Source organism: Oreochromis aureus, linkage group 18 (assembly GCF_013358895.1).
Source record: "Oreochromis aureus strain Israel breed Guangdong linkage group 18, ZZ_aureus, whole genome shotgun sequence".
NCBI classification, from domain to species: Eukaryota; Metazoa; Chordata; class Actinopteri; order Cichliformes; family Cichlidae; genus Oreochromis; species Oreochromis aureus.
This window is the reverse complement of record NC_052959.1, coordinates 2,545,922-2,690,100: the sequence shown is the minus strand read 5'-3', so window position 1 is coordinate 2,690,100 and position 144,179 is coordinate 2,545,922. Positions and strand designations below refer to the sequence as shown.

Sequence of the window (144,179 nt, the reverse complement as noted above, 5' to 3'; positions counted from 1 at the left end):
GCTTTAATTACAAAATGTAACAAAAGTTATTCTCCAGATATATTTCAGAAGTAGAAAACAGAAAAACAATCTTCCAGCACAGCTGCTGTCACTAAACTGGTTTTAAATTGAAAAAAGCAATGACTTTATCCATAATGTATTTTACCAACCATCTACATGTCCTCTTTCGCTACATCCATGAATCTCCTCTGAGGTCTTCCTCTTTTCCACCTTCCTGGGACTCTATTTTCAACATCCAATATATCAACTATCCCTCTGTTGTATGTCCAAATCATTTCAACCTTGCCTCTCTAGCTTTTCTGATTTCACTTCTTATCTTGTGACTCTCAATAAAAATCTCAACGTCTTCAACTCCACCTACACCACCACCACCTCCAGTTCAGCCTCCTGTCTTTTTGTCAGTACCACCATCTCCATACATCATAGCAGGTCTCTTTACCATCTCGTGAACCTTCCCTTTCACTCTTGCTGCTATCCATCTGTCACAAAATCCCCCGTGACACTCATCCATTCCATCCTGTCTGCACTCTGTTCTTCAACTCTCTTGTGCAGTATCTGTTGCTTTGGATGGCTGATCGCATGTATCTGCCTTCAAAATATCAACTCCTTGCATGTTCATCTCTCTCCATGCCTCCCTCATACACATGTATTTTTGTGTTTCTAATAACTTTCACTTGTCTGTAAATAGCTGTAACTGAAAAAAGACTTCCAGTTTTTTTCTTGACCTCTGTAAACATGCTGCAGTGTTCACTGCCTTAATTACGGGTCATACTGAATGAAAAATCAAATATATTTTGTGAAATATTTCATATTACCCCCAAAGCCTCTTACTACACTCTTCATTTCTTTGCACTCCTTTCTGGCAATTGAATTGTAAAATTATGATATAACTATAGTTATCTATTTACTATTAGCTCATGCCTGCAACACCTCACTCAGGAGGTGCCCAGGAGGGATCCGTCTCAGATGCCCGAACCACTTTAACTCGTTCCTTTCGTCTGGAGGAGTAGTGGCTGTACTCTGAGGGACTCCTGGATGGCTGAACTCATCACCTTATCTCTCATTTCCGCCACTGGTATTCTCAATCTTCTTTCAGTCAATACCCAAAGCTTGTGACCATAGGTGAGGGTGGGGACGTAGATCGATGGGTAAATAGAGAGCTTCGCTGTTACGCTCAGCTCTCTCTTCATTACGATAGATCAGTGCAGTGTCCGTATCACTGCAGCCACAGCACCAGTCCGCCTGTCAATCTCCCACTCCCATCTTCCCTCACTTGTGAACAAGACCCTGATATACTTATGCTGCTCCACTTGGGGCAGTAATTCGTTCCTGACTCAGAGTGGGCACTCCACCCTTTTCCGGCTGAGGTCTCAAGTCTGAAACCTCAGCCGGATTGTTCTTCCCGCCGCTTCACACTCAGCTGCAAGCCAGTCCAGTGTGAGCTGGAGGCCACCACGTTTCAACTGATGTCTGTATTTTAGATTTCACAATCCAAGCACTGCTTGAATTGCTTGCACTGATGAAAAACCACTGCCATGTTTCAAAACAAAAGTTTAGCTGTGGTATTTTTCATTTGCTCACTGGCTAAACGAAGACAGTCTTGCCTTTTTCCCTTCGGGGCACATTTGATGGTATTACATAGGGCTGGACGATATGACCCAAAATTCATATCTCGATATTTTTTAGCTGGATGGCGATATAAGATATATATCTCAATATTTTTTTTAAAGCCATAAAGTAAAAACAAACAGAGAGTTCTTAGTCAAAGCTGTGTCCCAGATGTCACACAGGCACTTTTATTAACATACAGCGCAGATGTACATGAAAAAACTACTCAAAAATAAATTATGAGCATTTATTAAATAATGATGCTCTATAAATGAAAGAAAACAATGTTGTTTTTGTGCATAACAAAAAGCTCACAACTGTGCAGTCAAAATGTAAACTAAGAGACGCTGCGCATAATAACAAAGACAGATCACAGCTGCTCTATTCCCAACTTCTACTGCGTGACTGACAGCCTTGAGTTTGAAATCCGCTTAGTAACCATGTCTCTTAACAGGTGCCGTTTATGGTCCTTATACACACACACAATACGGTAATATTACGTTGAAGCAGAGTACGTATCACTCTGCGAGGCTCCTCGGTAGCCGTAATACTCCGACAGTCCATCCTGTAGCTTACCAAAGTCGTACCAAAACATTTTTTGACAGATTGCTGAGCGCTGTGTACCACATAAAATCGGTTCGCGGTCAGTAAGCACAACCAGAATTCATACATGAGACGCGCTGTCAACTTTTGAGAAAATGAAAGGATTTTAGGCCGTGCAGCCCCTGTGGGCTGCATGGCGTTAGCGTGGTTAGCTCGTTAGCGCGGTTAGCTCATTTAGCTCCTTAACACGTTGACGCCGTCCAGTCCCACGCACGGGGCGATGCGCGGTAAGTCGTTAACGGAGATTTGCCGTGTCCATCTTGTCGTTGCCTGCAGGTGAAGCGATGGGGGAGGAGGGGGAGTTGTGTTCAGTGAAGGAGAGAGGCGAGGCGGAGTATCGTTGTGTAGAGACAAAAGTGGATGAAAGAGAGGCAAACTTGCGGCTCCACAAGTATAATTATAACGTAAGATAGACTATATCGATATAAACAATATTGTCACGTCTTATGTCTCGTATAAAAATATATCGATATTTTTTAAAAACTTGATATATCACCCAGGCCTAGTATTACAGTGAATATGTTCCAAGGCTGGCTTTTTGTGTCATCAACAGTGTTGGTCAAGTTACTTGAAAAAAGTAATCAGTAACTAATTACTGATTACTTCTCCCAAAAAGTAATCCTGTTACTTTACTGATTACTTATTTTCAAAAGTAATTAATTACTTAGTTACTTAGTTACTTTTTAAAAACACGATTTACAACCTGAATAGGTAATAAAGCGATAGATCTTTCAGCCCAATTCTACTTTTTCTGCATAATCCATCATACAAAATGTAATCAAATGGAAAAGTCTCTTTTTAAAACTTGTTTTATTAGTTTTAATCTTTTAACTTTATGCATCAAGCAAAAATTTAATTATATGCAACATTCTCTGACTGGAAGAAATTTGTTTAACATTTAAACCTATTTTCTGCACATTCCAGCACATAAAATAAAATATGTTTTTGTGTTTACACTCACTCTTTCAAATAGATGCAAGTAAAACACAGCAGAAAATAAATAAAATCAAAGACTAGCAGTCCTTACGACACCAACTGTCTGCCATCTATAATCCAGTTTTGAGTTCCCTCCCCAGACGCCTTAACGCCCACTCACATCCTGGGCCATCTGACCTCAGGAAATCACATGATAGGGTGGGGCCAGGTTTCACAATGAGCTCACCTGAAACCCTGGCTGATTAGGTCCCACACCCACTTTCACACCTTGGCGCATGTGATTAGAGGATCACCAGGGGGTCCTTTGTCCCTCCTTGGGGGGATACTCCCACTGGGTTTAAATCTGGGACTCTCGGCCATTTGACCTTAGAACTGAAGAAGCTTCTCGGATGAGAGGTGAAACGTCTTCAAGCAACTCAAAGAAGTCCAGACGCTTTTCTTTGCAAACTCCTTTGACTACGATGACCTGGATGACTGAGAACCTTCACAGACACTAGCGGTCCTGTTGCTCTATTTTCACCTATAAAGCAGGAGTGGGTTAGGCGGAGGTTTACCCTGGTGCAGGTGTGCCGCAGCGGTCAGTGGAAGAATCTGCGAGTTTCTCTGTGAATTTCACATTACGTCGTAGCGCACAAGTAACGCATTACTGCCCATCTCTGGTCATCAATACAGCTATTACTTTCCAAGGTGAGGATTGGCCTGCTCTTAGCAGCCTAAGTAGAGAAGCCCAGACCTCCCTCTCCCCAGCCACCTCCTCTAGCTTATCCGGGGGGACACTAAGGCGTTCCCAGGCCAGCCGAGAGATATAATCTCTCCAGCGTGTCCTAGGTCTGCCCTGGGGCCTCCTCCCGGTGGGACATGCCCGAAATACCTCACCCAGGAGGCGCCCAGGAGGCATTCTTGTCAGATGCACCTCAACTGGCTCCTTTCGATGTGGAGGAGCAGCGACTGTACTCTGAGCCCCTCCCGGATGGCTGAACTTCACACCTTATCTCTAAGGGAGAGGCCAGCCACCCTTCAGAGGAAGCTCATTCCCGCCGCTTGTATCAGCGATCTCATTTTTTCGGTCACTACCCACAGCTCATGGCCATAGGTGAGGGTAGGGGCGTAGATCGACCGGTAAATTGAGAGCTTCACTTTTACACTCAGCTCTCTCTTCACCACGACGGACCGGTGCAGCGTCCACATCACTGCGGCCGCAGCACTAATCCGTTTGTCGATCTCCGGCTCCCTCCTCCCATCACTCGCAAACAAGACCCCGAGATACTTGAACTCCTCCACTTGGGGCAGGAACTCATCCCCTACCCGGAGTGGACACTCCACCCTTTTCAGGCTGAGAACCATGGCCTCAGATTTGGAGGTGCTGATCCTCATTCCTGCTGCTTCACACTCAGCTGTGAACCGTTCCAGTGCGAGCTGGAGGCCATCACCCAATGAAGCCAACAGAACCACATTATCCGCGAAAAGCAGAGATGAGATTCTGAGACCACCGAAGTGAAAGCCCTCCGCCACTTGGCTGCACCTAGAAATCCTGTCCATAAAAATTTATGTTAATTCACAATCAAATTTAAAATCCTGCTCCTCACAAAGAAAGTCTTGCATAATCAGGTCCCATCTTATTTTAATGACCTTGTATTACTGTATCACCCGGATAGAGCACGTTGCTCTCAGACTGCAGGTTTGTTTGTGGTTTCTAGAGTACCAGCTTTCAGTTTGGATTCGGGAGACAGACGCCCTTTCTACTTTTAAGATTAGGCTTGAAACGTTCCTTTTTGACAAAGCATATAGTTAAGCTTACCCTGAATCCTCCAATAGTTCACTGCAATAGGCGTAGCTCGCTGGGGGATGATGCAATGAGTGTTTCCTCTTTCTCACCCTTTTTACTCACTATGTGTTTATACATCTCTCTGCATTTAATTATTGGTTATTATCAGTGTTGGGCAAGTTACTTTGAAATAGTAATTCAATTATAGTTACTAGTTACTTCTTCAAAAAAGTAACTGAGTTAGTAACTGAGTTACAATATTCTAAATGTAATTAATTACTTGAAAAAGTAACTATTGCGTTACTTAAAAAAAAAACAAAGAACGTTTAACCCTCAGGCGTCCAGGGTATAATTGGCCATTTTTTTACTACTCTTGATTTTCTCTCCACATTTTACCTTTAAAAACTATTTACTTTGCCTTGTTTGGTATCATCCTTTTTAGCGCAACCTCACGTGCCTGAATTTACAGTTATGTTCTCATTTTGTCATACTGTATAACCAGAATTGATCTAAAATCAGACAAAAAACAAAATCACAGTAGAAAAAGTTATATTTTTACTGTAACAACCATAAACATGTTTAATGAATCATATTTCATAACTTCAAATGCAAATATTAATTGTCAATTTTAAAATCCTATGCACAAGTTTTGCAAACAACAAAGTTATTTGCATCCATTTACCTTTACCCTTTTTTAAATAACCATTTCAAACTATTTAAAGAACAATCAGCTGTTCTTCAATAAGATGCCACACAAATTATTTGTGCCACTCCAAAAAAATAATTTCTGTCCACTATAAAGGTGAATATCACAGCCTGATACCCGCAGGTCTGACAGCAGCAGGTGTGTCACCTCTGTTTCCACCTGGAGACAGCAGTCGCCTTATTGTTCTGACACACAACACAAAACTATCCACAACACTACACACTAACTACACAAGACAACACATTAACTACACACTCCAAACACGCTAAACGTCACAAATCTCACATCTCAAAACTCGCTCTCTCTCTTTTTCTGCTCTCTCTCTTTCTCTTTCTCTCTCTCCTTGAAGAGAAATACTGACTGTGTTGAGCTCTTCAAAGGTTTGTCGAGAGCCAGAGTGATGTTAGAGTATAAATATTATTTCAATATGGATGGATTGGATGCTTTTCTAAATCTTTGGGATTATAAAGGCAGTCTGTTTTCTTTAAACAACTCTGAACTTGTGTTTAGCAATGTGTTGGTTTGAGCTGACTGTTTGTATGGTTCACTATTGAGTGAATAAATGTGTTTTTAAAAATCAAATCAAATCTCTCCTCTCTTTTTCTCTCTCTCTTTTTTTTTTTTGTTTTGTTTTTTTGCTCATAAGCAGAGAGTGCTTGCTAGCGCTAACGTGGCGAAACTATTGAGGAAAAAACGCCGCGTATATATTGTTTATCATGACTCTGGTTTTACGTGGCCTATCAACACAATTTAAAAACTGGCACCTTGTTGCTTTGTCTTTAAGTGGTCATGTGATTGACTTACCACGGCTACTTTATTCTTCCTCAGTCAAACAGCAGCACTCATGCAACTGTTTTGCCCCCTGGAGCGCGCAGCTGCTTAAAGCTGTAGCATTACTTACAGCTACTTCCTGCAGCTGATATAAGATGCGGTAAGCTGAACACAGCTTCAACCGTCTGTTTGTTGAAAAATAGTAACGGACCGCGTTTCCTTGCTAGTAACTGTAACGGCGTTGTAACGATAGGAATAGTAATTAGTTAGATTACTCGTTACTGAAAAAAGTAACGCCGTTAGTAACGCCGTTACTTGTAACGCCGTTATTCCCATCACTGGTTATTATTAATCTCTGGCTGTCTTCCACAGCATGTCTTTGTCCTGTCTTCCTCCACTCACTCCTAACCAGTCATGACAGATGGCCACCCCTTCTTGAGCCTGGTTCTGCTGGAGGTTTCTTCCTCTTAAATGGGAGTTTCTTCCTTCCCACTGTCACCAAAGCACTTGATGTTAAGGGGTTCTTAGGGAGTATGTGAGTCATTTGTGTCAGAGACCATTTTAGTGATAAAGGGGGGGGGGGAATGATCTTGTCAAGCCAAAATGTATGTTTCCACAAGACTGCTTCATCTGTTCTGGGCAAAAGAAGACCTCATTATTTTCATCCAGTGTATGCTATTGTTTATCATCAGCTGCAAGGCTGGAAAGGGGGCCAGGATAGAGCATGTGAGTCATGTTTTAGTTACATGTGTGCTTCTAGATGTTAATATAATGTACTAGACAAAGTTAGAAAACTTTGAAAAATATGATGGTACCATCAAGGGAGTGATGATGTGTTCGTTATTTTTAATAATAAACAATCAACAATGTGATCACCCAGATGGTGCACACCATCAGGGTGCAGCAGGGGAGCAGGGGACTTCAACCTACTTGAAGTGGCTGAAGCCTAAAGACTCTCCTCGTTTGACCATAAATTGAGCTGTGAAACCAGAAAAACTGGGTCAAGAAAATTAAGCCTCAGAAGAACATTGAGGCCAAACATTAGGACCTTTAAAACTGACCAGAAACAGCCCTCTTTCAGCTCCACGATTGCTTTAAATATATTTATTGGAGATTGTTTGCACGGCATGATCTGGAAGAAAACACATGATCAGGAAGACCTGATTTCCGCTACTGTGGGAATGCCTCAGTTTTCCATTAGAAGAGCTGGAGGAGGTAGCTGGGTCTCTCCATCAGTCATGTGAGGTCCATGTGTCTCTCTTGCCCAGGCAATCTAGACTTGGATAAGTGGCAGAGGATGGATCAATGTAAGGAGGGATGATTTTGTTCATAATTAGCTGCAGCTTTTTCTGTCCAGCTAGTTACTGCAGATTACAGTCCACTGCTGATTAGCTACATTCCTTCCCGTATCACATTCCTCCTTTCATTATAACGTTTCCTTTCATCATCTCTCTGTGCTTGTCCTTTCAAAAGCTAGAGGGATGAGGAAGGCGGGGGGCAAGAGTTAGAGAGGGAAAGGGGAGTGAGAAAGGCTAATGGTGTGATAGCTAAGACACTGTAATGTCCTTACCATGCAGAAGTTTGCTGGTTCTAAATTAGTGATATATAGGGATACAAAGTAAATAAACAACTTAAGCTCAAGTGCATAGAACAGGGTAGCCAGTAGTGGATGCCCATTCATTAATGTCCACTTCTGAACAGAAAGGTTGTTTTGTCTCTTGTAAGTTCATTTGGTCTGAGACATTAAAGTTCCCAAACTAGAGAATAGTTGGGTTTAGGATACTGTCCTTGAGGCTCTGTCATGGGTGGAAGAAGTCTGCAGGAAAATGCCATAATTTGTTTGTGAGAATAAAGGACCCAAGGCACAAAGCACTGACGGTACATGGAAGCTTTATTTGCAATGTTTATTCGCACCTGTGCAGGTGCCTTGTTCCGTGCCACATCTTTCTTGTCAGGTCCCGACATCCTACTGAAGTAGGGAGGCATGACAGGGTGATGGAAAACAGCTGTGTGGGCCAGCCTTCCCTGACACCACACCCTTGAACCCGTTGCTCCACTCTAGGGCTGCCACAAACAATTATTTTGATAGTCGACTAGTCACCGATTATTTTTGCGATTAATCGACTAATCAGATTATGCATCCATTGGACGTAAAACATACAGCTTATTGCACCAGCATGCATCTGCTCTTATATAATTATCATTAGCTTACAGCTTTAAGTGTTTAAGATATATGCTAACTAAAAATAAAAACAAGATGATACTTTATTAAATTATAATGAAATTAGCAGATTGTCTCGGTGGAGTTTAATAAACTCAGCCATCTGCTCCTTGCTATCTAAAATATAACAGGATACCAAAGTATATTCTCGAGCATCTCACACTTCTGATAACCAGTTGTCTGCTTGACGTTTATTCAGCTGTGTAAATACTATAACTCTAATCTCAACCAAACCGATTTACTCAGGAACAAATAAAATACTGAAAAAAGCCAAACAATAACATTTTTAAGTTATCTAAGTGACTAATATATCATGTTTAACCTGAGTAGCGAAAGACAGCGGTGGGTTTGAAAATGATTTGCCGGGAGTCCGGTGTTCTCACCGGCTCTAGTGAGCCTTGAACCCCGGCTAGCTATCTAGCTGGTGGGTAACAGACGTCTCCGAAAACGTCAGAGCACTTTTGAAAATATGTGATGTCTTGATAAACCAAGCAGATATTTGAAGTTTACACAGCTACATTCTCGCATTTATTTTGTGACCCAGAAAGAATAATAAAAGTAATATTAAAACTAACTAGCTGCCGCCATTGTTGGAAACTGAGCAGGGCCGCGCGGTTCCTGAATTTGGACACAGCTACAATACCGGACACTGCTTCTTCTTCTTCGGGTTTAACGGCAGCTGGCATCCTTGTACATGCAGTGCTGCCATCTTCTGTTTCAGTCCGTTATTATACTCATAAATCCTACTACTTATTCCTGCGTCTTTTGGGATCTTACATAGCTTCAAACGATGCATCGACTATTAAATTAGTCGTCAACAATTTTAATAGTCGACGTAATCGTGACTAGTCGACTAATCGTGGCAGCCCTACTCCACTCCTCCCCTGCAGCTGAGCTACAAACCACACCCCGCCACATAGTTATCATGTCTTTTTTGTGAGTCTTTCGGTTTGTCCCAATTCCTAGGCCGCATCCTTCGGAGGCTGCATTTGAAGGCCGATTACATCACAGCCAGGTGGCGAAGGCTGTCCCAATTCAAATGCATCCTTCATCACCCCGGATTTCAAGGATGGGTCGGGTGTATCTTTCATGGCCCAACCTATTACAGAATTCATAGTGCGGCCCAAGAATAACTCCAAAACGTTAATTTTAAGTGTCACTTGTAGGCATTGCTTGAAATAGAATCAAATGTGAAAAAAACAAAAAACAAATGAAAGCCGTAGGATAAACTTGTTATTCATTGTATTTATGTATTTATTTTTGGCACGATAGTATAGTAACACAATAAAGATGTTCTTTTCTGATAATGTTATCACACTATAAATGTGATTAGAAAAACATGACACTGACACTAATAGAAAATAACTACCTAGACCAGAGACTCTGCTTTGCCAAAAGGCTGGAGGGGTTTCACTTCATATTGTGCTACTGCTTTGAAACATTCACTGACCCTGTCCTGGCTCATTTTTGTCTTTGCTGTAATGGAAAATTGTGTTGGCTCAACACTATGCTACAGTTGCAACCGATCAAATACAATTGAAAAAAAAAACATAGAAAGAAAACATAAAATCTACTTTATTATTCAGTAAGTACAAGCATTTTTTTTAAAGACACATTGATGGGCAGCAAGGTAGCGTTGTGGTTAGCACTGTTGCCTCATAGCAAAAGTCCTGATTTCACCATCTGACCGGGGCCTTTCTTTGTGAAACACACTACCCTAACCCCCTCAGGCCTATGTTAGAAGGATTTAGGGGAATCAGAACATTTCTGGCTCTGATTTTATTAGTCTTTAGTGATTGCAAAATAGAGGTCATTGTATTTGGGGCCTGGACTTGGAGCCTCTGACATCCTGTGTCAAAGCAGATGCTACAGCTTTGGGGTGAAAATTGAACCAGTTCCTAAAAAGGACAAAGCAAAGAAGAATGGTGAAGAGAAATATCTTTTGTTCAGCTTAGGCAGCTATCTAAAGTCAAACCTTCTATCTCTTTTCACAACAGAGAGAAATTTATATATATTTGTGAGCACTCATCTTGATTATTGTAATGCAGTTTATGTTACATTTACTGTTACGTTTACAAATGATCCAGCATGCTGCTGCTACTAACATAAACAGTCACATGGCAGGGCACATGGGAGAGGCACAGAAATGAATTGGCAGGAATACCACAGGGGCAAAACACCTACTGGTAGAACTAACATCGCCGATGATCCCCCTAGCCCCAGAGGTCCTCTTTGAGTGCATTGGAATGGAGCTCATTGTGCCATTTCACAGGAGTGCATTTCTTTGTATTAGTTCTGGTGGATCATGCAACACGATATCCCGAAGTAGTGCTGGTGTGCACCATTTCTGCGAAAAGTGTGGTGCTGTTTCAGGTCATCTCTCGAGTAAAGATCCCGTAAGTGTTACTGATTGACCAGAGCACATTGTTCATGTCTCCCACACTTAAACTGTAAAAATGACTGGGCATTAAATATGTTTGGAAAAAGACCATGATTCGTATGTTCATTCATGAGAATGAACGCAATTGAGATTGCTGCTTTTGTTTTCAGTGCATGAGGGCACAGCCTTCATGTCTTGCACACTAAAGGACCTGTATGAATTACTGGGCATTAAATCTCTTTGGACCAGTAACGCGTTACAGTAACTATGTTATTATTGTGGTAACGAGCACGGTAACTAGTTATTATGCCAAAATCAGGAACGCATTAATCATTACTGGGATTTAGATAGGGTCATTATTCATTACTTCTTGCGGTGGCTATCGCGGAGCTTCCACAGATTCAGTAACATTAGCAAGTGGTGGAGGCCAGCAGGTGGATGAGGGAAAGGGGAGGCAGGAGGAGCAGAAACCCGAGGCGGCCGCCGGTCCGAGTGTCAGGAGAACTGAACTTCAGGTAAGAAGTTAAGACCTGCAGTCTATCTGGGTCAGATATAAACCAAGTTTAGGTGGAGTTTATTTTCGTTATGCTGACTTTTTCGTACTGGGTGCTAGCTAGCATGACGGAGTTTCTATACAGCTGGGTGGGTGCTATGATGTTACTGATGTTGAACTTTATTTTGTTCATAAGGTTAGTTAGTAGAGTTGCCAACCGTCCCCTAAAGAACGGAACCGGCTCATATTCAGAGAAAATATTGCACATTTCGTATTGAGGTGAAAAGGAACACAGTTTGTCCCGTACTTCAGCTACAATGAAAAAGACACAAAGCTGGGGTTATTCTCTGTCTTTGCTGCACAGTTGCCTCTTCTTCTCTCATTCTCCTCCCTCCCTCTCCTGTTTCTACTTCAATCATGAAACTGATCAATGATCAGCTGATCGGCTTTTCTCTCTTGTTTGTTTATCGCCCACTTTGTGCCAGAAAGAAGAAACCAGCGGAGGTCACGTTAAACAACAGCAGCACGTTTAAGCTTGATCAGCTGTTGTTAGAATTTATTTAATATTAATTTCTAGTATCAGCTGATGTTTGCTGGAGCCACAGCTGTAAAGCTGCTGGTCATTATATCGGTTTGGATATGTGTTGAGAGGGAAACATGAAGATGAAACCAGGAGCTGTCCTTACTGAATCATCAGAGCTGAACAGGTGATGGAGAAACAGGTTTACCTTTTAGGTGACATGAATGAGTTGAAGGGAAGTTATGAACTGTTTCTGAGAGACAAATAACACCAGGATCCTTTTCTAGCTGACAGCTGGTAACTGTGCAGGGGCGGGTCTAGCAAAGTTTTGCCAGGGGGGCCAGGTAGGGAATTAACAGGGAGAGGGGGGCACAAAGAAATACTTTCCTTTCTAATTCTCATTTAAAATGTCTAGCTTTTAATAAATAATTATCTGAGTCTTACAACAAACGATTGATAGATTGTTACATATATACCATCAAGACAGTGTACATCACTGTCACAACAGTGTTTATTTTCATTCAAAGACTTTATGATTTTTCCTATAATGGTGGGCCGGTCTCTAGTCAAAATGCCCGGGCCGATTTTTTGTCCCAGTCCAGCCCTGTATGCAGCTCATCTGCAGTCTGGTGTTACCTACATCTTCCTATTCGGAAGGCAGAATTTCCGAGTTCTGAGTACAATCGATAGCACCACGACTACAGTTTTCGTGTTGGATGCAAAAAGCGCACGTGACGCTGTGACGTAGGCTAGAATCATGGCGGCGGTCAACGACAGTCCAGGCGTGGGATTTCTCTCGTGGAAATACGCACATTATTTTTTCCTTTCTATTGGTAGGTGGCACAGTGCACTTGTGGCAAGTAAGCAAGCTAGAAGACTGGCTGGGGATCTTGCTGGGTATCCAGTTGCGGAAGCAACACATTAACAAGAGAATTCTGAGTAAAACCAAAGTTACTTTCCCTAGTAACTAGTTACTTTAAAAGTAACGAGTAACTTGAAGTAACTGAGTTAATTTTGATAGAAGTAACTAGTAATGTAACTAAGTTACTAATTTAAAGTAACTTACCCAACACTGCTTATAACGCTCAAGCCCAGGGAAAAATAAAATGTATTATGTTCCAGACCTGAGAGCAAAGCTACAGAAATTGAGAAAGTTATTATGGGAGAATTTGTTCTAGGCCCAGGAACATCAGCAGCACCTGTCCAAAAGAGGGGGCTAGGCTCAAGTTGTCATGTTACGGCTATGTGCAGGCAGGGATTGGACCCAAACGCAAACTCAGTGACACAAGGAATAAACTCAAAAAGCCACAGCTGTATTGGTGGGCAGGGGAAAAAGCATACAAAACTAAACTAAACTGGGAAACTGATAGAACTAATGCACATGAGAAGACACTGGGAAACACACAGCATGAGGGACGATGCAACAGGGAACAGAGGGAAACTCTGACATAAATACACAGAAGGTAATGAGGGAAGTGAAAGTACACAGGGAACACAGCTGAGGACAATTACACTTGACAGGACGGGGAGGACACGAAACTGAAAACGCCGACACCAAGACGTGAACCTTAAACGTAACACAGGAAGTACAAAGAGACAGCCTGGAGAGAGAGAGAGGGAGAGAAGTCCAAAATCAAAACGTCCACAAATAACAGTGGCGTGCAGGGAGCAGTTCATAAATAATTCAGGGGGCCGACCTGGAAGACGGAAACACAGGAGTCCAAAACAGTTCATTTCTGGAGGCCAACCGTGTGGATGGCAACAGGGGCGACAGGGCAGTTCTGGAGGCCTACCGTGCAGGCGGCAACGGCGGCAACGTGCAAACCATTCTGGAGGCCTTCCACAATGGCAAGGGCGTCCAGCCAGTGGCCTGGAAAGTGGCCAGTGATGCTGAGGAGATGACTGTGGAAAAGCCGGCCATGCTAGGCATGGACGAGGAAGTGGCGTGGCAACCGCAGGACCAGACGGCAGCGTGGCAGCTGCAGTTAGTGATATTGCAGGCCGGATGGATCCCTCAGACCCTCCAGCGATGACAGACGGCGGCTGAAGCGGCCCCTCGGACCCTCCAGCAGGGTAGAAGACTAAACACAGAACAGAGGGCACAGAGAAACATGAGGGGCAAGGGATCCAAACCTAGGAACCATAGAATAAATCACAAATGAACTTGACATAATACAAAAATCACAAAGAACTGAAAACACTGGGTCAGGAGACCCAGGACCCTGACACAAGCTATTTTCAGAGATAAGAAGAAGAAATATGCAGTTTGATGGAGGAAGGCGCAATATTTGTGGTACCACAAAGAGGCAGGGAGGTGCATCCACAAATAGATAAAAACGCAGCCATCACATCCTATGAGCCTATGAGCCAGTTACTGAAACTCCAAAAGTTGATTCTGTTCATCTGGACGTAGCGTTTTTCAAAACGCTACGATTTACTTACCTGGATGATTGAGAATGCATCAAGAAGTTCCTGAAACTGTTCAAACTTGTCCCTTATTTTCAACCCATAAGAGAGGGAAGAGCACTTCAGATCTGGCCCCCTCCCTAGCCTCCTCGTGTACATCCAGTGGACCTCTGACATCGTGACCATACAAGAGCTGAAATGGAAAAAGCTAAAACGAGAGCAATTGATCCCAGTCTTTTCCTGAGCTTTTTTACACACTTCCTCAACATTGATTTCAGGGTTATTTTAAACCTCTCAAGAAGTGCATCAGTTAGCGTATGGTAGGGACTTGTTTTGGCTTCAGTAATTTCCAAAGATTTATAGATTTCCTTCAACAGGTTGGAAGTGAAGTTTGATCCTTGGTCTGTCGGGATTTCTTTGGGAATACCCACCCTTGAAAACATCTGTATCAGATAATTATCAATTTAGCAGGCTTTAACGGTTGCCATTGGGAAAGCTTCAGGATACCTTGTTGCATAGTTGCACAACACTAAAGTGTATCATGTCCTGAACTACTTCTCTCCAATGGGCCAACAATGTCCATGGCAACACAAGAAAAGTGGGTGTCTATCACAGGCACAGGGATAAGTGGTGCTCTGTCTCCTTTCCTACTTGGGGCTGTCAACTGACACTGTGGGTATGATTTACAGAACTGGAGAGTCTCTGAAAATTGCTGTGGCCAAAAAAGAGAGTAGCCATTCAGGAGGTTTTCAGATGCCCTAAATGACCTGCCCAAGGAACTGAACTGAAAACTTACAGGCCTTAAGCTCTTACAAAAACACAGTCGTTCGTTCTTTACAATGAATATGTCTGTGAAGGTTCTCAGTCATCCAGGTCATCGTAGTCTAAGGAGCTTGGAAAGGAAAGCGTCTGGACTTCTTTAAGTTGCTTGAAGACCTTTCACCTCTCATCCGAGAAGCTTCTTCAGTTCTAGGGTCAAATGGTGGCGAGTCCCATATTTAAGCCCTGTGGGAGTAACCCACCGAGAGGGACATTGGACCCCCTAATGATCCTCTACCTTTACAATGAATACTTACGCAGTCTGTAATCTGTGTTGTTTCTTCAGCACATTTAGCAAAAAGGGGTGCTAAAGAGGGGTCCTCCCTTTGGAGTTGGACAATATTGCTTGGGACAACCAGTAGCTCATCAATCTCTGGTTCAGGAAGTGACTCTGCAATTTCTGTCCTCTTCAGTGTCTCCTGTCTCCTCTCGATTTTGCTTTTCTTTAAATGTGGCATTCTTAATCCTTCAAACTCAGGAATTTTGCTGTTTTCAAAAGGTAACTCACTCAGACCTGGCTCTGACCGTGGCCCCTTTATAGCTAGACCTAGTGACTATGAGCAGACCTTTACATGAAACATGGAGATTCTTCTCTCTCTTTGCTGATAAATGGCATTGGCATGTCCCGGCCCAACACAGTCTGGTATCCATTACTTCAACTGTAAGAAAATACTCCTGTCCATTAACTTGAAGGCGAAGACTGGCAATAGGATAATCAACATTATCAGCATGAACACAGCAGACTTTAACCTTACCACAAAATGTGGTGTCTCTGGGTAGACAACCTTGCCTGACAAGTGTGTGTCTACTGCATGAATCCAATAGGGCAGCACACGGTTTTCCCTTAATAAAAATACAGATGGTGGGTTCCTGATCATTACAGCATACTACAGACTCAGTTTCTTCTACCTGTCTGCCCACAAGAATGACATACTAAAGGGCATTTAAATGATCAGTTTAAATGGTCTAACATTGCTACTGCTAGTGATTGGGGAACTTTGTTTAGGGCCTATAGTTCTATTTCCATTCCCACCCCTGACTTACCCACCATCACAGGGACTGAACTAGGTTTTCCTGTCATGTACCCATCAGGCTGTAGCTGTGCACTAATTTGAACAGTTTGCTGCACCTTTTGCCTAACTGTGGGGCTCATGAGCATTCCAGAATCACCTACTGCACCTTCCAACAGTGGCTGGTGCTCCCAGCGTTCCGACTGGACTTCCTGCTGAAATTGACTGAACTGGTGTTGCATTTTCAGCCACCATTTATCTGGCATTGAATGTCAGATGAATGGTGCTCTAGGCCCAGGAACATCACTGGCCTGATGCAGCATGCTACATTGTTTGTCCCTGAACAAACATGGTACGTATAACCAAAGCAACATTAACAAACATAATTCACCAGAACTTTACCTTTTAACAGAAAAAAGAATCAAATTATATGACAGTTCAGTAGTATTTGCTTTGAAAATATATGCATGTGTGACCAAGTGGTCAGAGGGGTTAAATGAAACTAATAAAATGACAACACCTAGGGGAATTTCACCCCCAGGAAATATAAAATCTTTTAAGAACAAATAAAAAGGGTCACACAAGTTCAAAGATCCACACTGAGACAGGTTAACTCAAATATTAAGACAGATTTATTTGGTACTTATAAAAATAAAATGAAGAATAAAACATTAAAAAAACAGAATGTAGCATCGTATTTGGCAGTGTCTTAAAATACAACAAAACAATCATGGAACTGGGACTTACCAGCAGCTGTGGACCCAAAAGAAAATCACACCGAAAGAAAAATCACTACAGCCTGCACCCAGTGCTGTACAAAGGAAAGTGTGAAAACAACCCACCACCTGAGTGTCATGTGAGAACTGTGTGCAGGCAGGATAGGAGGAATGATGGACTCAAAAGTGCAGACTCAAATCAAAGATTTATTACTAAATGGCAAAAACAGGAAACTGGCTAAACAGGGAAACACAAACTAAACTGGAAGGGAGATGGACGGAACACACAGCATGAGATGATGGAGATCGCGACACAGACAAAAGAAAACACAAAGCTTAAGTACACAACAACAGAAACAAACAAAAAACAAGGAGCTAGACTTCAAAAATGGGGAACAAGAGTCCAAAACAGAGCGCCCACAATGGCACTGAGGCCCAAGAACAGTTCAAAATGAAAAAAACAAATAAAAGTCCATGAAAGGCGCAGGGGCCCAGGAAACTGTTCAGAAAAGGTTCAGGGGGCCGGCCTGGAGGTCGACAGCACAACAGTCCAAAACAGTCCAGTTCAGGAGGCCGACCATGCGAAAAGCAGTGGCAGCGACGCAGGCGAAGGAGGTCCGGAGGCCGGCCGTGCAGAAGGCAGCGGCGGCGATGCATTTCAGGAGGCCGTCCACGACGGCGTTGATGTCCAGCCAGTGGTCCAGAAAGTGCCTGGCGACGTTGAGGTGGCGGCCATAGAAGAGCCAGGTGTGCTGGACATAGAGGTGCTGGACATAGAGGTGCTGTCCGAGCAGGTTGCAGACAAGACAGTGGCGTGGCAGCAGCAGGACCAGACGAGGCAGGACCAGATGAGGAAGACCAGACGGCGACAGCGTGGAAGCCACAGATGGTGGATCAGGTGGTGGTGCTGCAGGCGATGGTGCGGAAGCCGCAATTGGGTGCACTGCAGGCTGGATCGGCCCCTCTGAGGTGCTGAGATTTTATCTATGAGATAGTTTAAGAAGATTTCATAGAGAGCCGGAGAGGCCTGACTCTGAGTAGCCAAGCAAGGGTTAATCACAGAATTAAAGATATTGAACAGGATTTGGGGCTTGTGACTATTAGTCGTAATAATACCCAACAGAATAGTGGTTCTAGCAGCTTTAACAGTCTTCTGATATTTTGATAATGTTACAAAATCAGTTTTACCCCAGTTCTTTTTTATTCCTCGAGCATCCAGAAATGGCACCGGACTCAGTAGTTATTTCACAAAACCTTTATTCATCTTTATTCATCTTCATTTTAGCATGCATTCTTCTAGAAGGGAAGACTTGCCAGGCCGGTGTCCCTCTGCAAAATCTTCACCGCTTTGTTAGTTACAGCCAGCTTTATAGAAGTGACCCCATCATAAAACCCCCATGGTGTGCTGCAATCTTTGTGTGTCTGTGTGTGTATGCATGAGCACGTGAGTGCCTGTGTGTGCACGTAACCGTGTGTCTATGTGAGTGCACGTGAGTGACTGTATGCGCGTACCTGTGTGTATGTGTGTACGTGAGTAAGTGTGCATGTGGGTGTGTGTGTGTCTCTGTATACGTGACTTTCTGGGGGTCATAAAAGTATTCCCCTCACCCAAGCTACACCAGATTCCTTTAGACAACATATAAAACACAGTTAACATATTACAAACACTGAGACCCCCACTCTGCATCCACTGGGCCATTGACCTCTTATTGTCTTACATTCACAGATAAGGTGTGGAGAGTCTCCTGCAAACCTACTTCTAAGTTATGGCAATTATGAGTTTTTATTAAAGGTACAAGCATCAGCATCAGCAACCCCCAACTGTAGCTTCCTGTCTCCTTTTTATGACAGCAGACCCCCAGTGTCCATAAATTCCTTTCCCTCTAAACAATTACACACTCTCAGGCCTACAGCTAAGCCAAACTGAAACACAGACAAATCCTTCCTTATTCCTCTGATCTAAACAAATTTAACACATCATATTATAATTATTTTCTTGTACTCACAATAGGCATTTACGCAGGATATCAAAGGACACCTGAAGTTTGTCTTTTTTCCATCTTCTCTTGGCCTGGCAACATTCACGTCTGAGAGTGCGGGTACATTCATTCAGCCATGGTTGGCGAGAGGGTTTAGAGCATTTAGTCTTTAAAGGAGCCAGAATAGAGGAGCATGTAGCATTAAAGGAGTTGGTAAGCTCATCAACCGATAGAGCTACATTGCGGTTGGCATCATAAGGGGCAGAATTCGTAAAGGCAGCAGAAAAGTGAGCAATAGCCTGGGGATTGATCATCCTCACTTAGCGCAGGGGGCCCTCACTGCTCAACTCCACACTACGTATTTCTACATTAAACATAAGCGTGAAGTGATCCAAAATCCCAGCGTCCTTGATATCTGTAATGCAAATGTCCAGACCTTGGGACAGTACCAGATCAAGAGTATGACCTTTTTGTGCCTTGGCTCACTTACCCACTGGGTCAAATCAAAGCAGTCAATAAGGGCAAGGAACAAATATGGATATTAAGTGGCCAGCAATGAGAACACAGTCATAGCGTAAGAGAAGACTTCCTAGTAGATCAGCAAATTCACAATTAAATTAAAGTTTCGGCGGTTGGTACACCACAGCACAGAGAATCGGGCACAGTTCAGCTCCAGTAGCTGCACTTCAAAGCTGGTGTACAGGACAGAAGGCAATTGCTGCACTCGAAATTTGCTTTTAAAAACCGAGGCTAGAAAAAAGTCATTTAAAATGAAAGTCTTATTAACGAAGAGGTCCCCTGTGATGTTAAGTAGGCCTTGATTGGAACACGGGTACCATTTCGTTTACCCCGTCTCCTAGGTTGTTTCTTATGTGGAAGGGCAAATGGAGGGCGCCATATGTAAGCAGAAATGTCCGATGGAAGCGGGGGGAAATTCCCTGATTTCCATTTCAAATCCGGCGTTTGGTGATTCAGTGGCCAAAGATTCAAAAGAGTTTGACAATCATATATCGGGGCGACCTCCAGGCAACACACAGAAAGCAAAATAACAAACAGCAGGCAAAACTCAAGGAGATGGAGACGGAGACTGCTCGCCGTACACACCGGCACAATCTTGAAAAAAAAAAATGAAACAACAGCAAGTAATATTATTAACCAGATAATCCACAATTATTGTTTCTGAAATTCTAATCAGTGAGATCACAAAAGTATCAACTAAATGAACGTAAGAAATCCTTAATTTTCAGCTATAGATATTGAACCATGGCAGAATCTATAGCTGGTAAACTGACTAACTGAAAGTAATGTTGCTAACTAACTGAAGCGGGTGACTATCTGCCCACACTGTAATCCAAATATTCACACAGTAGCCTGTGTGCTTGGCAGTAGCCAAGCACAGTGGAGAACTGAGATTTACCTCCAGGCATCCACTGAACTAGATCAATCAAAACTGCTCGGTCAACACAAGGGTGAGACTGAGATAAAGTGTAGGAGAAGAAACAAATTCATTCATGATTTTTTTTTAAAGAAACGTATTGTTCTTTGTTTCTTTGGCTGTATAGTTTCTCTTTCCGCTCCTTAGCCATAATTATTTTTTTAATGGGTGGCTGTGGCTCAGGTGGTAGAGCAGATCAGCTACTGATTGGAAGGTTGGTGCTTCGATCTTTGCCTTCCCCAGTCTACATGCCAAATATCCTTGGGCAAGATATTAACCCCAAGTTTCCCTCCAATGCATTCATCGGAGTGTGAATGTAGATTAGTTTGAATTTGAGTTTAGAAGTGCTTGTGTGAATAGGTGAATGAACTATGTTGTATACAGCGCTATGAGTACTCTGGCAGAGTAGTAAAGCGCTATTTAGGAATCTGTCCACTTACCATTGATCTTCCTTTGACTCATTGACCAGAGTTTCTAAGGTATGTGGATTTTTCCATGAAAACATCATGGAAAACAAATCTATCATTAACTTGGTATATTCTGAGAAAAAAATGCTGTTCTGCAGAGAACAGAGGTGGATGATCACAGAATTCTTTATTGTGTTATAGAAAAAAACGTGACATGAGAAACCCTTGAAGAGGTAGACAAGTCATTATTCCAGTCTACCTCAAAGAGAAAATATACAGGTTGACATGTTCACCCCACAAAAAACCATTCACATGAGCTTCAAGATATAAATATTAAATAATAAATATAGTGTCAAAGCTGACTGAACGAAATCAGGCGCTGACTCGGGGAAAAAGTGCAAAGAGAAGGGAGAGAGAGCCTTCCTGGATGCCTGCTGGAATTGGCACCTAACAGGTCGATAGCCATACCTTCTGCCCTAAAGTGAATTTAGGTGCTGGGCTGCGATGACGGTCAGCAAGGATCTTGTTGCATTCCTTTGGCTGGAGTATTACAGCTCACGTAGCTCTCCATGCCCAGCAGCACCTGCATAGATGATGTTGTATGGAGGGAACAGAGTGCTCACCTTCTAACCCTATTGCCGGGAAAAGTGGGGGTTGGAAACTGAGTGAGGCTTCAAAAGGTGACATTCCTATGGTTGAAGAGGTGAGGCTGTTATGGGCATACTCAATCCAAGGTAAATAATTGCTCATTCCAGATAGATTGATTGGTAGCGGCTACACAGCGGAGAGGGGACGCCAGTTCAACAGAATTCCTTCCATACCCAGCAGGTGAATTGAGGTCCCCAATCTGACGCGATATCTTCGAGAACACAGTGGAGTCGGAAAACCTGTGTGCTGAGTAGCCCCGTTGTTTCCAAGGTGAAGGGGCGCTTTGGCAGGGTGACCAAATGTGCAGCTTTTAAAAAGTGGTCAATAATAATTAGATAATAATAATAATAATGATAATAATATTCAGAAGCGCTGTTACCAGCGGAAGGCGGCAGTCCGGTGATGAAGTCCAGTGCAATGTAGGACCAGGGCCAACCGAGTGCGGGTAGTGGTTGTAGTAAAATAGTCCGTGGTCGGTTGGAGGATTGGAGGACAAACAGTACAGGTGGTGAAGTACTCCCGGGCCTCCTGTCCCCAACCAGTCTCCTCAACCAGAATGCAAAAGTCTATGGAAAAATCCGACATGCTCTGCTAACCTTGTCCAGTAAGCGGTGGCTGGTGGCTGCCATGCTTGACCCTTTATGAAAACGTTTTTGAATTTGGCAAGAAACTCGGGGTAAGTGTCACGGTCTGGCTGGCAGACCGTGGGGATGTGGGGAAATTGGACCCAAACGCCGGACTCTTCAGTGCAACAGTGTTTATTTACAAGGTGGTGAAGTAAACAACAATAAATCCCCTAGTGTCCCTGACTCCCGTGTTGTGTCTTCTTCCCAAAAGTCCCCGTGTAGTGCTCTCTGCTCCAGTGTCTCTGCACTCCCGTGCTCACTGCCCCTCTCGTTCCACACTCCTCCTGAGGGAAAACAATAGAGGCAGCCGTTAACACACTATATCCTAGCAGGCATACACTCACACTTTCCTACAAGCTAGAAGACTGACGTGAAGTCAACCGCAATAATCCAGCGTCAGTGGAAGCTCCATCGCTCATCTAAATAGCTCCCCCGACGAGCCCAGATGAGGAGCAGGTGTGCGACAAGGACTTCGGGTGTGGCCAGCCCTCAAGTCAGGCCACGCCCCCAGGGCTGAAGGTGCCTGTAACTTGGCCACAGAAGAAAGGCAACACACACACACACACACCTGCCTACAAACAGATGCGCACAGGGGCAGTGCAGAGAACACACCAAATAATAATAGTAATGACAATAATAATAATAATAATAACAATAATAATAATAGTGATAATACTAATAACAATAATAGTCCTAGTCCCCACGGACCCCGAGTCCCCAGAGCCAGATCCGTGACAGTAAGTTACCTCAGGATTTGCCTTTAACACAGCCTGCGCCCACTTTAGCGTGCGCCCACTTTTGACAAACTTTTCTAAGCTTTTTCTATGTAAGTGCTTTCTATCTAATATTCACACACGTTCATACTCCAATGGATGCATCAGAGAGCAACTTGGGGTTAGTGTTAGTGATGGGAATTCCGGCTCTTTTTAGTGAGCCGATCCGAAAGAGCCGGTTCTCTAAAAAGAGCCGGCTCTTTTGGCTCCCAACCACCTCTTCAGGTTGTTTTGTTGCTTTAATTAATTTATTATCAACAACAATATAAAATTATGCACAAAATGAATTACTAATGTAAAAATGTGTTTTTCATTTATATGTTTATCATATAAATATGCTTTTATTTATTCTCTCCACATAAAATGTAAAAAAATACAAAAACCAACTATTTACAGTTCAGGTTTTAACTATTTAAATTTTCAGATTCTTCCTTTTAAACAAATTTAAAGCGAAACAACACAAAACACTGCAAGCCACAACACAATAAAATATAAATCAAAATATGCAAAAGAACAACAAAATGCATGTTCTCTGTCATATAGGCCTGGGATGATTTTTTTGGGAGAGTCTTTTCCTGCTTGGAATTGCATACATAGGATTCAGTGCATGAATCCTTTATCATCCACAACTGAAAATGGTTGGAAATCAAGTGCAGTCATTTTTGCCAGGTCTTTATCAATTGAGCTCTCTCTTGCTGGGGTCACAGACTTCTGCAAAAATTGTCTAATAGAGCTCTGGGTTGGTTTAGGTGGTTGTGGTGATATACTGCAAGATGCTGTAGATGCAGCAGCAGCAGGACAGTTGCAGGACACACTGGCTGGCACCTTCATTAAGAACACACTCAACTAACTGTGTTTTATCTTCCCATTGCACTGATGGGTGGACAGTTCTCAGGTGCCTGTTTTCTTGCAGACTCTACACTCTGCCTATGTATTGTCAGTAAAATTGAAATGGCTCCGGATTTTGCTTCTTTTCTTGATGTCACTGATTTTCTTTACTATACCTTTCTAATGTGTTGATGTTATCTCTTGTTGTTGCCCCTGGCTCTCGTTCTCTCTCTTACTCCTGCTCTGTTTGTGTACTACTGCAAGTGTAACTACCGCCCTTCCCCCCTCTGCTCAGCGCAAACACCAAGGCTCACGTGTTGTGTGAAGCGTAAAAAAGTAAAAGAGAGAGAGGGGGTGAGAGAGAAAAAAAACCACAGCCAGCTCCTGTCGTTCGCTTTTGTTCGTGACCGACACATCACTAGTTAGTATCTTGGCCAAGGATATTTGCAATAATGGATATGTGCAATAATCTTTTCTGGCATCGTTGTATTTTTTACTCAGTTGTATATAGCATTTGTATTCTATTTTTATCTTATTGTATATTTTATTCTATTTTATTCTACTGTATATAGTATTTTATTTTATTCTATTCTGTACAGTTGTGTACTGTATTTATTCTTATTTTATTTTATTCTAATTTTTGCTTCATAACCTTTGCACTGTCCACTTCCTGCTGTGACAAAACAAATTTCCCACATGTGGGACTAATAAAGGTTATCTTATCTTATCTTATCTTATCTTATCTTATCTTATTTTATCTTATCTTATTTGGCATGTAGACTGGAGTAGTCAGGCATCCAATCTTCTAATTAGTAAATGACCTGCTCTACCTCCTGAGCTACATCCATCCCAGTGGGATGGATTTGTCTAAAGACAGAACAGTTCAATTCAAATAAGTTTTAGTTATATAGAACCAATTCACAACAGCCTTGAGGTGCTTTATGTTGTAAGGTAAAGTCCAATGAGCAAACACCTGAAGAAGGTTGCTGTTAAAAACCTAAAAAGGAAAAGTTGAAATCTAAGGGTTCGAGATTTGGATCTGAAAAATAATTTATGTTTATTTTAGTGCTGTCAATAGATTAACTGACTATTGACAGCACTATTGACTAATTAATCTCACAATTTTCTGTAATTAATCGCAATTAATTGCAATTACTTGATCAATAGCCTGGTTGCAATTACATTTTTTCAACTTTATATTTAAGCTTGTAACTGACATTTATGCAATATAATGAAGTAAATGCAGAATAAACGCAAAGAATGTACTTAAATTCAAAGAGAATTTGAATAGTTTTCAATCTTTTAGCACAGGTTCTCTCCTGTGAAATACAACTTTTTTAAAAACCCTACATAGGTAAGTATACACTAATATATAACATATATTAGTGCTGTCAAATAGTTAAAATGTTTAATCAGATTCATCACAGGGTTACAGTGGATTAATTTTGATTAATCACAATTAAATATCATTCATGTTTTATTCTATATTAATCGCATTTCATTTTGCATGACCAAACAGACTCAAGAAAAAAGGGAAAATATACGCACTTAACAAGTTTATTGAACATCTTGCACATTCATGTTAACAAAAAACTCTGGAAACAATTATCCACTCTCTCTGCCACTCTTGGGGAGGCACTTCAAGTCCTTGAAACGAGGAACCAAAGCTATGCAGGCCATGTTCTCAACGATATTAATAGGTCTGCAGTTTGTTGTAATCCACTTCTCAATTGTGTCTGTCAATATTTCCGAGGTAGCCTTACTGAGTTCCCGATGCTCCGTGAGTGGTTTGTCACAAGCTGGGTGACGCATTAGCCAAAGTGCTAGCAGCATACGTCGCGTCAATGTGATATTTTAAGCTGGAAGTGCTTCAGTGAAAAGAAAATTTCTTCTTGCACAATGTGCATAATACTTTATGTCGGTCAACTATTCCATCTTGTTATTTTTTTAATACTCTAATTTCCCATCAAGGGCCAATGTGTGTTTATCATCTTCCATATTGAGTTGATTGGTGCAGCTGCCCGTCACTACCAACTGCCCATTTGCGCATGTGTGAAGGTAACTCTACTTGAACAAACTGCCCGAAATGCGTTGACAGAAAAAATTCAGGGATTTTGAGTCATTCTGCACTTCGGACGCATTAATTGCATTAAAAAATTTAATCGCATTGACCGTGATGGCAGATTAATTTGTGTTAACGCGTTAATTTTTTTTTCTCAAAGATATTTTTATTGATTTAAAGCAACAAAGAAAAACAGATACACTCAGAATTGTTAAACAACAAACAAGTAAGTTTCACAGTGACTGTTTGAACTGAAATATTAAAATACAGATTAATGACACACTCACATGTCTTATAATTGCTTTCATCAGTTTACCCCCTACCCATACCACTTAGAACCCCTATCCCTCAGGCCAGGTAGGAAAAAACAAAACAAAAAAACAAGCAAAGCAAGAAAAAAAGGAAAAACAAACAAACAAACAACAGAAACAAAAAACACACACATGAAAATAAAAAATAAAAATACCAAAAAAAACAACGCAAATACAAGAAGAAGAAAATAAGACAAACACAAAAATGGCTAAAAAATAAATAAATAAAATTTAAAAAAAAAAATTAAATAACATTAAAAAAAAAAGAAGAAGAAGGCGGGGAGGACTTACTGAGTAATGCTGGAAGTGGGGTTCGCAACCTGGAGGCTGGAAAAGTATTTCAGGAATTGCCCCCACACCTTGTAAAACTTACCGCTGTTATTACTAATCGCATATTGGATCTTTTCAAGGCTCAGATAGTACATAAGGTCCCTCAGCCATTGAGTCTGGGTGGGCAAAGGGGCACCCCTCCATCTTAGTAGGATTGCACGTCCAGCTACAAGGGAGGCGAAGGAGAGCATGCAACGCTGTGACGAGGTCAACCGTGCATCAGCCTCTCCAGTGGTGCCAAAAAGCGCAACTAATGGATTAGGATCCATATGGTGTCTAAGAATTAGGGACAAGGTTTGAAATATATCTCTCCAGAATCCTTCAAGGCTAGGGCACGTCCAGAACATATGGATAAGGTAAGCCTCCGCACTCCCACACTTATCACAAGTGGGGTCAACGTTCGGATACATACAGGATAGTTTGACTTTGGAGAGATGAAACCTATGCACGACCTTAAATTGTAAAAGACAGTGGCGGGCACATAGGGATGTGGAGTTAACTAACTTGAGTATTAAGTCCCATGTATCCATAGACAATGACTGATTTAAATCTTGTTCCCAGGCCGTTTTAATCCAATCTATCAAAGAACCGTTCATGCTCACCAGCCTGTCATAGATAAGAGAGATAAACCCTTTACATGTTGGAACTAGGGTAAGGAGCATATCCCCGGCTTGCAGCTGGTGCTACCGGGAAGTTTGGAATCTGAGATTGGAGGAAATGTCTGGTCTGCAGATATCTGAAAAGATGTGTACGTGGGAGATTGAACTTTTCAGAAAGCTGAGCAAAAGATGCAAAGGTATTGTCAAAAAACAGATCATTGAAACATGTAATGCCCCTGTCATGCCAATCTCAAAATATAGGATCAGATAATGATGGCTGAAAAAAAGGGTTAGAAAAAATTGGACTCAGAAGGGAGAAGCCTGTAAATCCAAAATGCTTCCTCATCTGAGCCCACACTCTCACCGTGTGCCAGACAACTGGATTATCGATTGCCTTGTTTGGGGGAAGGGGGAGTGAAGATCCAATCAGGGCCAGGACAGAAGAGCCTGTAGTTGAGTTCAACTCCATGAGCACCCAGGACGGGCAATTACCTTTGTTTTGGAAGTACAGCCAAGAAATAATGTAGCGCATATTTGCTGCCCAATAGTAATATCGAAAGTTAGGCAGTGCCAGGCCTCCACGACTCTTGGGTTTTTGGAGTTGACCCTTGTTCAATCGAGGGCGTTTACCTCACCATATATAAGATGAGATAATTGAGTCCAAGGAATCAAAGAAGGATTTGGGGATAAATACTGGTAACAACTGGACGAGATACAAAAATTTAGGAAATATATTCATTTTGATTCAGTTGATTCATCCCACCAAAGAGGTGGAGAGAGGGGACCACTGTGCCAGATGTTTTATTTTATTTTTTAACAGAGGAAAAAGGTTCACTTTGAAGAGACAATTATGCTTCCTTGTAATTATTACACCTAGATATGTAAATTGATTTCCTGCTATTTTAAAGGGGAGGGTAGTATAGTCATACACTGGTGCATCTCCATCCACAGGAAACAACTCACTTTTATATAGGTTGAGCTTGTATCCTGAAAACTGGCCAAATTGGCGAAGTATAGATAGCAATGCAGGTATAGATATTTTGGGGTTTGAGATAAAGATTAAGAGATCATCTGCATACAAGGATACTTTGTGTTCAACACCCTTCCTCCAGATCCCATCAATCTCCCCACAGCTGCGGAGTGCAATGGCAAGTGGCTCTATAGCCAGATTGAAAAGAAGAGGGCTTAAGTGGCATCCCTGACGGGTTCCTCGTTGGAGGTTGAAAGGCTGCGACTGTATGGAATTAGTAGAAGCGTTAGGACACATATATAATAGCCTTATCCATGAAATAAATTTTGATCCAAAATTGAATTTATCTAGAACTGTGAATAAGTATTTCCACTCGACCCGATCAAATGCCTTCTCTGCATCTAAGGAGAGAATGCACTCAGGACTCTGACCGGAAGGGGTGTATAATATATCCAATAGTCGGCGGATATTGGAATAAGAGTAACGATTCTTAATGAAGCCTGTTTGATCCTCAGATATAACTGACGGCAAAATATTTTCCAGTCTACGTGCCAAAACTTTGGCCAAAATTTTAGCATTGACATTTAATAGAGAAATTGGCCTGTAGGATGAGCATTCCACAGGATCCTTACCTTTCTTTGGGACAAGAGCAATACTTGCCTCGTAAAAGGATGGCGGAAGTTTACCACACTTCCATGAGTCGGAGAGGGTTAGATGTAGTTGGGGTAAAAGCAAGGGTGAAAATGCTTTGAAAAATTCTACGGGAAAGCCGTCAGGGCCAGGGGATTTTCCAGGCTGCAGTGAAGAAATGGCTGCACCCAGCTCCTCTCGCGTGATGGGTTCATCTAATCTGTTTTTACTATCAGAGGAAAGCATAGTTACATTCAAAGTCTTTAGAAAGTTATCCATTAAGGTGCTTTCCTGCGGGAATTCAGAGGTGTAAAGTTGGGAGTAAAAAGTCCTAAACGTATCGTTAATTTTGGAAGGGTCCGAAGTGATATTACTATTAGCCATTCTAATCTTTGTGATATGTTGTTTTGCCTGGAAGCCCCTAAACTGGCTGGCAACCATCCTACCCGATTTGTCGCAATGAATATAAAACAAACTCTTACTCTTCAGGAGCTGACATTCAATTGAGTGTGTTGAGAGGAGGTCGAATTTAGTCTGAAGCTCCACGCGCTTATTGTATAGATCTGGGCTTTTTACCTTACCATAGAGCAGGTCTACTTCTTTGATTCGGTTGACTAAATCAAGTCGTTCTATACGGGCCTTTTTCTTCATATTAGCAGTATAGGAAATAACTTGTCCCCTGAGAAAGGCTTTTAGTGTATCCCAAACTATTAAGCTCGAAGTTTCTCCTGTGGCATTTGTTTTAAGAAACAAGGTTATTTGTTCTTTCATGAATTCCAGGAAGTTTACATCTGCCAGGAGAGTCGAATGAAAATGCCAGTGTCGTCTGGGTTGAGGGATATCTGGGAAACTCATTGATAGCACAACAGGGGTGTGGTCTGATATTACTATGGTCTGGTATTCACAGGATTGGACCCATGGAGTCAGCTGATTATGAATAAGAAAATAATCGATCCTAGAATAAGTGTGGTGTACCTGTGAAAAAAAAGAGTACCCTCTTCTGTGGGGGTGTAAGCAGCGCCAAACATCAGAGACACCACAGTTAGATAAAAAGGATTGAATGAAAAGAGCAGATTTACTGACAGTGCAGGGATTCGGGGAGGATCGGTCTAACACAGGGTCCAGCCAGCAGTTGAGGTCACCACCAAGTATGAGAGAATATGAGCTCAGATCAGGCAGCAATGAGAAAGCACTCTGGAAGAAATCTACATTATCAATATGTTGGCCAACACTACTTTCGTATTGTAAAGCTTACCCGAAACAAAAACGTACCGGCCACTCATATCAGAAATTACATTATGTTTCTCAAAGGGAATATTTTGGTCAATTAGAATAGAAACGCCTCTGGCCTTAGCCTGAAAGGTGGAATGAAAATGCTGCCCTGCCCATCGGGACATAAGACGAGAGTTATCCGAATCATGGAAGTGTGTTTCTTGTAGAAAGACAACAGCTGCTTTAAACTGCTTTATGTGTGAGAGCACATTCCTTCTTTTCACAGGGTGGTTTAAGCCTTTGACATTCCAGCTTACAAAGTTTAAGCGACTACCCATAGCCCTGCACTAAAAATGTAAGAAAACAAGTGCAGCTGAAAACAGAGTACGAGAAAGAAGACAAATAAGAGACTAAAACAGAGAGTAGAATGGTTCCCGGATCCCCCAACTTGACAAAACAACATACAACTACCCCAGCTCTGAAGGGTGTCTCCCCCCTCCCCCCTGTCCCCACTCCCCATCCACCCCCCCACCCACAAGACAGCTGTTAAAGAAAAAAGCAGCAAGCTCTCCAAAACACACATTGTGTACCCTCCAGAAAAAGAAACTCTTCCTGTCTAACACTAAGAACTGACTTTAGCTCCCATAATGATGATTTCAGTAAACACAACACTCCTAGATAAACAGTAGAATTTTTAAAGCTGTTAGCATGGAACCACAACACAACCAATAACCAACTTTGGGGACAATAGAAGCAATGGGATATGAATAGCCTCCCTGCTTGTAAATAGCAGAGGAGAAGAAAAAGAAAGGAAAAAAAATGAAAAAAAAGAAGAGGCATCCATGATGTCTGAATATGAACGAAAGTCCTTGCATATCCCAGGAGAGGATCATAGTCAGGACAATCTACTCACAGGGCTGTCCCGCGGACAAACGTCAAGACCAGATAAGCAGGCTCTCAGGGTGATTCGGCTGTAGCGGGCAGGTCGTCCAAGTATCTCCTCGCTTCATCGGCCGAATGAAGCCAGCGTCTTGCGCCATCAGGAGACGTGATGCGAAGTCGTGCAGGATACATCAGAGCGGGCTTGAGACCTCGTTTATACAGCTCAGACATCACTTCACGGTACTCCGCTCGCTTGCTCAGAACTTCCGGGCAGTAGTCCTTCACCACGCGAATCTGCCGACCATGGTATTCTAGTTTCCCTCCTCGCTGGGCCTCTCGGATAAGAAGGTCCTTTACCTGGTACAGATGAAGGCGTATAATTATGGGGCGCGGTCTCTGTCCTGGGGCTGGCTTAGCGGCATGTATACGGTGGGCTCTGTCGATCTCCGGGCGGGTCGGGAGCTTCTCCTTCCCGAAAACCTCGCAGAGCAAATCTGCAAAGAATTCTGTGGGACGCCCACCTTCAGCGCCCTCCTCGAGTCCCAGGATATGCAGGTTTTGGCGCCTACTTCGGCTTTCTAAGTCCGTAACTTTAGCCAGAAGTTTAGTGTTAGATTCGCTGAGGTTGGAACAAACGTTCTCAAGTTCTCTAACCCGCTGGCTTAAGTCGTCCGCTGCTCGCTCTAAATATCCGAGCCGCTGGCCATGATCTTCTACCGCAGAGCGGACTTCGTCAAACTTCGACTCCAGTAGGCTAAAAGATGTTTTGAAATCGCTAGCCAATGCCTCCCTATGCTGCTCCAGAAGGGAGGAGATGGCCGCCATGTTCAGCTTGCGTCGTCCTTCTTTTCTGCCGCTTTAGTGCGATTTGATTCCATGTTAGAACGAGCAAAAACCAATTTCGGAACCCGTAAAATAAAACGTACACAGTTCAAAAGTTTTGTTGTGAATTGGCTGGTTTAGGAGTGGAAAAAGGTAGAAAAGTTAGCGGAGCAGTCTTCTCCTCTACCTACTACATCCCCCTAGCGACCGGAAGTCCTAACGCGTTAATTTTGACAGAACTAGTTTATTTATGATTTATGATTTGTTCAATTATATTTGAAGCTCTGAATATAAGGCTTGTGTATAAAATGCTTGTAATTCACTGAGAGTCAGATGGCATTGATCAAATGCAAGGAAAATCAGAGCTGGGGTGGGAATGAGGTGGGGTTTTCTACATAAAAGATCACTGCTTCCCAACAGCACAAGCTCTTTGTCCTGTATAAAGTACATGTAAATGTCTCTTCATGCTGATGGTGTAATCTGAGTCTATGGTTCTTAAAGATCATGGGTTGTCACAGTTTTCTTGAGCTAAGTAACTGCATGTCCAACCAAACACATGCACGCACTTTCCCAGTAGAGCAGCTTGTATCATAAGTTGTTATTATTGATAAGATATTACTGAATGTTGACTTGTTTTGAAAGGATATATAAACCATCATTTTAAAATCCTTCATCCTGATGGTCTAAAAGTCAGACTTGTTTGAGTAAAATTGAAAAAAAAATCCCTTTCCACTTCACTGTGTTTTTCTAATTGTGTTAGATGAAAGCACTCGAAGAGTGGACCAACATCAGTGTATATAACATTTTTCATTCAAACATTAAAAAAAATGTAAAACTGTCACGATTTACGGGGCAAGCCATGTGGGATTTAAGTCCAAAACAGAAAAATTGTCCTTTTTACTCACCACAGCCGGCCGATCTGAAATCCCGGGGTCTGACTGTGGCGAGGGGCATCGACGGCCAGGGGCATCGACGGCATGAGCGCCGCTTCTTTTTCGAAGGTTGGACCGACGGGCCGGACAGAACGTCCTCCGGCAGGCCGGGCACCGAAGCAGTAGTGGCTGGATGAAGGTTTGGTGTGTTAAAGATGAAGTCCTGTGCGATCGGGGGAAGCGATCCCAGTAGCCACGGAAGGCTGGAAAAGAGCCGCTGTAGCCAGGTTTCAACTGCGCAGTGAAGCTCCTTCAATGGGTGGTCCAGCCACAGGTTGAGGAGAATCTCCACCGTGTAAATAATGTCATCTTGGAGCCACTCAAGTAGTTTGGGGGTCACTGCATGGTCAGTGCTCTGATTACTATGGGAGACCACTGTTGCCTTCATCCTCCTCATCTTCTCGAGTTTCTCTCTCAGTCCTTGGTATTTCTTGAGCTTCTTGTGTTCCTTCTTCCTGATGATATTCCTGTAAGCATTTCATGCATGCCCTGCCTATTAGCATCTTGCACACTCCTGTTATGTGCTGGATTGACCCAGGGTCATCTTTGCACAGCCTGCACATGTGGTCTTGCCTGGTGTGGTAGACCCTAGCTTCTATCGATCTTGGGCTTAGAGCTTCTTCTGCCATGATTAGTGCCTCTGTGCTTTCTGGCTATATTCCTGATGTACTCATGGATCTTTATCATTTCACCCTGGATTGTGGATCTGATACTTACTCGTCCTCAGCCTCCTTCTACAATTAGTGTAGAATTTCAGTGTGCTGGACTTTGTTTAAAACCCTCCCTGCATGGTAAGGAGTTTTCTGGTTTTGATCTCAGTGGCTTCTATTTCCTCCTTTATCTGATATCAGGAAGGATGTAGCATTCAGATCTTGTTCTTACCATTCAGCTGACCCCTCAGGACTAGGACTGTCTGTAGGTATTTGGTGGTTGCAGCTTTCCTAGCGGCCTCTTCATGGCTATCCACATTGTATGTAATTGTTGCCTTCTGGTATGCAATTCCCTCTGTTCTGACTACCATCCTTCTCTTTGTTACCATCCAACTACACTTTTCCACTCTGACTGGCATTCCAAAGACTTTGCTGTAGATCCTAATGGTGCGGTTCAGTGAATCGATGTCTCGTTCACTCCTGGCATACAGCATCTCATCTATCAGCAGTATACATTAACATTATTGTTATGTACCCCAGAGGCTCTGCCACCAAGGAATTGTTTAACTGCCTCTGGAGATTGGCCAGTCATCCCCCTTGTCCCTAGACTTTGCTCCCTCCAGGGAAGGCATGTTAGTGGGATTAAGGATGTCCTTGTAGTGTTCCTTCCACCACCCAACAATTTTCTCAGTTGAAGTCAGCGTTCCACCCGCACTATACACAGTCCTGAGTTGCCTGATGATTTGCTAGAATCATCTTCGAGGCAGTCTGAAAGTCTTTTTCCATGGCCTCTCTGAACTCCTCCCACACCCGAGTTTTTGATTCAGCATCTGCCCAAGCTGCGTTCCGTTTGGCCTGTCAATACCTATTAGCTTCCTCTGAAGTCTCACAGGCTAATCAAGCCCGATAGGATTCCTTCTTCAGCCTGGTGGCTCCCTTCAACTCTGGTGTCCACCATTTGGTTCAGGGGTTACCACCATGACAGGCACCAACCACCTTGCAGCCGCTCAGTGCAATGGAGGTGCTGAACATGGTCCAGTGGTACCAAAGGTGGCACTAGTTGGCAGCAAGAGTGGCAACAAACCATTTGTGATAACTGCTAAGTCTTTCACATCACTGTGGAGGAATTTTTCGCCCATTATTCTTTGCTGAATTGTTTTAATTGAGCCATTTTGGCAGGTTTTCAAGCATGAATGAGCTATTTAAGGTCATGCCTGTGCATTTTTGAACCATTTAGTCTACTTACTGGTTTTAGATCATTGTCCTGCTGAATAACCTATGCATGCTTGGGTTTCAGGACGTGAATTAATGTGCAGACATTCTTCCACAGGATCTTCTGGTAGAGAGCTGAATTCCTGGTTCTGTTATTTATGGCAATTCATTAAGGTCCTGAAGCAGCAAAACAGCATCAGACTGTCATACTACCACCACCATGTTTGATTGTTAGTATTATAATCTTTTTATGAAATGCTGTGTTTGTATTACACCAGATGTAATGCAAACTTTCCAAAAGGTTGTCTCCTCTACCTAATATTTTCCCAAATGTCTTGGAGATCACCAAGATGATGTTGGCAAATATAGGAAAAGCCCTTATGTTCTTTTTGGTCAGGAGTGGTTTTTGCCTTTGTGATCTCCCATGGATGCCATTGTTGCCCATTCTTTTTCATGCTGTTGAATCATGAACTCTGAACTTAACTGAGGCAAGTGAAACCTGCAATTCTTCTTGGGATCTCCTGGGTGAGACATTGTTGTTGTCTTGGAGCAATTTTGGTAGGCTGGACACTCCTAGAAAGGTTCATCACTGTTTTAAATTTTCTTCTATTTGTGGGATAATGGCTGTCACTATGGTTTGCTGTAGTCCCAAAGCATTAGGAATTACTTTGTAGCCCTTTCCAGACTTATAGATATGTCAGCGGTAGGTGCCAGGTACTTTGAGATAGCTTAATTAATGAAATGACCATTTCAATCAAATCTGCATTTTGTATTTACTCTGATTATCTTTGTCTAATAATAAAATTTGTTTGGTATACTGAAACATTCAAGCATGATAAAAATGTGAAAAAACAAGGAATCAGGACGGAGACGAATGCTTTTTCAGAATTTTAACAGAATTTTTACTTTTGTTTAAACTGAATATGTGAAGGTGATATACAATGTTGTTGTTATTGTTTATGCGTGTATTTATTTTTATTTTGTAGTGCTGTTATATTAAGAAAACTGAGGTGACAAATCCAAACTTGATCACATACGAATGTGTTAGTTTCATTTTTAGTTTTTACACAAAGAAAGTTCAGGTATCATAGTGTTTATATTTAAAGAAAATGTTTTTGTCCACACACAATAAAAAAATGAATCCTTCCAGCTATGTTAGAAAATGATTTTCCATCCAACCAGAAAAAATGTCCTTATTTCAGACAATGCTCCAGGACAGGTTTAAATGTCAAGAAGATGATGTAAATATGCTCTGTATCTGTACACTACAACAAATGGCTGAATTTAAAACTTATGCTCGTTAAGTACTGGTGTCCATTATTATTCAATTATTTTTGGCCATACAAGCAACAAAAAATAGAATCTTGCCCAAGGATATTTGACATGCAAACTAGAGCAGCCAGGGATCGAAGTTATTAAACAAGATATTTACTTCTATATTTCTACATGGAAGTTATTGCAGTCCTTCTTGAAATCCTTGAAAGGACATACAAAAACTGTGATAAACCATTCATTTTTACTATTTAACTGGAGATTTACAAGTTGGTTTACTGTGGTAACTCATGACAAGGTAAAAGACAAAATAAACATTGAAATATTTTAAACATAAGTTTGCATTTCTACCACTTCTAAAAACTTATAAAACATACTTGATGACACAATATACACACTAATACGTGTTTTAAGGTAACCTACGATGTGTAGATGTGATGCGCTAATGTGCGCTGGTTAATTTGCATATTTCTCCTAATACAGGACAGACAATTTTTGTCCTGTCACACAAAAAGTGGACTATAGAGCTGTTTGAAATATGACAATTTCATATTTGAACTATCAAGCAGCAATGTACGCTGCTCAAAAATATTAAAGGAGCACTTTGAAAACACATTTTTGGTCTGACATTCACACCAGTGGCATGCAGAAGGTCATTTTGTAGGGATCTGTCAGTACTCATCGTGTTCCTCCTTCACAAAGGAGCCGAGACTAGTCCTGCAGATAGGTTAAGGACCTTCTATGATCCTGTCCAGCTCTTCTTGAGGAACTTCCTATCTCCTATCTCTCCTCTATGGTGTTGAGACTGTTCTGGAAGACACAGCAAACCTTCTGGCAATGGCACATATTGATGTGCCACCTTGGAGGAGTTGGACCACTGTGCAACTTTTGGAGTGTCCAGGCCAAGCTACCAATAATGACACTGAGCCAAATGCAAAAGTACAGTCAGAAAAGACCAGAAGGGAAAAATATCAGTGTCCTCCATATGTAAAACCATTCCTGTTTGGGGGAGTGGAGGGGGCTGTCTCATTTTCCCCCCTCTAGTGCACCTGTTGTTAATTTCATTAACACCAAAGCAGCTGATTAGTGATTAACAATCCCCTCAGCTATTTAACTGACCACATTAATATCCCACAAGTGTAAATGACTTGATGATATACTCTAATAAAAACTGTTCCTATAATTTTTGAGGAGTGTATAAACACTCCTGAATAAACATATATCCTCATGCTAGTGCACTGAACTGTTATGGTTGTCAGCTGACATTGTTTTAACCTGCCAGTCTCCTTCTATCCTATCTGAAAGTCTTAAAAGTCTGATCAAGATTACTTACAGTTGTCATGGGATAACTGACATCATAATGAAGAAAATTGGTAAATAGAAAACAGTTCATTTTGAAATTATATTTTATATAAATTATAATTATACAATTATTATTTTCCATCGAAACATGAAGATAAATAGGTATACCTGTACGAAGTATTTATAAGTAACAGTTAGAACAGTCAGAATCAGTGTGTTTCTTATGTTTCACCTGTGTTGTAAATCCGCTGTGCTGTCGTTGTTGGTTTTGTTTTTTTGTTGTTTTTTTAAACAGGTTTTTCTGTGTCTATATCTATATGTGTCAAGGATTGGTGGGGAAAGAACAGTGGATCTATTTACAGTGAACTGTACAAATAATATATACAGTTCAGTTACTCTGTGGCTCCTCCGAGGCAGCTCCCAGAAAGTTCTCTCCACTGTGCGAGTGTCCGTGTTAGTGAAAAACAGTTTCAAACAATCCATGCTCCTATTTACAATCCTTTACCATGCTCCGACCCGTGGCTCCTCTCTCGTACTTCTCCGGTGAATCCGCTCTCGTGGAGAGACACTCTCTGCTCCCATTTCCTGACAACAAAAACAAACACACGTTGGCAGGCAATTCTAAACAATAAGCGAGGTTCAAACATGATTAATCACAGCCATACTGATAAGGATTAACTCAACGATCCAGCGTTAACTGGAGCCTGGCCGCACTGCTAAATAGGTTGCTCTTCTGACTCAGTCAGCACAGCTAATAAGGGGTGATGAGTGGCAGGTCCGGCTACCTCCAGCACTGGACACTTCCAGGTTGAGAGGTGGCATCAGCGACCAAAACATCCAGGAGCGAGAGAAAAACAAAAACATAAGGAGACAGAGAAAGAGGGAGACACTAACAAAAAACAGCACACACGAGCACAACGGGCAGGTCAGCCGCAGAGGACTACCGATCCGTGACAATATGAGTGTATGTTGGAGCCTGTAGATTTGATGGTCCGCACGACGAGCTGAGTTTAGCAATGAGGGCTGACCTGAGTTCCAAGGGATCCTGTGAGGAGTGGTAACAAGAGGGCAGGTAGGTGTGATGTTGAAACCCCATTCCGGGAGACGACATGTGAAGCTGGGTGGCAAATCCTGGGAGTATGATCTGGTGTCTAAGCTTAACTGAGGAGTGGAGCAGTTGCATGACCAGAGAGCTGTAGCACAAAGAAAAGAAAGCAATGGGCTGGAGTAATGGGCTGAGTACTGGCATAACCTGGGATACACAGGATGAATCTTTAGAGATGTAGGGAGTTTGAGTTTGACAGTGGATGGTGAGATTTTTACGGTCGAGGCGTGGGGTAAACCAAGTGAAGTGAGTCAGTGGACCCAGGAGCAGACAGAGGCGAGGAGACTGAACTTCAGTTGCAAACCAAAAACGAGCCTTTATTGTGGCTGACATGAATACAACTCAAATGGAGGCAAACATGGGTAAGAGCTAACTGAAAACCTACCTACACTGGGAAAAACTAAGATAATTGAGCAAACACAGACGATACAGAGGAACTATGATAACCATGAATGCATGAAACGAGGTAACACAGACGACGCGATGCTGAATTTAAATACACACATGAGGTAATCAGGAGAAGTGGCGACACATGAGGACACAGCTGACTCGAATGAAACATTATGACAACACATCGGAGAGTAACACTGGACACACTAATATGAGACACAGACCTTCAAAGTAAATCAGGAAACATGACAGGCACAGATTAGACACTGAACTAAACCTAAGAACAAACTCTTAACCAGAATAACACTGAAATGTAAGATTATAATATTCAAAACTGGACAACTAAAGAATCTGAAAATAAACCATAATACAGAAAAATACCAAAATACAAGAAACTGAAAATCCTGGGTCAAAATGACCCAGAACTGTGACAGAGATGATGGTGTCGATATCATAGGGCCCAATGAACCATCTTGCACCATGGTTCAGTTTACGGGAGTTTGACTTGAGAGCAATGTCCTCAGCGGATAGCCATACCTTCTTTCCAGGGGTGTACTGGGGTGCTAGTGTCCAAAGCTGATCCGAGTAGTGGTGCTGGTGGTTGACAGCTTTATGCAAGGCTTCCAGAGTTCTGACCGAAATGTTGCGCCAGTGCCGGAGGTGGTGCTGGACTGAAGGTTGTTTTTTTTTGTTGTTGTTTTTTCATATTATATCATTTATTTCATGCTGTCGCAAAACACACATTTTTTACTACAGTATTTTTTCATTGCTTTAGATGACAGTTTGCAATAGTCATCATACTAATACAGAAGGACCAGCCAGAGCAAATCGAGGAGCTCATTTCTAAAATAGGGGCTACCTCTGTAGCATGGAATTTATTAGTTAATGAAAAGTCTGACACAGAGCAGAAAAATGTACTGTGCAAACTGGTCCCCACCACACACCGACACAACAAACCTCATCTACCACCTAATGAAGAATCATGCGAAAGAGTATTGCGAGAATTTACGAATGTGAAGCAAAAAAGAGCCATCAGGGGCTCGAAATAAAGCTCAGATTCAAATGTTAGAACAGGCTTCTCCCCGCAGCATGCCATATAATAAAAACTCATGAAGGTAATAGCAGCTATTACAACTTATATCTATAAATATAGGGTTTTGTGCATTGACCAAAACACTTGACTCTAGGTACACAAGGCCCAGCCAAAAACACTTAACATAAGTCAAGTTCCCTCGTTTATATTGCAAGTGTCGATCCAAAGTATTAGAGGAAATCTGCTACTTAGTATACTACGCTGCAATAACAGATATGTGGATGAAACAGTGCACCTTATCTTAGACTGGACATAATAAAAATGGGGATCAGTGAGGAAAAAAGCAAGCAGCACTGAAAAAAGGTCCAAAATACTTAGCTTTCAGACTGGAATAGCCAGGGATTTTGATTAATAGATGCCCTGTTCAACTTCTTGAGCTACAGCCATTCCAACAACAGAGATTTGAGGAAAGACAAAAAAAGACCACAGAGACACCACCATCAACAAACATGACAAAGAATCTACAGAAGAGCGCAGGAAAACGTTAGATTGAGAATGGTAGCGATCAACTCTGATACACTGATAATTCAAAGTTGAGAAATCTGTCATGATAAAAGAAATAAAACTGAGTTAAATAACTGTCTACAAATGTCAACATTGGGTTACAAGCATTTTTAATTGGAGACAAATCTTTTGTAGCACAGCATACTTTTTTACATATTTCTTGACAACTAAATAATGTTAAGCTGAAAAAAGTCATCCTGTCATATAAGTTTTTTTTCCATCCTAAATCTTCGTTCTCTCTGCACTTCCTTCTACCATCACTCCTTTTTCCTCTCATCCTTCCAACTTAGATCCAAGAATCTCCCCTTTGAGAGCCTCTTCTGCCTCTGCTGTGGGGGACAACAGCATAGACTGTCTACTACAGAAGAAAGAACACACCTCCAGAAGCCTGTTGTCTAACCCTGACTTCTCCTACAGTCCATATCGATGCTCTCCCAATACCTTACCTCGAAGCTACCCCACCAATAACAGCAGCAGCAGACACAGCCATATGGACAGCCTCATGATGCAGCACATACATGTGGAGAGGAAGAAGAAGGTGTTCCTGGACCATGTGAGGCAAAAATATCCTCAACATACTACCATTATCATGGGACATCAGGACTGCACAAAGGAGCAGGTAAGATTTGTTCATCATTAGCAGTGTTTGAAAAAGGAAATGTGGAGCGAATTTATGACTCTAGCATCTGATGCCATAAGAAGGCTAGAGGACTTTAAAAAAAAGAGATAAAGTTTGATATCAAAATAATGTGATATGAAATAACAGAAGAATCTATGACAGGGTAGTTACAATGTCTGTCTTAATTCCTGGTTTACCATAATTGGGAAGTGGAGGAGACCTCAGCTTTTTGTTTTAGATATGGTCAGCGTAAAAACTGGAGGCTGCTTCACCATTTATAGTTTGGACACTGAAGCAGAGATGGACCAAATACCATATTTACCAAGCAAAAGCAATAGTGAAGCTCATGACAGGGCTTCAACTTAAAGATATGGAGCTATTATTTATTTATTTATTTATTTGTTGAGTTCATTTTAAGGACAGCCAGCAACAACCTGTTTTAATTTTAATGATCTTCTAAGCTTCATCAACATTTTTTTCACATTGTGATTTCAATGAGTTGCTGACAGACATTTATCAGTTACTGTTTTGTATTTTTTTTAAAACGATGTGTGTGTGTTGGTATAGTGGTAATGCTGGAGGGGCATGAGGTGTCTTGTAGCTTGTCATAAATTTCACGAGTAGTACTACTGATCTCCCAGTTAGACCGGTACAGCCAGCATTATTTGCTAAGGTGGAGTTGTGTTGTAACAGCAACGGGTGGAAAGGGGTGGAGTTTGTCAGTGCAACTGATCCAAGCAGAGAAACATGCGGCATGTAGAAACTACGACGTCTCTAAAGTCCGAGAAAAGAACCTTTAAACTGCCGTGAAACCGCAGGACTTGATTTTGACCCTTAGAGCTAAGTTACCTAGGAAGTGCTAAAACTCTAAAGCCGCACTGCTGAAACCAAGCATCTCCTCCAGGTAAGTTCCTCTAATTTGTCTGAAAAGACCAACAGTTCCTCTGAGCCACTCTTTTTCTACTACTTAAAAGACAAGTTAGTGTAAAAGTAGCCAAAGCGATTAGCAGGATATGAACTTTACATTAGCGTTCCCTTCAACTTGCGATACACAAGCTCCTCAGTGTTTGGAGCCGGCTCAACAAGCTGCTCCATCAACGCGTCAATATGCGGGCTATTCAGCGTCTGCGTCTGATGTCTGTCACTGTTTGTTACGTCAGCTAGTGACGAGGGCCAAAACAAACCAGAAAGGAAAGCTACCATCATTTAAGGTATTCAACGGGTGGAATCACCGTTCTCTCTGACCCAGCACTGCTATTGTAGGCGAAAAGTCCACCAGGTGAAAGAACTAAAATAACTCAAAACGCTGTTTCTTTATATCTATATTCCACACATAGTCATTAAGAAAAATGACTCTGCACATTTGCGCAGGAATGGTAAGCATTCCTCACAAGTTTGATCTGTAATGACAACAGGGATGTCTGTTTGCTCTCAGATGAGTCATAATAGCCATAATAGCCATAACAGCCTGCTGAAGCAGTGAGCCCGGGATTATGATTATTGCAGTGTACTGTTAACTGTATGGGAAGATTTTTATTTTCTGTTCCAGTAAGTGGGGGGCACAGGGGCAGTAAGACATTACTGTCCTCTCAACCTACTTTATTTTCAGACTTTTTGAAGCTGCAGTGTGTTTTAAATATGTCTCTCTTCAAATTTACACCTATGGGCATTAGAGACTCTGCATAAACTAATATACCATTCACAAACAAATAATTGTGTAATTATTCACTATTGAAATATCACAACTTTGGAATATTAACAGTCTCATAGCAATTATATCCGCCATTTTTTACTTTAAATTTTAAAACACAAAGCCACAAGCTCTTATTGGTCATATTGAATTATTATCTTTGTGTGTTTTTGTGTGATTTATATTTTTGGCTGTGTGCCCTGCTGATGATGCAGTTGTCTTTCTTTAAGTAGCTGGAATGCAGGTTGTTGCCTGTAATGTGAGAGAGACAGACTGATGGTTAAACCTTGATTATGTCCTTCCTTCTAGACTACTCTTTTGTTTGCATTGAATTTTATTATAAGTTTTATTCTATTGAATTTTAATAATTATAAACACTTTTCTGTGGAAAGGTTCAGTCCCAAATTATTTTAAACATTCTAACATAGCTTTGCATATTATTTGACCTCATTTTAAATTACATCACAAAAGGGAATCTTGCCTTACAAGACTTTTTAATGATGTTTTATGTATTTCTTATTCTGTTCCTCTGATGTCCTGGTGTGCTTTTCTCTCTCATGGACACTAAAATTTTAATCTCCCATCTTGAGCAGTCATCTGATTAGTAAAATAGAATGTCATTGATAACACACAAAAATCTTACAAAAATAACATTGCAGTTAAGAAACACATAATTCCTACTCCCCCCCCCCTCCCCCCTTCTTCAGCATATTTTTAAGAGATGCGTTCAGGGTATGAGTCTGACCTGCAGCCTGTTTCTCCCTTTCTCACTCTCTGAGAATTTCCCATAGATGAGAGAAGTTCGACGATTGTGGGTTAACATAAGACAGAGGTTCCCAAAGTGTGGGGCCCGCCCCCTAGGGGGGGCGCAGAGCCATTGCAGGGGGGGCGCGGTAAGAAAAGAAAAAAAGAAAAGAAAGCTTGAACACTGCTAGCATAATGGACAGGTTTTTGACGGGGCTCCCACACAAACGCAAAGCAGAAGATGAAGCATCGCCAAATATGTTTCCAAACCAACTTCCTTCCAAGCCAAAGACTAGAAAATATGGTGAAGCATATCTTCCCTTTGGCTTCACCTGCACAAGTGCCAAGGTAGGTCTGCCCTGCAAAATTAGTTTCCCTGCGTCGGGAGCAGCGCTGGGCTCTCCAAATCACGGACAAACAGGATCCCACATTCTTGATCTTTAGTTCACAAACACTTCTTGTAATAACTAACTACTCCTGACATTTTGGACATGTTAGCTCTTTATGCAGTAAAGTTACAGTGGGATACAAATAATATCAGGCTGATCCTGCCGTAATTCGTTCCCCCTGTTCAAATCACGGACAAACAGTATCCCACAGCTGTTTATGTGTTAAAACCCATTTTGCACAGAGAGACATTTTTTGAAAAATGTATTGACAGCAAAGTTGAATATTATTACACAGGGAAAAAAAAACAACTACACCTAAAATAATTACACCGTGACGCCTCTGCCTTTCTAAATGGAGGGACAGTAACTGCGTGTGTATATGTAAGCGTGTAAAACCTGAAGATAGAGACAAAATACTGTTACTGTTAATCTGACTATCCGCCATTCTGCAATTCATCTCGTGTAAACAATAACGTGGCGCACAGCGTGACGTGAAAAGAGGCACATACCTTTGACGTTGCGTGACGAACTCTGTAATCCTCGTCCACACGTAAACGCAAAAAAGGAGTTTTAAATAATCTCCATTTTCGGTGAATCGCAACGCCGTTTACGTGTGGACGAAAAGCCCAAACGCATAGAAACAGCTGCGTTTTCAAAAATACCCTTGTAGGTGTGGACGTAGCGTAAAAGAGTTATTAGTATATTTTATTACTACCTGTAATTTATTGCCGTTTACTTGTATTTGCTTAATTGTTTACTAAATGTTTGAGGTGTGAAATAAACCGCAATGGAGTTTGTAAACAAAATATGGGTGTGTGTGTTTGGAGGATGTGTTTGTGAGGGGGGGTTAGGTGGTGGGGGGGTGCGAACATTTTTCTTGTAAAAAAGGGGGGCCTGGCAAAAAAAGTTTAGGAACTACTGACATAAGATAACAACTGTATGGCTTTGCAGCTAATGCAGCCAACAATGTAGTTTTATGTTGTCTGCCTTTGTCAATTTTGATATTATTTTTCTCTTTTGTGTTATGACTTTGTTTGTGCTGCTTTGGAGGGGAACCGGGACCTGTGTCCAGGTGAAACTGAGAAGGTACCAGAGGCTAGCTTCTAGGCTGTAGGGAGACTCCCAGTACCTGCGGCATGATATTGTTGGCTTCCAATGTTTTCAACTGAAAATACATTGGGTACTGCCACATAATCGCTATTGTCTCCTAAGATAAGTCACTGAATAAACTATGGCTTCCCAGATTGCTTTGACACTGTGCACCAAAAACCCTGCCCAGAAACAGCTAGTGGCACACAAAAGAGAGGCATTGAGCTGACCTAGCCTCTAAACTCCCAGATTCTAATGTCATCTGGCAATTACTGGATAAACTAACACACAATCCATAGATGCCCCCAGCTTGCAGCCCACAGGAGGCAATGGTTCTGGCGCCCTGTGTGACAAAGTGGATGAACAGTCATAAAACTCTCAACTTGTCCCAGAAGTATTGACTTTTGATGATGCCCTCAGGGGTTGGTGCATTGGTGGTTCTTGGTGTCCGGGGCTGGGCGCTCAGGTATGCACCAGCTCACTCCCGGTGGCTACTTGGCGGGGCCTGGTGCCTGTCGCTCGGTCAGGCCTCTTCCGGGGCAAAGGGGCCCTCGGGCCTCCGGCCTCGGGCCTGCAACTCGGTTCACTCTGGCACAGCTGGCTGCCGGCAGAGCCGGGCGGGCACGCCAGTGCAGCCCCTCTGGCTTCTGCTCCGTGGCCACTGGGTGACCCCTCGTCTGGGGATCTCCTCAGCCCTTCCCAGGAGGGTGGCACGGATGCCCCTCTGGTGGTACTCCTTGGGCTCTCGCACTCTGGGGCCTCTGGATGTCTGGAGCCTGGATCTCCTCCATGCCTGCTTCATGCCCTGGGGACGGGGCTATGGGCCTCCACACCCTCTAGCAGACCGTTACATGGGGAAACCTTTTTTTGTATACAAGCGCTGATCCACACAGGTGTGCACACGGATGTTCACTGTTCGTGAGACATAAACTACACCTTTCTTAGCTGCTACTTCAAAGCACATTGTGCGCTGTCTGTCCTGCGTGCTGCACAGCAACTTTCAATATTTAGTATTTACTGCTGTTCACACTTAGCTAGATTAACGTGATGGTGTTGTGTTTAGTATGTTGCTTTGTTTTTGTTTTTGTGTTTTTTGCTTGTCTTCTTTTTCTCTCAACAGGTGACCCAGGAGATTTTTTTTTTCTCTTTGTCTTTGTAAGTGCCCTTTCTCACTGTCCCTTTTCCCTTCTGTTTTTCTTTTCCTTTCTCTCTTTCTTTCTCCCTTTCCTATCCCCCAGTCATGTCTGTCCCATCTGTAACAACTGAAAATAAAATAAATAATAACAACAAAGTTTGATCAAATGGACCAATACGGCAATGCCATGATGATCCATTTGGCAAAATAAATCCATTTGGTATCCTTGTTGGTCTTCAGACAACAATTCTGACGGCTAAAAAACCAAATGGGACAGACAAAAAAAAAAAAAGAAAAGAAGTATTGACTTTTTGCACATTAAGCACATTATTTTCTCTATATATTTATTTGCTATGATTTGCTATTGTCAGAATAACATTGCTGCACTGACTATCCCAGGTTTGTTTGTGTAAACATTATGTTGCCAGCAAAATCAAACATTCAGCAAATTAAAGCAAATATTCAGTCACATGTTACTTTATGTTTTATTATGTTGCAGAATTAACTTATTTGTACATACATACATTGTTTCTTTGTTTTTGGTCTTCATGTATGTCAGGTGTGGGGAAGGCCCACCCAGACATCATCACACCATCATTATGAATGTAGCAGCTAATGGACTGTAGCTAGATAAAAGATGATTAAGTATTGCAAGCTGAGCAGATCTCAGATGGAATATTGAGCCATGACAGAGCAGATTACATGGAGAAATGCATGGGTTGCTGTCTATACAGAGCAACAGGGGAACCATAGCTGAACTGAGCAAAGAGTCCAGAGTGTGGAGAACTAATCAAGTAAATTAAAAAGTGAACTCTGGAGCGGAGCTGCCAGATCAGAAGAGCAAAGCTAAGGCAGATTAGTGTGGACAGTGGACGAGAGAGAGGGTGCAGGCAGATATGGACAAGATGATAAACTTTGACTTTTCTACTTTTACAATCATATATTATAATGTGTTTCCTACTTTGTTGAAGCAATTGTGAGGTCAGTTTGAAAGAGCAGGAAGTGACTGGTTCATTCTTTCACAGTGAGTGCTCTGTTTTTTTATGCCTATTGTAATAGAACTAATACCTCTCTTTATCCAAAGTTTGTTTGCAACTTTTCCATAGCACTCTTCTGCTACAATAATGAAATGCCTTAGATGTTGGTATTGTGTTGTTTGTTGTACCCTTTGTTTATTAGTAGGCTCTAAAGTATATTTTAGCTTAATGCTCTGTAATGAAACAATCTAAAAAATTTAGTCAAATCAATAAAACCTCTAAACCAGGGGTCGGCAACCTTTCTGATGATGTGTGCTATCTAAAATTTCCTCAGAAGTCAATGTGCCATATGATTGCATTAGCAATAAATTTAATAACGCGCTGTATTAACAGTTACAAACTATATAGACCAACTTTATAGAATTATATTAGTTCGCAGATGCTGGCAGCTATCAGCGAATAGTTATCAGCTATTTTGAAACAAAAAAAGACACTTTTTATTAGAGCTGGACGATATGACCCAAAATTCATATCTCGATATTTTTTAGCTGGATGGCGATATAAGATATATATCTCGATATTTTTTTAAAGCCATAAAGTAAGAACAAAAAGAGAGTTCTTAGTCAAAGCTGTGTCCCAGATGTCACACAGGCACTTTTATTAACATGCAGCATAGATGTACATGAAAAAAACTACTCAAAAATAAATTATGAGCATTTATTAAATAATGATGCTCTATAAATAAAAGAAAACTGTGTTGTTTTGTGCATAACAAAGAGCTCACAATTGTGCAGTCAAAATGTAAACTAACAGACGCTGAGCATAATAACAAAGACAGATTTCACAGCTGCTCTGTTCCCAACTTCTACTGCGTGACTGACAGCCTGGAGTTTGAAATCCGCTTCGTAACCATGTCTCTGAACAGGTGCCATTTATGGTCCTTATACACACACAATAAGGTAATATTACGTTGAAGCACAGTAGGTATTACTCCGCGAGGCTCCTCGGTAGCCGTAATGCTCCGACAATCCATCAAGCGGTGCAGCTCCGTAGCTTAGCAAAGTCGTACTAAAACATTGTTTGACAGATTGCTGAGCGCTGTGTATCACATAAAATCGGTTCGCGGTCAGTAAGCACAACCAGAATTCATACAAAAGGCGCGCAGTCAACTTTTGAGAAAATGAAAGGATTTCAGGCCGTGCATGGCGTTAGCGTGGCTAACTCGTTAGCGTAGTTAGCTCGTTAACATGTTGACGCCGTCCAGCCCCACGCACGGGGCGATACGCAGTAACTCATTAACGGAGATTTGCCGTGTCCATCTTGTCGCTGCCTGCAGGTGAAGCGATGGGGGAGGAGGGGGAGTTGTGTTCAGTGAAGGAGAGGCGAGGTCGAGTAACATTGCGTAAAGAGAAAAGTGGACGAAAGAGAGGCAAACTTGCGGCTCTGCAACTATAATTATAACATAACATAGACTATATCGATATAAAGGATATTGTCACATCTTATATCTCGTATAAAAATATATCGATATTTTTAAAAAACTCGATATATCGCCCAGCTCTACTTTTTATCCATAACAAGAACTCCATAAGAGCAAATTAACTATACAACAGAAAATGCAAATGCTATTTATGGTCTCCTCACAACAATGATAAGAAAAATAAACTGGGCCAATGTGGTATATTTGCTAATACAGAGATGCACATGTTAATGTGACCTCTTGTCTCCGAGTGTCCAGCATTCAGATGTCTATCTGAGGACACTCTTCATGTGAGAGAAAATCTGCTCACTCAGATATGTAGAGCCACACACTGTCAATAAGGCCTCTGCAATTTTCTGAAGACAGTTAAACTTGTCAGGTAGTGATGTCCAGCAGGTGAAAATGCAGCTCCATGAACATGCAGACCGGCCCACCAGGTATTATAGGAAAAACCATAAAGCCTTTGAATGAAAACAAACGCTGTTGTGACAGTGATGTACACTGTCTTGTTGGTATATGTATGATTTCTATACATTTTACATCAGATAAAAACTTTGGTTGTAAGATTTGGATAGTATTTGTTAAAAGCGAGACATTTTAAATGAGAATAAGAAAGAAAAGTATTTCTTTGTGCCCCCCTTTCCCTGTTAATGCCCTACCTGGCCCCCTGGCATAACTTTGCTAGATCCGCCCCTGCACAGTTACCAGCTGTCAGCTACACAGAAAAGGATCCTGGTGTTATTTGTCTCTCAGAAACAGTTCATAACTTCCCTTCAACTCATTCATGTCACCTAAAAGGTAAACCTGTTTCTCCATCACCTGTTCAGCTCTGATGATTCAGTAAGGACATCTCCTGGTTTCATCTTCATGTTTCCCTCTCACCACATATCCAAACCGTTATCATGACCAGCAGCTTTACGGCTGTGGCTCCAGCAAACATCAGCTGATAGTAGAAATTAATATTAAATAAATTCTAACAACAGCTGATCAAGCTTAAACGTGCTGCTGTTGTTTAGCGCGACATCCACTGGTTTCCTCTTTCTGGCGCAAAGTGGGCGATGAACAAACATGATTGAAGGTGCGACAGGAGAGGGAGGGGAGAGAATGAGAGAAGAAGAGGCAGCTGACAGCGTAAAGACGCAGAATAACTCCAGCTTTGTGTCTTTTTCTATTCTAGCTGAAGTCCAGGACAAACTGTGTTCCTTTTCACCTCAATACGAAACGCGTAATATTTTCACTGAATACGGGACGATTCCGTTTTTTACGGGACGGTTGGCAACTCTACTAACTAACCTTATGAATAAAATAAAGTTCACTATCAGTAACATCATAGCACCCACCCAACTGTATAGAAACTCCGTCAGGCTAGCTAGTACGCAGTACGAGTTATTGTAACTGACTGTAAAAAGTCAGCACAACGAAAATAAACTCCACCTAAACTTGGTTTATATCTGACCCAGATAGACTGCAGGTCATAACTTCTTACCTGAAGTTCAGTTCACCTGACACTCGGACCGGCGGCCACCTCAGGTCTCTCCTCCTCCTGCCTCCCCTTTCCCTCATCCACCTCTGGCCTCTGTGGAAGCTCCGCCATAGCCACCACCAAACAGTTATTTTTACACATCTGCCAGCATCTGGCCAATCCACCACCTTTCATTGTTTATACTGTTACAAAAACAAAACAAAAAAAAAACAACCATCGGCCCATAAAAACGAAATATGCCCGGTGGGCCCGATGGCCAGTCCAGCTATGGTCGTACCATCAGTTAACCCTTCGCATGCCAGCTGTGGCACACGTGCCCGGGGTTGCCGACCCCTGCTCTAAACATAATCTTATTTACTTTTTCTGTTAAGTCTAATTTGTAATTGGGATAATTATGATGCAGGATTGGCTCAAAATCTTTGCCAAGGTATCAAATCTTGTATTGAATATTTTCATGAGTATTGTATCGAGTCTGAAATTTTTGTATCCTAACAATCCTATTCTGTAATGCTCTTTTTTAGGTGTAGTGGCGATTCCATTATTTGTCAAACCAACCATCCAACAATTTAAAATAAATGACCCACTGCTGCACTGTGGTGATATTTCCTATGTAGGCAAAACAATTCCAATGTCCAAAACTTGAAAATTTATTTAGCCAGTTTGACCAGCAATAAACAAAGATAAATTTTGATTGTTTTCTGCTGCTTCTCCTGCTCCGGTAAAAAAAAACATATCCCGGGGTGGCTATAGCTCAGGAGGCAGAGCAGATCATCTACTGATCGGAAAGTTGGTGGTTCGATCCCTGGCTTCCCCTAGTCTGCATGCCAAATATTTTTGGACAAGATATTAACCCCAAGTTGCTCAAATGTGTGTGAATGGTAGTTAGCACTTCAAAGCATAGAAACAGTGCTTGCATGATTGGTCGAATGTGGCATGTTGTAAAAAGTGTTTTGAGTTCTCCAGGAGAGTAGAAAAGAGCTATATAAGAATCAATTCATTTGCCCACCCCAGTGCATGCTGGTCCTATACCATTCCGTTTACTTATAGAAGATGGCCCTATAGTTCTTCGTGGCTGACTTAAAAAAATAAAAAATATAACAAATACCTAAGTATTCACAGTATTTAGATATCACCCTGGGTCAACACACCTGTATGATTAGTTCGTTACAAGACCTCTGGAGAACTTCAGGACATGTTTTGGAGGCCATTTAGCCATTTGAATCAGCTGTGTTGGATCAAGGACACATCTAAAACCTGCAAGACACCGGCCCTCGAAGCCTGGAGTTGCCCACTCTTGCTATAATTGGTTGTCCTTCTAGAAGTGTTCCGCAGAGCAACACTAGAGTACTGTCAGAGTGACCATCAGGTTCTTGGTCATATATCTGACTAAGATCCTCCTATCCCGATCACACAGACTGGAGGGTAGCCAGCTCTAGGAAAAGTCCTGGTGGTTCCACAGTACAAACCACCATGCGTATTGGGACCTTCCTTGCTGCAGACATTTTTCTGTACCCTTCACTGGATCTGTGTCTCAATACAAGCCTTTCTTAAAGGTCTACAGACAATTCCGTGGACTTCATGGCTTGATTTGTGCTCTAACATGCACTGTCAACTACAGGACCGACAGCTATGTGCTGCCTGTGTGCTGCGTGATTTTTCTAATTAAATGTGATTGCAGGTTTGTGGTGGATGTAAAGATGTGCTGCAGCTGTTTTGTGTGCGCACGTGTGTGTGTGTGTGTGTGTGTGTGTGTGTGTGTGTGTGTGTATTTAAATATATATTAGTGTTGTCAAATTATTAAAATTTTTAATCAGATTCATCACAGGGTTGCTGTAGATTAATTTGATTAATCATGATTAAATATCATTTATTTTTAACCTATATTAATCGTATTTCATTTTGCATGTGCAAACAGACTCAAGCGGATGACTGAGCCACGCGATGGTTTTACCATCATTGTTGCTAACGTCAACGCATAAAGACTGTCGCTTGTCCGTCCATAGTGTGGTTATATTAAATATAAGAGAAAGAGAGAACTTCTACAGTGTTCTACAATTCTACAGTGACCATCAAAACGATGAAAAAATATTGCCATAAAAAGTTTATTTTGCGACAACACGAAACAAACGATAACCTAATATGCAACAATTGACGTTTTCATATCGTCATCCGATATATATCGTTATATCGAACAGCCCTACAGAACATGTTTATTGAACATCTTGGCATTCATGTTTACAAAAAGCTTTCTGTAAACATTTATCCACATTAATGTGGCCCTGTTACTGAGACAAACTAACTTGTTGACATTGTCCGAGAGGAGAGCTGACCGCTTCTTATTTACAGTGTTGCCTGCAACTGAGAACAGTCTCTCACACAGAATAGTGGTTGCAGGAGTGGCCAGATATTTGCAAGCCAGCAGTGCCAGCTTGTCATGAGCTCCTGAATGAGCTACAGAATCAAATGCATGATTCTGTCAGGCAGCAGCTCCTCATCTGATTCATCTGTAAAGGACTCATTTTCTTGGGTGGCTCATCTTCACAAGTCTGTTGAGGTGGGGATTGATCATGCAGCAGTCTTCCAAGTGTGGGCCACACCCTCTCTCTGTCACTCTTGGGGAGGCACTTCAAGTCCTTGAATCGAGCATCCAAAGCTGTTGCAATCTTGAGCCATTCATTGTTGATAAATTTTTCTTGACGGGAGGTTAGGTGTTCTTGGAATGCTGTTTTAAACCTAGTTACATATGCAGAGTCATCATCAGAGGTTTCCATTACACGATGCAAGTGGGAGAGGGCAGGCAGTACCACTGAGCAGGAAACATAGGATTCCCCACCCAGAATCTCAGTTACATACATGCAGTAAAAACACACAAACAGAGGAAGAGATGGAAGAACAACAAAATGGTTATTAAAACAAGAAATGGATTTTCTTTAATCAATTAATTAAAAAATTTTTTTATTTCATTCTTGTGGCATCAGCATCACAAGTTTGTGGCTCTGCTGGATCAATGGCTCCTTCCGCTCCCCCAGGGTTGTTTGTCGTGTTTCCAGCTCTGGGGCGTTGGTTGGAATATGTTTGAATTGGCCAACAATTTTCTGAAACCTGGACAAATCCACTGTCACCAAGACTCACAGTGATGCATCTCTGTAAGATGTGAGTCACACAAGGCATATGCTCAAATGGCAAAGGTTTAGCTGCAGCTGTTATGTTTCGTGGACAATCAATCCCTACAGTTGTTAAGAAATGTTCAGCACATGCCTCTGCGAAGTGACGCTCCTCTGTCTTCATTATTCTCAATGCAAGCGACTTTAATTCCTATGCGCAGTAATTAGTTGTGCAGTAATGTCAAGATAGTTACTGTTACTGTCCAGTAGTCACCTGACAGGGTGACACGTTTGGCTGCAGCTAAATTCTCTTGTTTTTTTCCTTTTCAGTGTCATAGAGCCCATTAATTTTTGACATTATTGTGCTTCTTGTTGGAGCCTTGTACAATGCATCTTGAAAGGTAACTTGCAAAACCTTTGTAAGGGCTGTGTCCTCGACGATATTAATAGTTCTGCAGTTTGTTGCAATCTACTTGCCAGTTGTGTCTGTCAATTTGTCTGAGGTAGACTTACTGAGGCCCCAATGCTCAGTGAGAGTGGTTTGCCGCAAGCTGGGCGACACGTTAGCCAAAGTGCTAGCAGCATCCCCAAGTAGCATATGCGTTGCATTAATGTGATATTTTTACCCTGGAAGTGCTTCAGTAAAAAGAAAATTCCTTCCTGCACAATGTGCATAGTACTTTATGTCGGTCAACTGTTCCGTCTTGTTTTTTTTTAATTAAAATTTTCTATCAAAAGAGCCAATGTGCTGTTTATCATCTTCCATATTGAGTTGACTGGTTCTGCTGACCGTCACTACCAGATCAACTGCCCATTTGCGCATGTGCCAAGATAACTGTATTGGAACAAACTGCCCAAAATGCGTTGACAGGGACATTTCAGGGATTTTGAGTTATTCTGTGGGTGTTCTGCAAATGGTTAATTGCGTTAAAAAATGTAATCAGATTAGTCATGATGATGGATTAATCTGCGTTAACGTGTTAATTTTGACAGCCCTAATATAAATGGATATATATGTTCCTTAACATAAGATTTGATTAGTAGTAGAAGCACTTTTTAAACTTTTTTTTTTTTTTTTTACCATTTTCTCCTCTCTCCCATAATCATAATCTTTTTGCTTTTTTTTCAATCCAGGTAAGGAGTCCCTGGTTTATTGACAGTCCCCAAGGTGCTGGTGTCCCACACTTGGTGAAAGAGCAGAACAGGCTGGTTTCAAGTAGCATGTCTGGTGGAGAGATGATACCCCTATCTGCTGCCTTTACAAGGGGCTCTAAGGCCAGAGCAAGTCTACCTGTAGGCCACTCAAGTGGTCAGACAAGAGGTTGGCCGTTAGGTATGTAGACACATCTAAATAAATCTGTTCAATAACACTGTATGAAACAGTTTACTTCTTAACTGGTTTGGACAACACATATGAATATCCTGCAGAAGCTGTATGGAAAATATGGTCATGAAAATGCTGTCAGGATCCAATTTATAATAAAATACCATATTCCCAGATCACTTCCATCTCTCTTTAAAACATTTATTTTTAGAAGACATAATGATACAATGAACGCACACACACACACACACACACACATTAAAAAAAAACATAGCCGGGGGTGGGGGGAATGTTGGGTAAGCCTAGTGCCTGCCCCGAATCCAGATATATGGGAAGGCTTGCTTAAAGAAGGCATCTGGTGTAAAATCTTGGCCAAATTAAACATCTAGATCATAGAGCATAAAATTTCCACAATGACCACCTCCAGTGTTGTTGGCTGTTGTTTGCCAAAGACAAAGAAAGAAGAAAGGTGGAATGCATCCTCAGACATTATCGTCCGGGTAAGAAAATCACAGAAAGTTGATTCTGTTTATCTGGACTCCAACTCTTTGTGTGGCAAGAGACCTGATGGAAGGGAAGCAAAACCAGGAGCATTGGAGTTGGAAGTTGGTCTACAATTTTATATTAGAAGAGAAATGAATTGGGGTAATCTTGAAGGTAGAACAAGTGAATAGAGTTGTGGAGGTGATGAGATTGTCAGACAGGATCATCAGTTTGAAGCTGAAAACTGAAGAGGTGATGTTGAACGTTGACTGTGTATTCCTCACAATCTGGATGTTGGTTAGAAGTTGGAGAGAGTGGTGACTGGAGTGTTGGGCAGGTGTGGTGTTAAAGTGAGAAGGGGTTTCTCATCACCATGGAAATGATTCTGCGATCATCCACCAGTGCTGAATTCTGTGGACATCGAGGTGTTTTTGCATTGCTGAGGTTACCAGTGCTTTCTTTCTTTCTTGGGATGCACCCGTCAATTTTTCAATTACAGTGGTCCCTCGCTATAACGCAGTTTACCTCGCAAAATGTGTTTTCTGAAATTTTGCATGCTTTTTTTTTTTTTTTTTTTTTTTACAGAGCATTGTGTTCTGCGTCCTGATTGGCTATAGACCACTGTCAATCAATGGTTGCTCTGTTCCCATGTTTTGGACCTGAAAACAGAGTTTGTTGTTTGGTTTCATTCTATAATACTGGACTTATTTTTCTACGAAGGTTTGAACTTTGAGGCTGTTTAAACAAGAGAGAAAATGTTCATGCTTGTCTGAGAAAATTGTATTAAGCGTGTAGTGAGGGGTTTTAAACCCTTAAAACATCTATAATAATTGTAAAAAATAAAGCTGACTAGTTCGCGGATTTCACTTATCGCGGGTTACTTTTAGAATGTAACTCCCGCGATAAACGAGGGGCCACTGTACTGTGGTGCCTTTAAAAAGAGGGTGGCACATGTTAACGAGCTGAAACTCCTAAACTCTTCATCTAATTTGAGTGTAGACTCAAATGAAAGCTGAGAGTGTAAACATTATATCCATGCCCATTATATAACTTATAATTGGAATATGTTTCAGTAAACAGATAAAAAAACAAAACTTGTGTCAATGTCCAAATACGTTTGAACACAGTGTCCAAATGTATTTGGACACTAACTGTATTTGCCTATACAAACCAACAGCCATGTTTCTATCCAGGCACTAGTGAATTGTCCCAGAGATGTACAGTCGTGGGGAGATAAACTTTTGGGCAACCCAAAAGACAAGTTTCTTTTAACTAAGGCTCCTTAGTAAGGTGAAGGCCTGCCTCGCTTTTATTACCTCTCATCTTAATTACCCTAACTCTTTATATGTTGGCTCTGATCAGTTCTTACTTCAGTGTTCAAAATGCAGAAGTTTGCCTTTTGACAGGAAAGAAAAGGTGTGATCACATTACACCTATACTGGCACCCTAACACTGGCTTCAAGTCCATTTCAGTTATCCAGTTTAAAATGTTATTACTTGTTTTTAAGAGTCTCAATGGTTTGGTGCCACGTTACTTAACAGAACTTTTGAAACCCTATGTAGGGTAATTTCCAATAAACCAAGTTCAAAAAAAGGAGTTATCCAGAACTGCCTGTGCACACGGTCAAAAAACCGTGAGACTCCTAACCTCTCTGTCCATGCTCCTCCCCTTCACCCTCACACAGGGTTTCATGCTGCTATTGCACTTACATACTTAAAGTGAGAGGCACCCCTCTTTAGGTTCCAATCCCAAACAGTGACATAACATTACTTTATGTAAACACAACATATATTTTCATATTTATTAATCCTGAAAAGATGACTTATGTAATGAATCTATGAATTATAAAACAAACATGAACTCAATCGTGAATAAAAATATAAAGCAGATGTCTGGTGGCTACACCCTATAACCCTACCAGAGCACTGATTTCCACTTCACCTAAGATGAGATCCAAGTTTAAAAGCAGACGCGATAGCCTTTTCAGTGGTGGCTCCTAATATTTGGAACAACTTATCTTTTTACATTAACTGTCCACTTTCCCAGTCATTTTAAAAGACTTTTAAAAACCTATTTTTGCTTGCTTTCAGGTTTAGTTGAGCAGAATATCCTAGCTTTTTATTCAATCAGTTTTATTTACTACTTTTATTTGATTTTCAGTTCATATTTATTGTTAATTTAGTGACTTTCTATTCAGTGTATATTTTATATAACTTGTACGAGACTTTGGTCAACAGATGTTGTTTAAAACATGCTATATAACTAAACTTTGACTTGACTTGACTTGCGGGTGCACAAAGAAGGACTACATCTTATGCAGAAGGTACAGTATGAAAGAAATAATGGATTGCAATGTGGTGTTGGGGGCTCTGGGTGATAAAGTAAAGTTGAGTTGCTAAGGTAAATTGCCAAGAAGGTGTTTGTTATATCCGCTGGACAAAGTAGGAAGTACAGAAAAAGAAAGCAGTTAGCAAATGAAAAGTCAGGGAGATTAAGGGAGTAGACAGTAGTACTGGGAAACTAGGCATATGGCAGAAAGAAGTGACAACGGCAAGGAAAAAGACTTGAGTGAGTTGTATGCGAGACTGAACACTAAGGAAGAAAAGGACTTGTATCTATTGGCTAGACAATAAGATCAAGCTGTAAAGGATGTGTAGCAGGTTAGAGTGTTTAAGGACAAAGATGGAAATGTTCAAACAAGTCAAGAGAGTGTGCCGAGAAGGAGTACATAGAGGAGTTGATGAATGTGTAAAACTAGGGAGAAATGAATAAATCAGGAAGTGGAGAGGATTAGTAAGTGGGAAGTGAGGGCAGCTATGAAGAGGATGAAAAATGGAAAGGCAGATGTTTCAGATGATATACCTGTGGAAGTCAGGATATGTATTAATTCTTTAACCAGACTGTTTAACACAGTGTTGGAGAGTGGGAAAAAGAGTGTACTGGTTTTCAAGAACAAGTTTGATACTACAGTTCTGCACAAGGGTGAAGAACTTTACATCCAATTTTCTTCCTAACACAACAACAAAGGCATTTGTCTCCCGCACTGGAATCAAACCAGCAACCTTTTGCTTGCTAATCAAACGTGTTAAGCATTACACAGTTGGAGGTATTAGAGTTGTAGCTGCAGAAATCACTTTAAAAACAAGTTTCACTTTATCAAGTTACCAACTGAAGTAACATTAATCCTGGCAGCTAATTTGACTGCTGAGGTTTCTCCTAGCAGCAGTTCTGTTAGACAGACAGTGTTGCAGTGGTTAACTCAGTCATTCCACAGCTAAAAGGCCTGTAGGTCTGAACCTTCCTCGGGTTTTGTGGAGTTTGCATGTTCTCTATGTTCCTGATACTTTCAAGTTTCTTATCTCACTGTTTGAAAACTGTATGTTAATTATCAGGTTAATTGCTGATTACAATCAGACATAACTAAGTATGTGTCACGGCTGGGGCAGCAGTCGTATGGTGTTACGAGAAAAGGACCCAAAATGCAGGAACTGACTGGGGTGCAAGTGAGTGTTTATTTACAGTGACGGCGAAGTACAAAAACAGGAAATAAGGAACAGGGAGCTACTAAAGCCTAGACTGGGAAAAACTAATAAACAAACCTGAAAACATAAGGACACAGGATGATACATGGAGATGACATGGAGAAAGCAGGGCAGAGAGACGCGGAGAAACACTGAATAACACAGACGAACCGACAAGGATCACAGGCAGGCACACACTATAAACACACACAAGGTAATTAGGGAATGACACACCAGAGGAGAACACAGCTGAACCTAATAGACACGTCGAGACACAGACCATCAAAGTAAAACAGGAAATTCACAAACTGTTCTACAACACTAACTCAGGGACACGAACAGAGCACAGGAGGGAGAACACTAAAACACTAAACACAAGAACCAAACCCTAAGAACTAATACAAAATAAGAATTAACACAAAACATAAGATGATACCAAAATGAAACACAAAACACTGGGTCAAACGACCCAGGACCATGACAGTATGCATATGAGACAAATTGAGTGCATAGGATAAAGTAGCTCGTGAATCACTGGGATTTAAATAATCTCTCAACATGAATCTATTCATACCTGCAAGCTCTTGTGTTGGAGCTTGAAGGTTTTGTTTATAAGCTGTCTTCTTCATAAGCCATTGAGAAGAAAGCACCTGTACCCTATTTAATTTAAAGATTTTGTTGTGGATTATGTATCTTATGTTGTATATGGCTAAATATATTAAACAAAACATCAAAAATATTTATTTTAGCTGTCACTCATCAGTTTGTGTATTAAGATTTGAAGATGTTTCAGCACCATCATTGTACGGTTCTGACACAGACTGATGCCCCCTCTTCCTGCCTGTTTGTGCTGTGTCAGGTGTGCTGTTCCTGCAGTATGGGGAGGAAACAAAGAAAGTCTGGGTGCCCACAGAAATCAGCAGTCAGGATGCTCTTCGGGCTTTGTTTGTTACCGCTTTCCCGCAACAGCTCACCATGAAGATGCTACAGTCTCCAAACATGGCCATCTACATCAAAGATACCACCCGCAATGTTTACTATGACCTGGAGGATATTAGGTGAGGGTGGTACTGAGAATGATATACACAGTTACATAGTTGTGCTCATAAGTTTGCATACCCTGTCAGAATTTGTGACTTTTTTGGGCCATTTTTTTGTTTTAGAGAATATGAATGCTAATGGAAAAACTTTTTACTCGCTCGTGGTTAGTGGTTGGGTGAAACCATCTATATAAAAATGTATTTATAATGACAACACACACAATCAGGGGTGTTAAACTAATTTTACATCATGTACACATACAGCCCACTTTGATCTTAAGCAGGCAGCACCAGTGACACTCCCCTTTCTGTCAGTGTAAAAAAATTACGTATTTAACTGTTTTTCTACATGATAAAGCGAGAAATGTGTCTGTACGACTCTTTGGAGTTAGGTTGTTTTAAAAAAAAAATCAGTGAAAAACAGAAATTTTTCCTATTTTTACAAAGTTAGAGCGGTTTTGTTAGAGACATAGGTAAGCGTTTTGCAATTTGGAATAGTTTGTGAAAGCTGAAATTTCTTTGGTACTGAATTACACGTTTTTCTCCTCTTTGCAATCTTCTCTGAAGAGTGGCAACATGGGAGCCTCAAAACAACTCTCAAATGACCTGAAAACAAAGATTGTTCAACATCATGGTTTAGGGGAAGGATACAAAAAGCTATCTCAGAGATTTCAGCTGCCAGTTTCCACTGTGAGGAACATAGTGAGGAAGTTGAAGACCACAGGCACAGTTCAAGTTAAGACCCGAAGTGGCAGGTCAAGAAAAATCTTAGATAAGCAGAGGCGAGGGATGGTGAGAATGGTCATAGTCAACCCACAGACCAGCTCCAAAGACCTACAACATCATCTTGCAGCAGATGGTGTCACTGTGCATCGTTCAACTATTCAGCGCACTTTGGACAAGGAGATGCTGTATGGGAAAGTGATGCAGAAGAAGCCTTTTCTGCGCACATGCCACAAACAGAGTCGGTGGAGGTATCCTAAAGCACATTTGGACAAGCCAGCTTCATTTTGGAATAAAGTGCTGTATGGACTAATGAAACTAAAATTTAGTTATTTGGACATAGAAAAAGGCGGTATGCATGGCAGGAACAGAACACAGCATTCCAAGAGACACACTTGCTACCCACAGTAAAATGTGGTGGTGGTTCCATCATGCTGTGGGACTGTGTGGCCAGTGCAGGTACTGGGAATCTTGTTAAAGTTGAGCGTCGCATGGATTCCAGTCAATATCAGCAGATTCTTGAGAACAATGTTCAAGAATCAGTGACAGAATCAAGAATCAGTGAAGTTGAAGCTGCGCCGGGGCTGGATTTTTCAACAAGACAACGAACCTCAACACTGCTCAAACTCTACTAAGCCATTCATGCAGAGGAACAAGTACAACATTCTGAAATGGCCATCTCAGTCCCAAGACCTGAATATTATTGAAAATCTATGGTGTGACTTAAAGCGGCTGTCCATGCTTGGAAACCATCAAACCTGACTGAACTGGAGATGTTTTGTAAAGAAGGATGGTCCAAAATACCTTCAACCAGAATCCAGACTCTCACTGGAAGCTATAGGAAGCATTTAGAGGCTGTTATTTCTGTAAAAGGAGGATCTGGGTACAAGGTTGGCCCCCTGATCAGACTCCTCCTTGCCGCTGGTCCATGGGCTGGGGACGCAGATGGTCGTGGCCAATCCCCACTTACTGGCCGCAGGGGTAGGGAGTAGGCTAGGCCAGATGGCTCCCCGGCTTAGATTGGGCGATGGGAGTATGTGGCAGGGTGTGGCTTGCAGGGGAGGCTGAGAGACACCGGAGCTCCATCAGCCAATTACGTCTCCCCTATTAAGGAATGTACCAGGACATGAGTTGTTGTTTTGTGTGTGGCTAGCAGCTGAAAAGCTGCGGCTGAGTGTTAGAGAAAAGAGCAACCAAATAATGAAGTGTCGAAACTGGAACTATGTGGTCAGGTCCGTCATTCATGTCACACAGTCCATTTTTCTTCAAGTGCTTCCTTTTATGTATCTTGAAACACCCAATCCACTTTCTTTTTTTCAGAGAGTCCCGTATGTCAACTGAAGTTATTTGTGGGTTTTTTCTTGCATCCCGAACAAGTTTTGTGGCAGTTTTGGTTGAAATTTTTGTCTCCATAGATTACAACAGAATTTTTCAACTTCGTTGTTTGAACACTGCTGATTGGCGCTGTCAATTGCCTGGATATCTTTTATTATATCCTTTTTCCTGTTTCATAAAGTTCAACTATCTTCTCCCACAGATCCTTTAATAATTCTTTTGCTTTCCCTGTGGCTCAGAATCCAACATCAGTGCAGCACTGCGTGTTTGTCAGCAGCCCAGAAACTCACTGACTTTTTATACACAAACTAATTACAAGCAAACAGATCACAGACTGGTTACCTTTATTATTAAAACTTTCATGGTATATAAACATTGATCATAGTCATTTTGGTCGTTTCTGTCGTCATTATGATTTAAAAAGGGTATACTTGATAATAAATGGTTTGTCCCAACCACTAATCATGACTGAAAAAGTTTTTGTATTATCAGTCATCTCTGGAAAATGGCCCAAAAATTACAAATTCTGCCACAGTATGTACACTTACGAGCACAACTGTTTGCAAACAAATCACAATCCCCTCTGTCCTTTTTACTCATTAATGAAGTCAGATTATCTGTCAGTGTGTTTTGTTATATTGCTCTTACATTTACTAAAGATGAAAAATTCTGAAGCTCTAAGATTTTGATGTCAGTTGTAAATTGAGGAAACATTTTTTTCACTTTTGTCATCTTTAATTCATACACAGTTTTCCTTAATCTTGTTTTTAGCACTAAACCTTACATACCCAGTCTGGCAGCTACACTTTTTGCTTCTTGTCAAATTCAAAAGGATTAAGAACCCTGAGGTTAAAAGGCTTCGTCATTCAAAAAAGCATACACTTCATGGAGTGCTCTAAATGGTTTGTATGCTCCATCCCCTCCTGTACCTAGAGATAATGTCACTCTCAATATCATCTCCTTTCAGTTACAGAGCCCCCCACCTTGTACATTCCCTCTACATTAGTATTAAAGCTTATAGAGTCTGACGATTTCCAGTGCTACATTAATTAATGCTTCAATTCTGAAAGTATGACATCCAACAGCTACAGATGGTAGTTAGGACCTGAAGACATGTTTCGATAATGCTCCGTCTAATAAATGGCATTTCTACTACACATAGGTTCTCCGTGTTATTTCATTTCTAGTTGCTGATGTTCATGTTCATTGTTTTGTTTTTGTTTGTTTCTTGCAGAAAAGTATACTTTTATGAATTTGTGAGCATAAGACTTGCTCACAGCATTTTAGGTTTAGGCAGCAAAAGGAAATCAATTTGCCTTATATATCAACAACAACTGAATTGAAGTAGACAGCAAAATGTTAACAATTGCATCCTGAACATCACAATGATAAACTAAATAAAACTGTTCTCAAAATTTAGACCACCCCTTTATTTTAAAGTACACACTGCACAGCCATGAGACTTGTTTTGACCTTTTCAAACAACATGTCTGATCCATTTAATGACTACTCAGTGATTTCAGCATACCAGAACTTAAGCTAAATATTTAATGTTTCATATTTGTGAAAACTGATTCTGTTCACCTTTTGTAGAACTTGCTACACACATTGATTTGTCACATCATGCAAATCTGTTGCTTCTAGAAACATCACCCCCAACTCCTTCCTGAAGGTGTATCATAAAGACCCTGAACATGTGTTCAAACATCATGCCAAGTCTGCCAGTGTAGGAGGAAAGGTGAGTCAGTCAGCCTACTGTTTTTTTTTTTTTCCCAGTTTAATGCATTGTGGTTTATTTTCTCCACAGAAAATGGTACATGCAATAAGTCTTTAATATTTACAGTATATACAAGATCTATAGTCAAAGGGATAGTTAAACACACTACAAACAACATTTTCCCCATTACATTTCAGCAGTACTAGAATTTTGAGCAAAGATGTTAACATCCATCTCTTTGATTTCAGGACACAGCACTGAAAGAATATAAAATGCAAAAAAATTAATAGTTATAGGAGAGCCTGGACACTGAACCCATGTCTGGTGTGGATCAGGCAAACTAAACATAAAGATCAGAAACTTCTAGTTAGGTTGTTAATCTGTCCATCAGAATAAATGATTAGCAAATCCAAGCACAGGGCCCATTTACAGAGCTCTAACTGTTTAAAAAGCTGTGAACTTTGTTACACCCCAGCCCAGGGGAAACTGGTGCACAACACAGGGAAAATAAAAAGAAAAGGGAGAATGTCCCCACACTCCTGCTCTCAAGGAAAACAAACCAAAAACTGCCACAGATTTACATAACCAGTCAGTTTATTAAATTCCAAAAGGTAGCGGGCGTCAGGGTGAGCAAGGCCAAAACAAAACTCTCTAGAAATGAAATGAAACTGGCTTACCTACGCGGAGAAAACCCAAAAGAAAATACAGGTCTATTACCTGCCTCCCTAACCAAAAACAGGAGAAAATAGCTTCTCACCCCTACAGCTACCTAGTGAAGATATTTACAACTATTTACAACAAAACTATTCATAACACAGCAAAAGCTTCTCATTCCAGAGAACAGATTCTCACACACAGCCACAGGCACAGCTCATTGGGAACAGGAAGCAGACAGGGGCAGAGCAGGGGAAGAAGGGTCCTCATTTATAGCCGGCCTCTCCCAGTCCTCCACCATTGGTCAGCCTCCACCTGGAACTCACATAACATCAATAGCACAGAACACAAACTACACCACCCTCTGGTGTGGCAGACAACAACCAAACAGTACAAAACATGACTCCATGACACTGACTCATAACTAGACTTGTAGTCAAGACCGCCTAATCCAAGACCAAGAGAAGACCAAGACCAAGTTGAGACTAGACCGAGACAAAAAAAGTCTTTAAACTGCAGCCAGATGCTGCTTCGTTTACAGCTGTCAGGCATATTTATGTGTTTTTGCTTTCGCACAGCCCTCCTCACCGCTGTCTACTATCTCACTCACTGAGAGGACAGACGCACGCTCCACTTGGCTGTCACGTCTTTCACCCTCTGTTTTTCACACAATGATATTATCCTATATCCTCGCATGTAATTGGCCACAATATGGAGGGATTGGAGCATAGCTGAGCCACTGTGTGAGAGCTGAGCAGCGAAAGGAAATTAAGTGAGGGTAGAAATGACTGAAAGATTAATAGGCTCTTTTTTGAGTTTTGTTCAAAAAAAGAATGACTTCATATAGGAAAAAAAAAAAAAAAAAAAAAAAAAAAATCACATATGCAGGACACCTTAAACTAGTTTTTTAATTAAGCAGCAAGGCAGAACAAAGTCGGGGCTGTATCAAGACACAGGGACTAAACCCCAATTCAACCAGACCCAGAACTGATCCGGAATTAAAACAGGACTACAACAGTTCAAAATCAGGACTACTTAGGACTTAACCAAAACAGAACCAGAATCAAAACTAGATGATAGTAGCACTAAAAATCATCATAGACCTGCACTACACTTATTTTTTAATTCTACCAAAGTACACTGTTTAGATTCAGAAAAGTTTATATAATTATTTAGCCTTGTTGTGCAAACAAGCCTGCATAACTTAATATAGAATTTGAAAAGTAACAAATGGTATCTAAAAAGTTACACTAGGTACAAGATACATGTTCTGATGAGTTTTGGCAAACAACCATGTGACTAACATGTGTGTCTCACCTGCTCTTGTTCCCTCTCTCCCTCTCCCAAACGCAAGCTCACGGAGGCAGGAATGAACTGAAAACACAGCTTTATTGCTGGACAGAAAAACCATACAAACTAAACTGGGAAAAGCTAATTATAATGTACACTAGGAGACACAGGGAGAATCACACACAGCATGAGGGAGAACGCAACACAGAACTGAGGGAGACGCAGACATAAATACACAGAGGGTTAACGAGGGAAGTGGGAGCACACGGGGAACACAGGTGACACTGATAATCATAACAAGACACGGCAGGAGTAAACGCAACACTGACGGGAGACTGTCAAAGTAAAACAGGAAGTACAGAGGTTCAGACAGGAGGAAAGAGAGCACGGGGAGAGCACAGACATAACGGGCAGGGGAAAACATGGAATAAAACACAAGGAGAGACGAGGGCTCACAGATACACAGAGGGACCCAGAGGGACACACAGGGGGTAAGAGTCACAAGGGGAAAACACATAAGGAAACAACGTAACAGAGCAAACCCAGGAAGCATGGCCTAATTAAGGAACAAAATACATGAAAACTAAGAATACTGGGCCAACGTGGCCCAGGACCATGACAAGATTTGAGCATATATTTCAAACAACTTACAGTCCAGAAACCAAGGTGATGTCACAGTTTGTCCCATCTTTTACATGCTGTTTTAACAAACAAAAATGAGAATGTTATCCATGATCTCATCAGCAAAGGGAATAAGCTGTTTATATGAAGTACAGTTAAATCAGAGGAAAAAGTGATAATGAGAAAGTGATACTTGTCATTTGGTTGTTTTAACTCAACATTATTTTGGTGAAGCCTGAGGAGAAAACTGATGGGACTTTCTTTTGCAGGTTAAATAATGATTTCATTTGTGCTTTTCTTAATGTTTTTCTTTGTAACTGTAGATGCTGGGTTAGCAATAAACAGTAAGATTTTGCTGAGACAAAAAAATTAATGCTAGGTAGAAAACATGTGCATGCGTGAATGAGGCATGTTGAATAAAGGACTTTGAGTGCTCAACTAGAGTGGAAAAGTGCTATGAAACAGTCCAATTCAGAATGTATGTAAAACAGACAAACAAAACTATTTAATGTAATTTTCCAACTAATTGGATAATTGAATATTGTACACTGATAAAACTCACAGATGAACTTGGTCATGAGTTCTGCTACTAGTGCTTTTCTACTCTTCCGGAGCACTTTATACCACATGCCTCATTCACACAAGCACTTTTTCTATACACATTCACATACTCCCACGGATGCATCAGTGAACAACTTGGGGTTAGTATCTTGCCCAAGGATTTTTGGCATGCAGACTGGAGTAGCCAAGGATTGAATCACCAAGCTTCCAATTAGTACTCTATTTCCTGAGCTACAGCCACCCCAAGTGGTCGAGTACTCATATGATGCTTTTCTACTCTAACTGAACACTTCTTACTACAAGCCGTATTCATCCAGGCACACACACATTCATACAAACACTTTTTTTCCATTCCAAGATTTGTTTGTCTTACATTCACAAATGTTCAGACTTGGGAACATGCCACTAACCTCCTGATTGGTAAACATCAACCTCTACCACACTGAGATGCCTGTTGACTCTGAAGGGTTCTTCTATTTGTTTTCCTTTCCTGGGCCACTACTTTTGAGAGCTAATTTCATCATATAGTTTGACACTGGATATTGAACCACATTTGCTTAATAGAATGGGGATTCTGCTACCCTGCTCTCTACATATATTTTACTAACCAACTCATAATTTGACAAAATTCAGTAACATAACATTGATAGAAGAGAACTATTGCAACAGTGTTTGTTTCTGTCTGTACTTGCATTACTCATGAGAGAGAAATGTGTTTGAGGTCCCTATATTGTAGGGTGAGCTTGGGTAATGTTAGGTTTGGGTTAGTGTTGGAGAAAGTGTAGAAGGAAATAATGGAAGTCAAGTAAGTAGTACTGGATGTCTGAATGGTGAAGTGAAAGACAGTCAGGGCAGAATCATAACTGGAAGAATATTTTGTTGCTGCTGGGAATCTCTGTCAACTCAGTTTGTACTCGAACAATCATCTGTTTGACAGGTTGCTTTCCTTGTCTAACTGGTCTGGACAAAAGGAGAGCAACCTGTTGGATTTTTAAACTTTTGGCAGTTTATCTGTTTTGGCATGCCAGCTCTTTGTAGGTTTAGAGATCAACGCCCTTTTCAAATAAAGACTTGGCTTTGAGTTGTGCCACCTACTCAGTCACATAGACTAATATTACCAAATTTCCCCTTGTGGGACAATTAAAGGATTATTCTATTCTATTCTATTCTATTCTATTCTATTCTATTCTAATATGCATCTCTTATTTGCACAACAATAGGAATATTAACTGTGGTCATGCAGAGCTAAGTCAAAATATGCACACATTATTTATTGTTTCACTTGGTACTGTGGAGAATGGGAGACAATAATGGAGAATGGAGAAAACAAATCAGTCTTTACCATGAGAAGATTCATATTTGAGTATTTGTAAAGAAATTAAATATGTAGGATTAAAGAAAAATTGAGGTGGAGGAATCTGTACTCATTTGTCCCATTGCACAATTATTTGGCTTATAATTTGGTTTCAGAAATGACTTGTTCACTGACATATTCTCCATTCAGTATTTGACAATAGCAATGAAATTGACAGGATGACTAACACCTAACACACATGTTTTTATATCTAGGAATACCTTCATCTGATATGTAGCTGCTGGCAGAAACCAAACTTGTCACTAGAGCTTGCAGTGGGACAACATTAGTTGTGATGCTGATCATGTTGGCATTGTGACCCATGCATATTCAGCTAAATTTGCTAAGGACTTTCATTATAGACACACACAGATTCATCACATAGGCTCATATCTATCAACTTGCATTTATATTTCTGGCTGCCATTTACATTATATTTACTCTTAACTCTCTTGAGGACAAAGAGGCACAATTATACATTCAACATTTTCAGTAAATGCTTGTATGTGACATTTTGGGGTGGTGGTTTGGTATTTGATACATTTTTGTATCATTTGTATTATTTTTTTTAATTAGCTGAGGTTACTTATTCTTTCTTATACATGATTCCTTTTTCTTAAGACCCAGAGTCAGGAATGTTTTTGTTTGTCTGAGTGAGTGATATATATTTTATGTAAGGATGTATCCAGAATTCACAAAAACATAAAAATTCCACTTATCAAATGGAAGTATTTTTAAAATTCAGCTATACACTTCTTGGGGTTTGGTGAAATGATGAAATTTCCGCTTGATTTTCATTGGAAGGTTGACTGAGTTTCATTAATATATTACATGTGCTTTATGATCAAAGCCTGAAAGATGAAACTGACTTGCTGGGATCAGCTAAACACTTTTGAATTAAATGCATATTCAGACCTGTTAAACAACAACTGATCAAAAAGGATTACACAGCAGAAAAGGAAGGAATCCCCAACTTACTCAGAATGGGGCTGTTCATAAAAGGTGATTGAACAAAAACATGAAATTAAACTAAATGAGCAGAAAAAAGTATCATGTCGCAATTGTGAGGGTTACCCAGCAGTACTAGTGTGCACCAGTGTGAACAACAGTGATTGGCATCCAGCACCTGAAACCAGTAAACTCTGCTGTGACTATGTCTCTGCCCTGAGATTGGAGAGCACTGAATGGAACATAAAGGTGCAAAAGGTCAGAGAGATATGAAGGCACCAGACCATTTAAAGTCTTGTAGGTGAGCAACAGGATCTTAAAATCTGCTCGAACCCTACAAGGCAACTAGTGAAGAGATTTCAGTACTAGAGTAATGTGTTCATATTTCCCTATTTTGGTTAAAATGTGGGCAGCCACATTTTGTACCATCTGTAAACCTCTAAAACTTTTCTTCAGTAACCCAGAAAGGAGACCATTACAACAATCAATGTGCGAAGACAAGTGAAAATTTTGTGGTCCAATGACCATCAAATCTGTCTTATCAGCATTAAGAAGCTGAAAATTATCAGATAACCAGCCCCTAATTGCAGATAGACAAGCTTCCAGTTTGGACAAGTCAGCACAGTTTCCAATGGTTAAAGGATCATATAGCTGCAGGTCATCAGCGTAACAGTGAAAGGTTACATGAAAAGAACATAGAAGAAGACCAAGAAGCAGCAGATAGAGAGAAAACAGTAATAGGCCAGGTACAGACCCTTGAGGGGACCCCATGCCTCACAGCACAGGTCTCAGAGAGATCATTTTTAAAACTAACATTCTGAGATTTCCCAACAAGGTAGGATTGTGATAAAATGTTCAAGCTGATCCAATAAAATACAGTGATCCACAGTGTCAAACCAGCACTTAGATCTAGCAGTAATAAAACTGAAGTGCGATCATTGTCTGATTTACCAACAGATCATTTACCACTTTGATTAAAGCTGGTTCTGTGGAGTGGTTTGGTCTAAAAGCAGACTGAAATGGCTCAAACTGATTGTTTGTTGACAGATGGTCAGTGAGCTGCATAGAAACAACTTTTTCAAAGATCTTGGACAACAAAGATAGATGTGACATGCATCTATAGTTTGCAACTGAGTCAACTGAGTCCAGGCTTTTTCACGATTGTACCACCACTGCTGATTTAAAACAGGCTGATGTGACTCCAGTCATCAATGAAGTGTTATAGAAAGTGCTCTATCCCCCGCGTCTGTGGTTCTAAGTTGTGGTGATGGTGCAGTTTCAGAGTACTTTTTTGCTTTCTTCAGATCCCCAGAGAGGTGTTGTATGGCAGTCACAGTCCAGTCCACACTTTGTCATCATCCAGTCGTGGCACCCTCCAAAGCCTGCAAGGTTCCATGTCTCCACCCATGGCCCGGTCTATGCCCTCCTCCCCTTCCAGGATGCCATATGGTGGAGGGGGCAGTGGGGGAGTGCGGGACCCCAGCACTACATTAGCACAGACACTTCGCCTTTCGGGAGCAGGACGATCTAGTGCCATATGCACCAGCAGTGCCATCCTGTTGAGGAGAGATGTCAAGCCTGGTGAGATTCCTTTATTGATCAGTAGGAATGTGCTTTTTAGCTGATTCCTACTGAACACTGAGTTAGTACTGCAAGTGTTTTTTTCCCTTTGCTGTGACATAAGGGAAGAAGTTATGGGCTGTGATTAGTTGTAATGATGTAAGCCGTCTCTCATGAATGCCGTATGTCAATGTCTGCCGTGGCTATACACACAGATAATCAGAAACCTCATTACTGCTGTGTAAACTAGCTTTATTTTCACATTTAAGCAGAATGTCTGAATGTTTGGGGTTTGTGTGTGTCTGTGTGTGTATTTGAGCTTTTTGCTTTTTTTTTGTTTTTTGTTCCACATGGCAACCCAGTGTGCAATGTGTTAGGGTTCAATGTTGAGAGAGGGAATCCATAAATAACCACAGATCCAGGCGGGTGCAATTTAGACGGCATTTTAATGAACACATGTGTGAGTTCAACAACCCAATCAGTGTTGAACTGTCTTTACCATATTCAGACAACTGTTTTATAGGGTTAAGATAGTACAGCCCCCTTTCCTGTTACTAGGCAGATTTAAACAAAGCATTCGTCACTCCAAAACCACAATGACTTTTAACATAGAACATCATCTTCGTGTCGACGGCTGATGCTTCCTGTCTCCATCCTGCCCAGGCTTATCTTCCTGGACATCAGGTGCACTTCCTGTACAAAATGTCACTCATACAGGCACAACCCCGCAGTTAGACTCATTTAGGTAAGAGTTTATATCTGTGTGTGTGTGCACGTGCGAGGGCGCGTGCATGCTGTGTACTGCGTACGTGTCATGACCTCTCCTACACCCCAGCTTCACCTCACACCTCTGTCATAGCCAGACATAAGGCCTGAGCTTTTACACAGCTAAACTATGAGTGACTTTTGGCCTAAATGTCACACTCGAATGATGATCTCAGATCTGTCAATATGTTTGCTCCTCCTAATATAGTCTAAAAGCCACCCCAAGCAAAACAATTTGAACTTTCCCCTGTCAGTGATCCCTCTAACTAAGTGTGTGTGTTAATCAACGATACATGCATAATAACACCCTGCTCTTTGGCTTGCACTCACTCTGCTTTCGGTTTCACTTCTGCAAAACCTGCAACTTCAAAGACATATAACTTCCTGTCTTCTTTTAGCACAGAGTTACTCTTTCACCCTGCAGTCTGCATAAACATTAACATTATAAATTCAACTCAACAGCTTAAAGTGGTTCTTCTTGGACCTGCAATAAAGACTAATATAATACCAATATATTTGAACATCTAACTGCATCTGTGAAAGCAACCTCACCCTCAATCATGAAATGGTAATGATGATTATAAAAGTAGCAGCAAATAATAGCAGGAAAATATTTCTATTCCCCACACTCCCACTCTCGACCTCTGGCACACCAGAGGTCGCCATACATTATGTTGGGTCACTCCTTGGCCCATTCAGCTGCTCCCCTGTCCACCCCTGACGTCATGGACATTAGGATCACTTTTCCCACTCTGACCCTCTCTAGTTCTCTTTATTCAAACCTGATTCCAGCTAATATTACTCAAAACATGAACCTAATTTTGTATTTGGTTTTTGACTTTTATTTTTATATCTCATTCAACCGTACTCAGCATTTGTAAAACTCTTAAAGCACTGCTTGCACGTCTCTGCAGGCTTCCTGTTGGTTGTCACTGCTGCAAGGGCCTACCTCTCATCTAAAGTCACCTATTACAAGAAAATGTCTCAAGAAAATCATTATAACGGCTTATTCTACTAAAGCATCAAAGAAAAACAACCACTTTAATCATTACGTGTAAACACATAGTTAATTGCTCCTAACTAAATTTCACCATAGCTAAAAGCTTAACTCTACCTGTATTTTAGAACTCACATTTCCTGTGTTATACCCTGTTTTAATATGACATTTTATTTCATTTTGCTGCTCTTAATGTAATGATACATTCTAATTATATTTTATCAGTCATTATATTTTATCAGTCTTATCCAAAATACACAAGTTTTCCCCCCTTTGGACCTGGTTTAAAGCAAAAAAGAAACCTCGGTCACTTCGACAAGCGTTCGTTATTCTGTACCTGCATTTTATGTAATAAGACTAATTTAGAGCTGCATGTGTTATCTCAATATTTTACATGTCACACAGTTTAGTTACACCCAAACTCCTATTCGGTTCCTCTTGTCTGTCACTTGTTACAGGGCCAACTCAAATTCAGTTAAAAGCTAAATGAACTTCAGGCCCTAGGCCTCAAATCCATACTGTCCTGTGTGTTGATGAACTCTATATGTCTGTAAGCGTGTGCAATCCTTCAATAACTCAGGTCATTCTCACAGTAGATTGGCTAATCATTAACGCTAGCCAAAAGTTTGTGACCCTCAAGAGACGACTCTCTGAGCCACAACTCCGTTAAAGGCACAAAAATGCAATGTGTATAAAAATCATTTCTACATATATAATCTCCAATATTATTCACTTGAGTCAGCGAGACTTTTAACATCCTCATAAAAGCTCTCCTCTACCCTAGAAATAAATCTATTTACTCTCTGTTTCTAAAGCCTACATTATAACCACATTCTAACATTATGTCACTGTGACAACTTATCCTAAAAATCAAAAAGAAATCCCACATTTTCTACTCATAAAATGTTCACTATTTTCCCCAAAGCATATCCTTTATTCCCACAATTTCCCTCTAAGTTTGGTGTACAACTTCTTATTAACACCAGCAATTTATTTTCTAAACAGAATTCAGTTCATTTTACTCCCTTTTTTTTTTTAGAATTAACAATCTCTGCCTCAGTTTTACCATATCTAAATTATCAAACAACCCCAATCGTTATAAAATCCTAGTAAAACCCATTTCAAATTAAACAAATTAAATCTTAAACCCCTCTCTTTTTTGACACATCTCATGTGGCAAAAAACTCAAAATGCTCCACCCAAGCTTAACCAGTTAAAAGGAAAAAAGGTTAGTCATATCATATCATTTCTCAGAACACTTCAGCCATCCTCCTCTCCGGTATTTTGCTCCAGCCCTGAAAACCTGTATTTAAGGAACAAAATCAATTTAATCATCATGTCAAATCTTCTCAAACTCGTTGCTCCATGCAAAGTCTGGATCCTTGGAACTTCCTGGAAACAAAACCTGTACTTTACATTTCATACTCAACTCCCCCTATGATCCAGTCTGTGTCATGACAAAAACAAACTTAAACAAAACAGTTATTAATCATGAGTTACCTCAGTTAATGGTAACTTGAATCTCATCAAACAATGTTTCCCTTTTAGCATTTTGCATTCTCCCAACAATATAATGTAATCCCATAACCTAACCCCAGTAAAAAGAAATTTTCTCCAAACATACATCAGCAACCCAAAATCAGCATCCCCTTTCTTTTCCTCACATGATAAATTTGTCCACATTTATTCATCCCCACCTTAGTCTAGTCACTCACATTCACTCACATATATTCACACATGATATTTTTGCTGATCTGCAGCCTGCTGCGCACGTCATCAGATGCTCCACATCAGCAAAATGAGCTCAATCATTTGTTTTATTTCGTTTTCCTTCTTAGGAAAATAGTTCGCTATACTTTTGACTGGATTGACTCGCTGCAATCCTTACTTGGTAATTTGTCCGCGCCGTCAGTTCACTCTCTTCCAGGCCTGCTTAGAGCAAAAATGAGAAAAAAGAGCTGATTGTTAGCTCATCAAAGTACAAAACAAAATCACCTGACAGGTTTTTTCTTAAGTGCACTGTTCCAAAAACTATGGGCCCTTTTAGACATGTCCATGTTTATCAAAACTCCCTCTATTAAAATGAAAAACAACAGCCCCAAAAAATCTTAAACAATCTTAAATTTCACCCATTCAACACATTGAAAACCTCGTCAAAAGATCAAAAACCGTTTGCACAATGTCACCCTTCCTCACTTTGGCATGTTTTCATTCAGCATATGATATAAACCGATTTTGACAACGTGTCATCACTACATTATAAATTTCCTGTCCAAATCTGCCCCTCTGAACAGACCTGACCACCGTAATCAAATATCCTGATACTTTACCATTATATATTTCGCCAAATAATCTTCAATAGCCACCGCTCTCTCTTGAACTGAAAGCCTCCGACACACACGCACACAGGAAGTGTCTCTGCCCCAGCTAATTTGCATAGACCCACAGCTCAACAGCCAACTTGACAAGAGAAATACATGTTTAAACCTTATCACATTATTGAATTATTCTCATTTTCTTTCTATACTAATCACCGGTTTTGATCACTCAGTACGAGAGCACTCCTAAGTCACTCTTATAAACACTTTTCTTTTGTTTTTTCCATCTATTTTAAATCTTTCCATCCATTTTATTAACCATTCACACCATTCTCTCACTCATACAAGCAGCAAGCAGATCTTCATTGCATATGCTTATGTTCTTAGCCAGGTTTTTAATCAATATCTGTTCATTAAGCTTCAGGAGCTTGTCTTTATAAGGTTAATGCATTTTCTGTTTGTGTGTGTATGGGTATATGTTATTTTGCATCTATGGCTTCACAGTCTCCCAGACCCTTCCCAATTCTCCAGTTAAGCAGTCAGTTTTCTTTTTCCCCGAGTTACTAACCCACATTTTGATTTCCCACCTTAAATAAAATCCCTCCTGGTCTTCAGCCAGGAGCTAGGGCTTGCTTTTCAGGTTCATGGACACATGATTCTGTGAACAATTCACCCAGAAACTTGCCTTAACTTATCCAGTGATGTTAACCTATAATTTTCTTCCGACTGGTGCGTCTGGAGAACTGGTCCAAGTCTGCTTTACTCCTGAAAATAACAAAACTAAGACATTTTCATTATTATCACAAGTGCTTAAATAACCCATTTCTCTATCTCTGATCAGAAACACCAATTATGCCATGCATGTAAGCGTGTTCTTCCTTGCATTTTATGTTAATTGAGTGTAAACTGCTTCTTCATTAAATTACTTCATTGAGTTCTTCGTTGCATTTCTATGTATTCATGTTAATGTACTCTACGTGTAAGCTGTTTCTTCATTGCATCTTAAATTATAATCAGTTTTACTTCAGGCATTTTTCACTGAGGTTTAGATTCAAACTATCTCACTTCTGATTCATTTCAAAAATAATCTCACATGTAACAATTTGTATGTGTTTTCTATTCATTAAGGTAATGACAATTATTTTCTTTCATTATTTTTACCTTTTGTATTGTTTACCTCTTTGTTGTGATGTGGTGGACATCCCTAAACAATTCATGAGTTCAGGCTTCAACTTTCCAATCCAATTATATCCTATATTCTCGCAGTCAAACTCGTCCAGCTTCATCTCTCACTGGTCCTTTTTCATTCACAGTGTCCTGTTCGGGCTTCAAAGTTCCAGCAAACACAGTCTCAACTCAGCTGTTGTCTTCTTCTCTGTTTCTTTACAGTCTTTTCTTTTAAGTTAAGTCCCAGCATGGCAAAATATCACTCAATGTCCAGTGCTCTTCCACAATTCTTTATCCCACTGTTCAACTGCCCAGCCTGTATTTTCACAGTACATGTTGCATTAGTCTTACATGCTGCTGCTGGTCATCAGTCGTCATCAGGGTTACTGGATCAGTGGCACTGCCGTTTGCCTGCTGTATTCAAGTCCACGATGTTCTGTCGGTCTTCATCAGGCGATTAACTGTCCTTTGAACTTCTTCTCAGGGTCAAAGACAAAGTGAGAGATCAAGCTGCACAATTTCGAGCCAAAGCCTGGCTTATTTTCTCCCAATTCTATTAATCTATTGTTCTGGTGCTGCACTCAAGGTTCCAAAGTTGAAAGACGTCCACCTGTATTGACACACTAAAGCATACAATTAGTATTATATTCATTCTTTCTTAAAGGCTTCATTTGCTTCATGTGCCTCATCTGTCTCTCTGTGTTCTCTCTGTACACACTCAGTTCCTTTTATGGGCATGCAGAGTTCCTGTTCACTATTTCCTGTTCTCTGCAGAGTCTGTCTCTCTTTATATTTATAGTCTAAAAACCCTCTTTAATTCTACTAAATCTTGATCTAAAAAACAATACACCTTCATTTCACTCACACACATTGAAATAGAGCTCTTTCACACATCAGAACAACTAACACTTCTCCACACACATCACCCTTCACCCTTCTTTAGATCAGTTTGTAGCGTATACACTTATATGTTTTCCATCAGAAAAATAAACTCAATTTCTCATAACCTCACTCATGCGTTTCTTGAATTAAAAGCACTTTCAAACTTTAAACATCCTACTTTACATCACAAAAGAAATATATTTCATACACACTTTTAAATATTCTAACCTCTTTCAGACGCCATGACTCGTCTCACACACACTGCCTTTTCTCTCTCAAACTTCCATTTTCCACTCACTCAGACAAATCATGCAGAGTCACTCAAATCAAATACTGACAGCATTCACACGGTTAAAATCACACAAAATACGCTTTCATACGAGTATTTTGGACATGCCTTCCATGATCAGAAAGAGCAAGTCAAAAGAAAAAAGAAAAAGAAAACTGAAACCTCTCATCGTCCTCACAGCTTCTCCCCACACACACATAACTGAAACATAAAACACACCAACATTTATGGCTCACGAAATATACATCTATCAAAATTCAGTCATTTTCTAGTCATTTTCTATACATCCACACTAATATATTCAAACTGTATTCATACTCTCATAATAAGCACAACCAACCTCTTATATACAGGAAAATTGGCAAACAATAGTCATAAAGCTCAATACTCTCGAAACTGAAACCACCCTCTCTGCGCATCACCGCTGCTCATTTGCATTTACACACACCATCAGTGCACATCCGGCTGTGCATTGGTGACACAGAGACTGATCTTACTCATAGATCTCATATTTTATATTACAGACGTCTTATTAATTACAACTGCACAGATTCTAGGCCTTTAAACCTATATAATTTTGATAAATTTACATAACGGCTCCAACCGATAAGTCCCAGACTTTTTGTGCTCAATTCACCAGGCCAGACTCTAACTGCTCTGTCCAAATTTCTAAGTCCTAAATTAATTTACCAGTAGCCAAAAAAGCGCAAAAATAGGAGACTCTAACTCCTAGCAATTTTGAAGATTCCCCAGTCCTTCCCGGCTCGTCGTGCCGTACTAACCCTACTCTTCAGGGTAGGTCAAGGATAAACGTCTTTATCCAGGAAGGAGCGTTACCTCCGAGAAAATGCGCTTCTTAACAGACGCCGCTGCCGTTCTAGAAGAATTTAGAATAATTTGAGTCAACAATCTTACCCTCCCCAACAAGGATTAAGATTGAGGACAACCCTCAACAATTTCGGAGATTCCCCAGTACTCCTCGGATGTTGCCCGAAACTATCCCTACTCTTCAGGGTAGGTGAAGGATAAACGTCTTTACCCAGCAGGGAGCGTCACCTCCGAGAAACTTCTTCAGGATTGTATGACCAATGGGACTCTAACCCACAGATTGACCAAATTCCCTATCACTCTAAGTTCACTTATTACTTACTTATTCTCATTACTCAGTACTGTCACTTATACTTCATTATCATTACTTCACCGGTAAACTTCATGAAAACTTCACCAAAATTAAAAACAGACATTCACCAGTAATTACAGTGACCAGGCTTTTAATTTGACATGCCCAATGTGACACCTTTTGGAAATATATTTCAACAGGCAGTGTCTTACCTTTAAATGCCCCGGGGAATGCCTGCTCACTTTCACCACTGATTACCGTCTGCCCGTCCAATTACCACGGACCCCGGATCTCTCCATCTACCCCTCTACCTCTCTCTCACCGGAACGAGCCCCCAAATGTTAGGGTTCAATGTTGAGAGAGGGAATCCATAAATAACCACAGATCCAGGCGGGTGCAATTTAGACGGCATTTTAATGAACACATGTGTGAGTTCAACAACCCAATCAGTGTTGAACTGTCTTTACCATATTCAGACAACTGTTTTATAGGGTTAAGATAGTACAGCCCCCTTTCCTGTTACTAGGCAGATTTAAACAAAGCATTCGTCACTCCAAAACCACAATGACTTTTAACATAGAACATCATCTTCGTGTTGACGGCTGATGCTTCCTGTCTCCATCCTGCCCAGGCTTATCTTCCTGGACATCAGGTGCACTTCCTGTACAAAATGTCACTCATACAGGCACAACCCCGCAGTTAGACTCATTTAGGTAAGAGTTTATATCTGTGTGTGTGTGCACGTGCAAGGGCGTGCATGCTGTGTACCGCGACGTGTCATGACCTCTCCTACACCCCAGCTTCACCTCACACCTCTGTCATAGCCAGACATAAGGCCTGAGCTTTTACACAGCTAAACTATGAGTGACTTTTGGCCTAAATGTCACACTCGAATGATGATCTCAGATCTGTCAATATGTTTGCTCCTCCTAATATAGTCTAAAAGCCACCCCAAGCAAAACAATTTGAACTTTCCCCTGTCAGTGATCCCTCTAACTAAGTGTGTGTGTTAATCAACGATACATGCATAATAACACCCTGCTCTTTGGCTTGCACTCACTCTGCTTTCGGTTTCACTTCTGCAAAACCTGCAACTTCAAAGACATATAACTTCCTGTCTTCTTTTAGCACAGAGTTACTCTTTCACCCTGCAGTCTGCATAAACATTAACATTATAAATTCAACTCAACAGCTTAAAGTGGTTCTTCTTGGACCTGCAATAAAGACTAATATAATACCAATATATTTGAACATCTAACTGCATCTGTGAAAGCAACCTCACCCTCAATCATGAAATGGTAATGATGATTATAAAAGTAGCAGCAAATAATAGCAGGAAAATATTTCTATTCCCCACAAATGCTGAACTGATTTTACTTGCACTACACTCTTGGAAACATAACCACTGGCTGTGTTTTTACTCTTTATGTGTGTTTGCTCCACATTCTAAAGTGACAGTGTGTTTATGTGTAAATGCATGTATGTGTCAGATGAGAACGTTGACAGCAGTAAGGTCATGGCCTTGGTGGTGCGTGGTGAAGGAGGACCACATCCAGACTCCTACTGCGCTTCCCTGCAGGATGGAATAGGTCGCCGCAGCATCTCCTCCCAGTGCAGTGCCCCTCCATCTCTCACAACAGATGTGGTGAATGTTGGAGTCCTAGGAATCCCAGCAGGGCTGCAGCAGTACCGAGCCTCCATTAAACCCCTGATGGGCTATGGAGACAGCCAATCTAATCTAGAGGATGGGACCCATTCCCTCCACAGGTATACTTGCCTATTTACACACATACACAATAGGAAATCTCTGAAGTTTAATACTTAATTTCTGTACCATTTGCAGCAGCCAGGAGGCAACAGTCTGTACCAGTTTAGGTACACGTGTTAGATATAGTTCTTATAATGGGTTAAAAATGATAATTTTTAGTTGGGCAGCATATAAAAGAAACATCTAAACACAATAAAAACAAACTTTTTTGTCAATGTAATCTTTAGTTCGACATTTTTCCAGTAATGCAAATGTAGGTAAATGAGCTGATTATTATATAGTGATTTCTATCCAACATTCACACTCTGATAGCTGCATGCGAGAGCAACTTGGGGTTAGTATCTTGCACAAGGATATTTGACATGCAGACTGGAGCAGCCAGGAAACCACCAACCTTCCCATTAGCAGATGACCTGCACTACCACCTGAGCTACAGCCACACCATTTCTTTGGTTAGCTAAACCAAAGAAATAGAAAAGTCACTTTGGGTATGTGGACTGACAGTTATAACGTCATTTTGCAATCCATCAGTAGAAAGTTTAAAGTGCCTTGAGGCAGTTGTTGTGATTTGGCACAAAACTGAATTGAATTCAAATAGGAGCTGACTGGGGAAGGCCTATGTGAGTGTGATGTTCAGTGTTGGGGAGTAACGGAATACATGTACCGCCGTTACGTATGTAAAATACAAAATATGAGTAATTGTATTCCGTTACAGTTACCGTTTAAAAAAGTGGTATTCAGAATACAGTTACTTTGTTGAAATAAATGGATTACACGGCGGTATTTTCCTGTTTCATGACGCTATGCCCTCTCTATTTCTGGTAATTCCACGCTGGTGGAAACCTAAGCAAAACGCGCATTAAGATGCTCTAATGCGTGTGACTTAACCTTGCGGCACATGTCACCCCTTATTGTGGCCCGCATAATGACGTGAAGAAATATTTTTAAAAAGTATTATTCAACAAATTATTTAATATGAAGACGATAGGCAGTGTGGTAAAGGCATAGCATGTATGAAGCATGTAAATATAATAATAACCACTGCAGCCAAAAAGAGTGCCTGACGAGCCCAGTTGTAAGTAAGCTATTAAGACTCGACTGTACATTGTGTTCGTGTTTTCCTTCGAAACAATAAGTTCCGTTGGAGCAGCCATTCAACGCCTCTCTCTGTCTCTCGTTAGCAAAGTTGACCCAGACAGCAAAGTAAAGCTAGTTTTCGGCTACGCCCGACACGGAGCCCGACGTGTTAGCCAGAGGTCCCTTTACTACGGTTCGGAGCCGCGGAATAGTTTTCTATACGAGATCGCTGCAAAAAGTGCAGCCTTACCTAATGTAAATGGACTGATTCTTATATAGCGCTTTCCTACTCTCACGGAGTACTCAAAGCGCTCTATACAACATGCCTCATTCACCCAATCACACCCATTCTCACAAGCACTTTATCTACACTTAGTGCTTTCTAATAACATTCATAAACATTCATACACCGGCGCCTTCAAATATGGCGCCGGTGAGGTCGGCTGCCGTGCTGGATGCTCTGCCCCAACTTCTCCACTTTTTGCGGTTTTTCACCACTTTTTGCTATATCTGCCATAATCTTGCATGGGCATCATGCAAAACACACAAATTCGCTACAGTAGAGACACTCTGGTTTCTATTGGTCTACAATACACGAACATTTCACCATGTTTAACTCCGGACCCAACCTGGCCAAAGGAGATCCTGAGAGAGAACAAAGGATGCGACCCTAAGCGACGGCCTCGAGGGAAACGAGCCGGCATCAGGAACAGGCTACGGGCTCGTGCACACAGCGCACCCATGCCCAGTATCCTGCTAGCCAATGTTCAATCCTTCGAGAACAAGCTTGATGACCTCAGAGCCAGAATCAAGTTCCAGAGAGACATTCGGGACTGCAACCTCCTCTGCTTCACCGAGACTTGGCTGAACCCAGCGATACCAGACCACGCTGTGCAGCCGGCGGGGTTCTTTTCGGTTTACCGCATGGACAGGACAATGGAGTCGGGGAAGAAAAGAGGTGGTGGAGTGTGTTTGATGGTGAACAACAGATGGTGCGACAGCACAAACATCTCCCCACTCACATGCTCTTGCTCGCCCAATCTGGAACTTTTGATCGTTAAATGTCGCCCTTTCTATCTCCCTCGGGAATTCACTGCGGTCATTGCCTGCACTGTTTACATTCCGCCTCACGCGGACTCGGACACTGCCTTATGTGAGCTGCATGAGGCTCTCACACATCAACAAACACTTCACCAAGATGCCGCACTCATTGTTATGGGAGATTTTAACAGAGTGAATCTCAAACGGACATTCCACAACCTTCACCAGCACATCAACTGCCCCACCCGGGGCACTAGGACATTAGACCACTGCTACACCCCGTTCAAGAACTGTTACAAGGCTCAGCCCCTGCCGGCATTTGGAAAATCGGACCATGCCGCCATCTTCCTCATGCCTGCCTACAAACAAAGGCTAAAGCAGCAACCACCAATCAGGAGGGAGGTCGCTCGCTGGACAGACCAATCAGTGGTCGCGCTGCAGGACGCACTGGATGACGCAGACTGGGACATGTTTCGGCGCAGCTCTGATGACATCAACATGTTTACGGAAGCGGTTGTGGGATTTATTGGGAAACTAGCGGACGACACAGCAGAAAGAACTATCATCCGAACGTTTCCCAACCAGAAGCCGTGGGTGGATAAAAACATCCGCGACGCTCTGAGATCACGCACCGCTGCCTACAATGAAGGGCTCGTCTCCGGTAATATGGACCTATACAAGGCTGCGTCCTACAACGTGCGCAGCACAGTCAGAAAGGCAAAGCGGAGCTACGGGGAAAAACTAGAGTCACAGCTACGACAGTGCGACTCTAGGAACCTGTGGAAAGGACTGCGGACTATAACGGACTATAAACGACCAGCTTCTTCAATGATGAATGCCGATGCTTCACTGGCTGATGAGCTGAACACGTTTTATGCTCGCTTCGACGCCGCAGCAATTAAAACAACAAACGACTGCGCGCGCTTGGAGTGCACCAGTGAAGACAATGTATTCATCATCACAGAGCATGCCGTGAGGAACACCTTCAGGAGGGTGAACACCAGGAAGGCAGCAGGACCAGATGCAATCCCAGGCCGGGTCCTGAGAGCCTGTGCTGACCAGCTAGCACCGGTGTTCATGGAGATCTTCAACCTCTCCCTGGCCCAAGCAGTGGTTCCCACGTGCTTCAAACAGTCCATTATTGTTCCTGTTCCAAAGAAACAACAGCCCGCTTGCCACAATGACTACCGTCCAGTAGCACTGACTTCAATTGTGATGAAGTGTTTTGAAAGACTGATGAGAGATCACATCACTTCTTCACTTCCTGCCACCATCGACTCACTTCAGTTTGCTTACCGGACTAATCGTTCCACAGACGATGCCATATCTCATCTGCTCCACACATCCCTGAGTCACCTGGACACTGGCAGAGGGAATTATGTTAGGATGCTGTTCGTGGACTACAGTTCAGCATTCAACACAATAATTCCCTCTAAGCTTTTCACCAAGTTGACGGATCTAGGACTCAGCTCATCACTGTGTCAGTGGATCCTCAACTTCCTCACAGACAGACCCCAATCAGTGAGGGTGGGAAAACAAGTCTCCCCCTCCATCTCACTCAGCACTGGAGTGCCTCAGGGCTGTGTTTTAAGCCCCCTGCTGTACTCACTGTACACTTATGACTGTGTAGCCACATCAGACACCACCTCCATTGTCAAGTTTGCTGACGACACTGTTGCTGTAGGCCTGATCTCCGACAACATCAAGACGGCCTACCTGGAGGAGATTAGGAACCTGGAGACCTGGTGCCAGGAGAATAACCTCCTCCTAAACATCAGCAAGACTAAGGAGCTGATCGTGGACTTCACTACAAAGCAGGCGAGGAATTACAAACCCCTCATCATCAGTGGCACGCCAGTGGAGAGAGTGGACAGTTTCCGATACCTGGGTGTCCACATCACTCAGGACCTGTCATGGTCCTGTCACATCAACACCCTGGTTAAGAAAGCCCGTCAGCGTCTCTTCTTCCTCAGAAGACTTAGAGACTTCCATCTGCTACTGAAGGTGCTCAAGAACTTTTACTCCTGCACCATCGAGAGCATCCTGACGGGAAACATCTGCACCTGGTTTGGGAACAGCACCAAGCAGGACAGACGAGATCTGCAAAGAGTGGTGCGCTCGGCCGAACGCATCATTCAATCAGAGCTCCCTGACCTGCTGTCCATCTACACCAAGCGGTGCAAGTCCAAAGCTAGGAAGATTATGATGGACCTCTCCCATCCCAACAATGGACTTTTCTCACTGTTGAGGTCTGGGAAGCGCTTCCGCTCCCTTAAGGCCAAAACAGAGAGAATGAGGAGGAGCTTCTTCCCCCAGGCTATCCGGGCCCTGAACCAGGTGTAGGACTGGACTTTCCCACACACATCACATCACTATAAGACTGGACTCTCACACACATCACATTAACACACGCACCACCACACATTTCCTATAATTTATAATCTTTATAATCTCTTTCTGCTATTTGCACATTTTTTACTGTAAATTTCTAAGTTAATTTGTAAATTTTGTAGTAACCTGTAAATTCTGTAAAACTTTTTTCTGTCATTTAATGGTCGGGCATTGTACAGCTACAAGCATTTCACCCCTATGTCATACTGTGTATGACAAATAAAATTTGAATTTGAATTTGATACTGGATGGATGCATCGGAGAGCAAGTTGGGGTTAGTATCTTGCCCAAGGATACTTGATATGCAGACTGGAGGAGCCAGGGATCGAACCACCGACCTTCCGATCAGTAGGTGACCTGCTCTACCTCCTGAGCTACAGCCACCCTACTGTTACTCCTTTTATATTAAGATTTAAAAATCTAGTTGGTATTGGTATGGCGAGTACCCTTCAGTAATATTAATAAATCACACAGTAATAGTACATTCATGTAGTTGTAAAAAGCATGATAATATATAAAGTAATCCAAAGTATTCAGAATACGTTACTCTCATTGAGTAACGTAACGGAATAAGTTACAAAATACATTTTGGGGCATGTATCCTGTAATCTGTAGTGGAATACATATTAAAAGTAACCTTCCCAACACTGGTGATGTTATATCACTCAAGCATCAGACCCAGCTATCCTGTAAGTCTTTTATATAGCAAATGTTTTAAGGTGAATGTACAGCCTGTGTATGCTGTTGAGGGCAGACCTGGCCAAAAATCATATAATCAACAAGTTTTGGCACAGGAAAACAAATCTCTACATGGATTGTATTAATTTAGTCATTTACTCACGTGATTATTTTTGTGCATAAAGCAGGCCGGATACAACAGTGTTTCCTACTCATAAGCTTTATTGCTCAGATATATATCTAAATCCAGAACTGAATTTAAAATCCTTCTCATTGCATACAAGGTCTTGAATAATCAGGCCCCATCTTATCTTAAAGACCGCTTAATGTCTTCTCACTCCAGTAGAGCATTTTGCTCTCAGGCTTCTGGTTTACTTGTGGTTCCTCGGGTATTCAAAAGTAGAATGGGAGGCAGAGCCATGTGCTCCCAGTTTAGATTTGGATTTACTTTTAAGATTCATCTTAAAACTTTCCTTTTTGATAAAACATATAGTTAGGGCTGGATCAGGTTACTGTGAATACTCCCTTAGTTACACTGCAGTAGGCTTTCCATTATCACCGAGCGTTTCTTCTTCACTCTTTTTTTTCTGCTCTTTTTTCTCTGCTTTTAATCATAAGTTATTATTAATCTATGGGTCTCTTCTCTGGCATGTCTTTGTCAATGTCTTCCTTCCCTCACCCCCAGCTGGTCGTGACATATAGCCGCCCCTCCCTGAACGTAGGTAACCGGAGGTTTCTTACTGTTAAAGGGAGCTTTTTTCCTCTACACTGTCACCAAAGTGCTTGTTCATAGGGGACCATCTGATTGTTGGGATTTTATTTGTTTTCTCTGTATTGTTGTGGAGTCTTTATCAGTTTAAAGCACCTTGAAGCAACTGTTATTGCGATTTGGCACTATATAAATAAAATTGAACTGAACTGGATTATATTTCTTCCAGGAGTATCTGAATCAAAATCAAAATCAGAATACCTTAATAACTGAAGAGGAAATTATTAGCATCAAGCTTTCAAATTAATTAAAAACTCTGTGTGGGTCTTTGGATGATTGTAAGATGGAGTGGAAGATTGCTGCCACACCCTCTTTTGCTTGTGGTTCAAGGATTCAAGGCTATTGATTCATTTAAACTAACATAATTATTCTGCTCTAACCAGGTGTCTTTAAAGCAAACTAAATCAATATGTTCATCAATTATTAATTTATGTACTAACAGGGACTCAGAAGGGAGAGACATAATGTTTAATAATCCACAATTTGGTGCAGTTGTGTATACTAAATCGTTCTTTGTAAAAAAAAAATTGTTTGTTTAAATTTCTTTTGTCTAAATTGCTTTTGTCATGTAAAAAAACATCAGTGGTCTAGAGTTCCATGTAAGCTCTTTCCCCCATACCATCCTGTAGAAAGCCTGTGAAGGTAGCTGAAGCTTCAACTTGCTTGGCAGTAGTCAAGAAACCTAAAGGATTTAGAGTTAGTTAGAGAAGTAGGCAAAAATTCCTCCTGAGATGTGTGCAAACCTGGTGACCAACTACAAGATTAGGAACAAATATTTATTTCAATCAATGACATGAAAATCAATTGATGACTTGTAATAACTAACTATGTAATGGGTTTTTTCTAGATTTTGTGATTGCTATTATATCCATCTCTATTATAATGAAAACTACAATAGAAATTAGAGACTTTGATAAATAGATGAAAAATCAATTAATCAGTTTATCAAAGGACCATATTGTATGTGGGTTTAACACTGCTGTACATACATTCATTTTCTATTCCATCTGCTTTTCCTTTCTCTAGGCGGAAGAGTAGGAGGTATGCTGGCGGTCAGCTTCCCCCAATGGGAACCAAAATCCTGCCTAGTTCCCCTCACAGACTCAGTGAAGTCAGGATGTTTGATGGTGGACAAATCATCGGAGGTGTGGGCCTAGTGTCTCCTGAGAAGAAGTCACTGATTCACCGGTCCCTGGGGCAGGACTATAACAGTGCTACACTAGAGATTATAAGCAGAAGCAGAGGAAGTGGATCCTCATCCTCCACCTCATCTGTTTTTGCTGACAGTCCTGTCGGACAAACTAAGAGACTGTTTCAGGGCCATATGAATGCCAGCAATGCTCAAAGGTGAGCTGATAGCCAGAGTAATTGTCTTGTTGCATTGCAGCCTATGACAAAACCACAGGAAACAGATTTTCCTCTTATTTCAAGCAAAAATATCTTGTATTAAGTGAAAAAATCTGCCAATGGAACAGTGAAAATTTTCTAGTTTCAAGATCCACAGTCTAAAAACAAGTTAATATATCTTACTGAGATGTTACTCTTTAGCTGGTTTTGTCCTATTTTAAGTGTGGTGAGATTATTTTGACTAGAAATAAGACAAATATACTTGCTAAGATTTTGAGTTTTTGCAGTGTCGGTTCAGTTATTTTCCATGTTTAGCCAGTTGCATCACAAAAATAGTCCTTATATTACACTCAGTGAATGCTTATAGTGATAGATTATTCCAGTAGCTGATAATCAGCCCAGATATACTCTGCTACAAGAACAGAACATGACATGTTGCCCTTTTTGAATTAAATACACAACTAACGACTTATCTCACATTTGTCCTATGAGATATTTCTGTTACTAGGTCAAAATTACGTAGTAGAAGTTTGAAAATCTGACACTCGGTAACTGCAAAATATCACACAGTTATGATATCTGCAAATTAAAAAAACAGGCCTCTTGAGATTTGCTTTGAATGCTCGGAGTAGAAATGTGTTATAAAAGTAAAACTCCATTAACAAAAGTTGTGCTTGGTTCAGCTGGACTCTTCCAAAACTGACCCCACTTAAGTCACAAAATGCATAAAATTATTAACCTTATTTTGTCCTTCAAGGCTTTTTCAAGTATGATCAGTAGGTAGCACAAGGAGCTCAGATTCATAGCTAAACTAAGTGTCAATGGGGAAGTGACCAGTGAGGAAGTGGGGAGAGGAGTTGTTTTTAAGATTAAGCTTCAACTGTTCCTTTGATAAAGTGTATGGTTACAGCTGATCATCTGAACCCTTCTTCCTCCTGATGATGTAGACTCAGGGTGAAGTACCAGGATGCTCTCAAAATTTCTCATCCACTAATATTGGAGTGTATTTCCCTTCCAATATAAAGAATCATGAGACCAATGGTTGGGAAATGGTGCTTAAATGAAATTATGACAGTTACATGGTGGCAAGCTGTTCTCATGGTTCATATAAGTGTTATGCGAAGGATAATAATGTATGTATTCCTATATATCAGTGAGAGAATCAAAGCCATGGAGGAGCAGATAGCCAGTCTAACGGGGCTAGTGCACCACGCTTTGTCCATAGGACCAGGAGACAAGGATGCTGTCAGGTCTGTAACATCTACTGATATTAACAATTACTATATTAATTATTTTATTATGTTTGTTGTTGGTAGTATTTAAAATAACAATTTGCATAAAACAAGAATTCATTTAATCAAATATAATATTAGTTTGACTAACAGATCTTTACCTCATAAAGTTAGATTAATTCTGTATACGGTGTAAACCTGAGTTAAAACAGTCATTTTAAGTCTTTTGTCTGTCTTACTCTGTGTTTTTTAGTGAGAGTCCAGAATGCAACCTTATAAACAACAGACTTGGTGAGAGGTTTCTTAAATGTACATATTGCCACTATGAGTGTATCTCATGGTGTGAAAATTACAAAAAAAAAACTATTTCTTTGACCTTCAGGAGTATCATCTGAGCCTCAGAATCCTGCTGCTTTGACTGACAGCTTTACCTCCATCCATCCAGCTCCTCGGGCCCCTGCTTCTGACAGCAGAATGCAACAGCGTTTAGTGTCAGCCAAGAGGAATGTGTGTGAGCTGCGATTCCAGTTGAACCAACTCAGACAGTTACAGGTACTCAACTCTGCTCACTATTTACAGTTAATGCAACACAAGTAATACTGTTATTAATAATAGTAGTAAATATTGACGTGCACTTTTAAACTACTTATGTTGTCTTACTGACAACTCCAAGTGCTCCAAGCCAAATCAATTCACTTCAATTTAGTTTTATTTATGTAGCGCCAAATCATAACGATAGTTGCCTTAAGGTGCTGTACATACAGAGAAATCAGAGAAAACCTCAACAATCAGATACACCCCCCCCTCCCCATGAGCATGTGCTTTGGTGACAATTTGACATCGAAGGACATGTCCTGGTCAAAAAGGAATCCAAGATTCCTCACAGTGTTACCGGACGCCAAGGTAATGCCATCCAGAGTAAGCATCTAGTTAGATACCATATTTGTAAGATTTTTGGGGCTGTGTATAATAAGCTCAGTTTTATCTGAATTTACAAACAGGAAATTGGAGGACATCCAGGTCTTTGTCTTTAAGACATTCCTGCAGTTTAACTAATTGATGTCTGTTATCTGGCTTCATGGATAGATAGAGTTGGGTGTCATCTGCATAGCAAATGACTGAAACTGTATGCTATGATTGATGATACTGCCTAAGGGAAGCATGTATAATGTAAACCAAATTGGTCCTAACACGGAGCCCTGTGGAACTCCATAATTAATACCTACAGAGTGCTCTAATTGCTATAATAAAATATTATGGACAACAGTATCAAACTGTTGAGTGGGTGGGATTACATCAGGGATCAGCTCTGAGCCCCTTCTTGTTTGCAGTGCTGATGGACAGGCTGACAGATGAGTTTAGACAGAGTCTCTGTGGACTATGATGTTTACAGATGACACTGTGATCTGTAGTGAGAGCAGAGAGCAGTGGAAGACAGCCTGGAGAGGTGGAGGTAGGCACTGGAGAGAACAGGAATGTAAGAAGCAAGACAGAATATAATGTATGTGTGAATACGAGGAAGACAGGTGTAACAATGAAGATGCAAGGAGTAGAGGTAGTCAGGGTTTAAATACCTGGGGGCAATCATCCAAAGCAACAGACACAAGAGACCTGAAGAAGAGTGCAGCCAGGGTGGTGTGAGTGTCAGGGATGATTTGTGACAGAAGGAAAGCAGCAAGACTGAAAGGGAAGGTTTATAGGATGGTAGTGAGACCTGCTGGGACTTATGGTTTGTATGGTGGCAATAATTTGCTGCCACTTTAGGTTGGAGTAAAAGTTAGAGATGTGCAAAGGAGGGGTAAACAACATATTGGGCAAAGAATTCTGAGTATGCAGCTACCCAGCAGGAGGACAAGGAGAAGACCTCATGGATATAGTGAAGAAGGACATGCAGAGGGTAGGTGTCACAGTGGAGGATGCTTGTGAGGGTTGGACGGTGAGATCGAGGTAAATTATCACTTGTTGTGATCCCTGAAGAGAGCAGTCGAAAGGAGAAGATGATCTTATGCTGGGCCTTGCTGCAACACCTCAGTTCATCATTTGCCTAAAACAAGCTATTATAGATTAAGTGTTATGCTGAAATGGCCATATTACCAATATTTGCTCTGAAAACCCCAAAACATTTTCTTGATTCCTGACTTGCTGGATGTTTTTCAGTTATCAAACCAGGAGACTGTGAGTTCTACACTGCAGATGGCAGGCCGCGAGCTAGTGGTGTTGATGTGTGATCGGCTGGCTCAATTTGAGGAGGCAGCATTCAGACAGAGAGCTGAATTGGAAGAGGAGAGGACCCTCTACCTTGCTGAAGAGGAGAGAATACTCACACAGCTTAGGTAAAAATATGAATTTAAGAATTCAAGAATTTTTTAAAATACTAATCTTTTGAAGGAGTAGCCAATAACCACACTGTGCTTGTCATCAGACATATTGTAATGGTCTGTTCTGACAGACAATCCAATATGATAAGATCATTTGTAACCTTCACTAATGCTGTTTCTGTACTGTGATGATTTCTGAAACCTGAGTTAACTTTTCAAATAAATTGTTCCTCTGCAGATGATCAGTTAGCTGTTTCACAACTTACTCTTTCAAGAATTTCTGAGAAAAAAAAGGCTTGAAACTGGCTTAAAATTAAATAAGACAGCTGGGTTTAACTAAAGGCTTTTAAAATGATCTAGTTTTTCCTCGATCATTGGCAAATAGTAATGTTCTAGCTTTACGAAGGCCTTTTTAAAATAAAGAAACAAGCAGTTTTGCAGCCTATATGAAGATCTGTTAACATAGTGAGACACCATTTCCTCTCCACCTTCTGAGTTAACTGCTGCAAGGCATGCATCTGTGAGTTATGTGAGCTATTTGTGAGGCTTTCTTTTTCATAGGAGCCACAGTATCCAGTGGATAGGATCCATCCAGGGATGTAACACTATTAATAACTAAGGACACCCCATGAATCAATAGCTTGTAGAACCACATTTCACAGCATTAACTTGTAGAAATTTTCCCCCTCTCTTTACAGCATTGTTGAAGTTTGTCAAGGTCTATGCTCAGCTGTCTGAATGGCCCGCCACAGCATTTCAGTCAGGTTGAGGTCTGCACTTTGGACCACTGCAGCACCTTGATTCTTTTCTTTTTTATAGATAAAAGCTCTTGTAGATTTCCTTGTTGTCTTGTTGATGACCAAGTTTGATCCAAGCTTTAGCTGTAAGATAGATGGCCTCACAAGTGACTCTAGAATACTGAACAGGTGAACAGAGGAGTTCATAGATGCCCAAATTTTCATCCTTCCACCACCGTTCTGATGGTTGGTGTTAGGTGTTTGTGCTGGTATGCTGTATTAGGGTTTTTTTTTTCCAAACGTTGTGCTGTGCATTATGGATAAACATCACTTTGGTGTCATATCTCTGAAGGAAATTGCTCTGGCAGTCTTGTGGTTTGCTCAGATGCCATTTTGCAATCCTAAGCATCAACATCTTGGTGGTTTTAATCCAAACAAGTGAGGAGTGGATCTAACGGAGAAACTGAGATACATAACTTGCTTTATTATCATGCTGGACTATAACTGGGATAATCATTTACAAAATTAACATTATGTTCAATTGAAATTTATCTAGTGCAATTTTACAATGAAACTCGAAACTAGCAACTGAAACCATAAACTTATCTGTAAAATATTTGTTGAGGTCATAACTGCTGCTGAAGGTTCAATTTCCCATAGATTTCTTTTTGCAACCAAAGGAATCATCCTCTGATGTTACTCAACTTCACTGTTGGCCGACAGAGCCACCCCACTCCCAGTGAAAGCTTTTACTGCAACTCCAAAAGTCCTACCTTTGTTTGAACCCATGTCTAGCCCTTGTCCAACCTTGTTTTGTTTAGATCTGCTCCCTTCCAGCTGTTATATAAAAGGGTAGTTATGTGTAGTATCTTTACATCAGGCTTTAAGAGTTGCTGACCTGAATAGATGCTGATGTCAAGATGTCAGCTGTCCTCTTTCATTTAAAGTTAAAGCACTGATTGACCATGATTTAGTCCTTTCAACATTCACAGACATGGTCTGACATCATGACCCTTTATAGTGTAAAATGCAGCTGAAGTCAAATCATTGGTGGCATGCATGGCATGACATATTAACATTTGTAGGCCTAATGTTAAAAAGCAATTGTTAAAAATAGAGGAGTGGGGTGGGAAGTGATTTGATTTGGTATGGCATGGTCTTCCAAACACATCATAATTCATTCACATAATAACATGCTACACATTAACTTCTTTTTTCAACGTACTCTGCTAACATGGGTTGGCATTTATGAAGGTTCATGAGTAGGAGTTTCTGAATAACTGGGACACAGTTATGTTTCTCTATGCGCATTCAAACACACGTTTAACCAAATACCAACATATCAAGCCAGCCTAGTCTCTTAAGCCCTAAGGTTCTTTCTGAGGTTCCTGCTCTTGTTATCAAATTAAAGCTCACACTTGGGAGACTTCATCAGAGGTGGAAATATTAGAGGAGATGTTACTATGTCAAAGTAGCTGAGGCTGGAACATAGAACAAAAGGAATACTTTTTTCCTTGCCTAATTTATTTTGGAATTTTATTGCATATAACCATTTTGAAAATATGCTTTAGTGGATAGTAAACTCCAGAAACCAATCAACATATAGTCCTGATCAAAAGTTTAAGACCACTTGAAAAATGGGCAAAAATCATATTTTGCATGGTTGGATCTTAACAGGATTCCAAGTAGAGCTTCAACATGCAACAAGAAGAAACTGGAGTGAGACAAAACATTTTTGAGCATGGAATTTATTGAAAACAACACCTAAACTGAAACAGGCTGTTACGTTCCCCTGAGAGGTCTAGGCGGTGAGGGGGAAGTAACAAAAAGTGTCCGGGTCAGAAAAAGGAGTCAAGGAGGCAAAAGGGTTAAATTAAGGAGTTTTGTTAAAGTAGCTCAACTAAAAGAGACGGACAAGCCGCTATCACCATTTAAAGAAACAAACAAAACTCAAGCCTTGGTCAATAAAGTAAAAAGCTCACTAGCTGCCAACCACAAACACTCAGCTCACTAGCTGTAACCACTCACATGGCACTCTGGCCCAGAGCTCACCTTTCCCTGGGCTTAAATACTTTTAATTACTGACGAGAGTCAGCTGTGTAAAAGGGAAAGGTGGCACCTCAGGCAGAAGTGATTGAAGGACACTCCCACACAGGCACCTTCAGGAGGAGGCCCTGCTAGGGCCATAACACAGGCTGTTTTACGGCTGATCAAAAGTTTAGGACCACACGCCTTTAAAAGGCCAAATCTGTGGCAAAAATGTGGATTCATTGTCATTTTTTGTCAGGTAGTCACACTTTCATGATGTTCTGATGACAAAGGCAACGTGAACGTGGTCGAGTTGTTGAACTGCATAAGCAGGGTCTCTCACAGCGCGTCATCACTGCTGATGTGGGACACAGTGAGACAGTCATTCAATCTGTGAGGATCCCTGCCAGTTGGTCTGCGCAGCCTTTAACCACAGCCATAAGGTTTTGGGTTAGGATAAACACGTTTGGCTTCTGTTGCTGTCACATCTACACAACACTTAATGTAGAAAGGGACAGACTGACTGAAGGTCTCCAGGTCCCGTTGTTCAAAGATGGACCAGGCTGTTATATCGAAACAGTCCTGTAGTCGGAGGAGAGCACCATCTAGCCATGTTTTAATGACCCAGGTGCTGTTTGCTGCAGGGGATGTAGGCAGGGATGAGGAGCAGTGAGAGGTGGTCAGATTATGTCAGGTGGGGGTGTTGTGTCGCTCTGTAGACCTGCTTGATGTTGCTGTAGCTCTATAAGCCTGCTTGATGTTGCTCACTTAGCTCTGGTTATTATATTATGTATATTTATATATTTATGTGCATAGTGTCTATGCATTTATTGCTCCTGCACTTGAGGTTAGAGGCTAACTGCATATGTACTTTTATATTACTTGTAAGCTCTGCAATGAAATTGAAGTTCAATCTAATCTAATCTAATCTAATCTAATCTAATCTTGCAGCACCCAAGCTTTTATATGTACATCACTTTTGATGATGGTTTATGTGTTACAAATATGTAGATGTTGTCAGGCTGGTCTCTCTGGTAAAGTGCTGGCAAGCTACAAGATGCCGTGTCAGAACATTCCAGTCAATTGAACATTTTATACAGCAGACTTTTAGGTGCAGCAGTTTTCAAGTTATTCACAAAAAGAATTAACGTAATAATCACTGATCCAGATCTCTATTATCTTTATATTAGGGCCACACACAGGACCATTGACTGTGACTCCTTAAATCTGCTCTCTGCTGCCATCTTGTGTCTGCAGCAGGCTGTCACACAGTTGACTATGCTGCCTGTGACTGTTGACGCCATATGTTTCTGTCTTCTGTGTTCTTTACTTTGCAGTGAACTGGAGGACTATGTGGACCATTTGCAAAGAAGCTCCATTACCGGTACAAGCCAGCTGAGTGTAACTCTGAGAGACATAGAGGAAGGAGCGATGAGCCTGCGGGGGGTCGGGGAAACTCTGGCCATTCTCAAAGGTTAGTGGGTTTAGGGGCAGGGGTCAGCAACCTGCAGTGCATGCGGCTCTTTCATCCTTATACTGCGGCTCCGTGTGGCTTGGGAAAATAAATTATATGTATTTAATTGAGGTGTACTTTATTTGTGTTAGTTATTTTTTAAATTGTAGTTCTAAATTGGAAGATTATTGTGATCTTGAAATATTAAAATTAAATTATATTTTATTATTTTTCGGCACTCAAAACAAGCATCACGCTTGCGGAAGCCGGAGAAAAGTAAGAAAAGAAAAATATCTGAAGAAATAGAATATTTAATGATACCTGGGCAGATTCATTCTGGCCTACCAGTATGCCAATTTGTGGAGAGAGACTGGCTAACAATAAAAGCTCAAATGTCGCAAGACATTTCCAAATTAAACACACAACCTTTGCTGAAGAATATCCAGAGGGAGAAGAGAGAAAAAAGCTGTTTCGGAACTGATGCGGAAGGCTGATCTGAGGAAAAATCAATTCAAGAAGTGGATGATCATATCATTTTATTGGCCAACATGTAATAGGATGCATTAGATCTGTATTTTGATATATGAATGGTTTGGTCATATAATGTTCTAATAAATTTTATAGTGATTTTAATGATTAATTAATTAATTGAAAACACAAAGACTAAATTTTAGTAGTGTAACAAATTCAATCAATCACCTCTGGGAGTTATTGAAATAATGAAATAAATAATTAACCTGATATGTCATGTAGAATTTGGTAGTGTACACAGAGTAAAGTTCCCTTCCATGTTTGATATCTTCCAGGTGAGTTTCCAGAGCTGCAGATGAAGATGCGCTTGGTGTTGAGGCAGGAGGTAGAGGCAATGCGTTTCCTGAAGGAGGAGCCTCTTAAGATGGACTCGATGTTAAAGAGGGTCAAAGCCCTGACTGACACCCTCAGCTCTCTCCGCAGGTACTCAGTACTTTCACTCAGAGTTAAAACTGCTCAAGAAAACGCTCTTGAAAATGCTCCTTTTTTCACCAGGTGTGTGTCAGAGTCAGTCCCATCACCCAGATCAATCCAATTAGAGCCGGTAGAAGCTGTTGAACTGGGCAACGGACCAGCAAAGACCCAGAGTCTTCAGAACTCCCCAAAACCCCAACCTCGGTCCTCAGTCAGGCTGCCTCAGCTCACTCCTTCTCTCTCTGGGAGCCAGGCTGAGACCAGCTTGGTGGGCTTGCCGTCTGCGATTGTGGCCCACGGAACGAAGAGCACAGCACCTTCTGTGGTCCAGACCTCCCAAAATTCCCCCGGTCTCCCTCTGAAACCCATCCCCGGACGGCACTCACCCACTGTGGCTAAGGTACCATATGGATAATAGTTCTTGTGCTGAATAACTGATCACTTCCACCTCTTCTTAAAGTCATTAAAGAACTCTTTAATGACTTTCAAAAGAGTTCTTTTTACTGATGGCATGAAGGGGGCTTTCATATAGAGCTGGGCGATAGAACGATAACGATATGTATTGCGAAATAACTTTTTCTCGATAGAAAAATTTAACTATTGCGATAGGCCTCATCTCTCTTGTCCTCTTAAAAGAAAAAAAAAGAACAGCCAATCCAAATTAAGTAGCGCAGAGCCGAACCAATCACAGCCGCAACGTCACGTCATGTGACTTGTTACGTACAGCACAAGTGTCAAGGCGCACATGTGTATTTGTTTGGGAAGCAGCCAGCCGGGCTGCCCAGGTAATGGAGGAAATGAGTGTGCCGACTAGAGAAAAATCAACCGAGAGCGTGAGCGAAGGTTACTGAAGAAAAAACAGATGATGGTTCCAATGCCGGAGAGACTGTCGAACGGAAGGGCCATAGAAGTTCCGTAGTGTGAAGGTATTTCGGCTATTTCAAGTCTGACAAAAAATAGAGTAGCGCGCACTGTAAATTGTGCCGAAGGCAAGTCTGGAAATACAATAAACCGGTGCATGCTCAATCTCTGACTGAAAGCGCTGATTCGTCATTCGGCTTTTGTCAGACTAAAGCAGTGGTTCCCAAACTTTTTTTGCCAGGCCCCCCTTTGTTTTACAAGAAAAATGTTCGCGCCCCCCCACCACACAAACACATCCTCCAAACACACACACCCATATTTTGCTCCATTGCGGTTTATTTCACACATCAAACATTTAGTAAAAAATTAAGCAAATACAAGTAAATGGCAATAACTACTAACTCTTTTACGCTGCGTCCACACCTACACGTGTATTTTTGAAAACGCAGCTGTTTCTATGCGTTTGGGTCTTTCGTCCACACGTAAACGGCGTTGCGATTCACCGAAAACGGAGATTATTTAAAACTCCTTTTTTGCGTTTACGTGTGGACGAGGATTACAGAGTTCGTCACGCAACGTCAAAGGTATGTGCCTCTTTTCACGTCACGCTGTGCGCCACGTTATTGTTTACATGAGATGAATTGCAGAATGGCAGATAGAGACAAAATACTGTTACTGTTAATCTGACCTGAATCTTCAGGTTTTACACGCAGTTACTGTCCCTCCATTTAGAAAGGCAGAGGCATCACAGTGTGATTATTTTACATATAGTTGGGTTTTTTTCTGTGTAATAATATTCAACATTGCTGTCAATAAATTTTTCAAAAAATGCCTCTCTGTGCAAAATGGGTTCAAAAACATAAACAGCTGTGGGATACTGTTAGTCCGTGATTTGAACTGGGGGAACAAATCGTGGCAGGATCAGCCTGATATTATTTGTATCCCACTGTAACTTTACTGCATAAAGAGCTAACATGTCCAAAATGTCAGGAGTAGTTAGTTATTACAAGAAGTGTTTGTGAACTAAAAATCAAGAATGTGGGATCCTGTTTGTCTGTGATTTGGAGAGCACAGCGCTGCTCCCGACGCAGGGAAAACTAATTCTGCAGGGCAGACCTACCTTGGCACTTGTGCAGGTGAAGCCAAAGGGAAGATATGCTTCACCATATTTTCTAGTCTTTGGCTTGGAAGGAAGTTGGTTTGGAAACATATTTGGCGATGCTTCATCTCCTGCTTTGCGTTTGTGTGGGAGCCCCATCAAAAACCTGTCCATTATGCTAGCAGTGTTCAAGCTTTCTTTTTTTTTTTTTCTTTTCATACCGTGCCCCCCCCTGCAATGGCCCCACACTTTGGAAACCTCTGGACTAAAGTAACTGTTAAAACTGTTTGAAAAGCTAAGCTATACAACAAGGAGAGATGGAGAATTTCCTTTTAGTTCTCAGTTTATTTGGTATTGACAAAAGTTAGTCAATTTTGTCTGTTCTTCTGTAAAACAAACTAAGATTTATTTTTAGAATTAAAATTTTGTTTCTAAGTGGAATTGACAATTTAGTGGTCTGTTTTGTTTTTTCTGTTTTGAAACTTAAACGCTTTAGCGGCTGCCTTTTGTGTAGTTTGCAATATTTGCCTTTATTTATCTGAAACTGAAGTCTTATGTTCCTTAAGTACATCTACCCTGTTGAACTTATTATGGGAAATAAATATTTAAATCAAAACAAGCTGCTGATTATTTCACATTTTACTTGTGAGCAACGGCACATTTAAATCTTACAAATATAGTTGTTTGGCTTATATCGTGATATATATCGTTATCGCCTGAAATGAAAAAAAACATATCGTGATATGAAAAAATCTTATATCGCCCAGCTCTACTTTCATATGAGTTGTACAATCTTGGGATTGATATTGTTATAGCACGTTGATCACAAACTACGCCACCATTGAACAACAACATAAAATTCAATGAGATAGTAAGACGAGTAAAACAGAGACATAAAATGATCTATATAACATATAAAACATACCTCGCTGGCTGACCCATGCTTAGAGGCAGAAATGAACACTTTAACTTCCGCTGACTTAAGTTGGCCTCTCCTGCTTCAACTTGCCATGTTCATACTTCAACATGGGCGTACATCTCACTCAGGTGCACCAGCGGAAACAACATGCAGTACAATAGTTCCTACATGAGAATTTCCAAAATAAATGACCTGATGACAAATAAAATATTCATAGTGCAAAAAAATATATTAACTAGAGGTATGGCAGTAAAAACTGTAAAGCAGCAAAATGTGAACACCTCTTTTTGTTTGAATGTAAGACATGTTGTCATGTTGTGAAGGTGCATCCTCGCAGCAGAGAGGGCAGTCCCGCCCTGCAGAGGAGAACAGGTCTTCAGGAGTCTGACGAACTGGACCAACTTGCACCAACACCAGCAGAACACACCCACAGTGAGCGGACCATGGTAAGACACAAAGACACACAGGTTAGAGGTCAACACTAAACTCTCATTCACTTATACATAAACCTCTGGACAATAGGCTACAGAAATGTAAATATCAACAGTCTGTGTCACTTTGGCATCATTTATCATGTTATTGATTGAAAATGTTGCAGGAATCATTGTTGGCACATACCAAGGCTACTTGAGTTCTGTAAATTTAATCAAATCGAGAAATTTAAATTATATAAAGATTGGTTTCATCAGATTTCACTCACATGAATGCTTTTTGACTTTCTGCCAAAGATTTGGCAAAGCTGAACCAAGCTGGACATAAAACTTTGAGATCCCAACTCAACTGTGCCATATCCCAGCTCTGCCTCTCCAGCGTAAGTGCCCCGTCACCGGGGGTGCCGTAATGGCCGCCTGGTGAAGCTGGAAGTTTCTTTAAGGTGCTCTTTTACGCCCTGATCCAAAAAACACGGAGCGGTGCCTCGCTTCTCTATTTCTCTGAGAAATCTATTTCTATTTCACTGGAACCCTGCTCTGCTTGTCCCAGCTGGCTTGGAGTGAATTTGCAGAACCTGTGGCCTCTGTGTCGGGCTTCTAGGATGGCTAACAATGCAGATCCACCGCTTACTGTAAAGATTGGTCTAGTAAATGCTAGGTCCCTAGCAAACAAAATTTTTATTCTGAAGGCTCTCTTCACATCCTGAGGACTGGATTTTCTGTGCGTGTGTGAGACGTGGCTGAGCACTGTTGAATGTAGCATCTTCTATGAACTTCTACTTGACGATTGCTGCTATTTTAATTCCCTGCAGATGTTGGGCTGAGGAGGAAGAATAGCAATGATTTTTAAAAGTCATTTTAAATCTAAGCAGTTATCAACACCGTCATTCAGCAGCTTTGAACTGGCTGTTTGAGCTGGGCTGCTCTCACACAGTGTTGTGCGCGGTGGTTTATCGTTGTAGTGGCGAATTTCTGTCCCAAGCCTTGAAAAAATAATTCTTCCACTTCTTAATGTGAGCTGTCCAGATTTATTTCTGACTCGTACATACAAACAAACAATGTCACAGTCAAAAAGCTATTTGCTGCTAACCTGCTACCACACATGCGCCGTAATGTCTGTCTTTCCAGACAAAAATTAAACACGCAGCATATATTCTCTGATAACATCTTATATAAACCAAACATGTAACATAATAACTCAAACAGTACCAAAAATATTTTTCTATGGATTGGCTCTTACAATTGTCCTCCAAAATACAATAAAGACTTTGTGAATGACTTCTTGGCATGCCAAAATATGATCGTGTTCTTCTTGTCGGGCATTTTAATATTCACGTGTGTTGCCCTGATATGCCCATGGCAAAGGGCTTTTTAAACCTTATCGATTTTTTAAATCTTGTGCAATGTGTGACCCGTCCCACACATGAACGTGGACACACACTTGATCTTGTTTTATCTCTTGTTTTTTCTGTTTTTTAACGTAGAGATTTGTGATGCTGTGTTTTCTGACCTTAGTATTGTTATTTTTGAAGTTCCTCTTGCCTGTAGCAGCGCTGCTTCTTGGCGCTGTTGCATTTTTAACTCCTCCACTGTTGAGCAGCTTTCAGCAGTTTTTAACCCGAACTGTAAAATCCCAGAGTTTTTATGCAGCCAGACTGAGGAACTGAGCTCATGGTTTTATTCTGCCTGCCAGACTGCTTTGGACACTGTGGCTTCATTAAAAACCAGGCAGCCTAAAACTGGCTGAATGACACAACCCAAGCTGTCCGCGAGTGTTTTATCTATTATTCCTTACTAGTTACTGTATAGCACTTTGGTCCTATGCTGGCTATTTCAAAGTGCTTTGTAAATAATGTTGGATTGAATTTGATTGGATTTGCCTTCTTTTTTTTCTTCCATGTGTTTATTGAGTTTTAAACTTAATCTTTTACAGTAACATCACCATTAAAAAAAACAAAACAAAACCGAACAGACAACAGAACAGAAGAAAACAGAAGAAAACAGACAACCCAGCTCAAGAATACAATTAAACAGACAAAAGAGGAGAGACTCTTTAATTATGAGATAAAGTTAGCAATACTCAATTCAATTCAATTTTATTTATACAGCGCCAAATCACAACAGTCGCCTCAAGGCGCTTTATAGTGTAAGGTAGACCCTACAATAATACATACACTCATAAAAATTAGTCATTGGATGAACTCAATTTGATTGATGGCAGGTTTTCCACATAATACATATGTTTTGGTTCAACCAAATCTACATACATCATGACAATTTAATTAAATTGAGTCCGTCGAACACAATTTTTTAAATATGTTTAAAAGGAAAAAAATTACATTAATAAGATGTGAAAGGTTTTGGTTGGTTCAACTCAATACAATGTCATTCATTTGAGCTAGATTGTCTTTTTTTTTTAAGTTCAACTAACTCATAATTTTGATTACCAGAAAACAAATTTAATTATTGAAACAATGACAAAGTGAATTTGTTTTTTCAACTCAATTTTATTCACATGAATTAACAGCAGAAACAGAATATTTTGTGAATAAACATACATGTCACATGGTCAAATTAACCTTAACAAAATCAAAGTGCTAACAAAAAAGCGCTGTCTTACATTTGAAATGAATATCAAATCTGAATAGGACACACCTTTGTATTACTAGGCAAGACTGAAAACAAATCTTTCCCCTCAGTATAAAAGAAAATGTATGTTCTTGCTTTTTCAAACTGCAATTTGTAAAATCAGATTTCACTTAAGAATCATTGTGTATATTTACAGTGACACTTGCAGGTAGCTTTTCAGCAAATTCGCAATGATAACCTACTAAACATTACAATTCCCACCATAGTATGCCAGTCACTGAACATTTAAAAAAAAACCAACAATACTTGAATACAAATATAATGTATATATAAAACATTTTCATTAAGAACATTTTTGTGTTCTTAATGAAACACAAAAATGTTAATACCAAATTAATTTGGTATTTTTTAATTACATTTATGAACAACTAACAAAATTTGTATGTGTTCTTTGAAAGAAGGACCTGAATCTGTTTTTTGAGTGTACAGAGAAAAACCCAACAATCATATGACCCCCTATGAGCAAGCACGTTGGTGACAGTGGGAAGGAAAAACTCCCTTTTAACAGGAAGAAACCTCCAGCAGAACCAGGCTCAGGGAGGGGCGGGGCCATCTGCTGTGATCTGTTGACATGAAAGAAGGAATACAAGATAAAAGACATGTTGTGGAAGAGAGCCAGAGATTAATAACAAGTATGATTCAATGCAGAGAGGCCTATTAACACATAGTGACACCCAGTGCATCATGGGATTCCCCCAGCAGCCTACACCTATTGCAGCATGACTAAGGGAGGATTCAGGGTCACCTGATCCAGCCCCGACTATATGCTTTAGCAAAAAGGAAAGCTTGAAGCCTAGAGTGCCAGTGGCATGCTTACATTATACCAGGGCCCGTGAAAAGATAGCAAAAATATCCATGCCGGCATATACCATAAAAGGGTCCCTGTCACGGTTCTGGGTCCGTTGGACCCAGTATTTTGAGTTTATTATGCTTTGGTTAATTTTGCATCTGGGATTGTTTTCTTGTTGTGGATATGATGTTGTCTATTGTTTGAGTTTCATGTATTATTTTCTGTCCGTCCCTCAGTGTCGAGTCCGCGTCCTTGTGTAGTGTTCTTGTTTCCTGTTTTATTGTGAAGGTCTTCGTCTCATGTAAGTGTGTTCAGTTTACCTCCCTTGTCTCGTCTCGTTAATTACTCCCAGCTGTGTATCCACCATGTCACATCCGTGTGTTTCCCTGCTGCCAACCGTCATCTGTTTTCTGCTCGCTGTTATTCGTGTTCAGGTTTGTGTTCTTGTTCAGGGTCAGTAGTTTAGTTATCCCAGTATAGTTTAGTTCTCCGTTTACCATTTTGTCCATCTCTTTGTTGTGTTTAATAAACCACCCTCACACCTTTACAAGTGCCTGCGTTTGGATCCTCCTTTAATTCCCACACGGCTCATCTCACTCGCCGTGACAGTCCCATATTTTATGAAACATATTGTCCCTACTATGTAAATTACATGTTAGGTAGTCTAATGACACATATTCCACTACTGTCCACTGAGTCTTAGATGGGGCCGTGTCCATGATCCAGTTCCTAGGACACATTTCCTTGCTCAGAACGTTAACAGCCTGTAGAGCTGCTTTGCAAACTTCCCCCTGATTTTGTCATTCGCCGCTGCGAGCAGCATACACAATGAATTCAGTGTCAGTATAGTAGATGTTCACACTTAATAACAAACCAAAATTGTTATATTTTCCTGCAGGACTAAAGACAGTGCATGTGGTTGCCCACCTCTATTTAACACTTTGGGCAAAGTGGAGAAACGTCTGAATTGTATTTATAGCGTTGAGAAGGTGATATGTGAGCTCGGTGTAGAATTTTAATTTGGATTGCAAAAGGGCACAATTACTTTTATACATCTGGTCGAAGGCAAGCATGACCCTTATTCCCAGATACGTAAAATGGAGAAGGGGCCCGTGGTTTTTGTTTTAGACTGCCCAGTGGCATCGCTTCTGATTTGTTGAAATTAATTTTATAGCCTGAGATATCACTAAACGTGTTAATAGTTTCAACCAGGGAAGGGATTGATGTTTCCGGCTGAGTCAACACAACGAATACATCACCAGCATACAAAGTCATCTTATGCTTTGTCCTGTGTATGGACCATGTATGTCTGCCTGAGCTCGTACTGCCTTTGCCAGTGGCTCTATAGCTAAGGCAAAATATAAGGGGGAGATGGGACAGCCTTGTCTGGTTCCCTTCAGTATCTGGAAGTTGGAGGACCGCACCCCATTTGTGAGAACTGCAGAGCAGGGATTGTTATAAAGCAGTTACAAAACAGGTAAGACCATTCGACACGGTCAAATGTCTTCTTGGCATCAAGGGAGATCACAACACCAGGCAGAAACTTTTGATGGAAGAACTAGATCATATTCAAAAACCTACCCATGTTATTATATGAGTTGCGCTGTCTAATGAAACCCGTCTGGTCCTTGTTAATTAACAAAGAGAGCGAGAGTTCTAGACATTTTGCTAATATCTTGGAGAAGAGTTTCAGAATCACGTTCAGTAAGGAGACTGGCCTGTAAGAGGCGCAATCTTCAGGTAGCTTACCCTTTTTAAGTATAAGGGATATGTTGGATTTGCCTTCTTCAAATGAACTTTGCCGGGTCAAGATGGATAAAATGGTAATAAAACAAACTCTAGTAAAGTGAAAAATTGCATATATCTGGGGGGCGCTAGTGAGGCATGTGCGAGTGAAGACGTCCCTCGGGGTAGCTCGTCAAAATTACTTTAAAAAAATCTTTTAATACGCTCAAAAGCACATCAAACACATTTTTTCGTCAAATTCATAACCTGCTGATTACTGTGGATATAATTCTTGGAGCCTCTCGACAATGGTGAAGCCCAAACTTAAGAAGAAAGATGCGAGCGATGTAGGCCTGGCAGCCTCTTTGGACTCACCTGGTGGGGGCCTGCACTGGAAAAGGATGAATGCAAGCCATCGAATAAAGCGCTACTAACCGCTATAACTAGCTTGCGTTCAGAGATAAATTCCATCAAGTCTGAATTGTGCGCTACACTGGACACTCATATATTAGAGATTTCTACAACCATAAGAGGTGAGATATCACCCTTGAACCACAGCATCAAGGCCTCAATTTCGGATATAAAAAGCGACGTGGCCAGGCATGATAACACTGACTGAACTGCAGGCCTGTGCCTCAAACCACTCTGACACCATCGCCACTCTCTAGGCCACTGTGGAGCGTTTGTCTATGGAGTTAAAGAAGTTAGATCAGAAATGTGAAGATCTGGAGGCATGCTCCAGGAGGAATAATGTAAGAATCGCGGGAATATCAGAAGGCACAGAGTGACCCAAGATGACTGAGTTTGTTTCACAACTTTTAGTGGAGGCGCTATCTCTCAAGGAGAAACCACTTATGGATCGAGCTCATAGAGTGAATCGCCAACGTCCCAAACAAAGTGATTCTTCTCAGCCCATCATCTTGAGATTGCACTACGCAATCGCAAGGAAAATCGCAAGGAAATTCTGCGCAAAGCTGCAGAGAACAGGAACCTGACGTATAAGGGGTTTAAAATAAACATTTCCCCAGATTTCCCTCCCTCTGTTGCCAAACGCAGAGCTGGATTTGCAGAAGTGAGAGGAATACTACGTGGGATGCCCAGCGTCAGGTACGGACTGGTACCAGACAAAAACGGACGGTATTTGATTGTAGTTGGGGAGCTGTTTTCTATACCTCTCACTCTACTGAGTATATACGCTCCGAATGTGGATAGTCCATCTTTCATAAAAAAAAGTGATGGCAGGTATCGCAGACATGTCCCAAACAAACCTTGTCATTGGTGGGGATTTTAACTGTGTGTTGGACCCCTATCTTGACAGATCTTCTTTAACTAAGCAGGTCAGGAACAACTCCAGTGCATTTCTTAACACCTTTATTGATAATTCGAATGTGTCTGATGTTTGGAGAATTGCAAACCCCACTGGCAGGGATTACTCTTTCTTTTCAACTAGGCATAATTCATATAGTACAATTGACTACTTTCTTTTGGATGCCAAATTAATGCCATAAATCATTGACACAAAATGTCACAATATTGTCATCTCGAATCACTCCCCTGTCACATTAACCTAAAACATCCAAAATGCAACTGGACCGCAGCAAATATGGAGGCTTAACCCTCTACTGTTAAGCGAGAAGGATTTTCATGAATATTTGGAGAAACAGATCTCTCTGTATTGATGTAAATGGAAACTCAGAAACTAAGCCTGCTATACTTTGGGAGCATATTTAAGTGGTGCTATTATCTCTTTTGAATCAGCCAGAAGGAAGAGAAACCGGGCTAAGCTCCTTGACTTGGACCAACAAATTAAAGATTTGGATAAAGAGAACACCCAAACGCCATCCACTATGCTACATAAGAGAACACTGTCTTTACAGTTTTTCTGAATTGCTAAAACACATTTCCTAAAATCTCATCTCTTTGTCTCAAAACACTAAACACAAACTCCAAAATTCAAGCTACACACACAAAACCTTCGACTTGTCTTGCAAAACCAAACATTTGACCCAAAACTATTTGAACTTTACTCAAAATTAAGCACTACTGTCAAAAAACCACACAAAACCAGCCAATGTGCAAACACAACTTAGCAATGATTACACACTACAAAAATAAATACAAAACACTGTGAGATAGCTGGAAAATAATATTTATCTATTCATTCATTTATTCATGTACTCACATTTTAACTAAAAAAGAACTGCAGTAAAAAAGATATATATATTAAAAAATTACATAGTTTTACAGCATATTCAGATAATTTATTCCGCCTCAGCATAATGCCTCTGTGCTGGGTCAGGCCACAGGACTTCATCCACATCACATGCCATGGTCTCCCTTGCAAAGCAACAAGGAAAGAATCCTTTAGCATGCCGAATTCAGCCCTGGCAAGATTCCAGTCCTATCTCACCACATGCTCCATTCAATGCTTGAAGTAGATTTTCCTGTGTGTAAGGGTTTCAGTCGTATACTTTACATCTCCACTTTTAGGTCGTATTTAGAAATCGTTTCCAGTCTGTTTTAGAGTAATTGTTGTCAGTCTGGTTCAGACCACGATTGTCTGTCTAAACTGCATTCTTGTGGTATTTTAAAAAAAAGCCTCATTCAGTTTTGTGCCTAGTTTGAAACAAACTTTCACTATTCTCCACAGACAACAGAGAAACAAACTCAAGGGCACAGCCTCAGTGGAAAAGCCAGCTGTATGAGTCAGTCCAGCCCCAGCCGAGTGAAAAAGCCAGCCAACTTCAGTTCTAGCCACACTCAACCTCCCAGCACCAGTATCGACTTTAACCAGGTCCTACAAGAGGTCCAGGCCAGCGTAATGGAGTCTATCCCTAGTTTGGATGTGTCAGAATTCAGAGTGAACAATTCTGCCTCACAACATACAGCTCGACTTGCATCAAAATCAGAACAGAACACACCTCTGAACCTGACACTGCAAGGTAGAGTCCCTCTAACCCTCAATGCTTCTCATGCAGTTTGTTTTTTGTTTTTGTTTGCGCCTGTCCTGTCCAGCACTCTAACAATCAGAATTATTGTCTGTAGGCCCAAAAAATGCCCAACAGATTTATTTTCCCAAGTGCATCAACACGGCTTTTGCTGTACCGGTCCACTTGATTATCATAGTTTATTTGATCTTTATTATTGATGTATTTATTTTTTTACTTTTAAGTTATTACAATCAGAATGGACATTACTGGGGGACGGGAAAGAGAAAGACAAAGAAAAGAGAAGTTAGAAAGAGACTCAACAGAAAGAGAGGGAAAGAAAAAAAACAGGAGAAGAGAGCTAGAGAGAAAAGACACAAAAAATCTGTTTGATCGCCTGCTGAAAAACAAAAAACAAGCAAAAAGAGAACAACACAGTAGGGAAACCACAGCAACAACCACCGTAAGCATCAGTAACAGTAAATAATAAATATTGAATGTTACTGACCGGCACACAAGACTGACAATGCACAATATGTTTAGAGGCAGCAGCCAACCAAGATAGTGTGTGTCTGTGAGGGAGGGGCTAGAGCCAGCTCCTCCACTGACCTATTGTTATAACCCTTGAAATTTGAAGAAATTTTGGGGGTTTTTGCCAATCAGCACTGTATAGTGTCATAAATATGTGTTAAGGCATGCATGAAACCCTTTGTTATTGTGTTTAAATTCAACAATTCTTAACTTTTCTTTTCTTTTTTTTTCTTTTCTTTTTTTTGCCTGTCCCATTTGGTTGTTTAGCCGTCAGAATTGTTGTCTGAAGGCCAATGAGGATACCCAATGGATTTACTTTACCAAGTGGATCATCACAGCCTTGCCGTATTGGTCCATTTGATCGACCTTTGTTGTTGTTATTTATTTTATTTTGTTTTCAGTTGTTACAGACGGGACAGACATGACTAGGGGATAGGAAAGGGAGAAAGAAAGATGAAGGAAAAGAAAAACATAGGGGAAGAGGGACAGTGAGAAAGGGCACTTAAAAAGAGAAAGAGAGAAAGGAAAAAAAACCTCCTGGATCACCTGTTGAGAGAAAAAGAAGAGAAAACAAGCAAAAAAAGAGAGCAACATAATAAACACAACACCATCGCATTAATCTGGCTAAGTGTAAATAGCAGTAAATACTAAATATTGAATGTTGTGGTGCAGCACGCAGGACCGACAGCGCACAATGTGCTTTGAAGTAGCAGCCAAGAAAGGTGTAGTTTATGTCTATGGACAGTGAACACCCGTGTGCACACCTGTGTGGATCAGCGCGCTTGTATTCAAAAGGTTTCCAAAAGGTTTCCCCATGTAACGGTCTGCTAGAGGGTGTAGGGAGTCATAGCCCCATCCGCCAGGGCATGAAGGCCCTGCCAATTCTTAACTTTTCACTTCAAATATTTTTTGTATTTGACCATGGGACTCTTGTCTGGCTCGTGGTCTGGCTGCCCAAAACAATATGAAACATTATGGCTTCAATAACCAGTTTATAATGGTGAACTATAAAGTGGTAGTGTGATTTTTATGTTAAGTCTAAATTACTTTTTTAGTTGAGCATATTGTGACCAGCTAATACAGATACTTTGTGTTTGTGCTGAAATCTCAGGGGAGGATCAGGCACTTGTATTTGCCTCCCAGCAAGACACACCTTCCAAACAAAGTGATCAAGGGGACTCCACTAATTTAAAACCCCCAAACACAGGTATGACTCCAGTTTGAAGAAAGATATCACCTTAGATATCACCACCTTGTAGTAAGTTAATACAGCTCTTTTCATTCTTATCAAGGTCATTTACACTGCTCAAAAAAATTAAAGATCTAAGTGAGGAAAACAAACATGATGAATATCAGTACTGATATGGATATTTAATGTGTTAGAAACAAAAGGAGCTGCAGTGTTTGATGGAAATTAAAATAATCAATATAAAGAGGGCTGAATTCAAAGACACCTCGAAAATCATAGTGAAAAAATGATTTGGCACACTAGTGCTAAAATGTCATTACAGCAACTCAAAATGGTACTCAATAGTTTTTATGGTCCCCACATGCTTGTATGCATGCCTGACAACGTTGGTGCTCAGACAGATGTTCTACAGAATTTAAGACAGGCAGGCACGGAGGCAGGTCAATCAATTCCTTCAAACTCAGGAACTGCCAGCATACTCTCACATGAAGCTGGGCATTGTTGGGCACCACGAGGAACCCAGAAACCCCAGCACCAGCACATGGTCTGACAATGGGTCCAAGGTTTTCATCCTGATGCTTGATGAAAGTAAGGCTGCCTTGCCTAGCCAGTAGAGGTCTGTGCGATATGCCTCCCCAGACCGCCACTGATCCACCAACAAACTGGTCCTGTTGATTGATGTTACAGGCAGCATAACATTCTATTTTGCTTCACCCTGTGACCCTTTTGCATCTGTCACATGTGCTCAGGATGAACGTCATCTGTGAAAAGCACCTGACAACAGTGGTGCAGCTGCCAGTTATTATTATTTGAAAATGTCAGTCAGGCTCCACAGCACTGGGCAATAAGCACAGGGCACACTAGCCTGAGCATGCTGTCGGGTCCTCAGGCCACCTTCATGAGGTCTGTTTCTGATTATTTGAGCAGAGACATTCACACCAGCCTGATGGAGGTCATTCTGTAACTTTGTCAGCACTCACGTTATTCCTCCTTGCACAAGAGAGCAGATAACAGACCTTGCTGATGGGTTAAGGATTTTCGACGGCCCCCTCCTTCTCTCATAGGGTAACTGCCTGTCTCATGGAATCCCCTCCATGCTGGACCCTCTGCTGAAACTCCTGGAGGAGTTGGACTACCTGTGTGACTTCTGTAGGGTGCAAGTATCACCTTATGGCACCAGTAGGGACACTGACTCTAGCCAAATGCAAAATTACTGAAACAACAGTCAGAAAAGATGAGGAGAGGAAAAATGTCAGTGGCTTCCACCTATAAAACCTTTCCTGTTTTGGGAGTTGTCTCACAGTTGTCCCTCTAGTACTCATGTTGTTAATTTCATTAATTGTTCCTTTAAGTTATTTGAGCAGAGTAGCTTCTCAAAGCAGTTTCAAGATCATCTTAAATGGCATCACAATGAAACCAGGCTGATTAAATATTTCAAAATAGGCAGACATTAATTTACATAATTTTTTTTCATTTATATGAAAGACAATTTATTAAATGACAGCACTGTAATGTGTTTAGCTCCAGCATCAGTGTCACAGCTTCCTGCAGCCGCTGTGGACCTTCAGTCATCGGCTGGTCTTTCAGCTACCTCATCAGCTTCTCCTGGTGCCGAGTGCAGCAGCCGGCCACAGGTGGAAAAACCACGCCGCTCCAGCTTAGATAAGGAGATGAAGCACAGTCCAGACAGGGCAGGCAAGAGCCCCCCTCTTCCTCCTCCTCCTCCACGGAGGTCAGTTGATCACTGAGCATCAGGAAGGACTTCTACTGGCTAAAATCATAATTCACCTAATATTTGTGTTTGTTTTATTGTCTTCTCAGAATTCATGCTGTCACTTCAGTTCTTACAACAGGAAGGTCAGGAGAGGTGGTCTTTGTAACTAGGAAAGAACCTGTTGGAGCCCAGGTTTGTTGTGTCTTCAGCTAAGACAGGTTGTACCATGGACACTTCCAGTCTGGCCCGTCACCATCCTGACATGAATAACTTTACATGCTAACTAGTGCTAAGTGGAAGTACATTATACATTTTCCCATAAAAATACTTTCTTAAAATACTATTTTGTTTTTGAAATGTTTTACATTATATAAAGAAGAGTCACAATAAAGAACAAGCTAGGAGAAAAGAATGAAAATAACTTAAAATTAGCCTCCAGATACACTATTTTGTTGAAGGGATTCACTCATCCACATTATTAAATTCAGGTGTTCCAATCACAGGTATATAGAATCAATCACCTAGGCAAGCAGACTGCTTCTACAAACATTTCAGAAGCTTTATATCACAAGTACAATGTAAAGTGTTGGATGCAGTGGGGTAAAGCATGCCACCGCTGTACTCTTGAGCAGACGTGTTCTCTGGAGTGACAAATCACGCTTCTCCATCTGGCAATCCGATGGAGGAGCCTGGGTTTGGTGGTTTCCAGGAGAACAGTGTAAAGTTTGGTGAAGGATTGTTTTTCAGGTGCTGGTCTCAATCCCTTAGTTCCTGTGAAAGGAAGTCTTAATGCTTCAGCATACCAAGACATTTTCATCCTCCAAACTTGTAGGAACATCTTCCCGTTCAAACATGACTGCACACCAGTGCACAAAGCAACATCCAATAAGACATGGCTGCGGAAGTTTGATGTGTGGCCTCACAGAATCCTGACCTCAACCCGATAGAACACCTTTGGGATGAATTAGAGTGGAGACTTCTCATCCAACATCAGTGTCTGACCTGCAATTCTGAAAAAATAGTCAAAATTTCCCATAAAAAATGGGAAATTTTTTGAGGCAACTGAATTTCAATTCAATTCAGTTCCTGTTAAACTGGAAAGACTCCAGTTTAACAGGAAGAAACCAGGTTTAGTAAGAGGCAACTGGTTGGGGTGAGAGAAGGGAGACAAGTCATAAGACGTGCCCTGGAAGAGAGCCAGAGATTAATAATAACTCATAATTAAATGCACTGTGATGTATAAACACATAGTGAGTGAAAAGGGGTGAGAGGAGGAGAAATGCTCAGTGCATCATGGAAAGCCCACAGCAGCCTAAATCTATTGCAGCATAACTAAGGGAGGATTCAGGGTCACCTGATCCAGCCTGAACTATAAGCTTTGTAAAAAAAAAAAAGGAAAGCCTTAAGCCTAGTCTTAAAATTAGAGAGGGTGTCAGTCTCCCGAATAGACAATCTAAGCAACAAATAAGCACTTTCTGTGCAGTTTTTCACTCTTAACATTGAAACACTGCACTATATTCAAAAGAGTAACTGAGTAAATAAATCAAACCACAGATTAGATTTTTAATTTTAGTACAACAGACCCTGAAGTTAGAGCGACAGTTGTATATGTTTTTTTTTTAGTACTAGTTTACTAGTGTCTGTGTTAGCCCTTTGGGTGACCTCAGCACCTCAGGGTGACAAAATGTTAAACCTATGACATCAAATTGTAGTTTAATTAATATTACACAGCCTTTCACAACAGCCAACAGCGCATTCTTGTTTTAAAAAGATGAAGTGACTCCAGGGGTTTTAGACAATGTGCTTTCTCAGTGACAGAAGACACCTTAATTCATTCTGTTCTGTTTTCACAAGCAGTCTGCACAGGATGAGGCTGATAAAGAAAAAGAGCTATCTCTAGTTCCTCAGCTCAAACCTCCACGACAGCCACCAGAGGTCAAACACAAACCCCAGATGTTTACTGCTGCACCTCTGGCTATATCCACCTCTGCCCCTGCTGCAGTGTCAGCACAAAGACAAGAGGAGGAGGAAGAAGAAGAGGAGAAATTCTTGAAAGAGCTGCAGGTATGCTAAATAAATAGTTATTTTTAAGATAAAATTTTTAATCTGAAGAAAACACCAGGTTGCTAATACTGAGATGAGCATGTGGAAAGCGAAATGTAACAGTTAAAAATCCAGGTTTGTGTTTTAGTTTAGCATGCTTCTGCTTTGACTAATAATTTCAGGATTTTCTCTGCTAAAGCTGAACTTTACTTTACTTGTTTTCCTGATAATAATGAATTTCTCATGACAAACTAACATTAAAGCTGTTTCAGAAAAATAAATTTCCAGTGAGCATCACTGGAAAATATTTTGCCTTGTGTTTGCTGTAAGTTACTCCTGAACATATGGGGTGGCTGTAGCTCAGGAGGTAAAGCAGATCATTTACTATTCAGTGGTTCAGTCCCCGACTCCTCTGATGCATCCCTTGAAGTGTGAATGTTAGCTTGAAAGCACTTAAGCCTAAAAACGTGCTTGTATGAATGGGTCAATGAGGCATGTTGTCTAAAGTGTTTTCAGTGCTCAGGTAGAGTAAAAGCTCTTTATAAGAACCAGTCCATTTACTTTACCATTTGTGATTATGTGCAGTGTGAAATATTGCCATGTTGCCATAGAAGTTCACCTTTATATGTTTTTTGTTAGCTCTGGTTTAACTCATCTGGAAGTTTGTTACATTGTCATGTAATTCTGTTTCTGACATTAAATCGTGGCTGAAATTAACTGTTGCAACCTAACTGTATGCATTATATTCATGTCACTTTGATTCTTTAATTTCCTATTACAAAAACAAGAAGAAAAAAGATTACAGTGAGGAATTAGGAGTAAAATGAAGGTTTAGTTTTTCTTAGCCCATATGAGAAAGTTCCTTTCTTCATAAACATGCTGTCAGCAGGTTCACAAACTCGGTAATTAGTGCACCTGCCCGTGCTGTTTGTGCTCTGTACCTACCTTTTTGGAAAAATAAACTGTAGCTGTTCACGTTCTTTGGCTCTTCAAATGATTCATTTCCTTTTAAACTGGGATCAAACTTTGTTTCACCCTTAAACCATTTATTGCTAAACACCGAGTTGTGGGTTTTTTCATATCAGTTCATGGGTTAAATATGGTGGCGGCAGCACCATGCATCGCAATAGAGAATTAGTGTGCCAAGGCCTTCTCTAGGAAAAAAGTCATTCATTCTGTCTCAAGAGCTATTCCATTAAAAATCATCAATAGTTGATTGTCATATAACTGCTCTGATCATTGCTGTATTACATTTAAAGTAAAATAATGAATGATTGTACTGAGAAAACATGGATGTAAATTTAAAGTAATTATTGTACAGAAAAGGCGAAATATGTACTGTTTCTTTTGTTGTTTCATATTACCTTTTCTATTTATAGGTGACAGAACTGGCAAATAAGAGTCACTCATCAGGTGGAAATAAACAAAATGCAAAAAAGGAGAGGACATCTCTAAATTCACAAGTAGCTAATGAGTTAGCAATATGTGACCAACAGTCAGACCCTCAGCTGTGCTTTACAAATGACTACCCTCTTAAACTCATAACAGCAGCTGGACTAAAAGCACACAGGGAAGGTGGGGAAAACTGTCTCGCTGAGAACAAAGTGGAGACGGTAATTGAACAAGTGCCTTCTTGTCCAACAGTAAAGGATGTGGAGATATTTCCACTGGGAACTTTAAAAGATGTTAAACGTTTCTGGAACGATGAGGAGCCAACATCAAGTCAGGACAAAGATATAAAAATAAATGAACTTAGAGTAGGAAGAGTTTCACAGAAAGAAAATATTAGAACTCCTAATCAAGTGAAAGAGTTTGTGGGACAGGTATCGTCGCCAGCCGCAAAAGAAAAGAAGGTCAAGGTTACAACAGTTGTCACTCTACAGAAAGAAAACATTCAAGGATGTGCCAAAAGTCCCAAAGACATGAATGAAACCGCCAAAGAAGCATCAGAGAAGAAGTCTAATGTGATAGTAGAAACCAGAGAAAAAGAGAGGACATCAGGACCACCAGTCCAGCAGAATACGTCACTGAGGCCTGACCAGGAGTGTGTAACTTCAACCTCCGTTACAAAATCTTCCCCATTTTCACCCATCTTAAATTGTAGTAGCAAGCAGGGGAACCTGGAACAAACAGTGCTAGTATCCGGTAACCAGTTGCAATACACGGAAGATGGAGGTAGCCTGAGCTGTGATGAGGCTGGTGAGGGACCTCCCCCTCCACCCCCTCAGATTTGTAAATATAGCCGTATAATCTCCAAGACCAGAATCAGACCACAGTCCAAAGAGGAAACCTTAGCCAAAATGAATGGCTCCCAAATACAAACAGTATCTGGGGACACCGCTGGTGAGCCCACCTATGTAAGACATGAGAATCACGGTTTTGAGGACGGTAATGATCAGTTTGACAGAAAACCTATTATTGTTATCTTGAACCAGCCCGTGGACATTCAGTCGGCCTACAAGCGGCTGTCTACAATCTTTGAAAGTGAGGAAGATACTGATGGGATTTTTTCTCCAGAGAGCATTTCAGATGAGGAAAAGACAAAGCAAGAGGAAGAGGAACAGGGTATTAGAAAAAGTGGTATCACGAATATTAATATCGGATCACTCACGACAGGAGATGGTCAGAATCCTCCACAAATACAGCATGAAGGACCTTCAACAGATAAAAGCTCCGTTCTTGAAAACCAGGGCCAGACTAAATCACCTTCACTTAAAAAAACCGAGACAAAAAGGAAATTTAAATTCAAGTTCCCTAAAAATAGACTGACAGCATTTAGCCAGGCTATCAGAACAGGGAACAGGGTCAAACAAAACAGGGAAGAAGTTGTTGTTGATGAGGAGGAAGTAGCAGAATATGGCACAACAGTCAAGGAGACCAAGAGCCAGACAAATGAATCGCAGATGTTTAAAATTAATAAAATGGAACAAATGAACTTGGACAAAAGCAATGCCTGCGACAGAGACATCAATATCTTCTCTTATATTAATACCAGACATTCAGAGTCACATAACTGGGTAGAAGAGCTCTGCAAAAATACATTCGACTCTATAGACAGTCTAGAGAAGTCGATTAAACAGTTGGAAATCAGTGTGGAGAGTATAACTGCCCCTGCTTCTTTATGTGACTCAACTGACAAAGCTCAGCTTAAAAGAAAAATCAAACAAGAACAAGAGAGAAGTCCGTCCAAAAGGTCAGCGACTCAGATCACTAAGGGTACAGATCCACCTGAGAGTAAGAAAGCCAAACCCCAGACTGCACGCGACACCGACAGAAACGGCAGCAAGAAACAGGTCTGAAATCCCTCTGCCCAGCTGTTTCACTTCAAATTGCTGGGATGGTGGTGGGCACCGTTACCATCTACCTCTGTATTATTTGAATTTTTCTTTCATTTGGTGTGAAAACTGCACCAGCTTTGAATTCTTCTGTCACAGAAAAATCTTTAAACTACCCAAAATTAACAAGAAAACTGATGCATTTAATCACATCTCCGATGGAAAGCTGTTTTCCTACCATAACCTACGTTTTCTGAACACAAGTGTGGGTTCTGCATTGCTGTTTGCCTTTTTCTTCTTCTTGTGTGCCTTTTAGGGAAATTCTTTGCTGCTGTTGCTGATGTTTGGAAAGGAAAACAGTACTATGTGAAAGGGTGATGTATTTCACTCATAGATGATCCTTAAAAATCCCAACTCTTCTACTGCTTTAGAAGAAGAAGAAGTGGTCAAGTTTTTTTCCACTTTAAATGACTCAGTCTTTTAAAACTACTTCAGTTGCTGTCAAAAATTAGTTATAATTCTTTTTATTTTAACCTGTTAAAGGCCAGTATGAATACATAGCTTCATTGCTTGTTTTTTTTTTTATCGTAAAAAACAGAAAGAAACAAAAAAATGGCAGCTCCCCTGAGATGGGTCAGTGTTTGGCAGCAGCATTGATTTTCATGCATTTTTATTTTTTCTAGTGTCATAAAATGTCCGATGTCATCTGTAATCTTAGTTTATGCTTTAATCTGAAGCTCTTGACTGTTTCTAATTGAATCTTGTAAAGAAAAATACTGTATCTCCTACATGTTTTTCAGCAACACAGTAGTTTTTAACTTTGACTAGTAAAAGGGCTATATAAATGTAGTTTATCCACCATTGTCTCATGCTAACCTTTTGTTTACTTTTGTAAATGCCAGACTTCCAGCAGCACCTCCAGCTCTTCTGCTCTGCGATCTCATGCCAAATCTCACCGTGCCTCTGGTTCACCAGAGAACACTCCTAAGGGCCAGCAGCAGATCACCCAGAAACAGGCCAGCCAGGTAAATGAAATTTGAGGACACCTGATGTTAACAGCTCTGAGTCATCGTAGACTAAAGAGGAGTTCATATAATGTTTCAAGGATTTGTGTTCTTGTTTGGGTTTTTTTGGTTTGTTTTTGTTGTTGTTTTTTTGTGTCAACCATCATTATATTCTTCTACAGCTGCACCTCGCAGTGCAAAAACATAAATCATGGTTTTATAATAAATATACTGAAACTTCAATTCAATTCAGTTGTCTCTAATTCAAGTCAATAAACCTATACTTGTAACTATATTGGACAAGAGTCAATGTAACTGTGCTATTAGAAAAGCAGAAACCATGCTATACATGATAGAAATGCAAGCACTGCACGAATCTGGAGCTGTTTCAACCACTTAGGTATATATATAGAAACACCCATCTCGCCCCTGCGGGCGGTTTATCCTTCAAGCTCGGGTCCTCTACCAGAGGCCTGGGAGCTTGAGGGTCCTGCGCAGTATCTTAGCTGTTCCCAGGACTGCGCTCTTCTGGACAGAGATCTCTGATGTTGTTCCCGGGATCTGCTGGAGCCACTCGCCAAGCTTGGGAGTCACCGCACCTAGTGCTCAGATTACCACGGGACCACCGTTACCTTCACCCTCCACATCCTCTCGAGCTCTTCTCTGAGCCCTTGGTATTTCTCCAGCTTCTCGTGTTCCTTCTTCCTGATATTGCTGTCATTCGAACCGCTTACATCGATCACTACAGCCGTCTTCTCCTGTTTGTCTACCACCACTATGTCCGGTTGGTTAGCCACCACCATTTTGTCCGTCTGCATCTGGAAGTCCCACAGGATCTTAGCTCGGTCATTCTCCACCACCCTTGGGGGCGTCTCCCATTTTGACCTCGGGACTTCCAGGTTATACTCGGCACAGATGTTCCTGTACACTATGCCGGCCACTTGGTTATGGCGTTCCATGTATGCCTTGCCTGCTATCATCTTGCACCCTGCTGTTATGTGCTGGATTGTCTCAGGGGCATCTTTACACAGCCTGCACCTGGGGTCTTGCCTGGTGTGATAGACCCCAGTCTCTATGGATCTTGTACTCAGAGCTTGTTCTTGTGCTGCCATGATTAGTGCCTCTGTGCGGTCTTTCAGTCCAGCTTTGTCCAGCCACTGGTAGGATTTCTGGATATCAGCCACCTCCTCTATCTGCCGGTGGTACATACCGTGCAGGGGCCTGTCCTTCCATGATGGTTCCTCGCCTTCCTCCTCTTTCTTGGGTTTCTGCTGCCTGAGGTATTCACTGAGCACGCTGTCAGTTGGGGCCATCTTCGTGATGTATTCGTGGATGTTTCTTGTCTCATCCTGGACTGTGGTGCTGACACTCACCAGTCCCCGGCCCCCTTCCTTCCGCTTAGCGTACAGCCTCAGGGTGCTGGACTTGGGGTGAAACCCTCCATGCATGGTCAGGAGCTTTCTTGTCTTTATGTCAGTGGCTTCTATCTCCTCCTTTGGCTAGCCTATTACCCCAGCAGGGCAGGGCGTAGGTGTTGATGGCCCGGATCTTGTTCTTACCGTTCAGCTGACTCCTCAGGACTTGCCTGACCCTCTGCAGGTACTTGGTGGTTGCAGCTTTCCTAGCGGCCTCTTCATGGTTCCCATTCGCTTGCGGGATCCCCAGGTACTTGTAGCTGTCCTCTATGTCTGCAATGTTGCCTTCTGGTAGTTCAATCCCCTCAGTTCTGACTACCTTCCCTCTCTTTGTTACCATCCGACTACACTTCTCCAGTCCGAATGACATTCCAATGTCATTGCTGTATAGCCTGGTAGTGTGTATCAGTGAATCGATGTCTCGTTCACTCTTGGCATACAGCTTGATGTCATCCATGTACAGGAGGTTGCTGACAACCGCTCCGTTCCGTAGTCGGTATTCGTAGCCAGTATCCGTAGCCAGTCTTGTTAATGATCTCACTGAGGGGGTTCAGGCCTATGCAGAACAGCAGTGGGGACAGAGCATCTCCTTGGAAGATCCCGCACTTGATGGTGACTTGTGCTATGGGCTTGGAGTTGGCCTCTAGTGTTGTACGCCACATCCCCATTGAGTTCCTGATGAAGGCTCTTAGGGTCCTGTTGATCTTGTACAATTCTAGGCATTCCAGTATCCAGCTGTGGGGCATTGAGTCATAGGCCTTCTTGTAATAAATCCAGGCAGTGCACAGGTTGGTCAGTCTGGTCTTGCAGTCTCGGCTGACTGTTCTGTCTACCAGTAGCTGGTGTTTTGCGCCTCTGGTATTCTTGCCAATCCCTTTCTGTGTGCCCGCTCATGTATTGACCCATGTGCCTGTTCATCTTAGCCGATATGATGCCTGACAGGAGCTTCCATGTAGTACTGAGGCAGGTTATTGGTCGGTAGTTGGATGGGACGGTCCTTCTTGGGGTCCTTGGGGATCAGGACCGTCCGACCTTCGGTTAGCCATTCCGGTATCTCTCGTTAACTAGCAGCATATATATATATATATGTATATATATGTATGTGTGTGTGTGTGTATATATATATATATATATATATATATATATATATATATATATATATATATATATATATATATGTATATATATATATATATATATATATATATATATATATATATATATATATATATGTATATATATATATATATATATATGTATATATATATATATATATATATATATATATATATATATATATATATATATATATATATATATATGTATATATATATATATATATATATATGTATATGTATATATATATAATGTATACATGACTAGCCTCGTGTTGTGGATGGATCATTGTACATGTTCTTGTAATTGAAGTTCAGTTCTGCATTTGCGTCTGCCTGTCTCAGATCTTTACATTAACTATTATTGAGGGGGAAAAAGTTAACCCTCATCCTTTGCTGTGCTTATGTGTAACAGAACAGTTCAGTTCAATTCAGTTTTATTTATATATCACCAAATCACAATAGCAGCTGCCTCAAGGCGCTTAATATTGTGAGGTAAAGACCCTACAATAATACAGAGAAAACCTAACTATAAGCTTTGTCAAAAAGGAGAATAGTCTTAAAAGTAGAGATAGCATCCGTCTCCTGAATCCAAACTGGGAGCTGGTTCCATGAAAGATGGACCTGAAAACTGAAGGCTCTGCCTCCCATTCTACTTTTAAATATCCACAAATAAGCCTGCAGTCTGAGAGCAAAGTTCTCATTTGGGGTGATACGGTACTATAAGGTCAGTAAGATTAGATGGGGCCTGATTATTTGAGACCTTGTATGTGAGAGCCAACATTATTTGGCAGCTAACCAACTTCACTGTAACACCTGGGAGAGCAGCCACACTGAACATGTTATTGAAGATTAAAGAATTTGGGCAATTTTAACCCTCAGTGTTTTCTGGTTTCTTTTAGTTTGGGAACCGAACAAGAGTTTGGACCCAGACAATGGCTAATGACATCAGAGTTAAGAGGTGGATATTAACAGGTGCAGAAACAGCTCTTAAATACTGCATAACAAGCTCAATATAGACAGAATAACATGTAACATGGAGCTGAATCCTGTGCTTAATGACTTCAGTTTTACTGTATTCATCAGGGAGATATGTTTGAAATATAAATTTAAAAGTAAAAAGTTATGTATTAACTCTGTGAACAGGCCTTACAGCAGATGAATAGAGTATATCAAGAATAACCTCTAGAAGGGGGTTGACTGGCTAAAGCTGTAGCGATAACAGGTATGAGTGCTGAGATCAAGTGATGTTCTCCTGTCATGTGTGTGTCACTGCCATTGATTTGTTGTAACCCGTGGTGTGTGTTTGCAGGCTGTCAGCAGAAGCAGTAAAGCATTGTGTGTTGCTTTGCATGCTTCTATGATTAAAGCCTAGCTCGAGGAAACACCCATCTGTCCACTTCTCACTGCCCAGATGCCACTGATGACCTCCAAAACCTGTTCTCTTCCTGCTCCTCCACTGCTTCTTCACCTTCACACTTCTCTGCCTGTTTTAGATGTGCCTACCTGTCGTTCCTGAACTCTTTGCTGAAAAACTCCTTCAGTTTGTCCATCAGGCTCTTCACCTTGATCCCCCTCTCCATCCTCTTCATTTCCTTCCATTTCCTTGTCCTCACAAATCTTTTATCCCATCTCTGAATCTGAGTCGTCTCCTCCCTTCTTCTAGCCACGCCTTGTCAGCACACCACGTTAACATGAGTCCAGCCCACCGTGGGCTTCGCAGCAATGGCAAGTGTCAGCATCGCCTCGTCTTCACCTCCACCTCCATCGCGTCCACCTCGGCTAATATTACTCCTCACCCTCCTCCTCTACCTCGACTTCTTCCCCATTTTCTTCTCCCCCATCACAGTGACTCAAGGGGCAAAGAGTGTACCAACCCCAGCATCCAACCCCAACTCTGAAGGATGTAGCAAGAAATGCACAGGGAGCCAAGCTGTACGTGTGCTGCGCACGCCGGGCACCGTAATGGCTTCAAAGGATACAGACACAGTGTCACAGTGTGTAATGCATGTATAATGCTGCATTTAATGGCATCTGGAAACACAAATGTCCTGAACAATATTACTATGAAAGAAAATGCCACACAAGACCACACAGGCCAAAAAAGTAACTGAGAAAAAAAATGTGTCTAAAAAATCCGAAATCCAAAGATACCCAATAAATAAAAGTGTCATAAAGATGCCCAGTTGCTTTTCTTTCCAAGTGCTACATGTATAATTTTATCCATGCACATAAACAAACCTTGTTCTTAACGTGTGTTTATCCCCTAATCACCATTATCAAAATGTGAGATGAAAAGAAATTAAGGTCCGGTGAAGACGGCATCTCTTTAGCTCTTCAGTCCTTCACAGAGAAGTCCAGATGTTAGAACAGTGTGTTAAATTTAGCATGCTTCACCAAGCTTTTTTAGTCTTCAGCCTGTATGTCAAAAATATAACCAGTTATGTTGAATAAAATTGTCTCAGTATATTACCTTGAATCCATAAATATTTTTTTTACATGATCTTCATGCAAATGTTGACCCTGTTCTTATGAGCTCAATGACTGCAGATAATCAAGTGAAAATATTTCCCAGCAGATTGTAAATGACTTCAAATCAGCTCGGCCTTACCCATGCACTGCACTAAATCGCTTAAGTAATTTCATGAACTGAATATAAATGCTAGGGCTAGTTTAGTTCATTAGCATAATATATAACAGGAACACAGGGAATATTTTTAACAGAGTAATTATCTTTATTAATGATGCTCACAACCTAGCAAGGTTTACTTCTAGTCGAGTATTTTCATACTACTGGGGCATTTATTAAACCAAATACTTCTTTCACCACTGGTGTTTGTCAGTAAATATTTTGATTGTTACCGTAGAAGACATTTTTAAGATATTTTTCCTCTTTGTTGCAAATTTGAAATGCTTAGTTTTAAAAAAAAAAAATCCTAACGCTTCTTCCTCCTGAAAGAACTGCAAAGATGTCCATAGACAGTTCACGAGACTTTCAGTGAAAGACAGACATTGCTATGGTTTAGTCTGCTCCATTGAGTTACCAGTTAGCTATTCATTAGTTGATAAATCAGCTGAAATCCATTGAACTGGATTGCCCATTGGTTGGGCGCTGTTTTTTCTGCCTGTCATATTATCTTTGTCTATGAGTTAACTTCACAAGATGCCCACAACATTTACACCCATTGGTCAGTTCTTCAGAAGAGAAATTGAATCAAATAGCACACTGTAGTTGCTGTGTTCATCATAATGAAGCCATGGTTTAATATTTTTCAAAACCATTTTTCCAGAAAGCTTTTCCTGGTGTTTTTTTAGGTTACAGCAGAGAGCTTTCTGTTTTGGGGGTTTAATACTGCTGAATATAGAGGTTGTGACAAACGAGTTTATCCAAAAGACAATCCAATACAGACTGTAACCTGTTTAAGAATTTAATGTGTAAAACTGTCTATAAAGAGCTTTTATGTAGCTGCTTTTAACATGAAGTGCTGTGCAAATGTTTCAGGTATTAAAAGTAAAGTGTTAAAAACTGATGCCCTGAGTATTTTTTTTTTTTTTTTTTTTTGGCTTTCACTGTACTGTAGCTGGTGCATACTGTGCTCATTTCCATTTGTTTATAGTGACTCTTGTCAAAATGAATGCACTTAATGTTTTATGATGGCTTTTACTGCACTTTCAAGTATGATCATTAGACCATTATAGGAGTCCAGTGAGAAGAATCACTCGGCTCAAGCAAAAGTAAAGAATAACCACACTGACAGGCCACTTGGTTGAAGAACTAAAGCAAAAACATTTCAAATTTAAACAGTAAAAAGAATATACAGAGGTCCAGTGTTGCTCACTGATATTTACCATAGGATTGGTGTTTTAATCTCTGTAATGTCATATTGACTTCAGTTGTTGCTTCCCGTTGGGCACTGGTACCTTCCTGTCCTTTTGGATGTGCAGTTCTTTGCCCAATTACTGTGACTGTACTATTAAAAATAGTAATATGCTCCTTGTTAACTCCATTTAATGTTGTTAATGTTTTTGCTTTCACTGATAACTACCTAGTCAGTGTTGTCATGTTATAGTTTGTGTGTAATTCTTACTCTGAATTGGAATAAGTACGCGGGACAACTGTGTGCACCAACTCTTTACTCACTTTATTTCCGCCTCCCGGCATGCATTGCCAGTGTGCAACACGAAATTACACAATCGAACAATAAACACATACAGCAAATGTACCAGGGACAATTATGAATACACCACATCTCCCCTTTTAAACAAAAACAGAATATTTCTTTTCTCCCTTTCCTTTTGAGCGAGCAGTGCGCCATCCGGCAGTGTAGGCTCCAGCTGGGATGGAGGAATCGGCAGTGTGGTTCGCAGATGTGGTGCAGTGCAGTGGTGTTGCTCTATAGGCAAGAGGAGCTAGATAAGGATCAGCTGCTTTTTTTCAGATTTTTTACAGTCTGTACAGCACGTTCTGCTTCTCCATTACTTTGCGGAAACTTGGGACTGCTTGTGATGTGCTTAAAGCTGTATGCTGCTGCGAAGTCTGCAAAGGTTTGACCTGAATACTGTGGCCCATTATCAGACATGAGGACCTCTGGGATGCCATGACGGGCGAAGAAAGATTTCAGGTGGGTAATGACATCGTTTGATTTTGTTCTGTTTAACAAAGCAATCTCAACAAATCTAGAGTGATAGTCAGAAGCGAGAAGGTACGTTTTTCCCCCTAGCACAAAAAGGTCTGTGCCTACTCTCTGCCATGGGTGGGCAGGGTATTCTGTTGGCATGAGTGGCTCACTGTGATTGTGTCTTTGTTGAATGCATGTTCTGCATTTGAACACCATCTCAGAGATTTGTTGACTCAGCCAGGGCCACCACACTCTTCGTCCTGCACGAGCTTTACATTTTACAACACCTTGATGTCCTTCGTGTAGTTTTTCCAGCACCTCATTTCTCATTGCTGAAGGAATTACAAGCCGTGTATCTTTTAGCAAAAGGCCGTCTTTAACAGTGAGTGTGGCTCGGTCAGGCCAGTAATTTCTCTGTAAAGGCTCTTGTTTTGCATGTTCTGGCCAGCCTTGGGTGCACATGTCCATGACGCAGGCACACACACTGTCCCTTTTCAGTTGTTCCTTCAGTGTTTGCATATATGTTGAACTGACAGCCATGTTTGCTACAATACTGTCCACATATGTCTGTGCTTTCCATCAGCTCTTTGTCTGACATGTTCATTGGTTTTTTCAGCAGCGAGCAGGACAAAGTATCTGCTGTCCAGAGTGAATTTCCTGGGGTGTACTGCACACTGTATGAGTAACGCATGAGTCTCATTCTGAATCACTGGATCCTGGGTGGCAAGAGATCCAGAGCTTGTCCTCCCAGTAAGGAAACGAGAGGTTTGTGGTCCGCCTAGAGACAAAAATGTTTTCCAATCAGAAAATCACGAAATCGCTCACACGTCCATGTAGATGCCAGTGCCTCTTTTTCCACTTGTGCGTATCGTTGTTCAGTAGGAAAAAGTGACCTCGACGCATATGTCACTGGTCGCCATCTTTCTTCCCACAGCTGCAAAAGAACACCTCTGAGAGCATAGGATGAAACATCTGCTGATACTTTAATGTCTCTGTTGGGGTCATACATTGCAAGCACTAGAGGTGAGGTCAGGGAATCTGTTAATGTTTTGAAAGCTCTCGCTTGGTCCATTCCCCAGTACCATGCATTCTTTTTGGAAAGAAGATCTCGCAAGGCTTTGCCTTTTTCAGCTAAATGGGGGAAGAACTTGCCCACTTGATTCACCATGCCCAGAAAAATGCGCAACTCTGACACATTAGTTGGCTCCGCCATTTCTGTAATTGCCTCCGTTTTCTTTGGGTCCGGACTGATTCCTGTATCTGCTATGATGTGACCCAAGAAAGTGATCTTGCTCTGGGAAAGCTCGCATTTTTCAACATTCAGCGTTATGCCTGCTTTTTCCACTCTTTGCAGTGTAGCATGGAGACGGGAATCGTGCTCCTGATGGTTACGTCCCCACACCAACACATCATCAATGTAACACACCACTCCTTCGAGACCCTCAATGACCTCCGCCATTGTGTGCTGAAAGTGTTCAGGCACTGAGTTGATCCCAAACGGTATGCAATTAAAATGGAACTGCCCAAAGGGTGTGATGAAGGTGGTGAGTTTGGCAGACTCATCGGACAGGGAAATCTGCCAGGAGAACATGTTAGCATCCAGTTTGCTAAACACTTTGGCTCCTGCGAGCATTCCGAGATTTGTTCAACCGACGGCAGCACATATTTCTCCCTGCACACATACTCATTTAGTCCGGTAAGGTCTACGCAAAGTCTCAGCCTAGGGCTGTTTTTCTTTGGAACAACAACCATGCCGGCACACCAATCCGTTGGTTCCTCAAGTCGGGTAATGACACCAAGTTCTTCCATTCATTGGAGTTCCTCCTTTACCCTTCCCATTAGAGGCAGAGGAAGCCTTCTCTGAGTTTTGAGCGAGTACGGCACAGCGTTTGGTTTGAGTTTAATGTGATAGGCCCGCTGCACTTTCCCTAGATCATTGGAAAGTTTAGGGTAAGTAGTCTTCAGAGTGTCCACTGAAACTGCATCAACTCGCACCAGCAGGCCAAGAGCTGTAATGGCGGGCAGGCCTAGCAGTGGAGTGTTCAGGCTTCTTACAACATAGACCTTCTCTGTTTTCTGTTTTGCTCCGTAGTTGAGCTGTAGCTTTGTAAAACCTGCAATGTCCAGTGGTGTTTTTCCAGCGCCTAACAAAGGTTTTTCTGGCTGCTGGAGAACTGGTCTTTTTTGTCATTAGCACTTAGTCCGAGTCAGCTATTACAGTCACATCTGCTCCAGTATCCAGTTTGAAAGTAATTTTTGCATCTTTCATTTGTATGTTGGCTGACCACGCCTGGCCGTCACTGGAAAGTGAGCCTTGGAAGAATCCTTGCTCCTCTTCCTCCTCAATACTTTGTACTGTCTTGCTTTGTCTGCAGACGTGCTGGCAGTGACATTTTTTTCCACATAAACGACATTTTGCATCATTTGCTGGGCACTCGAGTTTCGGATGTGGAGAGCCTCCGCACTTGTAGCGTTTGGTACTTTGTCTCTTGCTATATTGCTGTTGTGTTTTGACAGTTTTATTTTTGAACATGTTGAACTTTGTTTTGTCATGCTTTTTTATCACTCTGTCAATTGCATTTCACATTTACTTGCATCACATTTGTTTCACTTCTCAAAGCTGACTGTTGCTTTTAGATTTCTTCTGACTGCCTGGCCATATTTATAGCTTTATCCAAGTCCAAATCTTTTTCCATCTGCATGCGCTCAGACAGCCTCATGTCAGCCAAGCCCACTACTATTCTGTCTCTTATCAGCTCATCGTGGAGCAGTCCGTAGTTACATTGCTCTGCTAATGAATGCAAGGCAGTCATGAATGCATCAACAGTCTCATTTGGCTCTTGTTTGCGCATATTGAAACATGCGCGCTCATAAACAACATTTTTCCTTACAATGAAAAAGTTGTGGAAGCTATCTCTCACTATAGCATAGTCCTGTTGGTCTACATCACTTAACTTTAGTCCTCTCAGGACGTCATCTGCTTCGTCTACCATACAATATATGAGAGTGTTCACTTGATTTTCCTCTGAGCTCGCAGACAGATTACTTGCCTGATGAAATCTCTCGAAGCGACGGACCCATCTTGTCCATTCGTGTGGTTTGGAAAAATCAAAGGGATCCGGTGGTTGGATGCTAAACGTAGTGCTGGGAGTGCTAACCGCGGTGCTAACTCCTGCCCTCGGACGATCGTCTGCATCATCATTTGGCATTTCCTTTTCACCTCCCACTTCTCCTCCCACTTGGCAGATGTATGGAGTCGAAGTCGCACAGCACTTCTGACACCATGTGTGATTCTTTCTCTGAATCGTAATAAGTACGCAGGACAACTGTGTGCAATAAAACCAACTCTTTATTCACTTTATTGCCAGTGCGTAACACGTAATTACACAACTGAAAAATAAACATGTACAACAAACAAATGTACGAGAGACAATTATTCTATTGTGAATACACCACAGTTTGGTGCTTGAATTCTTATAAGAAAAGGTTGTCTTTGGAACGTTTTGTCCTGAAAGTTAATTTAAGCTAAAAATAAATAAATAAATCTCAAAATCAAAGTCAAATTAATCAGACACACTGACGTTTAATATTTCATGTGGGACATTAAATCCTATGTTTCACCCATCAAATTCTTCACCACCTGCTCACTACATGGACTGTTTTACTCACTTGGAGTATTACATGTAAATAAACACAGTCAAAGTTTAAAAACTGAGATGAACTGTATGCATTCGGCTCTGAGAAGTCAGATATTTATCAAAATGTGCTGTTCTCTTCCCTGTAAAGCAGCCATGTGAGCTATATGATTTTGTTAGGATGCCTGGGTCGTTGACCCAGAGGTTTGAGTTTATTATATTATTTATCATTTCTAGTCTTTGGTTTCTTTGTTAAGTTCTGTCCTATGGTTTATCTCTCTGTGTTCTCTAGTTGCTGTCTCCCTGTGTCCAGTCAGTCTGTGTCTGTAGTTCAGTCTGTATTATGTTTCCTGTTTTACTTTGAAAGTCTGTGTCTCATGTTAATGCATCTGGTTGTGCTTCCTTTGTCTCGTTAGGCCTGATTTGCCCCAGTTGTGTTTCCCTCCTGTTGCCCATTCCCTGATTGCTCCCTCTGTGTATTTAAGCCCTGTGTTTCTGTGTCTGTGTTGCGATCTACCCTCTTCTTGCTGTGTGTTCTGTCTGAGTAAGTTTATTTGCAAGTTTTTACCTTTTGAGTTTAGCAATAAATCTGAGTTTGAGTTACTTTCCGCCTCTGAGTGTCTGCACATTGGGTCCTCCTACTACCACTCCTGCCTTCACATAACAGATTTAATACACTGTGTGGACCTTTTACTGCGTTCTGTCTATAGAAATAAAAAAAACAACAACACAAACTTTAATTCCTAAATGCATAGTTTCATATTAGCTTTTACATTTATGCAAATAAATTTCTGGTTTTATTGTCTTGCCAAGATGTGAGCCTGTGCATGGCTTAAACTGTCAGTTTTAAAACGTATGAAGTTTATGTCCTGTAAATGTCTTGTTCTCTGATTTTATAAGCTGTTGGCTCTCATGGGCCTTAGCTTCCTGTGCGGTTGGAAAAGTAATAAAGGGCTTCCGCAGTGTTGCGGCTCTCCTTTGATTTCACAAAAGATGTTTTGTACCACTAGAGGGCAGTAGACACACAATGACCTAATTGATTTGATCAAAAATGACCCTGAATATTTACAATGAAAACATTTATCTGCTAAAAATAAAATCAAGAATGGATTCATTTCATAGGAACATCTAGTATTATTACTGGTACGTAAATTTTGTGCTTTTACTTCATATAAATATACTTTCGTCATAAATTATACACTTCTGCATTGTGTGCTAGAATACACAGCTATATATAAATTCAGCACCTTGTACATTCAAAACATGCACAAACAACCTATCAGTGTACTATCAGTATAATGCTAAAGACTGTTACAGGTTATTGAAGAAATTGGTTTTTAAATGTTATCTGATAGATTGTTTGGTTTTTTTTTTGTTTGTTTTTTTTTTTCCCTAATCATAGAATCTTTCTTTTTTTCTCTCATAACCTGACTAACCCCCCCACCCCCAAGCAAGCCTACCTCGGAATGTGTCTGAGAGATAACTGAATTCAACAAATTCCAGGGAAAAAAAAAAAGTATATATATTTGGAACTTCAGGTCGGGGTTTCGACTCTCAACCAGGATGTCTGTATCCAGTAAGGGTCGGTAGGCTAGACCCCTCCACACCAACCAAGTCTATCTCGGATATGAGCCAGAGACAGAAAACTGAAGCCATACCGGCTCGTACGTCGCCCGTATTAACAGGACCCATGTCAGGTGTTGAGGAACCAGAACACACGGATGAGCAGTACTGCTACTGGAAAGAGAGGGCACAAGTGGGGAAGAGATGGGAACAGGGTGCTATTGGAATGCTACTACGCAAGTAACCCCAGCGGAAAGGGTTACATGAAGAAGCTATGGAATCTTTTTATATCCAGCTGTGGCTGTAGCTCAGGTGGTAGAGCAGGTCACCTACTAAATATTTGGAGTGCTTAAGATGGAGCAGAAAAGCGTTAGATAAGAACCAGTCCTTTACAGTTTTCCAACATTCGGAAGAATGGCCGAATTACAGCCATTTCAAACAGAAGGAAGAGTCGCGGCACGGACATGAAGGGAACGAACTTCAGTGTAAACGACCAGTTCCCAAAGAACTCAGTGCACTTGGCAGTCCACAAATACACTTAAACAGTGCATGAGTGATTTCGGACTTTGCGACGTATGGCGCTGTCTTCACCAGGGGAGATTCTAGGATCAGAGCTTTGGGGGTGCTGAGCACCCAGCGAGCTGCCTATGGTACAGTGTATGGGGAAAAAAAAAAAAAAAAAAAAAATCTTTACTGCAGATACTACTATGGCTCTGCAGACTTTTTTTTTTCTTTTATTTTAACCTATGTCGCCTCACCTGGAGGTTGGCAAATCACTTTTGGTGGTCGACTCACAAGCAGGTTAACAGTTTCTGTTTTGCCTGTCACTGTTCCCTGTCTGTTTCCTTCCCTGGTTCTTCCTGACCTTGTACTTTCACCTCACGTTCCCCTCTTTCCTCTCTCCTTCTTTGGACTGACAATCATACACAAATAGATTGTATTCAATTGGATGAAAAAATTACATTAATATGAAAAAAAATACTATTAAGATCACTAATAAAAAAAAAAGTCCTCTCTCAGTGTACTTTCAAACAAAAGGCAAATAACCAAACCACATGTACACCTAATAAAAGATATAAATATTGAAACACTGATCCAACATTATCCTTTATTGACAGATCATTTGTTCTTACACTTTTACCTGAATGTTGCTACTGGGTTTAATATCAGCATGACAAAATAACCAGCTTCTCTCATTCCATTTCAGACAGGACAGTGGTAACAACAGTAGGCTACGGACAATTTTAAGTTTTAAATTTTAAATAGGCTACATAAATTTTAACGGGGCGGTCAAATGTCACTGATTTTACTACAGAGTAGGTTGGATTGTAGGGTAGCAAACATCATCGGAAAACACATTTTCAACACTGCAGGTTACCTGGGTGCAATGTTTTTCAGCTAAAAAGAAACATGGTCTAACTCCTACCTAAAGAGTAACTGAAGGTTAAATGCAGCTAATATGTCCTCCGCTCCACTGCGTCTGCTGAAGCACCCCCAAAAATGGGCTAAAATCGCCCTGCTCTTCACTCCAACCGTCAGGAATACACTTTCTTCTCACGTCCATCAATCCTACTCTCGTCTTGATTATTTCCTAGTCAGCAGCTCACTGTTGAGCAGACACTGAGATACAGCCAATGGCTGTCACCGGTCATGCTCCCTTGTCTTTAATTCTAATACATAAGACGATAATTCTACCAGGTAAAAACTGGAGATTTAATACATCATTGCTTAAAGATGAAGATTTTATTAAATATTTCAAAAAAGAGTGGGCTTCAATGACCTGCCTGGAGCATCAACATCTGTTCTCTGGGAAGCAGGGGAAGCTGTGATGAGAGGTAAAATAATTTCATTCGCATCACATAAAAAGAAAGAGAAAACAAATATATTCAGGAATTAGAAGAAATAATCAAATCTTTAGAAAAAGCCATGTGTCCACCCAGAAACATGAAATACTGAACAAGATACATTTAAAAAACTAGACTTAAAAGAAAATTTTCAAAGTCTTCTTAGTACAAAGACTTTGCTTGTAAAATTTTGAACATCCGGTCGATTTCTAGCTAACCAGTTAAAAATAAATAAAGAAAAAACGACTGTATGTGCTGTTAGACTTATCCGGGAACACCGAATATGACCCCAAAAGAATAAACACTTTTAGGGACTTTTACAGAACTTCATATTTTGAGTTTTTTGATAAATCCATCAAAAAACAAAATTGATGTGTGAATGTTTTTTGTCAACATAACTCTTCCAAAATTACCACACAGTAATAGCACTAGATTCCAGTGATGGGAATAATGGCGTTACAAGTAACGGCGTTACTTTTTTCAGTAACGAGTAATCTAACTAATTACTATTCCTATCGTTACAACGGCGTTACAGTTACTAACAAGGTAACGCGGTCCGTTACTATTTTTCAACAAACAGACGGTTGAAGCTGTGTTCAGCTTACCGCATCTTATATCAGCTGCACGGAAGTAGCTGTAAGTAATCTGGACGCTACAGCTTTAAGCAGCTGCGCGCTCCCGCGGACGGTAATCACGATCACTGTCTAGCACAGGGGTCGGCAACCCGCGGCTCCGGAGCCGCATGCGGCTCTTTAGTCCTTATTTTGCGGCTCTGTGTGGTTTGGGAAAATAAATTAGAAGTATTTAGCTGAAGTGTATTTTATTTGTGTTTAGTTCTTTTTTTTAACTTGTAGTTCTAAATTGGAAGATTATTGTGATATTGAAATATAAAAATAAAATTATATTCTATTATTTTTTTTTTCATCGCTCAAAATAAGCGTCACACTCGCTTAAGCCGGTGTACCCGCCGAAACGCCGTGCATTTATCGAGACTTTCAACCCCAGATAGGCCAATTATGGATCTGGATCCACATTATGTCGGCAGCTGTTCTCCACCGTGAACTATGTTAAAGACAAACATGCTCACGCCTCGCAGATGACAGCTTACAGTCCTGCATGAAGATGAAAGCCCCGATTTGCAGACGCTGTGAGCAGAGGTTTGGGACCATAAGTGTCATATCACGGCAGACCCGACGATGTTTGCATGAACGCGCTTTTCAGCATCTCTTTATTGACCGCTTTTCACACACGGTTGCTGTACGCATAGAGCCGGCTGTAGCTTTTCAGCTCACAGCCCGACATACACCACCAACAACACAACAGCAGCAGAGAGAGAACTATGGGCTCAAAATGTGGTCATAAATATTTTGTACTTGTAAATCAGTTTTGTATGTGTAAAAAGAATTTGTGTGTGCGTAAAAAAGATTTGTATGTGTAAAAAAGATTTGTGTGTGTGTGTAAAAAAGATTTGTATGTGTAAAAAGAATTTGTGTGTGGACTTAGCCAAAAAAAAACCCTGCAAGTTACAAGTACGAATTTTGACCCTATTTTTTCTTCCTGTCATCTGATTGGTCAATGTCATGTCAATCACAAATGTAACAATCCAATCAGAGAACAGATGGGTTTGGCTGTCGGAGGGGCACTTTTTTGAACTGCAGGGGCCTGTTCTTCGTACAGTGTTTTGGAAATGACAGTCTTCATTACAAAGCTTTCTTCGTTATGAATTAGCATACATGTTTTTATTGAACATTTGAAGAACTAGCAAAAAAAACAGAAACTGTTGTAGAGGACATAAAGTCAGAAACGACAAGGAGCAGGTGCATCTAGTACAGGTAGAGCTGCTGCAAAAACCCACAGAGCTCAGCAGCCAGCGCAACAAATTATGGATCCTTTGCTTTTAGTTAGCAGTTAGCATTAGCAGCACATCCTGCGTCTGATGTGAAAGGACCTTTATGCTGCGCACTGTGACTCACAGCAATGGTCCCGGGTCAGCCCTGACTTTGTGTTAAACTAATCCTAAAGTAATAATGGTATTTCTAACCACTGATATACCACAACTTTATCCTTTCAACAGCTGCTGAAAGTAAGGGGACCTAGCTGCTATCGGATATTTATATAGAGATCCTCCAGCTTCAAACTGTATTACCCTTCAAGGACCTGGGGCCTGTTCTTCGTACCTCGCTAAGTAAGTTAGCCAGATTTGAATGTTGACGATTTCGCGTGATCTTGGATCGTTCGGTTCTCCGAAGCTCATCTGGGACTTGCTGTCATAGCAACAGATCCGTAAGCGTAAACCTGCTCGGGAGCAGGTTTACTTTATGTAAACAGGATTAGATCGCGGCCTCTCAGGTATGTCCGCTGCAGTTATATGAAAGCAAGAGCGATATTTCGCCACTGTTTTACCATAAATAAATATTAGCAATGTAACTAAAGATAATGTATTTGATTCTTTTATTGATTTCATACAGATACATACAGGTCATTTCCGAAAAAAAAAGGGAAATGTACTATTAATCATTCTATTACATGTAGTAGATCATGTCAGATGTAATTCATATTTTAGAGTAGTAATAGTAAATTACTACGTGCAATCAAGATGACAGACCACGGCTAAAAAAGCGAAGGTGGATTTGGGAAGTCTGTCGCAGCCATGTCCTGTCCGTTTGTGCGCGAAGCAAGGAAGGTGCAAGATTGATAAGGAGAGTTTACAGAATTTAGCGTATATTGCGGGATAGACGGGATCCTTTAGCTCGGCGCGACGGTGTGCTCATAGAGAGATATCGATTCTCCCGTGAGGGTATTATTTACTCTCTCTCTCTCTCTCTCTCTCTCTCTCTCTATATATATATATATATATATATATATATATATATATATATATATATATATATATATATATATATACTGTATATATATATATATCCCGACTTACTGTGCATGCTTCAGTCACCCCTTGCATGGGAACAGGTAAAAGTGATGGAGTGTTATTACACAAAAAAAAACCCACAATGTCAATAAATGTCACAGTACAAAAAGGTGTGACGAGGGGTGCAGGACCACCACCTGTCTTTATTTGCTCTGCCCTTTTCTTGGTTGCTGTTATAAACAAACAAACAGATTATTTCAGGGTCTCTTGTCATAGACTAAAAGCAATATAAGTGATAAATATTACCATTCTGTGGAATATTTTTATATTTCACTTTACTTTTTCCCATGTTCTAGTGGGTCCTGTTGTGGCTCTAATGTGAGTGAAGAGGATATGATGTAATATAATATAATGCGGAATAAAATAATATCACATGATATAATGTAATATCATGGATCACTTACAAGTTTAATTTGTCAGCAACTTTCTGCCAGACCCTCTCTCCTTGCTTTTGCAGCCTTTGCAGTGTTCCCCTGCGTTTTAATTAAACTCTGAAACTCCTGATATCCCTCAATCAAGAGTTCTTGCTCTGCTGCCGTGAAATACTGAGCGCACTCCTTCGACATCTTCGCCGACCAATCACAGGGTTGCCGATCAATGTTTCTATATCGATGCGTAGCCCTTTTAAGCCACCCAGTGATCTCAGATTACTTCATCCAGCTATACTAATCGTCAACAACAGGTGTGTTCGGAGAACCGGATTAATAGCTCAAAGTTAAGCGATGATTTGATGTTGGATGTGTCATTTGATCTTGATGAAGGTACGAACAGGCCCCTGCAGTTCAAAAAGTGCCCCTCCGACAGCCAAACCCATCTGTTCTCTGATTGGATTGTTACATTTGTGATTGACATGACATTGACCAATCAGATGACAGGAAGAAAAATAGGGTCAAAATTGTCTTGTAACTTGCAGGGGGTTTTTGGCTAAGTCACACACAAATCTTTTTACACATACAAATCTTTTTTACGCACGCACAAATTCTTTTTACACATACAAATCTTTTTTACGCACGCACAAATTCTTTTTACACATACAAAACTGATTTACAAGTACGAACTAGAAAGTGCATTTTCTGAAGAAACTGCAGTGTGAATGCTTGAATCTGAATGTATGCACTGAAATGAATTAACTGCTGAATTTTAAGTTAAAAATTTTGAATGAGATGAAAAATACAGAAATTTTCGCCTGAAAACAAAAGTGCTGAACTGCTAAAAGCTGACATCCACAGAGAAGAAGTTGGAAAATAGTTGAAAATGTTTTAAATGGAAATTAGAAAAACCTAAGAAATGACAAAAGAAAATTTAAAGTCAGAAAACATCTGAATGAATATTAAAATTTCATATTCTTTAAATCACTGAATTACTAAAATGTGATCCCTCCACTTGGATCTACACAGGTTAAAAAGTTTAAATGTCTGAGCTTTCAAAGTCACGTTGTTGCAAAGAGAACAACGATGGCGTCGTTTTGAGGGTAAAATGATGGCTGTAGAGCAAACACTGTGGACACAGCAGCAGTTTAAAGAGAAGTGTTTAAGATGAATCTTGGCACAGTGAGAGACAGAGCTCGTTAGGCAGGCAGGTGTGAGCCTGGTTGCTATAGTGACTGCACCCAATGGCTCCATACACACGCACACAGACATGCACCTCACTTTTGCTGCTTAAAATGAACAGAAAAGTCAGGTCGAAACAAATCGCTCCCAAATGAAAAGTACAGGTCCTATTGACGAAATTCTTTCACCGTGAGCGGCAGCAATGTCCAGTCTACCTAATTCTCAGTTTTCATGCCTGTGGAGTTTATTATATGGACGTGGTGACAGTGTAAAAACACCATGCTCTTCTGATTTTCAAACGAACCTTCTGAGCCATTTTAACATTAGAGTCTATGGAGGAGTTGGAGGGAGGAGGCTGTGCTTTGGTGACATTTATGAAAGAACCATAACACCTAGTACAATAGTAAACACATTGGATGAAAGAGGACAGCGATGGCTACGTTTTGAGGGTAAAATCATACCTGTAGAGCAAACGCTGTGGACACAGCAGCAGTTTTAAAAATATTTTAAGATTAATTTTTTCGCTCCTCTCACTCTGGCAGTTGAGCTGTCTCACTCTAGCCCCAACATTCCGTCCCATACACACCCATTATAAACTCTGAAACGGCTGAAAAATCATCATGAAACTTAAACTGGAACTGAAGAAAAGTATAATAGATATTGAAAAGATAAATACAAGTTGAATAGTTGAATGTCTTGTCTTCGTTTTAAAGTTTGAATGGTGGATCTATGTCAATGTATGTGGAAGTACATACAGTTTAAAGAGGAGTAAGTTGAAGGAGAATTTGAAGGGTCTCCCCATTGAAATACATGGGAAATTTTTGTTGAAAAAAGTTGAATAATTTTAAAAATATAAATGTTATAAATGAGAAAAATACAAGCACACTTGTCCAAAAGAAGAGGAATCTAATGGTGTTTGAATGGTTTTTCTAAGTTGAACGGTTTTGAAGGAGATAGATGCACAAAAACGTACGGAATATGATATAATAATAATAATAATAAAGATTACAACAACAATACTGTGAATGCTTTTACAAGCATTCACACTAAATATTTATGACCACATTTTGAGTCCATAGAGAACAGGCTTTAAGGCGGCGAGGCGTGATTGCGGGTGCCGCTCAGGTGCGTCCGCCTCCCCTGCAGCGGCGCTGCAGACCACGCCCCGCCACACACATTAACGTGGTAAAATACATATTTAGGCAGAATTTTGCAAATATCTATTTTTCATCTTTCAGCAGCATAGTGCTTTTTTTCCAATTACTTTTTAAAAGTCAGGTCAAGGCTCCAACAGCCCAAAGGCGATATAAGGGTGGCGGCTCACAACAGTTTTTGTTTGCTACATGAATCATTTTAGTTCAGGTTGGTGTCTTTCCTTTTGTTATATTTCTTTAAGAGTTCAAAATGTGTTATTTACTTAAATAAAATGTAATTTTCTCTGTAGCACTTCATGGATTTCATAAGCAGCACACCTTAGTTGCTCTGTGGATTCTTTTAAAAAGCAGTTAAAAACTTTTCTGTTCAAACAAGCCTTTTGTTGATCTACGTATTTTATATTCTTTACATTATTTACATTTGATCTTTTACATTGTGTATAAAGTCTATTGATTGTATTGTTTATTTTAATATTTGTGTACAGTGCTTTGTGACTGCCTGTCTGTGAAAAGCGCTTAATAAATAAACTTTACTTACTTACTTTAGATGTTCACACAAAGCACAAAGGTTAAAAACAATATATACAGTGTTATCTTCATTTTAGATTTCAAAAAGTATTTGCGGCTCCCAGTGTTTTCTTTTGCGTGGAAACCGGGTCCAAGTGGCTCTTTGGGTGTAAAAGGTTGCTGACCCCTGGTCTAGCACAACACCTGGAGCTAAGGGGGCAAAACAATCGAGTGCTGCTGTTTGACTGAGGAAGAATAAAGTAGTCGTGGTAAGTCAATCACATGACCACTTAAAGACAAAGCAACAAGGTACCAGTTTTTAAATTGTGTCGATAGGCCACGTAAAACCAGATATGATAAACAATATATATGCGGCGTTTTTTCCTCAATAGTTTCGCCACGTTAGCGCTAGCAAGCACACTCTGCTTATGAGCAAAAAAACAAAACAAAAAAAAGTTTTAGGAGTGACGGCGAGAGAGAGAGAGAGGGAGAGAGAGAGAAAGAGAGAGAGAGAAAGAGAGAGGGAGAGAGAGAAAGAGAGAGAGAGAGAGCAGGAAAAGAGAGAGAGCGAGTTTTGAGATGTGAGATTTGTGACGTTTAGCGTGTTTGGAGTGTGTAGTTAATGTGTTGTCTTGTGTAGTTAGTGTGTAGTGTTGTGCATAGTTTTGTGTTGTGTGTCAGAACAATGAGGCGACTGCTGTCTCCAGGTAGAAACAGGAGTGATACACCTGCTGCTGTCAGACCTGCAGGTATCAGGCTGTGATGTTCTCCTTTGTAGTGGACAGAAATGATTTTTTTGGAGTGGCACAAATAATTTGTGTGGCATCTTATTGAAGAACAGCTGATTGTTCTTTAAATAGTTTGAAATGGTTATTTAAAAAAAAGGGTAAAAGGTAAATGGATGCAAATAACTTTGTTGTTTGCAAAACTTGTGCATAGGATTTTAAAATTGACAATTAATATTTGCATTTGAAGTTATGAAATATGATTCATTAAACATGTTTATGGTTGTTACAGTAAAAATATAACTTTTTCTACTCTGATTTTATGTTTTTTGTCTGATTTTAGATCAATTCTGGTTATACAGTATGTCAAAATGAAAACAGAACTGTAAATTCAGGCACGTGAGGTTGCACTAAAAAGAATGATACTAAACAAGGCAAAGTAAATAGTTTTTAAAGGTAAAATGTGGAGAGAAAATCAAGAGTAGTAAAAAAATGGCCAATTATACCCTGGACCCCAGGGGTTAAACGTTTTTTTTTTTTTTAAGTAACATAATAGTTACTTTTCCAAGTAATTAATTACTTTTAGAATATTGTAACTCAGTTACTAACTCAGTTACTTTTTTGAAGTAGTAACTAGTAACTATAATTGAATTACTATTTCAAAGTAACTTGCCCAACACTGCTGGATTCACAGCTGACATCAGGTGAACCCCAGGAAACCGTGAAATGTATACCCAATAATAAGGCTCATGGTGCAGATGGATTTCCAGCAGAATTCTATAAAGAATTCTGGCACCAATATTCCACAGAATGTTTCAGGAAATTAAGGAAAATAGCAGACTACCAGCAAATATGAATTCTGCCAACATTAGTCTCCTGCTAAGACCCTGTTTTTCCCACCAGCTTTGCCCAATATTCTTTATTACTGTTGAACTTAAAATTATCTGAAAGCTCTGTCAAAAAGATTAGAGAGAATAACCCCCCTCATAATACATCCTGACCAAACTGGTTTCATAAAAGCCAATCACTCAGCAACGAATCCACATAGATTACTTAATTTGATAGACTATTCAATATATTGTCTCTAGCTGCAGTTAAAGTGTTTGATACAGTTAACTGAAAAATATTACTTGCAACTTTGCAAAAACTTGGTTTTGGAAACTCTTTCATAAAGTGGTTAAAAATATTATATAATCCTCCAAAAACATGTGTCAGGACAAATGACCACACATCCTCCAGCTTCTGTCTCCTGAGGGGCACCAGGCAGGGATGCCCACGCTCCCCTTCACTGTTTGCAGTTTTTATCGAACTACTAGCAGCAGCAATTAAACAGGCTAAAGTGATTAAGGGTATAAAATCCAAGAATGTAGAACATCTGTCTTTATGCAAATTATTTTTCAAGAGTTCGTGATTATTCGATAAATTGGTTAAAATCTACAGTTCTACCATTTAATTGCTCCTTCCACAATTCTTCTTCTACCTCACTACAATCTGGAAATATTCAATATTTAGGTATTAATGCCTCTCCTAAGCGTGGGAGTTTCTAAAAATGACTGAGTCTTCGTTTCTATCCATCAGTTCAGAGGTTTTGGGAATGTGAAGATTTATCAAAGTGTCTGAAATGTAACATTCCAGCGTCCCCTTCAGTTTGCTTGTTGGGTATCTTAGATGATGTCACTAAAGGGATGAATACAGTCCACACCACCCTATGCATTGCCAAGAAGACTGTCCTCATGAACTGGAAAAATAAAAATAATCTTAATTCTAACCAATATAAAGACCATCTGGTAGACCCAATTAGTCTGAGAACAGGGAAGAATCAACTTTATTTCAGTTTGAGGGATAAACTTTATATTTCAGTTTTTGATGATTTTCTCCTCTTTGTGATTACAGGAGATGATTCAGACCTCAGCACCACCGAGTGACAACAGACAAATCATCCATATCTTCACTCCAAATTGTAAATTTAACTGATGAAAACAGTAAAATGGTTAAAGTACCACATGTGCTGTCAGTGAAAGCTGCAGCTGTGTTATTGATAAAACTGAAGACAAAAAGTCAAAGGGATTAATCATCCATGTAACTGTGTCACTATATGTCAGCAGAAAAGGTGCCTCAGTTTGGTGTTTCCGAAAGCTGCTGATCTCAGACCTGCACAGCTTCTGTTTCATGTCGCTGAATGTAGTCAGCTGCATGAAGAGGTCATGATGACAATTAAATCAAACCTGATGAAGGTCAAAGGTTGTCACTTGTATGCTGAACTAAAAACTTCCAATTTGGAATTCTTTCACACCGTTTTTTGCCAATAGTGTGTTATTTACCATTCAGTAATATCTTTATGTAAAAGTCCAGAGCCTCTGAGCATTATCTGAGTAATTATAACATTATACAAAGCAAAGATCACAATAACACACTTTAGTTTGTTTTTATTGATTGGTTTGCAAGCGCACACATTTAGTTTACTTATGTATGCATACCAGTTCATTACTTTGATTTTGGCTAACCTTTGTTTCTTTACCTGTTTCTTACCTGTTATGATCCCTGGGAGTTGCCAGACAAAAGATGGTGGCCAGGGTTCAGAGCACCTAAACCCTGGGATGATTGGGCTGCACCACCACTTCCTGCTGAAGGGGAGAATGTGTATTTTCTTTAATTAAAAACGAAGTATTTGTATTTAATTACATATTTGACTTTAGGGTTTAGTGGTTTTTTGATTTTCTTCTTTGGTGTTTAGTTTATTAACAAACTAGACTGTACTGCATCGTTTTTGTCTGATCAGCAATTATATATATACCCCTATGTGTCATTTCCTGTTTAGGTCATTTATATTTATTTGGGCAGTCATTTGGTTTGTTAAGTTTGCAGTTTTTGTCTGACTTTAGTTTGTTTCTTTGACCATTTTTATGAGCTCAACATTTATTACTTTTGTAAGCCAGGACCCTGGAGCAGCTGGTCCTGGCTCAGCTTCGGTGCCTGGTGAGCTCATCACTGGACCCACTTCAGTTTGCCTACCAACCTGGCATTGGAGCGGATGATGCCGTTATTCACCTCCTACATCGTTCCCTCGCTCACCTGGAGACCGCTGGGAGCACTGTGAGAATCATGTTCTTTGATTTCTCCAGTGCCTTCAACACTATTCTTCCCTCGGTTCTGAAGGACAAGCTGGAGAACTCTGGAGTGGACCATCACCTCACTACCTGGATTCTGGACTACCTCACCGACCGACCACAGTATGTGAGGACTCAGGGCTGTGTGTCGGACAGGGTCGTCTGCAGTACGGGGCCCCACAGGGAACGGTTCTGGCTCCGTTCCTCTTCACCATCTACACTGCAGACTTCTCCCACAACTCTACACAGTGCTTCCTGCAGAAGTTCTCTGATGACTCTGCAATAGTCGGCCTCATCACTGATGGGGACGACAAGGAGTACAGAGGACTGACTCAGGACTTTGTGGACTGGTGCCAGCTGAACTGCCTCCAGATCAATGCCAGTAAAACCAAGGAGCTGGTGGTAGACTTCCGCAGGCACAAACATCCTCCACTGCAACCACTGAACATCCAAGGTTTGGACATCAAGGCTGTGGACAGCTACAGGTACCTTGGTGTTCATCTGAACAACAAACTGGATTGGACTCATAACTCAGACGCCCTCTACAGGAAAGGGCAGAGCAAGCTGTACGTGCTGCGGAGTGGAGGGCCCACTCCTGAAGACCTTCTATGACTCTGTGGTGGCCTCAGCCATCTTCTATGGTGTGGTCTGCTGGGGCGGCAGCATCTCTGCTGGGGACAGGAAGAGACTGAACAGGCTGATCCGAAGGGCCAGCTCTGTTCTGGGATGCCCTCTGGACCCAGTAGAGATGCTGCCGCCCCAGCAGACCACACCATAGAAGATGGCTGAGGCCACCACAGAGTCATAGATGGTCTTCTATGCCGCATCTCTACTGGTGGTGAGTGACAGGAGAATGGTGGCTAAGCTGTCATCCCTGTTGGACAACATCTCCCACCCCATGCAGGAGACTCTGACAGCACTGAGCAGCTCCTTCAGTGGGAGGCTGTGGCACCCACGGTGTGGGACGGAGAGATCTCGCAGGTCTTTCCTCCCCACTGCTGTCAGACTCCACAATAAAGACTTTTGCAGCTGATCAAACACACAAACCCACACATGTGCAGTAAGACTGCTATATGTGCAATTCTTCTTCTGACGAAGCTGTATTTTTGTATTTTCCTACTCAGTTGTATATAGTATTTGTATTTCCACTTTATTCTATTGTATATATTATTCTATTCTATTTTATTCTATTGTATATGGTATTTTATTTTATTTTATTGTATTTTATTGCTTTCCAGTGTTTTCTAATTTCTGCTACATAACTTTGCACTTTGCTGTAACAAAACAAATTTCCCACCTGTGGGACTAATAAAGGTCATCTTATCTTATCTTAAATATAATTTTTTAGGTTAAATAAATGGAAACCCTATGTTTCTAATAATTCCTGTGACAACTCCTGCTCAACTCGGTCCATCACACATCCCCAGTTCATTCTGATTGTAATAACTTAAAATAAAATTTAAAAAAATAATAATAAAGAGCAGTGAAACTATGACAATAAAGTGGACTAGTATAGCAAGAGTCCACCTTGGAAAAATAAATCTGTTTGGTATTTTTCATGGGACAATAATTCTGATTGCTAAAGTGCCAGACAGGAAAGGTAAAAAAAATTGAAAGGAGCTGCTATCACAGGGGGGTATCATCACCCTGACCCGAGATTGTGTACCAAGGAAAACAGAAACAGACACACAAAAGATAACCACCCGCTCCCTGCTCCCAGGGAAAGACCAACGCTGCCACAGGGTTTGCGGTTTTATGGCAAATGGATATTTTATTAACCTTGAAAGGGAGCAAGCGTCAGGATGGGCATGGCAAAAACAAACAAAACGCTCTAGAAATGAAACAGAAATAACTTGCCTATCACGAGAAATCCAAAAGAAAATACAGCCGTCTTACCAGTCTCCCTAGGAGAAAAAAGGTTTTTTAAAAAAGGCTTCCTACACCTATTTACAATATATACAAAGGCGACCAAGCTCTTCTCGTCACAGAAACTTGGTCACACACAGTACACAGCTAAACACAACGTACAGGGCTAAACGCACAGCTTATTTGGAAGTAGGCAGGGCCCTGCCGGTCTAGACAGGTCCCAATTTATAGCCAGCCCCATTCTGTCTTCAAGTAAGATTAGCTCTAAACTTCCGGTTGAGTGAACGCTGGCGCGACTTGCTGCCGCTACTCACCGGTATCTTTTTATCTTTTATCTTTTATTTGTATATTCTTTGTATATTCTTTGATACATCTGAAATATCTCTACCTTCTCTCTCTTTAAGTCCCAACTCAAAACCCACTTGTTCAAAATAGCTTATCCCACATAACCTCTCCACTTTGCTATTTTAAATTTGTTTATGTTTTATGATTGTGTAAACTCTTTGCTTTTATGTTGCTTTTTACTCTACTGTGTACAGCGACCTTGAGTGTTTTGAAAGGCGCTTTCAAATAAAATGTATTATTATTATTATTATTATTATTATTATTATTAACCAATGGTTAGCCTCCACCTGGAACTTACATAAGCACAAATGTTTTTGTTTAGGTAACCCTAAACAAAAACATTTGTGTTAGGGTTTTGTTTTTTTGTTTTTGTTGTTTTTTTTCTTTCTTTTTTCGTTTTGTTTTGTTTTTCCCTTGTAAACGGTGTTGATTAATGCCTGCAATCACCTACGTGAAGTAATAGTTTAGAAATAAAGAATTATAAAAATAAAAAAATAAAATAAATGTTAAACAAATTTCTTCAAGTCAGAGAATGCTGTGTATAATTTAATTTTTGCTCGATGCAATGTCAATAAAGTTAAAAATTAAAACTAATAAAACAAGTTTTTAAAAGAGACTTTTTCATTTGATTTAATTTTATACGATGGATCATTATTATTATTATTATTATTATTAGTATCATGCAACAAAAAATAGAATTGAGCTGAAACGTCTATTGCCTTATTACGTATTCAGGTTGTGCATCATGTTTTTAAAAAGTAACTAGGTAATAAGTAACTAATTATATATTAGTTACTTTCTTGGAAAAGTAATCAGTAATTAGTAAATAATTACTATTTTCAAGTAACTTGACCAACACTGGTTATAACAGCCCCATATGCAATTGAAGGAGTGATCAGAGTGATCAGTGAGATGCTTGGCTACAAGTTGAACAGCCACAAGGAGCAGTACCCTCCATGGAGGAGAATAGAGGCCAAGATAGCACGGAGGGAAGTGGAGGGAAGGGTCCAGTAGCGATCATCCAACATCCAAGAAAGGGTCTCCAATATGAGACTCCGACATGACTCACATCTACTGGCTGAAGAAGTTGACTCTACTCCATGATTGCCTGGCAGCACAAATGAACCATCTGCTAGTCAATGAGATACACCCAGAAAAGGTAACTGAAAGCCGGACAGTCCTGATCCCCAAGGACCCCCAGAAAGGACAAGTCCGGCTAATAACCTGCCTCAGTACCACACGGAAGCTCCTGTCACACATCATGGCGGCTACGATTAACAGGCACATGGCTCAATGCATGAGTGGGGCACAGAAAGGAATTGGCAGGAATACCAGAGGAGTGAAACACCAGCTACTGGTATACAGAGCAGTAGCCAGAGACTGCAAGATTGACTACAAGAAATGCCATGACTCTATGCCTAGAACTGTACAAGATCAAGAGGAGCCTATGAACCTTCATTCTGAACTCAATGGGGATGTGGCGAACAACACTGGAGGCCAACTTCAAGCCCATAGCACAAGTCACCATCAAGAGAGGGATTTACCAAGGACATGCTCTG

The 144,179-nt window shown here is 40.9% G+C and overlaps 1 protein-coding gene across 6 annotated transcripts; it reads left to right on the top strand.

Annotated features, from left to right (window-relative positions):
- Positions 1-41,295: 41,295 nt before the first annotated feature.
- si:ch211-207d6.2 (sickle tail protein) lies at positions 41,296-122,309 on the top strand. Of its 6 annotated transcripts, none has more exons than XM_039602250.1 (23): positions 41,296-41,451; positions 53,773-53,971; positions 58,827-59,025; positions 62,710-62,803; positions 69,515-69,791; positions 78,799-79,075; positions 86,059-86,379; positions 87,534-87,629; positions 87,865-87,902; positions 88,057-88,163; positions 89,769-89,944; positions 94,032-94,168; positions 94,954-95,101; positions 95,174-95,492; positions 98,295-98,417; positions 106,217-106,508; positions 108,136-108,231; positions 109,735-109,945; positions 110,035-110,119; positions 111,782-111,991; positions 113,350-115,263; positions 116,148-116,270; positions 120,446-122,309. In XM_039602250.1, the coding sequence occupies exons 2-23, from the start codon at positions 53,860-53,862 to the stop codon at positions 120,470-120,472; spliced, it is 5,382 nt and encodes a 1,793-aa protein (XP_039458184.1). In that variant the 5' UTR covers positions 41,296-41,451; positions 53,773-53,859; the 3' UTR covers positions 120,473-122,309. The 6 variants fall into 6 exon arrangements, 5 of the variants coding, with proteins under 5 accessions (XP_039458184.1, XP_039458183.1, XP_039458182.1 ...); XM_039602249.1 differs by having other exon boundaries at positions 87,994-88,163; positions 111,785-111,991; XM_039602248.1 differs by having other exon boundaries at positions 87,994-88,163.
- The last annotated feature ends 21,870 nt before the right edge of the window (positions 122,310-144,179 follow it).

Coding starts and splice junctions, on each gene's coding strand:
- si:ch211-207d6.2 (XM_039602248.1), top strand. CDS start 53,860: ATGTCTGGTGGAGAGATGATACCCCTATCTGCTGCCTTTACAAGGGGC. Junction 95,493..98,294: donor ACTCACCCACTGTGGCTAAG/GTACCATATGGA, acceptor CATGTTGTGAAG/GTGCATCCTCGCAGCAGAGA. Junction 116,271..120,445: donor CCCAGAAACAGGCCAGCCAG/GTAAATGAAATT, acceptor CCCTTCTTCTAG/CCACGCCTTGTCAGCACACC.